The following is a 122,623-nucleotide window of genomic DNA, read 5'->3' on the forward strand; positions in this document are numbered from 1 at the left end:
CCCCCTCCGCCAACGTGATTACACTCCGTCGGCAGGCTGCTTGCACTTGCCAATGTCAAGCATCAAACAGTAAAGCTATGTTCTTATTCTCTTTCGTCTGCTTAGACTATAGTTTCCGTACCACTCGGCCAGAAGCACGCATTTGCGCCGTCGTGCTATAAAAGCCGCGTGCCCAGATACCTACGCCAGACATACCGCCCTGTCGCGGGCCAGTCTCGCTGCAGCCGACCTTGTTCATCGATCGCACGCTTGAGAGCAGCACAATAACAGTGCGCAATCGCCCCGTCACGTGGTATTTTTTCATATTTCGCGGGCTTTCTTTGGAACGCCGAAAAAAAGAACCACGTGGATACATCGTGTTGGAAACAACTTATTGAGAGGTTTCTGAAGGTGCTCTACATCTTTACTTATCACACGTAAGGTCTGCAGCCAATACCTAAAAAGTTGACTAATTAAACATAACTAATCCATTAGTTAAGGGTAAAATAAAAAATAGCCTGAGTAACTCTAGAGCCGTGCCAAAATTATGCATTTGGTTCAACTCGCGTCCGGAGTGCCTTTCATTTTTAAAGCTTTGGCTCAGATTATACGAGACAACCTGTAGATGCAGCCACACCTCAAACGGCGAATCTTGCCAATAAACAGCCGCTAATTAATTCAATGAACTTTTCCATTGGTTGTGTCCGAAGAACCCTGATGACACTGCAAGGTAGCTCACACAAAGTACAAGCTACGTCACAAGCTTAAGAGGGTTATAACAGTGACAATCGGGATGCATCATTTACATTAAATCCAATTCAGCGCTAACAGAGCTTAGTTGTTTCCTTACTAGTAAATGTGTAGTACTCTTACAGCGCTCACAAAGGAAGATACAATCTTTGACCAGTTGAAACAATTTACAAAGGGTGCAAACAACATGGCTTATTCAGTTTATCATTCACCAAGTACATGAAAAATAAAACTGAAACTCTGAACAGACAGAAATGGACGCTCGAGTGAAGTCTGGGCACAGTTTCCTGAAACTCTAGATAAATACTGAATGTAGCCATTTGTTCTGGATATATCTCGTACCCAGGAAGTTGTTGTCCTAAATTTCATCGATAATGACCGATAAAGACGATGTTGTAGAACTCTAAGATGTGTACTAGGAAGATGTGTAGTCTAATGTGGTTTCTGAGAATGCTCCGAAAAATGAATACACCAACTACAAAGCAGTATCCATTTCTATTGCACTTGTACGATGACTAATTGAAATAGCGAATCAAGAAAAATCATACCTTGCTTCGCAGTCGGAAGGTTAAGATCTCCGCCGGCCGATAATTATATATGCGGTTCGCTTCACAGTGAAGAGTCCTAATCACGCTTTTATGCAAGCGTTGCCGCCAGATTAGTAATTACGAGATCGAACGTAACAGGTAAAATGCAAAGAACAAAAGGTACACAGAACGAGCGTCTACTACCCCGAGATCTCCGAGTGGCGCCCTCTCACGTGTGACGTCAGAGGAGGGGGTCTCCGCTGGGGCGCCGCGCGCTCTCTCTACGTGAATGCAGCATGGCGTTGTCGGACGACCGGTTCTGCTCGACTTTTATTTAAGTGCGAGCCTGCAGGCTTGTAGAACGGCATATGCGGAACGTTCCGGCTCGCTATTTCCAGCGAAAACAAGCGGAGTCACCGTCGTCACCATGCTTACTGCCGGTTGCTCCTGGCGTCGCCTGCTCTAGTCATAAGTGTGCAGGCGTGCGTGTGCGGCATTGGTTACTCGTCCTCGCTGTTCCGTTGTCGCGGCGCGGTGGTAATAATTTGTCGGTCCTTTTTTTCGACGGTGAACTGCACCATTTTGGCCTCCAGCTGCTGTGTCTGCACTGCAATATTGCGTCAGTCTGTCCAGCGCGTGCTGCGTGTTCGGTCGCCCGCTCCGTCGGTCACAGACATTGCAATCTTGGTGGCTGCCCAGCGTGTTAAGCAAATTGCAAAAGGCGTTCGATGCCATTCTCAGGCAACGAGGGGGTCGTTGCGGGGCGTTGATGCATGCGCTGCTTTAGCAGCACTGACCTTCGCTATATAAATTTAATTAAACTTAATTACTTCCATCGTGATGCGGCTGCCCCTGAAGTTAGTTGCCTCAGCGTAACGCTTTCTTTCTTTGAACCTGCCACGGGTAACGAGCTCACATTCCTGGCGAGGTGCGTCCAGCGATGAGAATTAGCGCTATTAAAAAAAAAAAAAAAGAAACAGGTGACGGCTTTTTCTTAGACCGCCGTTTTCGATACGCTTTGTTCTGTAAGCGCTTCGTTAGTATTTAAATCTGAAACGAGAAACTTGAGAAGTTCAGGCTGGCTGGTACTTGACCGAATACGTAGCTGGAGCGCTAAACACACTAGGAAAACAGGGCGTGTGGGGGGTAGGGTTGAAGGGTAACCGTACAAATGCGCAATAAAATGTTCACAGGCGTTGCTGCGTCTTCTTTTTTTTTATATATGACAACATTTTTATTTCTACGCTAACGAAGTGGTGTCTTCCTTGTGGCCTCCGGTAGTCTGAAAGTGCGTTGAACAGAAGTAGTCCTTGGCTAACCTAAACAGACAATATATTTGCATTGGAAAGTGGTAATGGCATTTACTTGCCAGAAATTAGTGTAAAGCATCCTTGACGAATGCGAAACCTGATAGAGCGTAATACAATTACTGTACGAGATAAACGGCTCAGAAAAAGTTTTATGCATGCACCACAAAGTGACTAGCGTTGTAAGCGAAATTTTAAATTTGTATTCAACCAAGATGCCACTTAGAATTAGCCAGGCGAGATATTGTGATTGAGTCTTTAGAGCATGCTTCATTCCAAAGCTGCGCAGAATTATTTACTCGGTCAGCACAATGTTTTGTGACTGAGGCACGAGATCCAAACCACCATACGATAGCGACGAACGCCGTTATGGAGGACTCCAGATTAATTTTGACCGCCTCTGGTTCCTTATCACGCACCAAAATTGAATATACCCGGGCGTTCTTTTTTTTTCTGCACTACGCCCTTCATCGAAATGCAATTCAATGCGAATTTCGCCACCGCCGGGGTCAAACCGGCGCCCTCGAGCTTAGCAGCGCAACGCCATAGCCGCTGGGCTACCACATCGAGTGGCGATACTGTGGCGGATACATTAAATATGCAATGTTTGTTCTCTTCACAAAGATGTCATTTATAGAAATAAAACTAGAAAAAATCTCAGTGCCCTCCCACTATATGAAGGATGACTAGTGAAGCTGTATATGTGGGCCCCTTAATGGCGAAGTACACCTCCGCCGCGGGTCGGCTCGGCATTGCACTATCTTCGGGATCGGGCCACGTATGAGGAGTGCATAATGCCTGCTTCACCTACGCCGCGGGTCGCCCTGCATTGCACTAGCTTCGCGTTCGCCCACGTACGGGGAGTGCTTAACGCCTGCTTCACCTACGCCGCGGGCCGGCCCTGCATTGCACTACCTTCGCGATCGGCCACGTATGAGGAGTGCATAATGCCTGCTTCACCTACGCCGCGGGTCGCCCTGCATTGCACTATCTTCGCGATCGGCCACGTATGAGGAGTGCATAATGCCAGCTTCACCTACGCCGCGGGTCGCCCTGCATTGCACTATCTTCCCGATCGGCCACGTACGGGGAGTGCTTAACGCCTGCTTCACCTACGCCGCGGGCCGGCCCTGCATTGCACTACCTTCGCGATCGGCCACGTATGAGGAGTGCATAATGCCTGCTTCACCTACGCCGCGGGTCGCCCTGCATTGCACTATCTTCGCGATCGGCCACGTACGGGGAGTGCTTAACGCCTGCTTCACCTACGCCGCGGGCCGGCCCTGCATTGCACTACCTTCGCGATCGGCCACGTATGAGGAATGCATAATGCCTGCTTCACCTACGCCGCGGGTCGCCCTGCATTGCACAATCTTCGCGATCGGCCACGTACGGGGAGTGCTTAACGCCTGCTTCACCTACGCCGCGGGCCGGCCTTGCATTGCACTACCTTCGCGATCGGCCACGTATGAGGAGTGCATAATGCCTGCTTCACCTACGCCGCGGGTCGCCCTGCATTGCACTATCTTCGCGTTCGCCCACGTACGGGGAGTCCTTAACGCCTGCTTCACCTACGCCGCGGGCCGGCCCTGCATTGCACTACCTTCGCGATCGGCCACGTATGAGGAGTGCATAATGCCTGCTTCACCTACGCCGCGGGTCGCCCTGCATTGCACTATCTTCGCGATCGGCCACGTACGGGGAGTGCTTAACGCCTGCTTCACCTACGCCGCGGGCCGGCCCTGCATTGCACTACCTTCGCGATCGGCCACGTATGAGGAGTGCATAATGCCTGCTTCACCTACGCCGCGGGTCGCCCTGCATTGCACTAACTTCGCGTTCGCCCACGTACGGGGAGTGCTTAATGCCTGCTTCACCTACGCCGCGGGCCGGCCCTGCATTGCACTACCTTCGCGATCGGCCACGTATGAGGAGTGCATAATGCCTGCTTCACCTACGCCGCGGGTCGCCCTGCATTGCACTATCTTCGCGATCGGCCACGTACGGGGAGTGCTTAACGCCTGCTTCACCTACGCCGCGGGCCGGCCCTGCATTGCACTACCTTCGCGATCGGCCACGTATGAGGAGTGCATAATGCCTGCTTGACCTACGCCGCGGGTCGCCCTGCATTGCACTAGCTTCGCGTTCGCCCACGTACGGGGAGTGCTTAACGCCTGCTTCACCTACGCCGCGGGCCGGCCCTGCATTGCACTACCTTCGCGATCGGCCACGTATGAGGAGTGCATAATGCCTGCTTCACCTACGCCGCGGGTCGCCCTGCATTGCACTATCTTCGCGATCGGCCACGTACGGGGAGTGCTTAACGCCTGCTTCACCTACGCCGCGGGCCGGCCCTGCATTGCACTACCTTCGCGATCGGCCACGTATGAGGAGTGCATAATGCCTGCTTCACCTACGCCGCGGGTCGCCCTGCATTGCACTATCTTCGCGATCGGCCACGTACGGGGAGTGCTTAACGCCTGCTTCACCTACGCCGCGGGCCGGCCCTGCATTGCACTACCTTCGCGATCGGCCACGTACGGGGAGTGCTTAACGCCTGCTTCACCTACGCCGCGGGCCGGCCCTGCATTGCACTACCTTCGCGATCGGCCACGTATGAGGAGTGCATAATGCCTGCTTCACCTACGCCGCGGGTCGGGTCGCCCTGCATTGCACTATCTTCGCGTTCGCCCACGTACGGGGAGTGCTTAACGCCTGCTTCACCTACGCCGCGGGCCGGCCCTGCATTGCACTACCTTCGCGATCGGCCACGTATGAGGAGTGCATAATGCCTGCTTCACCTACGCCGCGGGTCGCCCTGCATTGCACTAACTTCGCGATCGGCCACGTATGAGGAGTGCATAATGCCTGCTTCACCTACGCCGCGGGTCGCCCTGCATTGCACTATCTTCGCGATCGGCCACGTACGGGGAGTGCTTAACGCCTGCTTCACCTACGCCGCGGGCCGGCCCTGCATTGCACTACCTTCGCGATCGGCCACGTATGAGGAGTGCATAATGCCTGCTTCACCTACGCCGCGGGTCGCCCTGCATTGCACTATCTTCGCGATCGGCCACGTACGGGGAGTGCTTAACGCCTGCTTCACCTACGCCGCGGGCCGGCCCTGCATTGCACTACCTTCGCGATCGGCCACGTATGAGGAGTGCATAATGCCTGCTTCACCTACGCCGCGGGTCGCCCTGCATTGCACTATCTTCGCGATCGGGCACGTACGGGGAGTGCTTAACGCCTGCTTCACCTACGCCGCGGGCCGGCCCTGCATTGCACTACCTTCGCGATCGGCCACGTATGAGGAGTGCATAATGCCTGCTTCACCTACGCCGCGGGTCGGGTCGCCCTGCATTGCACTATCTTCGCGTTCGCCCACGTACGGGGAGTGCTTAACGCCTGCTTCACCTACGCCGCGGGCCGGCCCTGCATTGCACTACCTTCGCGATCGGCCACGTATGAGGAGTGCATAATGCCTGCTTGACCTACGCCGCGGGTCGCCCTGCATTGCACTATCTTCGCGATCGGCCACGTACGGGGAGTGCTTAACGCCTGCTTCACCTACGCCGCGGGCCGGCCCTGCATTGCACTACCTTCGCGATCGGCCACGTATGAGGAGTACATAATGCCTGCTTCACCTAAACCGCGGGTCGCCCTGCATTGCACTAACTTCGCGTTCGCCCACGTACGGGGAGTGCTTAACGCCTGCTTCACCTACGCCGCGGGCCGGCCCTGCATTGCACTACCTTCGCGATCGGCCACGTATGAGGAGTGCATAATGCCTGCTTCACCTACGCCGCGGGTCGCCCTGCATTGCACTATCTTCGCGTTCGCCCACGTACGGGGAGTGCTTAACGCCTGCTTCACCTACGCCGCGGGCCGGCCCTGCATTGCACTACCTTCGCGATCGGCCACGTATGAGGAGTGCATAATGCCTGCTCGACCTACGCCGCGGGTCACCCTGCACTGCACTATCTTCGCGTTCGCCCACGTACGGGGAGTGCTTAACGCCTGCTTCACCTACGCCGCGGGCCGGCCCTGCATTGCACTACCTTCGCGATCGGCCACGTATGAGGAGTGCATAATGCGTGCTTCACCTACGCCGCGGGTCGCGCTGCATTGCACTATCTTCGCGTTCGCCCACGTACGGGGAGTGCTTAACGCCTGCTTCACCTACGCCGCGGGCCGGCCCTGCATTGCACTACCTTCGCGATCGGCCACGTATGAGGAGTGCATAATGCCTGCTTGACCTACGCCGCGGGTCGCCCTGCATTGCACTATCTTCGCGATCGGCCACGTACGGGGAGTGCTTAACGCCTGCTTCACCTACGCCGCGGGCCGGGCCTGCATTGCACTACCTTCGCGATCGGCCACGTATGAGGAGTGCATAATGCCTGCTCGACCTACGCCGCGGGTCACCCTGCACTGCACTATCCTCGCGTTCGCCCACGTACGGGGGGTGCTTAACGCCTGCTTCACCTACGCCGCGGGCCGGCCCTGCATTGCACTACCTTCGCGATCGGCCACGTATGAGGAGTGCATAATGCCTGCTTCACCTACGCCGCGGGTCGCCCTGCATTGCACTATCTTCGCGTTCGCCCACGTACGGGGAGTGCTTAACGCCTGCTTCACCTGCGCCGCGGGCCGGCCCTGCATTGCACTACCTTCGCGATCGGCCACGTATGAGGAGTGCACAATGCCTGCTTCACCTACGCCGCGGGTCACCCTGCATTGCACTATCTTCGCGTTCGCCCACGTACGGGGAGTGCTTAACGCCTGCTTCACCTGCGCCGCGGGCCGGCCCTGCATTGCACTACCTTCGCGATCGGCCACGTATGAGGAGTGCATAATGCGTGCTTCACCTACGCCGCGGGTCGCCCTGCATTGCACTATCTTCGCGTTCGCCCACGTACGGGGAGTGCTTAACGCCTGCTTCACCTACGCCGCGGGCCGGCCCTCTATTGCACTACCTTCGCGATCGGCCACGTAGGAGGAGTGCATAATGCCTGCTTCACCTACGCCGCGGGTCGCCCTGCATTGCACTACCTTCGCGTTCGCCCACGTACGGGGAGTGCTTAACGCCTGCTTCACCTACGCCGCGGGCCGGCCCTGCATTGCACTATCTTCGCGATCGGCCACGTACGGGGAGTGCTTAACGCCTGCTTCACCTACGCCGCGGGTCGGCCCTGCATTGCACTACCTTCGCGATCGGCCCATGTACGGGGAGTGCTTAAGGCCTGCTTCACCTACGCCGCGGGTCGGCCCTGCATTGCACTACCTTCGCGATCGGTCACGTACGGGGAGTGCTTAAGGCCTGCTTCACCTCCGCCACTTGTCGGCCCTGCATTGCACTACCTTCGCGATCGGCCACGTACGGGGAGTGCTTAAGGCCTGCTTCACCTACGCCGCGGGTCGGCCCTGCATTCCACAACTTCGCGTTCGCCCACGTACGGGGAGTGCTTAACGCCTGCTTCACCTACGCCGCGGGCCGGCCCTGCATTGCACTATCTTCGCGATCGGCCACGTACGGGGAGTGCTTAACGCCTGCTTCACCTACGCCGCGGGTCGGCCCTGTATTGCACTACCTTCGCGATGGGCCCATGTACGGGGAGTGCTTAAGGCCTGCTTCACCTCCACCACTTGTCGGCCCTGCATTGCACTACCTTCGCGATCGGCCACGTACGGGGAGTGCTTAAGGCCTGCTTCACCTACGCCGCGGGTCGGCCCTGCATTGCACTACCTTCGCGATGGGCCCATGTACGGGGAGTGCTTAAGGCCTGCTTCACCTACGCCGCGGGTCGGCCCTGCATTTCACTACCTTCGCGATGGGCCACGTACGGGGAGTGCTTAACGCCTGCTTCACCTACGCCGCGGGCCGGCCCTGCATTGCACTACCTTCGCGATCGGCCACGTATGAGGAGTGCATAATGCCTGCTTCACCTACGCCGCGGGTCGCCCTGCATTGCACTATCTTCGCGATCGGCCACGTACGGGGAGTGCTTAACGCCTGCTTCACCTACGCCGCGGGCCGGCCCTGCATTGCACTACCTTCGCGATCGGCCACGTATGAGGAGTGCATAATGCCTGCTTCACCTACGCCGCGGGTCGGGTCGCCCTGCATTGCACTATCTTCGCGTTCGCCCACGTACGGGGAGTGCTTAACGCCTGCTTCACCTACGCCGCGGGCCGGCCCTGCATTGCACTACCTTCGCGATCGGCCACGTATGAGGAGTGCATAATGCCTGCTTGACCTACGCCGCGGGTCGCCCTGCATTGCACTATCTTCGCGATCGGCCACGTACGGGGAGTGCTTAACGCCTGCTTCACCTACGCCGCGGGCCGGCCCTGCATTGCACTACCTTCGCGATCGGCCACGTATGAGGAGTGCATAATGCCTGCTTCACCTAAACCGCGGGTCGCCCTGCATTGCACTAACTTCGCGTTCGCCCACGTACGGGGAGTGCTTAACGCCTGCTTCACCTACGCCGCGGGCCGGCCCTGCATTGCACTACCTTCGCGATCGGCCACGTATGAGGAGTGCATAATGCCTGCTTCACCTACGCCGCGGGTCGCCCTGCATTGCACTATCTTCGCGTTCGCCCACGTACGGGGAGTGCTTAACGCCTGCTTCACCTACGCCGCGGGCCGGCCCTGCATTGCACTACCTTCGCGATCGGCCACGTATGAGGAGTGCATAATACCTGCTCGACCTACGCCGCGGGTCACCCTGCACTGCACTATCTTCGCGTTCGCCCACGTACGGGGAGTGCTTAACGCCTGCTTCACCTACGCCGCGGGCCGGCCCTGCATTGCACTACCTTCGCGATCGGCCACGTATGAGGAGTGCATAATGCGTGCTTCACCTACGCCGCGGGTCGCGCTGCATTGCACTATCTTCGCGTTCGCCCACGTACGGGGAGTGCTTAACGCCTGCTTCACCTACGCCGCGGGCCGGCCCTGCATTGCACTACCTTCGCGATCGGCCACGTATGAGGAGTGCATAATGCCTGCTTCACCTACGCCGCGGGTCGCCCTGCATTGCACTATCTTCGCGTTCGCCCACGTACGGGGAGTGCTTAACGCCCGCTTCACCTACGCCGCGGGCCGGCCCTGCATTGCACTACCTTCGCGATCGGCCACGTATGAGTAGTGCATAATGCCTGCTCGACCTACGCCGCGGGTCGCCCTGCATTGCACTATCTTCGCGTTCGCCCACGTACGGGGAGTGCTTAACGCCTGCTTCACCTACGCCGCGGGCCGGCCCTCTATTGCACTACCTTCGCGATCGGCCACGTAGGAGGAGTGCATAATGCCTGCTTCACCTACGCCGCGGGTCGCCCTGCATTGCACTACCTTCGCGTTCGCCCACGTACGGGGAGTGCTTAACGCCTGCTTCACCTACGCCGCGGGCCGGCCCTGCATTGCACTATCTTCGCGATCGGCCACGTACGGGGAGTGCTTAACGCCTGCTTCACCTACGCCGCGGGTCGGCCCTGCATTGCACTACCTTCGCGATCGGCCCATGTACGGGGAGTGCTTAAGGCCTGCTTCACCTACGCCGCGGGTCGGCCCTGCATTGCACTACCTTCGCGATCGGTCACGTACGGGGAGTGCTTAAGGCCTGCTTCACCTCCGCCACTTGTCGGCCCTGCATTGCACTACCTTCGCGATCGGCCACGTACGGGGAGTGCTTAAGGCCTGCTTCACATACGCCGCGGGTCGGCCCTGCATTCCACAACTTCGCGTTCGCCCACGTACGGGGAGTGCTTAACGCCTGCTTCACCTACGCCGCGGGCCGGCCCTGCATTGCACTATCTTCGCGATCGGCCACGTACGGGGAGTGCTTAACGCCTGCTTCACCTACGCCGCGGGTCGGCCCTGTATTGCACTACCTTCGCGATGGGCCCATGTACGGGGAGTGCTTAAGGCCTGCTTCACCTCCACCACTTGTCGGCCCTGCATTGCACTACCTTCGCGATCGGCCACGTACGGGGAGTGCTTAAGGCCTGCTTCACCTACGCCGCGGGTCGGCCCTGCATTGCACTACCTTCGCGATGGGCCCATGTACGGGGAGTGCTTAAGGCCTGCTTCACCTACGCCGCGGGTCGGCCCTGCATTTCACTACCTTCGCGATGGGCCACGTACGGGGAGTGCTTAACGCCTGCTTCACCTACGCCGCGGGCCGGCCCTGCATTGCACTACCTTCGCGATCGGCCACGTATGAGGAGTGCATAATGCCTGCTTCACCTACGCCGCGGGTCGCCCTGCATTGCACTATCTTCGCGTTCGCCCACGTACGGGGAGTGCTTAACGCCTGCTTCACCTACGCCGCGGGCCGGCCCTCTATTGCACTACCTTCGCGATCGGCCACGTAGGAGGAGTGCATAATGCCTGCTTCACCTACGCCGCGGGTCGCCCTGCATTGCACTACCTTCGCGTTCGCCCACGTACGGGGAGTGCTTAACGCCTGCTTCACCTACGCCGCGGGCCGGCCCTGCATTGCACTACCTTCGCGATCGGCCACGTATGAGGAGTGCATAATGCCTGCTTCACCTACGCCGCGGGTCGCCCTGCATTCCACTATCTTCGCGTTCGCCCACGTACGGGGAGTGCTTAACGCCTGCTTCACCTACGCCGCGGGCCGGCCCTGCATTGCACTACCTTCGCGATCGGCAACGTACGGGGAGTGCTTAACGCCTGCTTCACCTACGCCGCGGGCCGGCCCTGCATTGCACTACCTTCGCGATCAGCCACGTATGAGGAGTGCATAATGCCTGCTTCACCTACGCCGCGGGTCGCCCTGCATTGCACTACCTTCGCGATCGGCCACGTATGAGGAGTGCATAATGCCTGCTTCACCTACGCCGCGGGTCGCCCTGCATTGCACAACTTCGCGTTCGCCCACGTACGGGGAGTGCTTAACGCCTGCTTCACCTACGCCGCGGGCCGGCCCTGCATTGCACTACCTTCGCGATCGGCCACGTACGGGGAGTGCTTAAGGCCTGCTTCACCTCCGCCGCGGGTCGGCCCTGTATTGCACTACCTTCGCGATGGGCCCATGTACGGGGAGTGCTTAAGGCCTGCTTCACCTCCGCCACTTGTCGGCCCTGCATTGCACTACCTTCGCGATCGGCCACGTACGGGGAGTGCTTAAGGCCTGCTTCACCTACGCCGCGGGTCGGCCCTGCATTCCACAACTTCGCGTTCGCCCACGTACGGGGAGTGCTTAACGCCTGCTTCACCTACGCCGCGGGCCGGCCCTGCATTGCACTATCTTCGCGATCGGCCACGTACGGGGAGTGCTTAACGCCTGCTTCACCTACGCCGCGGGTCGGCCCTGCATTGCACTACCTTCGCGATCGGCCCATGTACGGGGAGTGCTTAAGGCCTGCTTCACCTACGCCGCGGGTCGGCCCTGCATTGCACTACCTTCGCGATCGGTCACGTACGGGGAGTGCTTAAGGCCTGCTTCACCTACGCCGCGGGTCGGCCCTGCATTGCACTACCTTCGCGATGGGCCCATGTACGGGGAGTGCTTAAGGCCTGCTTCACCTACGCCGCGGGTCGGCCCTGCATTTCACTACCTTCGCGATGGGCCACGTACGGGGAGTGCTTAACGCCTGCTTCACCTACGCCGCGGGCCGGCCCTGCATTGCACTACCTTCGCGATCGGCCACGTATGAGGAGTGCATAATGCCTGCTTCACCTACGCCGCGGGTCGCCCTACATTGCACTATCTTCGCGTTCGCCCACGTACGGGGAGTGCTTAACGCCTGCTTCACCTACGCCGCGGGCCGGCCCTGCATTGCACTACCTTCGCGATCGGCCACGTATGAGGAGTGCATAATGCCTGCTTCACCTACGCCGCGGGTCGCCCTGCATTGCACAACTTCGCGTTCGCCCACGTACGGGGAGTGCTTAACGCCTGCTTCACCTACGCCGCGGGCCGGCCCTGCATTGCACTACCTTCGCGATCGGCCACGTACGGGGAGTGCTTAAGGCCTGCTTCACCTCCGCCGTGTGTTGGCCCTGCATTGCACTATCTTCGCGATCGGCCACGTACGGGGAGTGCTTAACGCCTGCTTCATCTACGCCGCGGGTCGGCCCTGCATTGCACTACCTTCACGATGGGCCCATGTACGGGGAGTGCTTAAGGCCTGCTTCACCTCCGCCACGTGTCGGCCCTGCATTTCACTACCTTCGCGATGGGCCCATGTACGGGGAGTGCTTAACGCCTGCTTCACCTCCGCCACCTGTCGGCCCTGCATTGCACTATCTTCGCTATGGGCCCACGTACGGGGAGTGCTTAACGCCTGCTTCACCTCCGCCACTTGTCGGCCCTGCATTGCACTACCTTCGCGATCGGCCACGTACGGGGAGTGCTTAAGGCCTGCTTCACCTACGCCGCGGGTCGGCCCTGCATTGCACTACCTTCGCGATCGGCCATGTACGGGGAGTGCTTAAGGCCTGCTTCACCTCCGCCGTGTGTCGGCCCTGCATTGCACTATCTTCACGATGGGCCCACGTACGGGGAGTGCTTAACGCCTGCTTCACCTCCGGCGTGTGTCGGCCCTGCATTGCACTATCTTCGCGATCGGCCACGTACGGGGAGTGCTTAAGGCCTGCTTCACCTACGCCGCGGGTCGGCCCTGCATTACACTACCTTCGCGATCGGCCACGTACGGGGAGTGCTTAAGGCCTGCTTCACCTCCGCCGTGTGTCGGCCCTGCATTGCACTCTCTTCGCGATGGGCTCACGTACGGGGAGTGCTTAACGCCTGCTTCACCTACGCTGCGGGTCGGCCCTGCATTGCACTACCTTCGCGATCGGCCACGTACGGGGAGTGCTTAAGGCCTGCTTCACCTCCGCCGTGTGTCGGCCCTGCATTGCACTAACTTCGCGATCGGCCCATGTACGGGGATTGCTTAACTCCGGCTTCACCTCCGCCGCCGGTCGGCCCTGCATTGCACTATCTTCGCGATCGGCCACGTACGGGGACTGCTTAACGCCTGCTTCAGCTCTGCCGCGGGTCGGCCCGGCATTGCACTATCTTCGGTATCCGCCCATGTACGGGGAGTGCTTAACTCCGGCTTCACCTCCGCCGCGGGTCGGCCCTGCATTGCACTACCTTCGCGATCGGCCCATGTACGGGGAGTGCTTAGCGCCTGCTTCACCTCCGCCGTGGGTCGGCCCGGCATTGCACTACCTTCGGGATCGGCCCATGTACAGGGAGTGCTTAACGTCTGCTTCACCTACGCCGCGGGCCGGCCCTGCATTGCACTACCTTCGCGATCGGCCACGTATGAGGAGAGCATAATGCCTGCTTCACCTACGCCGCGGGCCGGCCCTGCATTGCACTACCTTCGCGATCGGCCACGTACGGGCAGTGCTTAAGGCCTGCTTCACGTCCGCCGTGTGTCGGCCCTGCATTGCACTATCTTCGCGATCGGCCACGTACGGGGAGTGCCTAACGCCTGCTTCATCTACGCCGCGGGTCGGCCCTGCATTGCACTACCTTCACGATGGGCCCATGTACGGGGAGTGCTTAAGGCCTGCTTCACCTCCGCCACGTGTCGGCCCTGCATTTCACTACCTTCGCGATGGGCCCATGTACGGGGAGTGCTTAACGCCTGCTTCACCTCCGCCGCCTGTCGGCCCAGCATTGCACTATCTTCGAGATGGGCCCACGTACGGGGAGTGCTTAACGCCTGCTTCACCTACGCCGCGGGTCGGCCCTGCATTGCACTACCTTCGCGATGGGCCCATGTACAGGGAGTGCTTAAGGCCTGCTTCACCTCCGCCACGTGTCGGCCCTGCATTGCACTACCTTCGCGATCGGCCACGACGGGGAGTGCTTAACGCCTGCTTCACCTACGCCGCGGGTCGGCCCTGTATTGCACTACCTTCGCGAAGGGCCCATGTACGGGGAGTGCTTAAGGCCTGCTTCACCTCCGCCACGTGTCGGCCCTACATTGCACTACCTTCGCGATGGGTCCACGTACGGGGAGTGCTTAACGCCTGCTTCTCCTACGCCGCGGGTCGCCACTGCATTGCACTACCTTCGCGATGGGCCCATGTACGGGGAGTGCTTAAGGCCTGCTTCACCTCCGCCACGTGTCGGCCCTGCATTGCACTACCTTCGCGATCGGCCACGTACGGGGAGTGCTTAAGGCCTGCTTCACCTACGCCGCGGGTCGGCCCTGCATTGCACTACCTTCGCGATGGGCCCATGTACGGGGAGTGCTTAAGGCCTGCTTCACCTACGCCGCGGGTCGCCCTGCATTCCACTATCTTCGCGTTCGCCCACGTACGGGGAGTGCTTAACGCCTGCTTCACCTACGCCGCGGGCCGGCCCTGCATTGCACTACCTTCGCGATCATCCACGTATGAGGAGTGCATAATGCCTGCTTCACCTACGCCGCGGGTCGCCCTGCATTGCACTATCTTCGCGATCGGCCACGTATGAGGAGTGCATAATGGCTGCTTCACATACGCCGCGGGTCGCCCTGCATTGCACTGTCTTCGCGTTCGCCCACGTACGGGGAGTGCTTAACGCCTGCTTCATCTACGCCGCGGGTCGGCCCTGCATTGCACTACCTTCACGATGGGCCCATGTACGGGGAGTGCTTAAGGCCTGCTTCACCTCCGCCACGTGTCGGCCCTGCATTTCACTACCTTCGCGATGGGCCCATGTACGGGGAGTGCTTAACGCCTGCTTCACCTCCGCCACCTGTCGGCCCTGCATTGCACTATCTTCGCTATGGGCCCACGTACGGGGAGTGCTTAACGCCTGCTTCACCTCCGCCACTTGTCGGCCCTGCATTGCACTACCTTCGCGATCGGCCACGTACGGGGAGTGCTTAAGGCCTGCTTCACCTACGCCGCGGGTCGGCCCTGCATTGCACTACCTTCGCGATCGGCCATGTACGGGGAGTGCTTAAGGCCTGCTTCACCTCCGCCGTGTGTCGGCCCTGCATTGCACTATCTTCACGATGGGCCCACGTACGGGGAGTGCTTAACGCCTGCTTCACCTCCGGCGTGTGTCGGCCCTGCATTGCACTATCTTCGCGATCGGCCACGTACGGGGAGTGCTTAAGGCCTGCTTCACCTACGCCGCGGGTCGGCCCTGCATTACACTACCTTCGCGATCGGCCACGTACGGGGAGTGCTTAAGGCCTGCTTCACCTCCGCCGTGTGTCGGCCCTGCATTGCACTCTCTTCGCGATGGGCTCACGTACGGGGAGTGCTTAACGCCTGCTTCACCTACGCTGCGGGTCGGCCCTGCATTGCACTACCTTCGCGATCGGCCACGTACGGGGAGTGCTTAAGGCCTGCTTCACCTCCGCCGTGTGTCGGCCCTGCATTGCACTAACTTCGCGATCGGCCCATGTACGGGGATTGCTTAACTCCGGCTTCACCTCCGCCGCCGGTCGGCCCTGCATTGCACTATCTTCGCGATCGGCCACGTACGGGGACTGCTTAACGCCTGCTTCACCTCTGCCGCGGGTCGGCCCGGCATTGCACTATCTTCGGTATCCGCCCATGTACGGGGAGTGCTTAACTCCGGCTTCACCTCCGCCGCGGGTCGGCCCTGCATTGCACTACCTTCGCGATCGGCCCATGTACGGGGAGTGCTTAGCGCCTGCTTCACCTCCGCCGTGGGTCGGCCCGGCATTTCACTACCTTCGGGATCGGCCCATGTACAGGGAGTGCTTAACGTCTGCTTCACCTACGCCGCGGGCCGGCCCTGCATTGCACTACCTTCGCGATCGGCCACGTATGAGGAGAGCATAATGCCTGCTTCACCTACGCCGCGGGCCGGCCCTGCATTGCACTACCTTCGCGATCGGCCACGTACGGGCAGTGCTTAAGGCCTGCTTCACGTCCGCCGTGTGTCGGCCCTGCATTGCACTATCTTCGCGATCGGCCACGTACGGGGAGTGCCTAACGCCTGCTTCATCTACGCCGCGGGTCGGCCCTGCATTGCACTACCTTCACGATGGGCCCATGTACGGGGAGTGCTTAAGGCCTGCTTCACCTCCGCCACGTGTCGGCCCTGCATTTCACTAGCTTCGCGATGGGCCCATGTACGGGGAGTGCTTAACGCCTGCTTCACCTCCGCCGCCTGTCGGCCCAGCATTGCACTATCTTCGAGATGGGCCCACGTACGGGGAGTGCTTAACGCCTGCTTCACCTACGCCGCGGGTCGGCCCTGCATTGCACTACCTTCGCGATGGGCCCATGTACAGGGAGTGCTTAAGGCCTGCTTCACCTCCGCCACGTGTCGGCCCTGCATTGCACTACCTTCGCGATCGGCCACGACGGGGAGTGCTTAACGCCTGCTTCACCTACGCCGCGGGTCGGCCCTGTATTGCACTACCTTCGCGAAGGGCCCATGTACGGGGAGTGCTTAAGGCCTGCTTCACCTCCGCCACGTGTCGGCCCTACATTGCACTACCTTCGCGATGGGCCCACGTACGGGGAGTGCTTAATGCCTGCTTCTCCTACGCCGCGGGTCGCCACTGCATTGCACTACCTTCGCGATGGGCCCATGTACGGGGAGTGCTTAAGGCCTGCTTCACCTACGCCGCGGGTCGCCCTGCATTCCACTATCTTCGCGTTCGCCCACGTACGGGGAGTGCTTAACGCTTGCTTCACCTACGCCGCGGGCCGGCCCTGCATTGCACTACCTTCGCGATCATCCACGTATGAGGAGTGCATAATGCCTGCTTCACCTACGCCGCGGGTCGCCCTGCATTGCACTATCTTCGCGATCGGCCACGTATGAGGAGTGCATAATGGCTGCTTCACATACGCCGCGGGTCGCCCTGCATTGCACTGTCTTCGCGTTCGCCCACGTAGGGGGAGTGCTTAACGCCTGCTTCACCTACGCCGCGGGCCGGCCCTGCATTGCACTACCTTCGCGATCGGCCACGTACGGGGAGTGCTTAACGCCTGCTTCACCTACGCCGCGGGCCGGCCCTGCATTGCACAACCTTCGCGATCGGCCACGTACGGGGAGTGCTTAAGGCCTGCTTCACCTCCGCCGTGTGTCGGCCCTGCATTGCACTATCTTCGCGATCGGCCACGTACGGGGAGTGCTTAACGCCTGCTTCATCTACGCCGCGGGTCGGCACTGCATTGCACTACCTTCACGATGGGCCCATGTACGGGGAGTGCTTAAGGCCTGCTTCACCTCCGCCACGTGTCGGCCCTGCATTTCACTACCTTCGCGATGGGCCCATGTACGGGGAGTGCTTAACGCCTGCTTCACCTCCGCCGCCTGTCGGCCCTGCATTGCACTATCTTCGCTATGGGCCCACGTACGGGGAGTGCTTAACGCCTGCTTCACCTACGCCGCGGGTCGGCCCTGCATTGCACTACCTTCGCGATGGGCCCATGTACAGGGAGTGCTTAAGGCCTGCTTCACCTCCGCCACGTGTCGGCCCTGCATTGCACTACCTTCGCGATCGGCCACGTACGGGGAGTGCTTAACGCCTGCTTCACCTCCGCCACGTGTCGGCCCTGCATTGCACTACCTTCGCGATGGGCCCACGTACGGGGAGTGCTTAACGCCTGCTTCACTTACGCCGCGGGTCGCCCCTGCATTGCACTACCTTCGCGATGGGCCCATGTACGGGGAGTGCTTAAGGCCTGCTTCACCTCCGCCACATGTCGGCCCTGCATTGCACTACCTTCGCAATCGGCCACGTACGGGGAGTGCTTAAGGCCTGCTTCACCTACGCCGCGGGTCGGCCCTGCATTGCACTACCTTCGCGATGGGCCCATGTACGGGGAGGGCTTAAGGCCTGCTTCACCTACGCCGCGGGTCGGCCCTGCATTGCACTACCTTCGCGATCGGCCATGTACGGGGAGTGCTTAAGGCCTGCTTCACCTCCGCCGTGTGTCGGCCCTGCATTGCACTATCTTCGCAATGGGCTCACGTACGGGGAGTGCTTAACGCCTGCTTCACCTACGCTGCGGGTCGGCCCTGCATTGCACTGCCTTCGCGATCGGCCACGTACGGGGAGTGCTTAAGGCCTGCTTCACCTCCGCCGTGTGTCGGCCCTGCATTGCACTAACTTCGCGATCGGCCACGTACGGGGAGTGCTTAACGCTTGCTTCACCTGCGCTGCGGGTCGGCCCGGCATTGCACTATCTTCGGGATCGGCCCATGTACGGGGATTGCTTAACTCCGGCTTCACCTCCGCCGCCGGTCGGCCCTGCATTGCACTATCTTCTCGATAGGCCACGTACGGGGACTGCTTAACGCCTGCTTCACCTCTGCCGCGGGTCGGCCCGGCATTGCACTATCTTCGGTATCCGCCCATGTACGGGGAGTGCTTAACTCCGGCTTCACCTCCGCCGCGGGTCGGCCCTGCATTGCACTACCTTCGGGATCGGCCCATGTACAGGGAGTGCTTAACGCCTGCTTCACCTACGCCGCGGTTCGGCCCGGCATTTCACTAGCTTTGGGATCAGCCCACGTATGGGGAACGCTTAACGCCTGCTTCACCTACGCCGCGGGTCGCCCTGCATTGCACAATCTTCGCGTTCGCCCACGTACGGGGAGTGCTTAACGCCTGCTTCACCTACGCCGCGGGCCGGCCCTGCATTGCACTACCTTCGCGATCGACCACGTATGAGGAGTGCATAATGCCTGCTTCACCTACGCCGCGGGTCTCCCTGCATTGCACAACTTCGCGTTCGCCCACGTACGGGGAGTGCTTAACGCCTGCTTCACCTACGCCGCGGGCCGGCCCTGCATTGCACTACCTTCGCGATCGGCCACGTATGAGGAGTGCATAATGCCTGCTTCACCTACGCCGCGGGTCGCCCTGCATTGCACCATCTTCGCGATCGGCCACGTATGAGGAGTGCATAATGCCTGCTTCACCTACGCCGCGGGTCGCCCTGCATTGCACTACCTTCGCGATCGGCCCATGTACGGGGAGTGCTTAGCGCCTGCTTCACCTCCGTCGTGGGTCGGCCCGGCATTGCACTACCTTCGCGATCGGCCACGTACGGGGAGTGCTTAAGGCCTGCTTCACCTCCGCCGTGTGTCGGCCCTGCATTGCACTATCTTCGCGATCGGCCACGTACGGGGAGTGCTTAACGCTTGCTTCACCTACGCTGCGGGTCGGCCCGGCATTGCACTAACTTCGCGTTCGCCCACGTACGGGGAGTTCTTAACGCCTGCTTCACCTACGCCGCGGGCCGGCCCTGCATTGCACTACCTTCGCGATCGGCCACGTATGAGGAGTGCATAATGCCTGCTTCACCTACGCCGCGGGTCGCCCTGCATTGCACTATCTTCGCGATCGGCCACGTATGAGGAGTGCATAATGCCTGCTTCACCTACGCCGCGGGTCGCCCTGCATTGCACTATCTTCGCGTTCGCCCACGTACGGGGAGTGCTTAACGCCTGCTTCACCTACGCCGCGGGCCGGTCCTGCATTGCACTACCTTCGCGATCGGCCACGTATGAGGAGTGCATAATGGCTGCTTCACCTACGCCGCGGGTCGCCCTGCATTGCACTAACTTCGCGTTCGCCCACGTACGGGGAGTGCTTAACGCCTGCTTCACCTACGCCGCGGGCCGGCCCTGCATTGCACTACCTTCGCGATCGGCCACGTACGGGCAGTGCTTAAGGCCTGCTTCACCTCCGCCACGTGTCGGCCCTGCATTGCACTACCTTCCCGATCGGCCACGTACGGGGAGTGCTTAACGCCTGCTTCACCTACGCCGCGGGTCGGCCCTGTATTGCACTACCTTCGCGATGGGCCCATGTACGGGGAGTGCTTAAGGCCTGCTTCACCTCCGCCACGTGTCGGCCCTGCATTACACTACCTTCGCGATGGGCCCACGTACGGGGAGTGCTTAACGCCTGCTTCACCTACGCCCGGGTCGCCCCTGCATTTCACTACCTTCGCCTTGGGCCCATGTAGGGGAGTGCTTAAGGCCTGCTTCACCTCCGCCACGTGTCGGCCCTGCATTGCACTACCTTCGCGATCGGCCACGTACGGGGAGTGCTTAAGGCCTGCTTCACCTACGCCGCGGGTCGGCCCTGCATTGCACTACCTTCGCGATGGGCCCATGTGCGGGGAGTGCTTAAGGCCTGCTTCACCTACGCCGCGGGTCGGCCCTGCATTGCACTACCTTCGCGATCGGTCATGTACGGGGAGTGCTTAAGGCCTGCGTCACCTCCGCCGTGTGTCGGCCCTGCATTGTACTATCTTCGCCATGGGCCCACGTACGGGGAGTGCTTAACGCCTGCTTCACCTCCGCCGTGTGTCGGCCCTGCATTGCACTATCTTCGCGATCGGCCACGTACGGGGAATGCTTAAGGCCTGCTTCACCTACGCCGCGGGTCGGCCCTGCATTGCACTACCTTCGCGATCGCCCACGTACGGGGAGTGCTTAAGGCCTGCTTCACCTCCGCCGTGTGTCGGCCCTGCATTGCACTATCTTCGCGATGGGCTCACGTACGGGGAGTGCTTAACGCCTGCTTCACCTACGCCGCGGGTCGGCCCTGCGTTGCACTACCTTCGCGATCGGCCACGTACGGGGAGTGCTTAAGGCCTGCTTCACCTCCGCCGTGTGTCGGCCCTGCATTGCACTATCTTCGCGATCGGCCACGTACGGGGAGTGCTTAACGCTTGCTTCACCTACGCTGCGGGTCGGCCCGGCATTGCAGTATCTTCGGGATCGGCCCATGTACGGGGATTGCTTAACTCCGGCTTCACCTCCGCCGCCGGTCGGCCCTGCATTGCACTACCTTCGCGATCGGCCCATGTACGGGGAGTGCTTAGCGCCTGCTTCACCTCCGCCGTGGGTCGGCCCGGCATTGCACTACCTTCGGGATCGGCCCATGTACAGGGAGTGCTTAACGCCTGCTTCACCTACGCCGCGGGTCGGCCCGGCATTTCACTAGCTTTGGGATCAGCCCACGTATGGGGAACGCTTAACGCCTGCTTCACATCCACCGCGGGTCGGGCCGGCATTGGCCGACGTATGGGGAGTTTCTTGCTTGCCACAACGACACGAAAATTTTTTTGGACGGTAGAGGTATACAACTTCGCGGAAAAAATATATTGATAATAATTGGAGAGTGCTGTGCAACGCAACACGCAATCAGAAGGCGAGAAAACGCTGTTAAGAACGGTCCGCTGAGATGCAAGTTTTGCCAGCCAGTTGCGAGAGCAGCGGCAACCTTGTCTCGGAATGCCACCGTTACGCTCTAGCCTCGTCGCCATTGTGACTAAACGGGCTCGGCGGACCAACTATTGTTACTGAGCCCGCGGGAACATCTAATGAGACCCCTTCCCACGCGCCGACCAAGACGCCAGACAATGGGTAGCGGCGGAGGCCACTGTGCAAGGTCCGCTCTTGAATTTAGAGGCGCCGGCTGGGGTTGGGCGTGACCACCTGGCTACGGGGACGCAGGACAATGGACAACACGACGGCCGCGTTGCGAAGGTCAGCTCCGAGTGCAGCGAAAGTGCGTACGTGTGTGTGTAAACCGTCCAGCGGAGAGGCGGCTTGTTTACGATGACGTCGAACGTTTTGCCTTACCTAGGTATCTAGGGAACACGAAGTGTTTAAAAACCGCTGTTGTGCGGCTGCTCAGGACTCTTTCTCAAGCAGTCATGTTAGACTGATGTATTTTTTCAAGCAGTCATGTTAGACTGACGTAGATACTGTAAATAAACCCATATTCCTCGTTCTCGATCAGAAGCAGTCCTTCCCTTCATCAACGTCGTCAGCGTGGATAAGTTGGACGACGGCATGGGCCAGCTACCTTCTAATTCATGCCGGACTCCAATCTTGACAACGGGTTACGAGCGATGGGATTGAGCCCCCAATCATAACAACGCGCTAGATTAACATATTCTATAGCCGGAACATAGCAGACGACAAAGGCGGGTCCCCTTATTCACCGGATGGATGAATGGATGGATGCAATTATTCCCTTTGAAAAGCCTACAGTGTTGGGCTGCTGAACACGAGGTCGCGGGATCGAATCCCGGCCATGGCGACCGCATTTCGATGCGGCTGCCATGGCCGGGATTCGTGTACTTAAATTTAGGTGAACGTTAAAGTTCCCCAGGTGGTCGAAATTTCCGGAGTCCTCCACTACGGCTTGCCTCATAATCAGAAAGTGGTTTGGCATGTTGAACCCCATAATTTAATTTTAATTTGAAAAGCGGTGGTGGGTTGCGCCACCAAGCTCTTGTAATCATATTGCCTTATGCCCTACCTATGTTAATAAGCAAAAGGAAAAAACCCACGAAGAATTCCCATAACCGAACTTTCTTAACCCCCAACTGGGAACTTGTGAACCCCTATTGGGAATGCATGCTCACTGACCTGGAGGGGCAAAGCAAAAGGGTGGGCCTAAAAATTAATCTGCAGAAAACTAAAGTAATGTTTAACAGTCTCGGAAGAGAACACAGCAGTTTACGGTAGGTAGCAAGGCACTGGAAGTGGTAAGGAAATACATCTACTGGAATTCGTCTACTTAGGACAGGTAGTGTCTGCGGATCCGGATCATGAGACTAAAATAATCAGAAGAGTAAGAATGGGCTGGGGTGCGTTTGACAGGCATTCTCAGGTCATGAACAGCACGTTGCCATTATCCCTCAAGAGAAAAGTGTATAACAGCTGTGTCTTACCAGTACTCGCGTACGGGGCAGAAACCTGGAGGCTTAAGAAAAGGGTTCTACTTAAAAAGAATGATAGGTGTAACGTTAAGGGATAAGAAAAGAGCAGATTGGGTCAGGGAACAAACGCGAGTTAATGACATCTTAGTTGAAATCAAGAAAAAGAAATGGGCATGGGCAGGACATGTAATGAGGAGGGAAGATAACCCTTGGTCATTAAGGGCTACGGACTGGATTGCAAGGGAAGGGAAGCGTAGCAGGGGTGGGCAGAAAGTTAGGTGGGCGGATGAGATTAAGAAGTTTGCAGGGACAACATGGCCACAATTAGTACATGACCGGGGTAGTTGGAGAAGTATGGGAGAGGCCTTTGCCCTGCAGTGGGCCTAACCAGGCTGATGATGATGATGAGGAGGAGGAGGAGGAGGATTGGGAACTTTGGTTTTGTACGCCTCCGTTTGTCGTTTCCCTACTTTTCTTCCACCAATCTTCCAATCGCGTCTCACTAATCTCTATTGCGGACATGTTTATTTTTCCCCTGCTCTCGCTGAAACCTAAGGCTTCAAGGAGGTGAGAGGTGCCTAAATCGACGGCTGGGCAGATATCTCCACATTCTAATAAAACGTGCTCCATCGTTTCCCTAGCTTTACCGCAGCAAGCACATGCTTCTTTTTTCTCCTTGTACCTCGCTTTATAAGTGTGTATTTTAAGGCATCCTGATCTCGCTTCGAAAACTAATGAGCTTCTCTTTGAGCTATCATAAATTGTTTCTTTGCTAATTTCGTTTTCTCTTAAGTAGTTACTCATAGCAGGTTTCTTTCTCCATTGCCGCTACCCAAGAGATTATCTCAGTCTCTCTGACTTTCCGCTTGACGTTCTTGGTTGTCATGTTGCTCACCTACAGGTCGCTTACTTGCTGGTAAGCTTCCTAGTTCTTTTCCGCCATTGTGAATCAATATTTTTTTTTGTACAAATATCTGAACACTCTCTCAGCCCATTTATTCCTTCCATATTCCTCAGTCGTTCGTCATAATCAATTTCACTGTGAGGTTCCCTCCCTTCAAAACTAGTCCAGCCCATATCACCCTGCACAGCTTCATTTTTAGTCTTCCCGTGAGCGAGGCCTTTGGTTCCCGTCGAGTCCTGATTGTACCCACGATTTCAAGCGAGTAACCGCATTTCCAAAAGTAAGTCCTGGAACCATTACACCTTTCGACATACCTCGGAATACCTCGTACCTATTGTATCCCCATAGCGTTCTTTTTATTATGACTGCATTTCTCTTCCCCTTTACTGTTATTTTTTCCTGTGTTTACATATTTCTATTGCCTTCGTTTATCTATATACCATGGTATTTGTATCACTATACGCGAGGTACTTTTGGCCCTGTATTGACACTGTTTTCGTTGAATGCCATAACACCTGATATTTAGCGCTAAATTTCAGACCTAAATTCTCGCTTTCCTATTCACAGATGTTAGACAGACGTTCCATATCACTTTGCTTGTTAGGTAGCATGATAATATCGTATGCCTAAAACAAGCTTGAATGCTGCTGCTCTACCAGTGTAACCACCTGTTTGCATGAGAGATTAGACCCAATATTACTTCCTGCTAGCGCCCTCTCCATTCTCACCATGTTCATCATAAACATCAGTGGGGATGAAGGGCACCCCTGCCTCATTCCCTTGATGATATCAACTTTATCTTCGCTCCTCATCATCAGCCTGGTTACGCCCACTGCAGGGCAAAGGCCTCTCCCATACTTCTCCAACTACCCTGGTCATGTACTAATTGTGGCCATGTCGTCCCTGCAAACTTCTTAATCTCATCCGCCCAACTAACTTTCTGCCGCCCCCTGCTACGCTTCCCTTCCCTTGGAATCCAGTCCATAACCCTTAATGACCATCGGTTATCTTCCTTCCTCATTATATGTCCTGCCCATGCCCATTTCTTTTTCTTGATTTCAACTAAGATGTCATTAACTCGCGTTTGTTCCCTCACCCAATCTGCTCTTTTTTTTGTCCCTTAACGTTACACCCATCATTCTTCTTTCCTTCCTATTCCATCCCTTCCCATTCAACGCATACGGTATATTCTAGGTAAATCTCTCTCAAAAGCTGTAGACAATCGTTGCCTAAGCGTTCCCCTTTGAGAATATCTGACAAAATGTTGCGATCCACCATGTCATACACTTCTGCAATGTTTAAAAAAGCCACATATAACGGTCACCTTTCTACTCCTGATATTTCAATACACAGAGTAAGGGCAAATCAGTTATCATCCAGACGCCTTCCTACTCTGAATCAATTCTGAGGTACCTCCGACATGCTATTATTATCTGCCCATGTTCGCAGCTTTAAGTTAATTGCTTGCATCGCTAACCTGTATATTACCGATGCAATGGTCAACGGTCTAGATGAGTGATTTCTATCTTTCTCCCCCTTACCGTTATAAATTACATTCATCCTACTTTGTTGCCAACTGTCTGGTATTCGTTTATCTTTTAAATACTGTTCCGCGGCTTTTAACAGAGCTTCCTTACTTTTTAGTGCTAGTTCATTAATCATGCTGCTCAATGGCAAGCTCGTCTAGACCTGTGGATAGACCGAAGCGCCGCTGGCAGCGCCGCCATCATTAGCGCACGAGGCTGATGCCACGAGAAAATTGCGTCCTGCACGTGCAACTTCAACCAATAAAAAAAAACACGCAAGCACATAATTGCCAGTTCTGAACAGCCGTGTCTGTGTTCACGCCTCCCCCTCCCCTCTTTCCCCAGCGTAGGGTAGCAAACCGGATCTTCCCTCTGGTTAACCTCCCTGCCTTTCCCCTTTCATCTATCTCTCTCTCTCACGCGACAGAGCAAAGGCGCGCTGCCAACAATTCACGGCCGAGGTGCCGGTCTTGTAACCACTGCCAAATTTGAGAAAGCCGGCAGGGGTTGTTACCCCCGCGGCACGTAAGCGTTTACAGAAGGCCGGCGATAACAGCTCGCCAAAGATTACCAGCGCACGCGCAGTGAACGGCCGGCGACCGTGAAGCCAGCAGACTCCTGTGACCACGTCTTGGCCTTCGACTACCTATAGTTTTATTGAATCTGATCTCTGACGCAGTAAGCGTGGCCTCGAAGTGCACACACACACAAACGAACGGTAACAAGGTTTCACGCTCCCTGTTTACTATCCGCATATGCCACACTGAGCTAAGGGCGGTGGCGGAAACGTTGATGCATTGAGATTTCATTGCCCTCCGAACAGTTCTGGACGCGAAATCGACCTGCGGCACTCCGTATCTGCGTTTCTTATAATAAACCTATGAATAAGCTTCGGAACATAAGGCACTATCATGTAGAACAATTTCTGGGATAATTATAGCGATAATTAAAATCTTCGCTGTTCTTGTTATACTAAATCCATTCGTTCCTCTTATAAATGCAGTCACTCCTCTGATTGTAGTTGACGCGGTTCTTTTGCGCTCCATTGCGGTCTTCCTACGCCTACACTCTTGAAACGGTTGCACCCTTTGGGGTGTAGACTTGTCTCACAACAATAATTGTCAATAATTGTCATCTACCGTGCTTGCGCTTCTTTTTATTTATTTATTTATTTATTTATTTATTTATTTATTTATTTATTTATTTATTTATTCCTCAAATGCCCCTGGAGAGGGGTTTTACATGAGGGGTGGGCTGCTTCAAAGGAAAATGCGTTCGATGGCAGTCCTGAATGCAGTCACACTGGAGTGGTCCGCTGCTTCTTCAGGCAGATCATTCCAGTCTCTCGCTGTACGTGGAAAAAACGAATGAAGATGGGATGATGTGCGCGCATGCGGGGGGTACACTGTCTTTGAATGATTAGTCCGGGATGAATGGCGGTGAGCTGGCGATATGACGCTGTTACCAATCGGGGCATGATAAAACTTGTGATATAGAATGAGTCTGGACACTTGACGTCTCGCTTGTAGTCTCGGAAGATTCGCATTAGATTTTAGTGCTGTTACACTTGTATATGAAGAATAGTCATGGAAGATGAATCGGGCTGCGCGGTTTTGGACAGATTCAAGCATGTTAGAAAGATTAGTACGATGAGGGTCCCAAATTGAGCATGCGTATTCAAGTTTGGGCCTTACCACAGATTTGTAGGCAAGAGTTTTTACTGGAGGAGGGGCAAATTTCAGATGTCGCCGGAGGAAGCCTAAGGTGCGGTTAGCCTCGTTAGTTATTTTAGCGATGTGAGAGGACCATGAAAGATCTTGAGTTAAGATAAGCCCCAAGTATTTATAACAGGTCACAGATGATATTGTTGAATTACCTAAGCGATATGAGGGTGCTACATAAGAGTGCCGACGATTGAAAGAGATTAATGAGGTTTTATTTACATTTAATGACATTAACCATGTCTTACACCATTTTTCAACCGTTTGTAAGTCACGCTGCAGGGCAGGGATATCTGAGCTATTGTTAATGGGTCGGTAAATAACACAGTCGTCCGCAAATAGGCGTATGTTAGAAGATATGTCATTAGGAAGGTCATTAATGTAGATTAAAAAGAGGAGGGGGCCAAGAACAGAACCTTGAGGAACCCCAGAAAGTACAGGAGACAGAGGGGATGAAAAGTTATTTGCAAAAACGAACTGTTGTCGGCCGGTCAGAAAGCTGCGCAACCAATTATAAATTAAGGGATTGAGATCCAGGACTGAAAGTTTCAAGAAAAGACGGTTGTAAGGTACCTTATCAAAGGCTTTCTCGAAGTCTAAAAACAATGAGTCTACGGGTACATTAAGGTCTAATTGGGAACTGATGTCATTTACAAAGAGCGCAAGTTGAGTATCGCAAGATAAATTCTTAAGAAATCCGTGCTGACTATGATGAAAAAAGTTGTTAGAAATTAGAAATCTCATGATGTGGGAAAAGATTACATGCTCCATCAGTTTGGAACAAACGCTGGTAATAGAAATAGGCCGGTAGTCAAGACATGACGTTGAAGAAGCTTTTTTGGGGACTGGAATGATCTTACCTGCCTTCCAGTCTTGCGGCACCACTCCAGACGAGAGTGACTGTTGAAAAATGTGTGATAAGATGACATTAGTGACATCTTTTGTATTCTTAAGCACTTTCGCGTTAATTCCGTCAATGCCAGCCGATGAAGTTAGCTTCAAAGATTCTATTAGTCTGCAAATGCCATGAGGTTCAAACGTGATGGCAGGCATGGGAGGATATTGAGGGTTAGGGAAATAAGGAAGATTGCCTTCAGATTCTTTTGTAAAAACTGAACAGAATGTTGAATTAAGTGTTGTTGCAAGTTCAGTATCAGGAATAGGGACGCCATTTTGGTCAAGTATACTTATCGATTTCTTTGGGCATGCATTGACAACCTTCCAGAATTGACGAGGGTTATTACGTAGCATATCAGGAAGTGAGATTGAAAAGAATGATCGCTTAGTTTTGTTAGCTTGTGACTGAAACATTTTGTCAATGCAGCGGTACTTTTCCCATGCGCGCGACGTGTTAGATTGCTTGGCGATACGATAAAGCCTTTTCTTTCTATTGTTCAGGCGTTTTAATGTGTTATTAAACCAAGGGGATGAGGGCCGTTCAGTTACAGTGATGGTAGGAATATGGGCTTTCGTTAGTTCCTGCATTTTGGATTTAAACATTAACCAGTTATCTTCAACGGAACGACAAGTGAATGTTTCAAGAAAGGAGTAACTGAACTGTGTTAACTTTTCATTGAACGCGACATAATCCCCTCTGTCGTAGAGCGTTATGATCTTTCTTATTTTGGGGGGATATGTTATATGAAATTGATAAGTAGCGTGAATTACAGCATGATCACTAAGCCCGGGCAAAAATGTTATCTCAGAAAAGTTGTCAGGATGCGTGGCAAACAAGAGGTCGAGCAAGCTGGACGATTCATTTATATGCCTTGTTGGATTGAAGATGAGTTGAGATAAGCCAAACGTAAGACACGTGTCAAGAAATTCACTTTCTGCAATGCACTTCGATAATGTTTGTGCTATGTCAGACCATACTATTGCTGGGAAGTTGAAATCGCCGAACAGAATGATTGGCGCGTTAGGAAAAGAATGTGCCAGAGTGCAAAGTGCCTCATGGAAGCATGCAACAAAGCTTGAATTGGCATCAGGAGGACGGTAGCAAGATCCGAATATTAACGGTGGGTGTGCATTTTTAGTGCACAGAGACAGTATTTCCAATGGAGAGGAGATATCAATTTTGAAACAATGAAGGTTGCGGTTAGTGGCTATTAACACTCCTCCTCCTCGCCTCACATCACGATCACAACGGAATATATCGAAGTCGGTTAAGGCAATCTGAATTTCGGTGTTATCAATGGTTGTGTTTAGCCAAGTTTCAGTTAGAATAAGGACGTTGCTATCTGTGGTGGAAATAAGGTTAGAAACAGAGTCGAGCTTAGGCAGAAGGCTTCTAATGTTGGTATATAAAATCGAAAGGAGGCATTTTTTTTGTTGTTCACCAGGATCATTTTTTAGCTATGATGGTCGTTGGATTACTTTGTCCGTAGAATGATCATATACATAGGTGGAGCTGTCCATTATTAACCTGTTGTGGCGAAGCTTATAATGTTTGCCTTGAGGTTTAGCAAATGCAACAAGTTTTTTGCTTGCGAGCCGCGTGTTTGGTGAGTAGTCTGGAGATATACTGAAATCAGTATCTTTCAGTTTGCCCGAGTTGAAAACTCGGCGCTCGCTACTTTCCTGTCGAGAATGCTGCGTCACACTGATAACGCGCATGCCGTTCGGGGCTAGAAATTACCGGGCTCGCAGCGTTAAAGAAAGGGGACGCGGGCGAGACAGATGACGATTATCGTTGTGTGGCAAAAGGGTGTAATTTTGGCCTCTCAAACCAAAATTACACCCTTTTGCCACACAACGATAATCGTCATCTGTCCCGCCCGCGTTCCCTTTCTTTAACGCTGCGAGCCCGGTACTTTCAAGCCACGAACGGCATGCCCGTTATGAGCATTACACAGCATTCTCTACAGGAAAGTAGCGAGTGCAGCGTTTTCAAGGAAGGAAACGCACGCAAGACAGATGACGATTATCGTTGTGTGGCAAATATACACAGCAAAGGGTATACATTTGCTTAAGAGTGTAGGACTTTTCGAATGCAGGAATTTGTTCTAGACCTACTTATCAATTCAATCGAATTTTACCAAGGCTGGCCCAGGCAGCACCCGGCGTTGCCACACCCGACCCGTCAACACCGGTGCCCAGGCGGAGTACTCGACGGCGGAGGCCACCAGACCGTTACTCGCCTGGGTAGCAGGCACCGTCGACCCAGCTAGGGTAGAGGCAGAGCCTCGTAGTGTGAACTTGGACGTTTGTTTTTTATTTAACAAACAAACTGGGGGTGAGGGGTTGTAACAAGTATGTGACGCCCCCTCGGACATAATCTTGGTTAGCCCGCCAAGCTCGGTGGCCTGCTAAAGCTCGGCAGGCAACAGTGGTCACCCGCACCACAATAAACACCGACGAGCACGGCAGCTCGCCGGTCAGTAATCTTTCAGCACCACCACGCTGAGAAGCCCTCCCTTGTTCACGACCCGGGGTGGATTGTGACACTGGCGACGAGGATGGGATCCTCGTGACTCTAGCGAAGAAGCTGGCGACAAGTACCTACGGAGCGTCCCACGCCGCCGCGAGCGGCGAAACACCGCCCCCCGTTGCTGTCGCCATGCCGCTGTACGGAAGGCTCGAGCCGTTCGAGGGAGATGGGTCCGCCTGGCAAATTTACGAGGAGCAAGTCCACGTGTTCTTCCGGGCAAATGACACACCCGAGGCCAAACAGCGGGACATTTTCCTGGCCAGCTGCGGGACCCGCGTCTTCAGCCTCCTGCTCGACCTTCTCAAGCCAGCCACGCCGCACGTTAAGACGCTGGGTGAGCTGCTTGCCATACTGCGCTCGCATTTTAACCCAGCACCGTCCACACTAATGGAGCGTTTCCGCTTCAACAACCGGAGCCGCCGGGAAGGAGAGACCCTCGGGCAATTCGTTGCTGCGCTACGAGGGTTAGCGAGTGCCTGCGCCTTCGGGGACCAACTGGACTCGCTGCTCCGGGACCGTTTCGTCTGCGGAATCAACAACCCCGCCATGCAGACGCGACTCCTGGAGCTTCCCGACCCGTCGCTGGACGACGCCGTGAAGGCAGCGCTGGCAATGGAAGCTGCTGCCAAGGACGCCGGCGAGATTTCCCGTGCGACTGGCTCACCGTCGGTGGAAGCGGCGGTCAACAAGTTCGCGACAAAGGGCAGTACCTGCGGTCGCTGTGGTGGTGCCCACTCCCCTTCACAGTGCCAGTTCTCTCAAGCACAATGCTTTACGTGCGGGAAAACTGGGCACCTGGCACGTGTATGCCGAAGTGGGAGGACGAACAGCAAGCAGCAGCCTGATTCAAGCCCAGGTACAACACAAGCCCGCGGCCAGGGTAGCCGTCGCAAGGGTACGCGGCGGAGGCATGCGGCAGCAAGCTCAAGCTCTTCCGCGGCCAGGCTCCACGTCGTGGCCGAGGACCCGCCGATTTTCGACATGTGGCACACAGGCTTTGTACCGTCGTCTGTGCCGCCATACATGCTGACCGTCGAAATCTGCGGGCACCCCATTTCCATGGAGCTGGACACGGGGGCCAGCGTGTCTGTAATGGCCGGGAAGCTCTTCAAGCGGACTTTCCCCGGCGTGTCCGTCGAGGCTTCGGGCGTGATGCTGCGCAGCTCCTCCGGGCAACTCTCCCAGGTCCAGGGTCAGGCACAGGTCAGCGTTCGTTTTGGCGACAGGGAAGCAACCCTTCCCCTTTACTTAACGAAGGGGTCGTCGCCGACGCTGCTGGGCCGAAACTGGATTCATGTACTGGGCATTCGTCTGCCAGAGTACCCGGAAGCCAGCCTGCATGTGATGCAGAGCTGCCAAATCTGCCAGGAGCATCAGCGAGCCTCGCGTAATGTGGAAAGCACCCCCTGGCAGTTTCCACAGAGACCCTGGTCCCGCCTACATGTGGATTTTGGGGGCTGTTGCGGTGGTGGCGGAGCAGCCAACCTGCGCTTGGAGGACCTGCAGAGCCAGTTCTCCGTGCTGTACAACGAGAGCATGCAACTCAAGACTCAGCTGGACGAGTGTCGCTCCTTGCTGTCGACAGCCAAAAACTCACACCTTCGCCACATTGAGCAGATGGAAAGCGAGGAGCTCGTTGTCCAGAAGAAGCTTCGCTCGGAGGTCATTCGCCTCGAGGACAACATCGTGCAGATTCGTCGAAAGTACGAGAATCTACGCACTGAGTTTGAGGCGTCGTCGGTGTCCAGCGAGCAGGCTCAGCCAATCAACCGGGAGATGCGGCACATTATAACGAGCCTGCAGAGCCGCAACAGGCAGCTCAAGAGCGAGGTCTCCCGCAGCAAGCGCAAGCTGCACAAGGCTCAATCAGAGACGCAGAAGCTGAAGCAGAAGCTGGCTGCTGACCAAGGGTGCCGTCCCGGGCATTTGCCAGAGCCGGGAGCTCCAGTTGTCGCCAGGAACTTCCGTCCTGGCCCACCCTGGTCTGCCGGACAGGTGGTGTCTCCTGCCAGCGCCTCATCGCTGCTTGTCCGCATGCCAGATGGGGCCATGTGGCACAGACACGCCCACCATGTCAGACGTCGCCTCGGGACCTGGCCAGCACCCTCAACTGCCACTGAGTTCCAGCCCGCAGGAGGACTAGCGGCAGCACCAGTCGCTTCTAGCGGAGTACCACCTACCTCGGAGGCGGCAACCGTAGCCAGTGGTGCGGCACCCGTTGGACCGGTGTCTAGCTCGGCACCACTCACGAGGCCGACCACTACGGACCCTCCGGATGGAGCGAGGCTGGCCCAGGCAGCACCCGGCGTTGCCACACCCGACCCGTCAACACCGGTGCCCAGGCGGAGTACTCGACGGCGGAGGCCACCAGACCGTTACTCGCCTGGGTAGCAGGCACCGTCGACCCAGCTAGGGTAGAGGCAGAGCCTCGTAGTGTGAACTTGGACGTTTGTTTTTTATTTAACAAACAAACTGGGGGTGAGGGGTTGTAACAAGTATGTGACGCCCCCTCGGACATAATCTTGGTTAGCCCGCCAAGCTCGGTGGCCTGCTAAAGCTCGGCAGGCAACAGTGGTCACCCGCACCACAATAAACACCGACGAGCACGGCAGCTCGCCGGTCAGTAATCTTTCAGCACCACCACGCTGAGAAGCCCTCCCTTGTTCACGACCCGGGGTGGATTGTGACAGGCATTTGGTTGTAAGAACCGTTAGGTTCTCGTTGGTACGAAATAGAGAGAGAATAATGGAAAGGCCAGATGATTAACCAGGCGCTCGTGCGGTTTGCTACGTTGCGCCGGATGAGCCAAATCTGAAAAGTAGGGTGAATGTGTGCAAGAGAAACCGCATTGCTTGCGGCGAGAAACTCGCGTGTGTGGAGTGCTCTGTCCGCTCTGTCGCAGGGTGCATCGTCGTCGCGCAACGTCCAGCTCCTAGTGCGCCCTGTCAGAGTTGTCGGACGATCTCGCCGCTGCCACCAGTTGTAAGGGTTGTAGGTCGTAGGGAGGAACTTGGGAGGACAGGACTAGGCAAGAAGGATTTATTTACAAATATTTACATTAGAACAACAGATACATTCGACAGTCTAGCGTGGCTCCCAAATGGAGCACGCAAGACGAAACATACAGCATGCGGGCACGAAGCTCCAAACACACTGCTTCTCGAGCACGATCACACAGCTCACGAGCACGAGCACACAGCGCACGAGCATGATCACGCACACTCTAGCAGCCGATAAACAGCTGCTTATAAACACTCCGTGCTCCCTAGATCCCTAGGTGAGGGAAACGTTCGAGTCATCGTAGCCGAGCCGCCTTTGAGCAGGAGGGCTTACACACACGCGTACGCACAGCTTTCATTGCCCCCACCGAGGCCAGACGGGCTTCGCAGAACTCGGGGCTTACGTCTTGACCAAAGGAGGCGCCTCTTATTCCCCAAGCTGACCCCCGCAGCGTGGCCGCCGGTTCTCCATTGTTTTGCGTCTTGAAAGGCGCGTGGGACGTTGCCGCCAGATACATTCCCTCGGGAACTCCCCCGCTCACGGCAGACCAGATCGGCGGTGGCGGGTTCAGTAATATGCCTGGTTCGTCGAACTCATCTCGCCATTCCGGCGATGAAGAGTCGCTGACTCGGCGTATTGTCCTCTGCGCACAGTAGACTTAGTATCGCCGTTTGGCTAGAGGATGACGGTGGCTTCCCAGAAAACGCCAACCCTGCTGCTGCAGCTGGCCGAGAAAACTTGCATGTTGCCATCTCGGCAGGCCATTCCTAACAGCTCCTCCATGGCCCGGAGAATCTCGACTGGCCAGTGCTGACAACCGCTGGGCAGGAAGAGAATGGCTGGCGGGCAAGAAGATGGCTTTGCTCTCTGCAATCCCTGCGCACTTGGAATGCCTTAAACCATCTTACAAGAACCGATACAGAAGAGTCGATCCCGGCAACACAATACCACTCAGCGTGCAAACGCCCGGAATCAGCTGTTAACCCACCAGGCTTCCTATCAAAATTTCAATGCAAGCCACTCAACTGGGAACCCCAAGTTTTGCCCCAAAATTTCGTTCCGCCAAAGCGAGCGTTCACGTTCCCCTTGAGTTCGACCAAACCTGACCGTCGCGCTGCACAAGAGTAATGGTTTACGCAGAACTAAACCGAAGGCTCTCAGCCACCAATACCCGAACATACCTTAAGCAGCCTAACTACACGAAGAGCCTGTTCTTACCCTATCTCAGTAGCATACTTATCGCACGTACTGTTGCCACTGAACAGTCTGGCCAATTCCACAGGTACGTAATCACAATCGCGCTAGTTTTGTGGTCCCTATTCAGAACACGTGCTTGCGTCGCACGCAAACGTTCCAACACGCTTACTCACGTGTCTTTCTCTAGTCCATACAGGACACGTAACTTAACCGAGCAACTAAACTTGCGTAACTCACGCGCACCGCAGAACCCTTAAAAAATGCGTCTTCTGACAACTAGTTCTACGCACGCTCACTAAAGAAGTCAGAACACGGCCGCCCTAAACACACACGAGCAACCCAGTCATAAACATGCTTCCTTCCGTCCACATAGGACACGCGCTAATGGACCTAAGAGCTCTTCTCAGTGCAAATGATGCACTAACTGAAAATCTACTCGCTTAACCTCAGAAAATTCAAAAACACAAAAAATAAGGTTAACTAATACACACGCGCGTTACCATAGGCCTCTCAACGATAACCTTGACCTTCAGGTTACTCACACACAAAAAAAAGAAAGCCTATCAACTCATTAACTAACACTCGCGAAACTAAAGTTTTACCTAAAACGCGTCTTTCAAATCTCGGAGCTTCTCGAACGAAAACACAAAGCTCATACCTTACATATTGAAAGATACTTTAGTCTCAAATCGCGAAAATTATCCAATGCTCAAAAAACGCAAACAAAACAAAACGTTTCACTTCTCCGGAAGCTGTCTTGGCCTCCCGTTCCAAACGTTTACGTCTGACTCGTACTTTTGAGCCATACTCGAGGCGGTCAGGGTTCGAAAGCTATTCTGGCTACCCAGGCACAACAAAAGGGCTGACACACTATCAGCTACTTCAAGACGTTATAGCCTCCTGCCAATTTGCGTCCTGGCGCCACGCTTTCATCACGAACTCGACTGACCGCGTCACGACTCCTTACCACCTCATCTCGTCTTGCCACCTTGCGGTCCTTCGCACTACATGCTGCACTCCGAAAAGAACGGCGAAACGACGAAGAACGTAACTGCCCCGTGCCCTTTGTCCGCGTCCGTGCAGAACGTGCTTCTCGGTCTCTCTTTGACCGGTGGCTCGAACGTGCTTGATGCGCTCACATCACCAACGACGACCGCAACTTTCTTTTCCTCGTGCCCTGGCTTTTTGCGTCTTTCGCCGTCTTTGGCCGCGCTCATTAGCCACCACATTCCGATCTTTACGGCGCTTCTTTCTACGGCGCTTTTCCTTTGAACTCACTCTCATGCCACCTTCTCGCGCCTCGTGCTGGCGGGTACACATTTCGTCGGCCCGGATCGCTCTCCTACCCGCACAGTCTGAGTGATTTTCATTTAAATCAACTCTCTCTTTGCTCGACTGGCGGACAGCTCAACCGACTCTGGAACAATGCAGCGATCTTTACTCGAGCTATGCAACTCGCACTCTTGCGAATTGCCCTCTGCTGCATCGCCCAACTCACGCTGTGCATCGGCACACAGCCCGTTGGTCTCGATCGCTGTCTCACGCGCACAGTCTGAATGATTCCTAACTAAATCATCCCTCTCTTGGCTACGTAGACTGGCGGAGAGCTGCACCGATCCCTGAGCAATGCAGTTGTCTTCCCTTGAGCTGCGGAGCTCGCAATCCTGCGAACTGCCCTCAACTGCATCGTCCAGCTGGCACTTCACTTCGGCACGCAGATCTGACTCGACATGGGTGCTCGCGTCTGTCGGGTCAGCAGTATTCTGTACCTCGCTAACGACCTCGTTAACATTAGATGCAACGCACGCGCGCGGTGACTGTGCCAATTCATTCACAGCTGGCCTAGCTGTCTCTACAATGCACTGTTGGCACAGCACCTCGTCGCTATCACTACGGCCTTCAACGGCCTCTGTTGCCACTAAGGCATCGTTAGCTGCTAGCACTTTGAGTTCACCTATGAATGTGCTGCTAATCTCACAGGTACTACTACTTTTCTCGGCTTTCGAGTGAAATCTACCATCTACCTCCTGCCACTTTCTCTGCGTCCAGCCTACAGATTTCTCAAGCCGTTGTTGATTTCGTGCGTTTAACTGCTGCAAATCCTGTATCTGTTTGTTCACTGCTGCCATTTCTTTTTCAAGCTCTTGCCGTTTTTGCTCACGCTCTTGGCATTCTTGCCTAATTGATTCTCGTTCCTGTCTTTTACTTAGAATTCGTTTACCCATTTGTTCTATGAATTTCAAATCGTTGTCACTTTCGAGAATGGTCTTACGAATCTCTGATTCCGTCAAGTCCTCCTCTACGTCTACCTCGAATTCTTCACACAACCACAACAGGTCAGCTCTCATCAAACACAATAGGACCATGGTCGCTACTTTAAGCTTTGACTCTGCTGTCACACAATACTTGCTGCGATACCCACGCAAATTAATATACAAGTAAAAGATCCCCAGCGAACCAAATCTACTCACATAGAGAAATTGAAGCCTGGTAAATCTTACAGCCACAACCAAACGCTTGCCTACTCAAGCAGCACCATATCACCAGTCCTTCTTCGCCGTATACAGTCGGTCGCAAGAGGTGGTCAATCTCAAGTCGCCTCCAACTTGATCGGGATACCGGTCGGTCATCATGTCCCAAAGTCCGTGAGCTGCCGTTGCTGTCTACGAGTCGTAGGCCGATCTCACCGCTGCCATTCAGTCGTCAGAGTTGTCGGACGATCTCGCTGCTGCCACCAGTTGTAAGGGTTGTAGGTCGTAGGGAGGAACTTGGGAGGACAGGACTAGGCGAGCAGGATTTATTTACAGATATTTACATTAGAACAACAGATACATTCGGCAGTCTAGCGTGGCTCCCAAATGGAGCACGCAAGACGAAGCATACAGCATGCGAGCACGAAGCTCCAAACACACTGCTTCTCGAGCGCGATCACACAGCTCACGAACACGAGCACACAGCTCACGAGCATGATCACGCACACTCTAGCAGCCGACAAACAGCTGCTTATAAACACTCCGTGCTCCCTAGATTCCTAGGTGAGGGAAACGTTCGAGTCAACGTAGCCGAGCCGCCTTTGAGCGGGAGGGCTTACACACACACGTACGCACAGCTTTAACTACCCCCACCGAGGCCAGACGGGCTTCACAGAACTCGGGGCTTACGTCTTGACCAAAGGAGGCGCTTCTTATTCCCCAAGCTGACCCCCGCAACGTGGCCGCCGGTTCTCCAATGTCTTGCGTCTTAAAAGGCGCGTGGGACGTTGCCGCCAGATACATTCTCTTGGGAACTCCCCCGCTCACGGCAGACTAGATCGGCGGTGGCGGGTTCAGTAACATGCCTGGTTCGTCCAACTCATCTCGGCATTCCGGCGCCGAAGAGTCGCTGACTGGGCGTGTTGTCCTCCGCGCACAGTAGACTTAGTGGCGCCGTTTGGCTAGAGGATGACGGTGGCTTCCCAGAAAACGCCAACCCTGCTGCTGCAGCTGGCCGAAAACCTTGCATGTTGGCACCTCGGCAGGCCATTCCTAACAGCGCCAGATCGGGTCGTTTTCGCCGAGCATCGTCCCTCAGGAAAATTTTGCGCTAAGACTCGTTGTTCATGGCCCGGTCATTCAGGACGAATTCGTGATACACAATACCGCGAATTCCGAGAAAGACGATGACCATGCACTTTGTCCAGCTGTGAACATGTCCAGCTTTTTTTTTTTCGGTCGTGCAGACATTGGGTTTTTCCTTTGCGACGGCCGTTGCTTCGCCTCAAGATCGCACCCGCACAACTACCTTTCGACTCTCGTGGTGATCCTCAGCGTGAAAGGCGGATCATCGTTTAGGTTTCGGTCCCACCTTTCTCGCTCTTTTCCCAAAATAACAAAATACAGCTCAATGGTCCAATGGTACGAATCAAGAAGTATTCCTTCCTGATTCGTACAGGAAGGAATACTTCCAGTAAAAATGTGGAAAGCGGCACGAACACTAAAAGCGCTGTATTGTTGCGCATTAAGGGGCCTATTTCGAAAGCGATAGTGTTTGAATGTGCATACATAAATTACTTCAAATCATTTTATTACCACCTCCTACACTCGTAGGCCTTAGGACTCGTGATTGGCACCACTTCGAGTTCAGTTAATTAAACCTGCTATTGCAGAGCTCTCTCTCTCTCTCTCTCTCTCTCTGTCTCAAATGCGACCACTTCCGCTCACATTGACAAACGTACTGCCGAGCAACGCCTCTGGCAACTTTGTGCATGTAGCTTAATTTAGCTCCGATTGCGTGACTCGTGGCGCCACAACGGTGCCGCCTGCGCACGTGACACGTGACCGATCGAGTAATGGCTTCTCTCCTCTATACAACGATGCCTAACTAAAACGTTCGGGCAGCGGGGTGGCTCGGTACGTCGCCGCTTGTGAACTTTGCCAACGACACAAGAAGCCTTACCAGCTCCTCGCTGGTTACCTGCAGCCACTCGACATCCCTGCCAAGCCCTTCCATCGTGTCGGCTTAGACCTTCTCGGCGCATTTCCGGTATCTACATCAGCAAACAAGTGGGTTGCAGTCGTGGCGGACTACGCCACCCGCTACGCCGTAACCGGCGCTCTTCCGAGCAGTTGCGCAACTGATGTTGCGGACTTCCTCCTACATGATATCATTTTGGTGCATGGTGCTCCGCGTCAATTTCTAACAGACCGTGGCCGTACGTTTTAGACCAAAGTTACTGACGACATTATGCATGCCTGCTCAACACAGCATAAATTTACCACCTCCTATCACTCCCAAACGAACGGCCTCACTGAGCGTTTGAACCGCTCCCTTACAGACATGCTATCCAAATACGTTTCAGACGACCACCGTGACTTGGACCTGGCTCTACCTTACATTACCTTTGCGTGCAACTCTGCCCGTCTCGAAACTGCTGCCTTTTCCCCGTTTTACCTCTTGTATGGCCGAGAACCGACGCTACCACTGGACACTGTGCTTCCGTCCGCCACAGCTTCAACTAGCGATTATGCCCGTGATGCAATCGCCCATGCTGACCATGCTCGCCAACTTGCGCGCGCTCGTCTACAAATGTCTCAAGACAAACAGAAGCAACGCTACAACCTCCGTCACCGTGATGTCCATTTTGTGCCCGGCACCCTCGTGTTGCTTTGGTCCCCATCGCGTAAAGTTGGCCTTCGTGAAAAGCTGCTTTCCTGTAGCACAGGCCCATATCGCGTGCTCCGCCAAGTGGCCGATGTCACCTATGAAGTCGTTCCAGCCACGCCCACTACGTCCTCTGCTGTGACAGCCAGTGACATTGTCCACGTCGCCCGACTCAAGCCCTACAACTCTCCATGCGCCTTGGGTATTTGGCAGCACCATGACGGCCCTTTTGCCGCCGGGGGGTAGTATTACGATATCATCGAGCGATGCTCAAGAGACGGGCCGCCGCGAGAACGAGGATGAAGTTCGTCGGTGCCCGTAGCGCGAGCGAGTGTCGGCCTGGTGGCTGTCTGGCTCCAGTGTAAATAGCCTGTAAATAGCCTCTTCCGTCTGTGTCATTCCACACGTAACAATATGTTTGCGTGTTTAGTTAGGTTTTGAGGTAGCGGGTTCTTCAGCAGCCAAACATCTTTTATACTGTCTGAATTAATTTTAAAAAATGACAACCATTCCATTCTGTAAAGATGGAATGGCAGCGGAAGCTAACGACAGTCAAAGCTTTCAAACGAAAAGCAAAGTGCTACAGAGTGGAATGGTTGTGATTATTTTCATACGTGGGCCGATCCCGAATACATATATAGTCTAATGTCGTGCCGACCCACGGCGGAGGTGAAGCAGGTTTTAAACGCTCCTCACACGTAGGCCAGTCCAGAATATAGTGCAACACCGGGCCGACCCCCGGCGGAAGTGAAGCAGGCATTAAGCACTCCCCATACGTGTACCGATCCCGAAGGTAGTGCAATGCCGGGCCGACGCGCGGAAGAGGTGCAGTTCGCCATTAAGGGGTCCACATACAAAGCTTCGCTGGTCATCCTTCTTCACAGAGTGGAAGGGCACTGAGCTTTTAAGTCCTTTTTTGAAAAATTTGTTCCAAACATCTTTTTCAAAAAGCATCTGTTCTTACCCGTGTTCATGAGACCTCTTTGGGTCCCACGTGTGACAAGACTAGTTCACGGGCGCGTTACAGATTCCCGAGCCCACAGGGGTATGTGCCATTGAGCTTGGACCCTTTATGCACTAATACCAGGATCGGCCCACATGATGATTTTTTCTGTTGGCGGAGGCCGAAAAAACTACGGAAGGTTAGTCATATACAGCTTTCGCTGTAACAAAAGATCATGCAGAAACTCCTCTAGTATTTGTCTAAATATGCGTAAGCATTGTGCCACTTGCTCTTTCCATGCAGCCCGGTGTCATTATCAATGTTACGAAACTTGATCCTGCGAGTAAAAACGACAGCGCTGAGGCGATACGAACTGGTGCGGACGGCGCCGCAAAGAGCATTGATGACGCAAGCAAAGTACTGCAGGTGGCTGTGCCAGGTGCGATGATGGCGTTCTGGTCATTATAATCTTTATCGCTCTTTAGCGCCTTATCCATGCGCGTCGAACCATTATGAGCCGTGGCCAAACGTACGCGGCCAGGCGGCACCACCGTGCGGACCGTGCCTTGAAAGCGATGTGTGATGCGCACAAAGAGCGCCGACTGCCGATAGCTTCGCGCACTGTGTTTTCGCCGCATACTTGGTGTTGAAGAGAGCCACCCGGGCCCGTATTGAAAGCGATCTGCGAACGTGTCTGAGTGCGGCGCGTGTTGAGAGCTCCGTGAGCGCTGTGTTCTCGCCGCTTTGTTTACGTTGAAGCGAGAGGCAGCACGAAGGTGAATTCGCTCGCTGCTGAGAACGCTGTCTTAAATGCGGTCATTTCCATGTTGATACGAACATAGAAATGCTTACGCATTTAAAAAAAGCATAGCAGGGTAGCGTGCATTCCACGAACGTGGACTGATCGTTTATATTACATGTACTAAATTTATGGGCGTGAAAAGCTCGTACCGTTAGCCCTGCAGTATTAACGCCGAACACGTCGATGCACATATCGACTGTTAAGTGTACTACGTTCGCGAATTAATTTCAAGAAGGCAAGGCGGAGACGTGAAAAAAAAAAAAAAGAGTAAGATAACGGCGCTTCCAAGTTTTCATGGCCAACCAGCAGACACATTAGCGGAGCTTAGCTTAGACTGCTGCCAAATTCAAACTTGCTGCTGATCGCCTGCAGAGGTTGTTACCCCCGAAGCGGGGTGACGGCGAAGGACTTTATAAGATGGCGCATGATAGAAGCAAATTAACCAAGAGCCAGCATCGAATTATGAATGGACGATGCAAAAGTTGCGTGGTGCTGGCAACCGTAGGCGGCGTCAACAGTGTCCGACCTTCGCCGCATTCGTGTTATCTGATGTCTGACCTCCAGCACGTTCAGATATGATCTAGAAGGTGGAAAGCGGCAATGTGAGAATGATGGCTGCGAAAACACGGAGAGATAGTTTTTTTTCTTCTTCTTCACCTCTCAGATTTGGCACGCACAAGCCCACTGCGCCGCGTAATGGTGAAACCATATTCAGCGACTTTCCGGCTAAGAAATAATTTGCTTTCCGGAACGGTACTGCAGATTGCCAACTGGTCGAGACAAAGTGAACGGTCAGCGAAATCATGTGACGCTACAAGTGCCATCTGTTCTTAAAGGAGAGCGCAACCAACTATACGACTGCAGTCAGTTCAAACCTGAGGCTTTGTGACGGACCTGCGGCTGCCAACAGCTACATGCGATCGTGTGCGTACACAGCGTAAACGCCTCGGCTCCTCGGTAATGTTTACAAGCTATGAACAACGCTTTCTGCTGTCTTGGGTCCTAATATGCAGGGTGTTATAGGGAACACTTTCAACAAAATTTTTAAATATTGCTTGTGGCAGATAGCCCAATCCTAGTCCTTGAGCTGGTCTACTCGAGGAGGCGCACATGCACAAGAAAATTGAAATGCGTAATCGACTAATTACCATTAATTCACTACACAGGTATTTTTACTAATTACTTTACGGCACATGTTGCAATTTACAAATTCTAGCGGGTGAGACTGCAAGGCATATCCACTTGAAAAGAATTGTGTGGACGACACTATTTGCGAGATATGCGCCGTCAAACCTGCGGTAAAAATCCACTATCGTTCCACTTACTTCCTCAAGAAAACGTCGTTTTATGCATTGAAGCTCAAAAGTAACTGGAACTGCGTTTCTCCGCAAAGTTCGGTAAGTAATATCTCGAAACTGGTGTCATCCTGAGAATTCGTTCCAAGTGAATTCGCCATGCGAACTCCCCGGATAGAGTTTGTAGATTGCAGTATGTGCCATAAGGTAATTTGATAAAACTTCATGATTATTTTTTAATTAGTCGGCTATACATTTCAATTTTCGTTCCAGTAATGTCCGCCTCTTCGAGTAGACCAGCCCAAGGACCTAAATTGTGCTGTCTGCCAGAGGTAATCTTTTAAAAAAATATTTAAGTATTCGCTGAAACACCCGGTATTATTAGCTTCTCACTGGTCGCTCAACCCCAGCAGGCGAGGTGCAGGCAGGTGCAATGCAGCTTACATGTGCAACTTCACGAAGTTAAATGTGTTTTTAACGCTAGGGCACGGTGGTCTTCAAAAACAAATCCCAGTACGCCTGCCCGCTTCGGGTCACAGTGTATTGAATTTCTGGCGTAATGTTGAAGACACCAGTGATAAATTGGTCTCCGCGTCACTTAACGCTAGAAATGAACTAACTTTAGCCGAAATAAATTCCCGCATGAGACTGAAACACATTTGCTAAAACTTTTCATGCTCCTTTATTCCGAACTGTTATTATCATTATATCTTTGCATCGTAGGTGAACTTGAACCAAACCGATAAAATATACTGAAGCCTAAACTTGAACCTTAACCGAACCTGGGAACTTTTCGGTTTGACACCTTGGCCTCTGCAGCATATAGCGTCTTCACAGCTACGCGTGGCTCTACATTATCAAAGATTAATCCCCCAACAAAGCTGCCGCCAAAACGCGTTGCAGGCTGAGGTAGGGTAAATTGCGGGATGAAATTTGTGACATAAGGCAGGGAATAGAAAAGTGCGAGTCTTTACGCCATAGCACCTCGTATATGCGTAACGACCGACGCATTAAAGGTTGGAGGGCTCCGCGACCTAGGCGGTAATGCCCGCGAATGTCGTGGTATGTAAGTAATCTCTATTTGGAGGTGAATGCTGGAGAGAGATTATTGGCGTCTGAACCGTCTCGTAGTCTAGCCTGCGCTCGGTTCATGAAAGCTCGAGCGCTTGCGTGGGCCGTTTCATTGCCGATTAGGCCTGCGTGAGCAGGTGACCAGATTAAACTCAGAAGCTGGAATGGCGGATTATGTGATAGAATGGCTAGGGCTGTCCTACAAGCCCTACGCGCTCCGAAGTTGTATATGGCAGTTTTTGAGTCACTCAATAGGACAGAGTAATTGGGCATTGTTACTCCTCGCGGACAAGCGAGCGCGTTGAGACGCTTGGTGCGTTTTAATTCGGCCTTAACGAGGCGCAGTTAGAACGCAGCCTAGAGCTTGCACCTACAAGGAACGCGCGGATAACTCAGGCTTCCGAGAGCGAGGGTGACGTGGCGTCGCGGCGATGCCCTCTCCCCTCACGCCGCACCTGGCGCGCTTCTGCAGCAGCAGCTGTTCCCTTTCACCCACTCTGCTCCGTCGAGGCGCGCTCGGGACGTGATTTGGTGCTCTTTGGCCATGCCTGGCCCTTGGGCCACTAAACAACACACATTCATAATTCATTCATTCGGGACGTGATGTCGCAGCCAATGGGAATTTAGGTGCCGTTTCACTGCTCCTGACGACATACGCCGGCTTTTTCGCTCAGTGAGTCATTTAACACTTTAGCATCAAAAAGAGAGACACCATGAATCTTCAAAGCACTGAGCATTACCGTTCGAACCCATATAAAGGTATCGCGATGAACGCAGTGTTACAACCTCCTGAGACCCCAATGCAGCGATAGGATGCAATCGCTCTTCAAGGTGGTTTTTATTGTCCACGGATATGCTACGAACGTGAAAAAAGAACTTCCATAACTTTAGCACCACGATTATATTTCAAAAACTGCGAATCCATGCATACACATGATGGTACTCTTCAATAATAATGGTGAGCTGTAGATTGTGACTCAGTAGTGTGGTCCATAAGTGTTCCGACCAAGTTTTAGTCTTTAAATTTTCTTCTACTGATCCAGGACTCCTGTGACTAAGTGCCTTAAGTGACATATTCCATTGCCCGCTTGCCCTAGAATATATAAGCGCTGCCTTCTTGCAGGTCTTTAAAGTGGCAACGTGTGCACTGCGGACAGTAGGGCATGTTAAGATAAATTCAATTGCACAATTGGACCACTTTTAATTTTAATAATAACTTTTATTTTGCTGCCAGAACCTGACAACAATAAAATCAACCTTACTTTCGCGACAAAAAAGAAGGTGTTCTTGCAAAAAACACTATAGAATCACCTGTTTAGTTAGACGTATTTTCCCTGGATTTTACTGAATCTGCATTTTGGTTCGATCCCAAAGAAAAATTTGTGTGGCTGCAGCTCTAAAAATGTTTTGTCCCCGGCTGCAGGCCAATAGCATTAATTCCAAGAAATTACCACAGGGTACCCCACAACGGTATAAAGAAGAAAAATTTGGAAACGCTACACTGCAGATATTAGCCAAAGTTCTTTCTTTGCATTTATTATCAGCACAGAATTTGGCCATCCTGTTGCCATCAAAGTCGTAGAAATTTGGAGAAAATAGCTCTGTCTTCATTGGCTCTAAAATCCACGGGCAGTGTTCATGTTGCGCATGTTAATAAATTACTCTACTTTACATTTTTTTATGAGACGCTTGATTCCTTTCAGAAATTTCGCGAATTAAGATCATTCACATGAAGCAACGCAATCTGGAAAAACATGTTGCATTATTTGTTTGGTTGCGGAATTGCAAATCAAGGAATGGACAGAATAACAGTACTGCCTGCAAGAGCCATGTAAGGGGTCCAGGCATAGTTGCAGGTTCCTTTACGTCACGAAAATGATACAGGTTGTTTCGAAAAGCACATACTAACAAAAGAGAAAACTTTTGGTGAACACAGTGCAGTATTCAAACATTTTAAAAGAAAGTGGGGAGGGTATGTTGATGCATTGACGACCATAACTTTCAATTTTCACTGCTTGAGTAAAAAGAATATTACGCATTGATACTTCTTTAGTGACACAACAAACCATATCTGAAAGGGGCTGACAGCTGTTGTGACACAGTTGTGGTGCAAGCATGGTTTCTTTGTATTGTTGCTATTCTACCAGCTTGTCAGCTGGACAGTATCTTGGGCTTGCTTGTTCTACGTCGGAATTAAACATGCGTGGCTTGGAGCTTGTTTCAAGAGCGCTTCATTGTTTTGGCAAACAGTAAAATCTGCAAGGTTGGTTAATGGAGCAGTGAAAGTTGAAAGCTATGATCTGCAGCATGTGGCCATGGCAGCTCTACCTAAATGCGGGAAATGTAATCACTAAATGGCATAATGTGCACGTGATATCTTTGCCTGTTCGAAGCAAACCATCAATTGACTTGGGTCCTCTCCATCTGAAGCTTTTTATGCTATAATGCTACGAATGAATATATACCAACATGGCTGAGTCTGAACATTTGTTTTGACAAGAGCACTTGTAATGTAATGACAGTTGTGAATTAGAAACCATTTATTGTTTATCAGAGTAACAATTGTGCTGATGACGGTAATCATTGAAGAGCCTTAATCGATTGGTGTTTCTTTCTTTTCAAACAAAGCCGAAGGCATCTGCAATTAGCCAGTCATTCCAATTCTCAACCAATGCTTGCTCTGGTCAGTCCACTTCTAGTGCCTATACATGCGAGTAATTTTTTTTTTCAGTAAAGCACACTAAACACAGGTTTGTTCAGGTTCATGTGGCTTCTCGTTTCTTGAACACGAATTTGTATGTATGCTGTGTAAATGCCGTGTGCAGAACCCAAGTGCAGCACGACAGCACTGAAACGAAGAATAATCAGTGTACAAGACAATGACACTAGGAGGAAACGTGCAAACACAGCACATTCGGTGTGGTGTATGTCGTATGTGCTTTAATTTCTGCCCCGTTTCCAGCTATATCTTAAATGTTGCGAGTTATCAACGTTGTAATGTACAACTTGGTTGGTTTATCGCCCAAAATAACTTATTCCCATGAACGAAACAATTTGGCTGGAGATATACACCAGCATTATCATTCACAAAATATAGAAATTTTGCGAACAGCAATTGTACGTCTGAATACAAAGCAACATAAAATTGAGCAAGTTTTATGGATTTGTGGTAGGGAAATGGCAAGCACAGAAAACATGGAGACAAGAAGAATGAAAGGAATGGCGTTTCCATTTTTCTTTTCGTTCTTGTTGTGTATTTTATGTGCATATGTTTCCTTACCACAGTCTGTCCTCTATTCAGGTTCCCATTTTTCATTACCAAAGTACGGGCATGTACTGCAATCACAAGTACGGGGCGCAACTTACAGAATTTCCGTTTAACGGAACCTATCGTTTTTTTTTTTTTTTACTTGCAAAATACGGGCAGTTCCGTGGTCACAACTATGGAGTTTACCGTTTGCCATTCAACGCACATTACTTTTACGGGCTGTCCATTTTACAAAAACCCCGTTTTTCATTTACGGAAAAGTGTCTGGCAAAGTCTTACCTTCAACTTTCACCGTAAACTGAAGAATTTTTTTACAATGTTCGTGAACATAAAGAAAAAAAATTTGGGGACACTGAAGGCAATTCCTATGATGTTTAAATGCAAGAGCATCACTTGTTGCTAAGTTACTTCACTGAGTTATTTCGCTGAATTTAGTGTTGTGGCGATATGTTGCTGAGTTTAGTGCAGCTGTGTTAAATGTTTCCGAGCGTAATGTTGCAGCTTATGAGGTCGTAATAGCGCAATACGACGAACCGGCCATATTGCGATCTCTCAGCTGAGCTTTATTTATGGAGCTCAATTCAATTCAATTTTATTTGACGAAGCGCGTACAATGAATTTCCATGAATTGTTTAGACCCGCAACCAAAGGCTATAGTAATGGGCCCAATACTGGGAAGTGCAATAAGGCACGCAGGTTTAGGTTTTATACTTGCATTCAAAGCATAACAATTACTAGACAAAGCTCACAAGTTTCATCTTCTACAAAAAAGCCCCAAAACAAGAATAACGAAGACATAAGAAAACGTACTGGGCTATAATACACTGCACATAATAGAAAATACACGAAAGGTGCCCAAACAGGGTTGTTTGAAATTCTGGTTGACTCGTCAGATAATACAAGTGTGCACTCAGCGAAATGAAAAACAAAAACAAAAGCCTACATACATCAAGACATTATTATGAGGAAAGATAACGTGAAGATAGTACGTGACGATAATGCCATGATAGCAGAAGTAACGATAAGAACTATCTTTCCCTTATGATATTGAAGTTATGGGCTTCTTTAATTCTAGGGGCAATATAGTTCCATTCTTTAGCACCAGTAACTTGTATCTGTCGCTCTCCATGTATACGTTGTGAATTGGAAGTAAGTTAAAGTTCTACAAGACTACGTTTCTCGTGACACACGACGTCGTCCGGAACAAGGACGCGGGGAGAGGATGTTTATTTCCCTATACTGTTAGTAACTAGAACAGTTTGTAGTTGACGTAATAGATCAACTGGCAGTGCCTCTATATTTTTGAAAAGCGATTTTCCATGAAGAAATATCTCAGAGTGAGTAATTATTTTTATAGCCCTTTTTGTGAGTTTTACGCACTGGCTGAAGGTATGTGCTGTAAGATCACGCCCATGATTCAACACAGTATGTTAAATGACTATGTATAAATGCGAAATGTAGGGTACGCGGACTTTTGTTATCAAAGTAATTTCGGGCTTGCAATAATTGATAACATCCCCCTCAGAGCCTATTGCAGAGCGCATCAATGTGGTTATTCTAGTGCAGCTGACAGTCTAAATTACTACACCAAGATGTTTGAACGAAGAAGTGCAATTTGAAAGAAGGATTTGCGTTGGTAGGATGGTCACGTGCTAAGCAAAAGAAAATTAATTTTGCTATTCAGAAACTGTAAGGAGATTTGTGTATATGTGCCTATATAATGTGCAGCTTGTACCCCAGCTTCAAGATATTCATGTCTGCGACATTCTTTTGTGTGCTGTATCGCTTGCTGTACTAAATTTGCTAATTTCGAAATAAGGCACATTTCACTGCCTGTTATTGTCCTCCCGAAACGCAATAGCTACGTGCTAAGGCATGCTGGCTCACGTATCATAAAAGAACAGGGTAAAACTCTAGCAGACAAAGACGCGCTGCTGGCATTTATTCAATACACCGAACAGCCACACCCGCAAAAATAAATTACCGCTACAAAAGGAAAGAGGCCAACAACGACAGCTCTTGGAACAAAGCAGACTGGCAGGAAAAGCCACTCGTGCTAGCTTCCTCTTGCGTCTGCCGAGGGAATCGCACAAGCAGCAGGACGTCTCTCTCTCGAGCGTCAACAAAACCGTTGCCATGACAGCAGGCTTATCTTCTTTTATTTCTCAGAAGGATGGCCTACCAAGCACCAGGGGATAAACTGGCGATCGTGAGGCATTTCCCGTTTACCTCGGGAACACACCAGCTGCAAATAGCCGTGGTGTAACTTAGTATCTGATTCCTGTATCGCATGCATGTAATGCCTATAAAGTTTTGACGCTCAGAGGTGATTCAGACATATCTGTTGTATATCGGCTCCCAGATGGTAAATCTAGCGCTTTCTAAACTTTTTTGACCAATTCTTGTATTATATATTATCGTCTATTGATTTTAGACTCGCCTGTGGTAATCAATATCAAGAATAACGATGCCCTCACCACCGATTTTATGAACGTGCTCAATTGTGCTGGATTTATGAATGTTATTTCCACGGCTACACGTGTCACATCGCCTTTTGTCTCGTGCCTTGACCAATCGATAACAAACATCGAAGCCAGTGTACTTCAAATTGTAACAATAACACCGGATGTAAGTGATCATTGTCTAGTATTTAGGTGTTATTCCCACAAGACAAAAGCTAAGGATACTTCTCGAGAACCGTGCGTAATCCAATCATATCAAGCGAAGGTATGGAGTATTTTAAGGACATTAGCCAATATGACTGGTCTTTTATTTTTAGCATAGCTAATGCGAACGAATCATATAAAAATTTATTGCTATAATTGTACAGATATAGCCAGACATTTTCCATTCAAGCAAGTGAAATTATCAAAAAGAATGTGTAAACCATGAGTGACACCATCTCTCGCTAGTATGATACGGTTAAAGAATAAACTTAACATCTTCTTGAACTCAAGAGTGCCGACAGATCTGACAGAGTTCTGAAAAATTCGGAACAAGATGAATCGGGAACTTAAGCAAGCTGACAACAGCTTATTACGCGAAAATGTTCTCTGAAAGTGCAAATCAGTCGCCTGCCGTGGTATGGCTGTTAATTAATGATGTTCTAGGTAGAACGTCACATTAACAGACATCACACAGACATCACATCACACCGGTAAAAATCTCCGTTGCTTGCGGATCACCTGATCTATCATTTTGTTGAAGCTGGCATATGAGGAAGCACATCTTCATTAGCAGAATCAGTCATAACTACAACAGGAAATAAACACCCTCATCTTTTTCTTGCACTAACAGCTGAACAATAAATTTACACGACATTTATGAATCTGAAAAATAGTAAGGCGCTGGACATTTACAACATTCAGATAAAACCATTAAAATATGACTTAGAATTTAGCACTCCCGCGCTTAGTCACATATTTAACTTGATGCTTAAGCCAGGAGTTTTTCCAGTAGATATGAAAACAAATATGATAGGGTAACCGTGTTGTTCACGGGTGGGGACAGTAACCAAGTGTCTAATTATAGGCTTACATCTATTATTCTAGTATTTTCAAAAGGATTGGAAAAAATAACATAATATGCGTATATAATTTTTTTGTTTTTTTTTACTCCAGAAGCATAGTAACCGACTGTCTATTTGGTTTTATAAAAGGCAGGTCGATGGAGACAGGCTTATTTACATTATTTTAAGAAATTATTCTTAAAAATATTGAACAAAAGTTTTTCACGTTGGGTGTTTTTTTTTTATTTCAGCAAAGCCTTTGAATGCATTAATCACAACATTTTACTACTTAAATTACATTTGTACAGGATTCGCGATACGGCCCTTGCCTTGATAAGATCATCTTTACAGAACCGACTCCACATAATCACTAAGTAACTAAGTAATCACTGATCACTAATAACTAAGTAATCAAAAGTCAGCTTTGTTGAGCTGTGTTCCCCAGGAAAGTGTAATGGGTTCACTGTTATTTAATAAATGACATTGTAGGTGTTCACCCCAGTGTGAGCTTTGTTATACGTAATACAGATGATACAAGCGTGCTCTTCTCTGGCCCTGAGGTAAATGAATTAATTATTCGATGCAATAAATTATAAGATAAGCTTTCCCTCTGGTCTACCGAAAATTTAATAACAATTAATCTACTGAAGAGAAAAGCGATCATATTTCGGGCAAAAAATCTAAATATTCCAATCAACACAATCTTTAGTTTTGCCTGCGAAGGTATTCTTTTCATTGAGGAGCATAAAATTTTAGGTGTCACGTTTTCTTCAAACCTCAGCTGGAACCAACGCATTGTTAATATTTATAAAAAATCCTGTAGTATAGTTGCTGTATTAGCTCGATGTCGATATATCTTACCCACAAAGGTGAAACTAAATATACCATGCCCTTATTATTTTTTTTTTGTCTCACATAAATTACTGCAATTTCATGTGGGCTACCACGTCAAAAGCTAACATATTCAAACTGCAAACGTTACAGAAAAGAAGTCATAAGGCATGTAGCTAATCTAGATTACCTCTCATGAACGCGACTTGCCTGTCGGGATTATAATGTTACTAAAGTTGAAAACATGTGCGTTTTTCGCATTCTGCAATCCTGTTACTTCTTATTCTTTTAGGCAACTTATTAAAGATACTACACGTTTAACTACCAGAAATATTAGCTAATGCACAAGAAGCGCTGATGTCTGGCTTTTTCAAAGGTTTCGGAATAATCACAAATTCCAGACGCTGCAATACAATTTGACAGTAAATACAGCCATGTAAGGAACTTCTCGTTAAGAGAACTGCGGTTAATTTTTGTAAATATGAAATAATTTTGTTGTCATGAGACATTGCAAAATGCACTTATTTTGTGATCTCCGTCCTTTACCTTTTTTCTTGTTTGCACCTTTTTGACTTTATTGTAGTTTGTATAATACAAAATACATATCAAGAAAATCTACATTGTGTATGTCACTTCTGTTATATTGCGTTTTCAATCATGGTTCTTATTTTTATGGTTGAATCCCATCTGTTACTATGTATTTTCTGTTGCTTGTGCGTTTTTTTCTTAAGAAATGTAATTCCATATGATGTACTGATACACAAGTGGTTTATTAGTTCATTTTTTAAATTTATTCGTATTATGAAATGGCGAAAAAAAAACATTTATTACTTTATATTTACGATATTATGTATTATACTTCTTGGTTATCTTTTGTTGTAGTCCCAACTGCCTGGTAAAGGGTTCACTGGCCCAGTAAAGGTGTGCTTAACTGCGTACAGCCGATGAGCCTATACATAATCTTAGCTTTCTGGGAAATTAAAATGATTTGCCCAAGCGGCACCATGGTGTTGACACTACCGCCACTGTAGCTCGCCGTGCTCGCTGCGCCGTTCGGGTGCGGTGAATCGCCCGCCAGGCAATCTCAACTACGTCCACCGCCTCGAATATATTCTTCATCGTCACCTGTTGCAACGGTGGCGCAGTGGTTAGCGTGCAGCAGCATTGGCTGTGAAGCAGACAATCGAAACCTCACCATGGTCAATTTCTTTTTTTTCTTTTTGTTTAGTTGAATGAAGATGACGTAATTTAATTGTGTGCCTCTTTCTGCCACGGCTTTCCTCTAACGGCAGGGTGGCACAATGAGCAAAGTAATGCTGTCGCATTAATACATATCTCCTCGTGTTTGCTATGGTAAAAACTGAATTTCACTGCCTAAACGAACTACGTGTAGTACATTGCCATGTTGCTGCCGCGTCCGTTATTTTCAGGCAATCTCAGTCATTTGGAAACACACCTCCAGGTTGCTTTGCGCCGTCTGGGGCGACACAGAGGTCCAGATCAATTTAGTGTCTAATTTATCGAAAGCAGATGCCAAGAATATCGGTAAACCACTTTTTTTTAGTTACATATGCACTGTACTTCCTACCCAGAATGAATATTTTGCGTAATCACTTCCGAGTGAATTTGGAAAAAACGTTGAAGGCAATGTGCAATGTATTCTACAACGGGTCTTAGAAGAATACGGGAAAATCTGCCAAACACTACATTTGTCTGTATCATCCGAACATAGTACCAAAATAATTAAGCATGTTTTGTTATCATATATCCATGTGGAGGTAAATAACGAGGTGGTTACTGCGTGGAATGTTGCGAGTTTTACGGACAGTTGCAGAAAGGTGAATGCATGTGCGTTGGTTCTGCGTTTCTACGTGCCAGATCCACCAGTTGAATACAAGGACGTGTGGGGATCCAGATTAATTTCGACCACCTGGGTTTCCTTAATGCGGACGGTACACAGGTGTATTTGCATTATGCCTCCATGTGAATGCAGTTGCTGCGGCCGGGCTCGAACCTGCGACCTCGAGCTCTGCAGTGCAATGCCATAGCCACTAGGCTACCGCTGCAGGTCGCGTTTGAAATAGTAAAAACCAAGTGGAGTGACAGAGTAGAGCGAATACACAGCTTCTTACGGTGCCCGCTACTTGCGATGGGAGCCATGCTGTTCTGTCCTGCGTGTTATCCAAATGATCCATAATGGTCAACTGCTGACCGTATTTTCCACAGCCATTGTAGAATAATCTGGGAAATACAGTGTCTTTTAGATCAACCGAGTCCAAACAGTGTCAGCACGGAGGCAGATGTGGGACAGCGGTGGCCAGGTTACTGCGGCTAGCAGACTGCAATAAAACGTTTCTTATTTGTTTACGGCCCACTTTTGTGGGCTTGAATTCCATTGCGGAACTTCTTTGTGGGTACTTTACACTGACTGGGTCAGCGCTCGTAAAAAACTTTACCCATATTTGCCTGGTACCACTGGCTGTAGTTGGCGACAGATTTTACTTACACACACAGACACACACACACACACACACACACACACATATATATATATATATATATATATATATATATATATATATATATATATATTGTTACGGAAGGATAAAAGAAGAGAAAGGAAGATCTCGAGACACTGGTTGCTGCGTGTTGTCGCAAGTCAGCCATCTTAAAACCCATTGACTCTGCTTGTATGTATATTGTAAATACAGTCTGTCTATACTCCGAACATCCCCGTAACATATTGGTGGGAGGTGCCGGGTACCAAGGCTGGAAACGGAGCTCCGCATCACCGTCCTTATCACGAATGATGGTGAGCACGCGGGATCAACGTCGTTGCCGCCTCCAACGTCACCATCGCCAGCTACGTCGCTGTCCCCTTCGGTTGTGGTTGTGCAACCCAAGGATCCCGGAACTTTCTGCGGGACTAATGGCGCCGACGTTGAAGAGTGGGGTGGCTATGTACGAACGCGTGGGTGGGATCAACGGACCCTACGCTTATGCTAGCTAGCGTGCTGTTCTACCTAAGAGGCACGGCAAAGGTGTGGTTCGAAAACCACGAAGTGGAGCTGATCAGCTGGGACCAATACAAAGAGAAGTTAACAGAGTTGTTTGGCAGACCAGCCGGTTCTAAAATTGCTGCAAAGCAGGAACTGGCCTCCCGCGCCCAATCCCCCACGGAGTCCAATGTTTCGTACATCCAGGACGTCCTGGCGCTTTGTCGTAAAGCCGATCACGACATGACAGAAGCTGAGAAGGTAGGACATGTGCTCAAGGGAATTGCTGACGACGCCTTTAAAAAATCTCCTCTACAGTTTATGCTATCATCAAAAGTGCTGACAATTCGAGCAGACCAAAAGCCGACGCGTCCTGAAAGCATTCGCCAGACTTCCCAATACTGTCGTAACGTCGATGTGTGAAGATCAGCCCGCACAGCAGCAAGCGTCGCCATCAGAGGACGTAGTGCGAATCGTTCTATGTGAACTGGACGCAATGGCGCCCGCAGCTTTCTGTTCTCGTAGCCCTGATGCTACCCCTTTTTCAGTTCCCCTCGTACAAGCCACCGTTCGCAAGGAACTTGAAAACATTGGTTTACATTTTGTGTGCTGTTGCCAATCCCAGAGCTAACGAACGCCCTTCTACTATTTTCTCTCCACCCCAACGCTTCTCTCCGCGTTATCGCAACCCGATTGATTGAAGAACTGCGGACGACCAGCCGATATGTTTCACCTGTCGCCGCATTGGTCATGTCACCCGATACTGTCACAACTCGTGTCCCTCAACACCTCGCACGCCGACCAACCTGAGCCGTTTTAATGGAAATACCCGCAATGTTTCGCCCACCGCCGAGTCTAACAGTGCCGACAACTTTGCTAGGAACACGTGGTACAGTCGCTCACCATCGCCGTGCGGACACCAGTCTCGTTCACTGCAAACACGTCGTCCATCTTCCCGTTCGCCGCAGCCACGTCGCCTTTCGTCCCCTGTGACGTTTGACCGCACCCTTTCGGAAAACTAAGAAATGCAGCCCTCGGAGGTGGTGCTGCATTGCCTACTACCACAGCAAATCCTGTCTGTGCCCAGAAAGAGAAGTGTCATTGATGTTAAAATAGACGGCGTACCTGTCCAAGCACTCGTCGACACTGGAGCCCATGTTTCTGTGATGAGTGCTAGCCTACGTAGACGTTTAAAGAAGGTCCTCACCCCAGCAGCTGCACGAGTGCTTCGTGTGGCCGATGGCGGCGTGCTGGTTGTTCTTGGAATGTGTACTGTGTGTTTAATTATAGCCAGCCGTCCTACTTCTGTTCTCTTTGCTGTGATGGACAACTGCCCTCATGACGTTATCCTTGGATTCGACTTTTTATCCACTCATTCTGCTTTCATCGACTGCACCAACCGGCGTCCTTCAGTTGGAACTGCCTCAACTCGCCAATGCTCCGAGCACCGCCACACCGCATTTGTGTTCGCTTCAAGATATGCGTTTCTCACCTAAGGTAGTCACTTACGTCGCTTTGACCGCACAGCCACAGATTCCTGACGGCGAATATGTCCTTCACCCCATCATCAACGTGCTTTAAACCGGAATGTTGCTCTTCCGCATACGCTGGTGACGATTACTAATAACGGCGTCGTTCTTCCGCTTCTGAATTTCAGCCTGTGCCCTCAAGTGCTTCCAGCCGGCATGTTCTTGGCCAGCGTTTCTAACACTTCCAAATTTAAGATTGAAAGTCTGAATGCCGAGAGCGGTTTCTTGGCGCCAATTGCAGGTCACAGCTGTGGTTTCCTAACGGATGACTTCGCGAAGATAATTGCACCTGACCTCACCTCTGCACAGACCACGGACATACGTCTCCTCCTCAGATCGTACCGTGACATCTTTCGATTTTGGTGACAGGCCTTTAGACCAAACATCTGTTGTTCCCCACCGTATCAACACTGGAGACACGAATCCTATTCGTCGGCATCCCTATCATGTATTGCATGCTGAACGTAGTCATCCAATCAGAAGTGGACAAAATGCTCCGCAAAGGGGTCATCGAACCATCAGCCAGCCCTTGGGCTTCGCCTGTCATTCTTGTGTAAAAAAAAAGATGGTACCTGGCGTCTTTGCGTCGATTATCGCTATTTAAACAAAATCACCAAAAAAGACGTCCACCCACTACCACGCATTGATGACGCCTTGGACTGCTTGCACGGTGCTAAATACTTCTCATCCATTGATCTTCGATCCGGCAACTGGCAGATTTCAGTTGATGAAATGGACCGCGAGAAGACGGCCTTTATCACGCCGGATGGCTTATATCAGTTCAAAGTCATGCCCTTTGGCCTATGAAATGCTCCTGCGACATTTGAACATATGATGGGCTCTCTTCCGCGAGGCTACAAATGCACCCCCTGCCTGGTACCTTGACGATGTTATTGTTCTTTCTCCCACATTCGGCAGCCACCTTACCCGACTTTCTGTAATTCTTGCGGTCTTCCGAAAAGCAGGCCTCCAACTGAGCTCCACAAAATGTCAATTCGGGCGCCGTCAGATTACCGTGTTGGGACACCTCGTCAACACATCCAGTGTACAACCAGCAGATCTGGATAAAGTTCACGCTGTTCGCAGTTTCCCTGTGCCACGTTCTGCTTCTGACGTGCGCTGCTTCGTCCGCCTGTTCTTACTTTTGCTGTTTCGTTAAAAACTTCGCTGACGTTGCTTCGCCTTTAACAGATCTTCTAAAGAACATGCCATTCTCATGAGGCCGTGAGCAAGCTAACGCGTTTGCAACTCTCATCGGTTTCTGACCGCCCCTCCCATACTTGCCCACTTGGATCCATCTACACCGACCGAAGTCCACACTGACGCAACCGGCCACGGCATCAGCGCTGTTCTTGCCCAACAGCATAATGGTACTGAGTGCGTGATAGCTCACGCCAGCCACCTGCTTTCACCTCCCAAGAAACATTGCTCCATCACCGAGCGGGAGCGCTTGGCTTTAGCTTGGGCTGTCGCCAAGTTCAGGCCATATTTGTACGGGCACACATTTTCGATCGTTACAGACCACCACGCCCTCTGCTGGCTGTCTTCCCTCCGGGACCCCACAGGACAACTTTGTCGCTGGGCTTTGCGGCTCCACGAATTTTCATTTATTGTCAACTATAAGTGTGGACGTCTGCACAAGGACGCTGACTGCCTCTCATCACCCCGTGGATCCTCCCGATCCTGCTGCGCATGACCCGGTGACCTGCGCGATGGCTTTGACTGACATGACCGGCATGCACGCTGAACAATGCGACGCATCCTTACACTCTATCCCCGCCGGAGTGCAATCTGGCAACACCGACAGCACGTGCCGCATGTTCGTGCTGCACGACTGCATCCTCTACCACCGCATTATCACCCCTGACGGCCCTGGTTGCTCCTTGCCCTTCTTCATCATCTGCGATCCATTGTTCTCGAACTTCACAATGCACCTTGCAGTTTTGCGTACAGACGACCGCATACGACGCCAGTTATTCTGGTCGGGTCTCTACTGCTCTGTGCGTCATTATGTCGCAACTTGCGAATTGTGTCAGCACTGGAAGAAACCTCCCCTGGCACCTGTCGGACGACTCCATCCTATTGAAGTCCCCTCTGAACCATTCTTTCGCGTAGGCCTTGACCTGCTTGGCCCTTTTCCGACGATGACTAGAGGGAATAAGTGGATCACCGTCGCTACTGATTACGCGACACGCTATGCGATAACAAAAGCGTTGCTGACTAGTTGCGCAACCGAAGTCGCCGATTTTCTCCTTCACAGCGTCATTCTCCAGCACAGTGCACCTCAACAGTTACTTACAGACCGCGGCCGCTCGTTCTTGTCTCGAGTTGTGGACGACCTCCTCCGCTCTTGTGCCGCTGAGCGCAAGCTGTACACCGCTTACCACCCACAAACAAACGTTCTTACAGAACGTCTCAACTGAACACTAACAGAGATGCTGTCGATGTACGTTTCCAACGATCACTGCGACTGGGATGCCACGCTGGCCTACGTGACATTCGCGTATAACTCATCCTGACATGAGAACGCATGATATTCACTCTTTTATCTTTTGCATGGTCGCAACCCCACAGTGCCGTTTGACACCATCCTACCTTCTGTGTCATGTGTTGCCACCGACTATGCTCGTGAAGTCATCGATCATGCTCAGATGGCACGTCAAGTCGCCCGATCTCATTTATTAGCCTCGCAGCATATGCAAAAAGAGTGTTACAACCGGTGCCATCGCTATGTTCAGTTCGCCCCAGGTGCTTTGGTGCTCCTTTGGTCACCATGTCGTCAGGTCGGCCTTTCCCAGAAGTTTCTCTCTCGCTACACAGGGCCTTATGAAGTCCTACGTCAAGTTAACGACGTCAATTACGACATCACGCCATTAGTTTAATCCATCTTCAAGTGCGCCGCCTATTGACGTCGTGCATGTTTCACGGCTGAAGCCATACTTCTCGCAATTCTTCGCCTACCATGCGCTGAGACGGCGCTTCAGCACCCGGGGGTCCTGTTACGGAAGGATAAAAGAAGAGAGAGGAAGATTGCGAGACACTGGCTGCTGTGTGTTGTTGCTGGTCAGCCATCTTAACCGCATTGACTCTGCTTGTATATACATTGTAAATACAGTCTGTCTATACTCCCAACATCCCCGTAACATATGTATAGCATGCAGTTGCATATAGTGAAACGATGGATAAATCATTGAAGTTTAAGTGAATTTCCAGTAGGTTCATGCATTTAAGCTTCTCAAGTTTAGTGTCAGAAGTTTGTTGGACCTGTTGGAGCTGATAAATCTCAAGAGTCCAATTGTAAATTCCAATGTTTTACTGGACTAAGCTCTTGCTGGTTAACAAGCAAATAGACCATTGGTTCTCCCTTTAAAAAACGTATCATTCCATTAGTTGTCAATAACCAAACTGTCTATTGGAATTTTCGCTAGGGAAGCAGCCACGATATCCACAACAGCACCACAACAGTGACACAGCTTGGCCAAGTGGGTATAATTCACAGCAACCGAGACTTACTGTAGACTAGCTGTAGACCGCAAACACCTCACATAGTACTTCTAAGACTGGTGGTCAAGGTGAAGACAGAAGAGAAATGCAGAAACACAGCATTGACTTACAGCCAAATTTAAAGGTGTAATTTACAAGCAATGGTGCTTCCCCATTGCGAGTGGATTGGCCAAGCATTAAAAAAAAAACGTGACTCGCACCAGGTAGACACTAGTATTATTTTTGCAGCAGGGCAATTGTGTAACACCAATGATGGCAAGAATGCTTACCATAATGCTGCAGTATCAAGGCCAACACCATCTTCACATTAACAAATGTAACATTTCTTATGCATACATATTGAATTGCTTCAATAAAATGTGCTTGCAATACTGACACTCTCACATACTCCCATTTTTTTCCCCATTGCAGTGAGGGACTCAAGATCGCTTTGATTCATCAATACAAAATACAAGTCACAGTTAGTATTCGATAACAACGAGGCAAGCATTAACTACAGAGCAAGCACAAAATAAAATTAGCAATACTTCAGTAATCTTTGTAATTATTCTTGCAAGCTTTCTTACATTGGTCACAATGAAAAGGTCGATCTATTTATACTTCATCAAGGTGGTTATATTTTGATCAACATTTCCAGAGTAATTGCCAGTATAAAGGTCAGGTGGGAATATAGGTCAACCCCTTAGTTTGAGGTTAAAAAAGGAGAAAAAAGAAAGAATACAAAACAATTGCCAAATCGCATTTATATTTAAAATGGCACTGCTCATCCATCATCGGAGCTGCAGTCTCATTCAAACTTGCAGAAGCGTCATCAGAAGATGATCGTTTGTAGCTGGACGCATCCCACAGTGCACTGCCATATAAAAGTACTAATGACATTTTGCACAAGTTGCGCGCCAACAATTCTTCTTTTTGTGCCTGCCAATCGTACTTCCTTCAGAAGTGAATACTGGGGTTTTATATTCCAACTCTGCCTCTTTTTTTGTTAAAAAATTCAGAAAGCTACAATCTGCAGTTTTTTCTCTTTTTTTACATTAATCAACATGGCACATGAGTGGCCATGTTGCTTTTCCTTTTGCAAAGTAGACATTAATCTTGAATGCAGCTAAAACCACTCTGTGTGTTGCTAGTCATCGCTCACCAGATAAAAAATAAATCGCGCAGTAAGCTGATTGCAAAAGCACACACAGGTAGACAAAATGACAAAAGAAAATGACAGCAATCACGTTTGGATATAGATAAGGCTTTGACTGCGAGTTCACCCACATGGGTTGCTGTTCTGGACATTCTCAAGTTCTGCCATGATTATCAAATTTGGCACTGCCGTGGCAGCAGTTTGAGCCAACCAGAGAGGCCGTAGCAGCCCTCTGGGTCTTCTCCGACTGGCTCGAAATATTGCACTACCGAATTCGACAGTATGGTGTGATTTAACAATGTCCGCGGGTGCTGTTCTTGACATTGTCAAATTAACCATATTGCTGACTTTGGTAATGGCGGCATTTTGAACCAATCAGCGGCCACAGCAGCCCTCTGTGAAGCTTAGAATGACAGAAAGCCGAGCTAGTTGGTAAGGATTCATAATGCAAAAAAGGGTTAAGGCATGCAGACACGGACACAAGAGCATGCTGCTTCTTTAGCTTCCTTAATTGCGATATGTATCTGCCGCATTAGAACCGGCGTTCGTGTTGTCCACTTCTTTTCTTCTGTGTTCGTGTCTGCACGTCTTACCCCTTTTTTGCATTACGAGTCCTCTGTGCCCTTCTGATTGGCTCAAAATGCTGTCATTAACAAATATGAGAGGATGGCAGAATTTGACAGTGTCCAGAATGACACCCATGCATGCAGTATGGTTGCCAGATGACAAGTTGATTTGGCTAAAGACTGCTATATAAGACGAGGGGCAACCTTAGCCTGTTGTCCTTTTAGGAAAATATCTATACTTGCATTCTGGTTTATATGGTAGTTATTTCCTTCCTTGCTGCCTTTTTAGAGTGCACACTGCTGTTAGTAAAAAAAGGATGTTGAAGGTTACCCTTTCATGCCATTTGCAAATACATTCCCATATGTGGTCCTACTACCCCGCATATTATGCTCACCCGCGTTAGTCTCAACAAGACTAGCACTATTGAAAATAAATAAGTGCAATTTCTATTCCTTACCATGAATAAACAACACAAACACGTGAAATAAGCAGATTAACAGAGTAAACATTTTACATTTTGCAAAGAAAATGCAAAACAGATGCTTCATCCATGAAAGCGATGTGACCTTTGCACATCCTACCGAAATTAGCACATCAATTCACAATGTCACTAATCCTCCATGGCTGACATATACCACAGCAACACCACATTAAATGACACTAGTTCTCGCTTTGGCACTATGAAAAATACTGAACGCGCATGTGTTTTAGAACAGCTTCTCTCAGGCTAAGGCCCACAGACACAACAGATACTCAAGGACGTTGCAGGAGGTCAGAGGTGCTCCTGTGACAGTGACAAGCCTCAACGAAAGAGCAGGCTGAATGTTCAGTGACCCCTTTGCAGGACCTCTTACTACACCACTCATTCAACAACACTTCGCATGCCTGCCTGTGGTGCAGCTGATGTCACCTTTCCTATTCAGGTGCATGTGCCGAGCCACTCCAAACATCATGCCACCGCGCCATTCCTATCATCCAGAATTATTTGCAGTCATAATGCTCATTCTCTGCATAAACACAGCTTGAACAATGCCAGCAGCTGTGTCCAACGGCAACCATGTCACTTAGTTTCCGCAACATTGCCATGAAAATCAGCATCTGCCTAACCACAGACATGCGTTAGTTGTGATACCACACTAAAATACAGTCGAACCTCGATATACTGAACAGCACACTGATTGCAAAATAGTTCAATGTAGCCAGAATTTGATATATAAAATCACGTAAGAAACAGGTGAAAAACTTGTACAAATCAATCAGTGAACAAAAGGCGCGATCAGGAATCGTTGTTTGTAGCGCGCATTCGGTTGCACCGCGCTCCATTAGCCTAGGTCATGCTGACTTCACCGCGCGAAGTCGGCACGGCTTAGGCTAATCGCACGCTCCAAACAATGATCCCCGATCGTGCCCCAATTGTGGTGCTGTAAACACTCATTTGCAGCTTCACACAGAGCATTTCTTTTGGCTCAAAGTACTGTAGCAGTGTAGCCTGCTTCTTATTGGCAGCTGCGTACTTAACCATGGCGTCCTCAACATAGTCTAAACGATCCACAAGCAATAGGCCAGTGCCTCCTATTGTGCCGCAGTAGCAGCGAAGAAGGGCCAAAGCAGCTAAAGCCTTAGTTCAAGTCGGGAGCGGGACATCAATGCGGAATCAACCTCGGCAGTGTCTTCAAGTTCGGCCACTACTTACGCTGCAATCTACACGTCCGTCAATCGAAAAATTTTGAAACACTGTCAGTAACAAATTATGAAGTGGTGTCTATAAGTGAGCCCGGTGAGCGCACACTGTCGCGCGCCTTTGTGGATCTAAACTATTCCTCACGAGGCACAGCAGGCGCAGAGCGCAGCACCGAGGAGTCAGCACGCCAAATGTCGTCGATGTTGTCGAACTAACCAAGCCGCCGCGTGCGTACGCCGCTACATTCAAATGACGCCCTCGGCGCTTTTGATGTGTGCAGCTATAGTGCGCAGCGGTTGGGAACACACATCGCGCCATCGCTATCTTCGAGGGCATTGCGGGAAAGCTTGCCGCCTGTCAACAGAGTGCACGTGGTCTGGGGTGGTGGAGTTCCATATAGCCATTTTATGTCCGACCCCCCTCAAAATAAAAATTTTAAATGCACGCAATTTTCCAGGTTATATGGAAAGTGTTTGATATACATGATAATTCGATATATCCGTGTTTCATATATCGAGGTTTGACTGCATTAGATGAACCGGTTGACAAATGGGCCAGCCAATAGTTTCGCACCACTGTCGCAGTCAGCTCTGTACACTAATTGCACAGGAAGTAGGCATGGGAGTGCAGCTTTTGGCGTTGCATGGAGTGTGTTCTGCGGATTAACCTACTAAATAAAGAGCAGCATGGTTGTCATTGAACATGTGACTTCGCCAGTTTTCTAGTGAATCCTACACCAAAACACTTATTTGTACTCTGCAGAATCGCACATTGAGTGGAGCACATGGACAACTTAAGGTACAGTCCCAACAACAAAAATACCTTTCCATGTTACAGTGTTGTCACAATGTCTTTATCTGAATATCTACACTTAAGAACAATATAAAGCCTTGAAAGCTGAAAAAAATATGTCCATGCCTTTTTATTTGTCGAAAAATTGGCATGACAGACAGCATATTAAATTTGTGCCTGCAATATACTAACGATGCTAATGATGCCCTCTAATCATGTCAATGTTAAGATCACTGCCACGGTTAGTAGGAAGCTATCAAACACTATTTTATTTAACTCCTTCGTTACCGCAGCTAAAGAAAATGATCACTTTGATCTACCATTTTTTGCCACATTGTTAAATATTTCCATTGGAAATTTTTAGAATGCAGCTCTTAGGTGCCCGTGCCTGCGGCAAGCATTGGTGTCAATGTAACTGAGTGAAGAGCACCGCGTAGGATGAAAGAGTGAATGCGGAGGGCAGCGGGGGATGAAAGACTCAAGGAGGTAAGTGGGGGAGGATGGTGCAGCAGAACCATGAGACAGAAAGAAGAGGAGGGGGGTACGGTGAAAGCACAAGAAAAACATAGTGCGGCGACGATGGCTACAAGATAGGGCCACATCAGCGCGCGTCATCTGGGAGGTCCGTCTGCAGCGGCTCCTGTGAATCGCACCCACGCGTCACCCACGGCCTGCCTCACTCCGATTGCGCCACACTCCACTCTGTTTGCAACATGCCGCACGAGACTGATTGTCCACGCCAGCCAATATATCACAAAATGAAAACACATATGAGCTGCACTCAAATTTCGCATTAGGGAGTATCACAATCGTCACAGAATTTTTTTTTTTTGCTAGCAACATCATGCACCGTCTGAAATGACAACTAAGCTAGTCAGATTTCGCAATTTTTGGCAGATAAGAGTGTCTGGAAAAATAAAGCTTCGACTGTAGGGATCATCAAAACCACCCTCCAGTGCTCCTAGCACTTCCTCAATAATAAAAAGACACAAAATTTGCACTTTGGTCGATTCGGCAACATAGACACAGAAACTGCTCTCGGGTTGCAATTTTAGGATCCAACGTATAGGCCGTTACAGTAGGTGCTGACAGTAGATGCTGATGAGGGCGTATTATTTTGATATTCTTGCACTAACATCCAGTGCAACATTATTTTTCCCACTGAGAGTTGGTTTTATATATCAGTGCTTAGACAGCGTATGTACAAATTACCATCAGCAATCATTCTCGTCATGTGGGTTTTCCCTTGCACAAAAAGCACGCAGTCGATTTCAGACCGACATTTGACCAAAGCTTCACTAGCTGTCCTATCTCTAACATTTTTAACACCGCCTGTGCCTTCATTCATTACTGTACGATAATGTGCAACACTCCACATTACTGTACAGCACTGCGCAGGAATTGAACAAAGCATGTGGAGGCTCCAAGGCCAGCTGAAAGCCCACTAGACCAACTTGCTTGCACAGAAAAGCTGACTGAATGCGATAATCAAATATGAAGGGGATCCTACATGCTCCCTGACCTGACCACTATTGCTTCGAATGCAGTAAAAGACAAATTAGATGCCTGCTGCAATGAGGAAAAAACAAATGCCCCCTGAACAATAGGAACTCACCCATTTTCTTATTTGCAAAGCTCTTCCTTCCTTGCATAGTGTGGGCATCACTGTGGCTAGTATCGATGCCTACAAATCTTCCCACTAATTATTTTGCATGAGCTGCCTTACATATGTTGGGAACGAGGAACCAGGTGTATAGTTTATAGACTCCAGATTTTTTGTACAATCCGTACTTGCAATGAAAATAGTCTTGCATGAGGTGCTTCCTTGAGATTTCACAAGAATTCTAAGAAAATTATCTGAGCAATTATTACTACTATACATAAATTCAAAACACCAATGATCTGGCAATAATTTTATGTATACAGTAAAACCTCGTTAAACCGTACCCGCTTAAACAGTAGCTTCGTTTTAAAATTAGTAAAGTCCAATCCCCGACTCAGTGGCCATTGAACATAATGTGTTCTGTATCCCCATAAACCGTACCAGCTTATTGCATATGTATAGGTTAAAACGTAGCGTTTCCACTTTTCATCACACAAACACATCGGTGCGTCATCTCCATCGGGCGGCCCGGCAGAACAGCAAGCCTCAGAGATCAGAACAATGGCCTCCAAGCGCCCTGTGCATTTGTGCGTGAAGCCACATCAACATCATTTCAGCGCCGTGCCAGAGAGCGTTGTGGCGTTGTGCAAAGGAGGACGCGTCGTGCCAAAGGTCAGACAAAAAAGAGGCTGGGTGCTCAGCATAGAAGAAAAATTAGATATCATTCGTGCTATCGAAGGTGACCCGAAGTCGGCGCTGGCAGGCGATAAGGATCTACCCTCAACTACGGTGTGTGGCATTTGGAATGTGAGGAAGTCGCTCGGCAGCACTGTTGCAACCGCGAAGAAATGTCGGCTACGAGGTTCGACATTTCGGCATCGTTGCCGACGGCTAGCGACAGTGATGAGGACGACACGGAAAGCGACAGCATGGGCGATTCAGGCCTGACGGTGGCAGAAGCTGCACATTACGTCAGCCTCATGAATGCAATCATCGCAATGCGAACAGCACCCCGCAATGAAAAAGGCGGCCCATGACTTCTGCAGCGCTACTGCCCGCGTGCACGGAGAACATGCAACGCCAATGAGGAATCTGCCATGTGAGTGTTTGCCGAGAAGAGGGGGCTGGCTGAAAATCTGGCTCGCAGCTTCAGTAAGTTTAAGGCCACTGTGGTCGCTGCTAGGCCGCCGCAGCATCAAAATGAAAATAACACTTTTGTGGTGCGAAGTGAACACTATGTTTTTTCCTCTTTCATCGCACTCTCTCCGAGTTCTGTTTTTGACAGGTACATGGGCGATCTCAAGCTATTTCGGTTAAGCAGCACTATCGTTTAGTACGTACTTTTTTCGAGCTCCGGCCAACTACGGTTTAACGAGGTTTCACTGTAACAGTATACATTGCGACTACTACGTCTTGAAATAACATGCTAAAACATTAAAGCACTGAAAAGGAGCACATTTCTTGCGGTAACGAAAGAGTTAACAATTCATCACAAACCAAAGCCACAGACAGCACTGTACAAGACTACCAGTTGCAGTGTCTTGTGATCACAGACACATGTGAGGCAGAACTGTCCTATCAACACTAATAGTTCCTAGGTGGCCACAGCTTTGCTCGACTTAGCTTTGTGCAGTAGCCGGGACACCTTCAAAGTCAAGTAAAACAAAAACATGACACATCACAAGGAACCCGAATCTGCTTTTAACAGTAGGGGCACTATCTCCGTTTCCGTTTGCGTGGCAACCTCCGCTTCTCTCCCGTCTCGTCCAGGACGTCGCTGATGCTCAAGAATCCTCGAACATGCAACCATGCGTCGAGTACCAGATTGTCAATTTGCTTCCGACCATCGACCCTTTCGAAACACACAAGTTCATCCTTCACGATGCCTGCAAGCTGCCAGAATTGCATCCGCACAAGGCGATTGCATTCCAGCAGTTTCTGACTCACTTCTGAGGTGCTCAGTGGTGCCAGCTCTTGGACTTTGGACAGCAGCTGAGGGTGCCACGACACACTTTCGTAAGCAGCAGCCGCCCGCTTCAATGTTGAGCCCAGCACAAAGTGAGCAGCACACTCAACGAGTGACAAGTTCCGCCGCCTGAAGTGTTTCACAGCCTGCCAATTGTGAAAGTTGGAGGGATACTCCACTACACGGATGTACGTGAGAGTGTAGCTGTCCTCAAGCAGGTCAGCCAGGTCTTCAATGAGCACCTTACATGCTTCATACTGGGCACAGAGGTAAACAAGGTGGTACACTGTCCTGCTGTCCACCAGCCAGATACACAGTTTCTCAATGTCCTTCGTGCGCACAAGCCAGTCCTCAATTCCAAGCTTTTCTATCGTCTTGTTCTTGGAGAGGCCCTCGATGATGAGGTGAGCATCCTGGTTGAAGTTACTGAACTTCATGTAGATTTCCTTCAGGGCGGTAGTCTTCGACAGATAGGCGGCAATAGTGGATGCATCTTTCTCGACAAAGTCGTCGTCCCAAGTGTCGAGCCGTAACTCCAGCGCAGTGACACGGTCATGCAGCTCGAGGGCAGCTCCGATCTCGCGGAACGCTGGCGTGTTCAGATGAAAGAACTTGTGGTGGCCCATGCTCAGAATGTCACTGCCAGATTTCAGTCCTGCCACAAATGCCGCAGGCAGCGAATGACATGTGCCTAGTCTGACCTTCCCAGAAGCACCTGTCTCCTGCACCATTTGGTGGAACGTCTCTACGGAAAGCATCATGACCGAGTCGAAGGTGAGGTGTTGCAGAGAAGAAGATTTGGCAGCAGCTTCCAGAAGCTGCCGGGTCTCATCATTGGTGAAGCACCCAGCGAGCACAAGCTTTTGCAATGATGACGTCTTCTGCAGTGCCTTCACTAGAGGCACAACCCGCCAGTCTCTGCCCAGCCTGCCCGCGAGGGCATACATCATGCGCTGCCTCCGGATGTCTTCTGCTGCACGCATGAACTGGTAGTCCCAAGTGCAGTGGGGAAAGCCAACCTCGCGCAGAGTGGTGTTAAAGCTGAACACCCTGGCAAACTGCAGGGCAACAATCGGGTCCAGCTCAAAGTTTTCGATTGTGAGCACCTCCAAAGTCGAGTTCTCAGTGAGTGCCTTGAAGACTTCCCCCACATCTGGAGCACTCCTGCAGTGGTCACTGCAGATGGTTAAATTTGTCACTGTCCTGTTGGCCGCAAGATAGCGGCGAAATTCAGTACGTCGACTCTGATTCAAGACCGAGCAGCCAACGATGAGCTTGACGATGCTCGTGTTCTTCACGAGGGCCTCGATGAGTGCAGATGACTCTCGAAACAGCGGTACATGCGCCACGTTGAGGGTGCGCAGTGATTTTGTCTTGGCAATGTAGCCGGAAAGGGCGTCCTCGGCCGCACGGACATTGCCAGTGGTAAACTTGCACCAGTCCCATGAGAGCTCCTCCAGGCACTCGGCACCACCTATGGCAGCAATGACGCTTCGCACCACAGGTCCCGTCAGCTCACACTTGCTTAGCCGGAGCACGGTCAGTGATGTGTTGTTCCTCAGGGCATCGCAGAACAGCTTGCGGTAGCAGGGTAGAATGGACTGCAGCCCCTCGATAACCTGCAGCAGAGAAGAGGAGGCACGTGATACGTACCAATTCTGACTTGGCAGATCTTACACTTTTGCACCTCCACAAACCTACATTCACCAGTGTACACCTGTTAAAAGTATTTAGGTGATTTTGAATCGTTGCCATTTCACAAGTAATATTGTTAAATGGAATTAAATGAGCATTTTCCCCCCTTTTCTCGCCGTCTTGTATAGATATTTATTTTAGTCATGTACAAATTACTGTGTTGCATCATGCTAGTTGTTGCCCCCAGTCTCTGCCTGATATACAAGGCATTAGACCTTCATCTAGCAGACAGTTGCATTTATTCTCCCTTCCTCTGTCAACCTTCTATTGATGGAAATAAGCCAATATTATTGTTATCATTGGCACTTTTAAATGCCACATCTTGGCTCTGATGGAGCACTGCAATGGAGCGCACTGGATTATTTTCAACTACTTAGGGGTTTCTAAGGGGTCCTTTAAGTGTAAGAGTAGGGTTGAAGATTAATATGCGGAAGACAAAGGTAATGTTCAATAACCTGGCAAGGGAACACGAATTCATGATCGCCAGTTCACCTCTAGAGTCTGCGCAGGAGTATGTTTATCCAGGTAAATTACTCACAGAGGACATTGACCATGAGAAGGAAATTTACAAAATAAAAATAGGTTGGAGTGTGAACAGCACGCATTAAAAAATCCTTACTGGGAGCTTACTACTGTCGTTTAAATGTAGAGAGTACAATCTTTGCATTCTACCAGTCCTAACATAAGGGGTCGAAACTTGATGGTTAACAAAGAAGCTCGAGAACAAGTTAAGAACCGCACAATGAGCAATGGAGTAAGAAATGTTAGGCTTAACGTCAAGAGACGGGAAGAGAGTGGTGTGGATCGGAGAGCAAACAGGGATTGCCGATATTCTAGTTGACATTAGGGAGAAAAAATGAAGCTGGGCAGGCCCTGTAATGCGTAGGGCAGATAACTGGTGGACCATTAGAGTTGCAAAATGGGTGCGAAGGAGAGGGAAGCGCAGTCGAGGATGGTAGAAAATTAGGTGGGGTGACAAAATTAGGAAATTTGCATGTGCAAGCTGGAATCAGCTAGCCCAAGACAGGGGTAATTGGGGATCGCTGGGAGAGGGCTTCATCCTGCAGTAGACATAAAAGTAGGCTGATAATCATGAATGCACCCCTCACAAGGTTTAGGCATTGCAAATAGACACGCACACTGCACAGGTCATGCAGTGATGAGTCTGTTTGCAAAGTATTACATGAATTCGTGCTGCCAAAACTGCTGTGAATTCAAACAAAAGATGATGCTCTTTTCTTTACTAAAGAGCATTTTCTGCTAGGTAGGTAGCATCAAATACGCAGGATTTCTATGTCAGATGCAAGGGCCTACACGCACACATTTTCAGCCACAGTGTGAACAACTCTGGGATTCCAATGAAAGGCAGGGCATGCAAAACCACCCCCGAGAATGTGCTACACAGCTAGAAAAGAAGCGAGACAAAGCAAAGGAGGCAGAGGTTGTGAATAAAAAATTGGAAGTGTCCCATGAAGGCAAAGCATTGAAAGCGATAGTAAGGTTTCGCATTGCGCTGAAGGCATCTCGAATGCTGGCATGCATGCTAGCGCCCTGGCAAGTGTCGCACTTCAATGTTGCTTGATATGAGACCAGAGGAAAACCGTCTTGCATTGGTCAGGATCCACAGAAAGGATCACATAAATTTAGTTTGATGTTCACCAAGGCGTGGAATGCACACAGCTTCTCAAGAGGAACACTAATCTGTGTGCGCATAACCCCCATGTCAGCAGTGGAAGCCAGAACGGTATCCTAGCTCTGGTGGAGCCAGATGAGTGGAGCGTGGCAGTGTGTCCACTTGGCTTCGTTGCTTTTGGAGCCAAACGCACTTACAGTCTCTGGGAGACTTCTAATCCACCACACGCAGGATGTGCATGCCCTCAAACATCCGTATGAGGTCCTCGAGGTAGGCCCTCATCTCCGATGTGGGAGACAGCAGGTCAGGAATCCCTTGTGGCAATAAACACCACACATTCATTCATTCAGGCGAGGAATGTCACAGTTTCCTAGACAAATTACCAGAGGGAACTCCAGCATTCCCTCTAGCATGGTGGTTCAGTCAACCTGCAAGCATGCTGGTGCAGCCAGCATAGAAATGATGGTCAGTACATGGTCCTGCCTAAACTCTGTCCTTCTGGCTTCAAATGCCTTTGTCACTAGTTGCAATTGTTCATTTTTGTCAAAATGCTGCATTATAAATGCAACAATTCGTAATAATTGTGCACGTCTGCAGATTCTCATAGGTGGTGTTCAAATCTACACCCCAGTTATGACCCCCTATAGGTAACAAATGCAGGTCTTGAGGGCCATGCTCTTGCTGGTTGCATGTTGCAGATGCGATTGCCAGAGCCGGAAACACACCATAGGAAGTCAGGATTTGGACACCAACTATTCCTTTGTGCATTTAGAAATACAGCATTGCTTCAAAATTTAGGCTGATAAAGGCAGATAAAGTGCAGTAAACAATGCCGCAGGTAGGTTTGAAGTCAAAAGTACTAAGACAAATTCATGTTCTAACCGTCATTCCCTTGCCAGTTGAACGATTGCAGCGCCAGAGTTCCTTCTAGTAATTATTGTACGGAACTCTATGAGGAATGACACCAGCGGGTGCTGGGTGAAAACAAGAGAGAAAGCCTCTGCTTTGAGGACGGTAGCCTGCCCCCTGGCACCATGGCTTCCCAACATTTCACTTGGTTCCAACTCGGCTGTTACTGCACCCTTTCTAAAGATTCCTGCAGCCAAACACTTCCTGAATGATGTTTTACAACTTCTAGTGCATAGCAAAAATTTCTGATGGGGCCTGGTGAGAGCACATTTCACAAGACTGAAACAACCAAAGGGAACGTGCAATGAGATTATGGATCAAGTAAAAAAGATCATCAACATATGCTGTGTCCACTGCAGAACCAAGGTGTACTGTGCCGGGCAGCTGGGGCCGCTGGCAAGCAGAGAGGCTGGGACGTGATGTGTACAAGAGAAGAGAGCGCCTACAGAAAAGAGCGCCTACACTGTTTATTCCGAGTTTCGCAGATCTATCTCATAGCGAGAGAGAGAGAGAGAGAGGCAAGTGGGAGGAGGAACATTTACTTGCAGAGCAAGCCGAGGCCGGCGGTTCATGTAACACCATCAGGGTGAATTGAGAGCTGACAGCACACCTCCCTTTCTTCAAAAAGCAAACATGAGAGTTATATGACTGGGACTGTTGCAACACAGCTTGTACACTCCACTTCCGGAAACTCTACACACTGAGGAACTGGGCGTATCTAGCTGGTGGGTTCAAAAGACAGCTGAAAACATGTTACAGTTATCGAAGCACTCTGGCTTGCTGTGCGTCAGGGCGCTGCCCTTAGTTGGATGGCTTTCCAGCAGTTGATCTTTCCCTATCCTTGTGTTGCTTAGCCTGCTGATAATATCGGAGGGCGTCCCGTTCACCTCGTCCTTGCGTTTTTACTAAGAACGTGCAGTTGTGACTAACTGTGATTTTTTAGTTTGCACTAAATATTACAGGCGAGCGAATACCAAATTGTAGATTTCAAATCGAATACCAGATCGAATCAAGAGAAAAAGCCGACTATCCAATCGAATATCAAATATCAGAAAATGTTTCACAAATTTCAAAGTTTTAGACAAGAAAATACAGTGATGCACATACTTGGGAGTCCCATAGCATAAGAAGAATACTGCAAGCTATCAGTAACTTACGTAGAATAGCCAACGGATTTTTCGGACTCCAAACATTCGAACTTTATGGATATTCTGGACTTCGTAAATGCACCATCAGGGTTCTTATAGAGCTAATGCATTTGCATGACTTAGTTTTCGGACAAATTTAGGCCCCAAACTTGATTTTACGGACTAAGTCAGTCGTTTGGAGCCACGCTACCCGTTCTTAGAGGCCACCACGTTGAATTTTCTGCTTACATAGCCAGGCTGCGTGTTTCTATTTACGCCCTAACCCAGTGCTCAACCATTGCACCACCAGGAGCCGCCCGCACGTGCTACGTTACTAGGTACTCTTTCGCCGAAGCCCCACGGCACACCCGCTAGATCCTTCTAGGTATTTGGTTTTATGTCCCTGGCTGTACCTGGGTGGGCAGTCTGCTCAGCCTCACCCACATTCACAGAGTTCAAGCAGTGTAGGTAAGCTTTAATTTTAAATGCGTAAGCATTTCTATGTTTACCCAACGAGAAAACCGTGCTACCGTTCGTCCCGTAATAAGACAACTGGTTTCGAAATAGCGCCCGCAGCAGAGAACGAATTCGCCACTGTGCTGCCTCTCACTTCAACATCAACAAAGCGGCGAGAACACAGCGCTGACTCTCAGCACACACCTCACTGCGCCACTTTTGCAGATTGCTTTCAGGATACAGGTGTGCACGTGTCTTCAACGCTAAGTAAGCGCCAAGAACACAGCGCGAAGCTGTGAGCAGTCGGCACTTTTCGTGGTCATCGAAAATCGCTTTCAAGGTACAGCTCGCGTGGCGGTGCCATACGAAGCCATCATGTAAGTACGTTCCCGGTTCTTAATGGTTCAATGCGGGTGGATAAAGCACTAAAGAGTGACAACGGCTCATAATGTTCGGAACGTCATCGGTGCACCTGGCACCTCCACCTGCAGTACTTTGCTTGCGTAATCAATGCTCCTTGCGCCGCCGTTGGCACAAGTTCGTCTCACCACTGTGCTGTGGTTAGAACCGGCCTAATAAGGTTACATAACATTGGTAATGACTCCGGGCTGCGTGCAGATGAGCAAGTGCCACAATGCTTATGCATACTGCATACTAAGACAACTCCTGGAGGAATTTCTTCGTGAATTTTGTGGTTCCTGGACGTCGCGCAATGGTTTGTTTAATATGTGTCGTGTGTGGCGCTTGTGCTTTCCTAATGTTTTGGCAGGAAGGGAGAGTGATGTAAAGAAGGAAAGGGCGTTTCATTGCAGCAATGATGTGGCTCGTAGTGCGAGAAACCCTCCATGCCCCACGATTATCCCAGCTTTTGTAGATTGAAGTGCCTCAAACACCACGACCAACTTCTTATCGCTTCCTTTTATCCCCTTATTCAGACTTAAAAGTTTAGTCCAGTGTTACTTCAGCTTCAGCATGCAACTTTTATTTCGAAATAGCCTAGGCTGCACGTTTTGAAAAAACCTATTTTCTCTTAGTGACAGCTGGCTGAGCAGATGGCGCGCCGAGGCATAACATCTCCCTAGTCCCACCAAACACCTAGAAACATCTAGGGCACTCGCCGTGGCGCTTTGGCGAAAAAAGTACCTAGAAACGTGGTACATGCGAGCAGCGTATGGCACCGCAGCAGTCAAGCACTGGACTTGGGCGTAAATAGAAACACGCAGCCAGGCTTGGCTTCCAGTGGCCCTCTCTATAGCCTCCAAGATTGGGAGGTGCACGCTATCAATAGAAAGCGTTCGGCGTGTTCTTGTCTCGGAGGATATGCCCGTTCTTCCTTAGCTGACAAAATGCTACAGGGGATGGCATGTTTCTTTTTTTCTTACCTTTTTCAGTCAACACTACCATAATAATCTCTTAATGTGGGATCTGTTTTTGTTTTTCCTTCTTCTAGAGTTTTAGTTGCCATTTTCCACATGGTGCGTCTACTGAGCAGATATGCCTCGGAGACGTCGTGTATGTTTGTGCGGCTTCACATTTGTGTGATCGGCACCACCTCCTGTGCCTTCACAAGAGTGAAGTGGTGTGAAGAAATGTGGCTGATTTTTTTTATATCCATAGCGAACTCCACTGGTGGAAATCTAGTCGACTCTGGTTGACTGTATGTGGAGATGACGTCACTTTCGCACAAATCCAAGCAAGTCTGATCGCCTCCAAGGGTAGTACGAGGCAGGGCATTATTTGAGATTTTTTTCAATCTGCTCTATACCTAATTTTTTTTGGGAGGGAGGGGGAGTTGAACAAGTTTTTCCAACTGTTTGATTTTTCAGACTATTTTATGTTTTATGGTCCCCATGAGGACCGCAAAAGCAGTTGGCGACTGTACACTGGCAAAAGAGCTGCGGCCACATCACAAGGCAAATTATTCTTGCCTCTACGCTCTGGCTCCCCTGTGGCCTTCGCTGTGTTGTGGCGGCACCAAAACCAGCTTGGTACAGTGTGTGGTTTCGGCAGCTGTCAATGGAAGTGGTGTGATAAAAAGTTGGCACTACTTCACGGCTTCCACATCACAAACATGTGAGTTTGGCGCTCGCCCATAGCTAGCCAACCTGTTGATTAGCTCAGCTGTAAACCTCCCCTTGCCATCAAGGGTTCGTTTGCCTTCACCCTTGTGTTTCTGCAGCAAGCTGCAGAGTATGAAGCCCCTGAGCATTTTGCGCATGGTTTACAGAATCCTCTTTTTCCACCTCAATGTAGCCATAAACGTGGGCTTCTTTGTTTGCGTTGTATGTGCAGCTGTCACCATCACACAACATGGTAGTATTGTGAAGGTTACGCTGCTGAAGCGACCTATCAAACAACATTCTACCTGCTTCTACATTCATCTGTTCAGATTTGCAACTCGTACATTTCTGGCACTGATGGCTTGACTTCGAGAGCTCACAGCCCTCCCTGTTTCGCTTAGGGTCATTTTCACGGCCCAAACAAAAATTAGACACCACATGATAATCTAGCACATATCTACGCAACAGTTAAACAATGCTACCAACACGGATGTGTGAAGAATTTACCCTTGTCAGCGTCGTCGTAGCACACGGGAGTTTCTTTTTTTGTGTGTGTGTGTGTGTATGTGTGTGTGCACATGCATGTCAAAAACACATGTCCTCATACAATTTAGCCACTTCTTTTGCGCACCGAGTCATAATGGTCATGGCAGCTCGGGTTGCAGCAGGTTTTAGACTTCTTTAGTGCCACTGGAGCGTCTTATTGTGCAGCCCCCAGTGCAAAAGTTCCACCGATGTGAAGACGTTGTTCATGGCTGTTTGACCATTGCCATTGCAGAGCATTACACGCGTAGCTAATATATTAACCTCAAGTGAACTGCACGTCTTTTCACCATCAACTCTGCACAAGCTTCATTCTGCCGCTACTTCACAATTCACAATTCTCGCACAAAACAGCCAGCTTCTTGGCGAGGCCGTAGTCATAGTCACCTGTGACTAATTTCATACACTTGTCACATACCTTGCACCACATGGCATCAAGGAACACATTCACAATGTCAAGTTCAACGATTACACACGAAGCTCCAAGTCCGTGGCTGGGACAAGTAATGTGCCACTTGGATCGGTGAAAACCGCAGCCTTTTGCACTGTTGCCGGTGTCCACTTGAGCCTAGATAGCGCGACTTGCTCACGGGCACTTATCGTATTTACTTGATTCTAACGTGCCCTCGATTGTAACGCACACCCGTTTTCCCAGACAAAAAAAGAAAAAAAGATGCCCTCGATTGTAACTCGCACCTGTATGCGGTGACATAAAGAAAGAAAAGTCCTCCACAGTACTGCGCACCTCATTCTTTCATACAGCAATACAACTTTGTCTCATTTGGAAAAAACAAAGATTTACTCCCAATGCACTAAAGTTGCGATAAAGAAAAGTCGCAGTTTCGCTTGAACAGCGAAACATCAATTATGATAGCAAATTGTTAGACAGCTATACGAAAAGTAAAGATAGTAGCTTTGTAGGCTGTATGAATGTTTAAACATTCGCTTACTAGCTAAATTAACAAGCGTGGTGTCACGCGTGCACAAGCAACATAAACACGTCTCACTCAATGATTGTGGAAACTCTACCAAAACACTGGAGTAAGGAAGTGCGGTAGCAGGAGCGAGGCAATTGACCTTTGTGCGGCCTCTCGCTTCAACACGAACTAAGTGATGAGAACACAGCGCGGTGCGCCTAGATGTGTAGACTCTTGTCTCCGTCGCAGATCGCTTTCAAGATAGGGGCTGCGCGGCCACACCGTACATAGCAGCCGCCGGTGTACACCTCTCCTCTTTGTGCCAGTCCCGTGTGCAAGTTCCGGGAACTCCGAACGCCTTCGTCGCGGCCCGATTTCTGTCCGTCTCCACACATGTGATCATTTTCCTTTTAATTGTGGCACCGTGATGAACAGTCGGCACTTCCATGCTGATAGAGTAAATGCAGAAAACGGGAAGACAGACGGTGCACTAATCTAAACCAAAGGAAGCATTGCCTAAGCACACATACTGCAGTACATGGAGGAAGCTATGGCAACTAGGCTCGAAGCACATATGAGGCGGCCATTTTGAAATGCCAGTAGTGACATAACACAGATTTAGGGTGGTACTTGATTCTAACGCACACAATATGTGCCAATCCCGTGTGCAAGTTCCGGGAACTCCGAACGCCTTCGTTGCGGCCCGATTTCTGTCCGTCTCCACACATATGATCATTTCCCTTTTAGTTGTGGCACCTTGATGAACTCGGCATGTCTTTACAGTCGGCACTTCCATGCTGATAGAGTAAATGCAGAAAACGGGAAGACAGACGGTGCACTAATCTAAACCAAAGGAAGCATTGCCTAAGCATACATACTGCAGTACATGTAGGAAGCTACGGCAACTAGGCTCGAAGCACATATGAGGCGGCCATTTTGAAATGCCGGTAGTGACATGATAAAACACAGATTTAGGGTGGTACTCGATTCTAACGCACACAATATTTTTAGACCTGTTTTATCAGAAAAAAAGGTATGCGCTACATTCAAGTAAATACGGTACTTGAGCAGTTTTGCTGCTTGTGATATCAACTCTGACACGGCCAGAGTTGGCGTGAGGAATCTTGTCGTTCTCCAGCAGACCGCCGTCACATGCATCACCGTAAGTCGTGTGCAGATCGGTTGCAGAGCTGCGCGACGCGTCCTTATCTAGCGGACTACTGTCACACGCATTGCTGATGAAAGGTGTTGCAGCAGCGAGAGTCTCTTGCTGATCAACTGTAGGGTTGCGCAATGCTGTGCCCTTAGCCCGTTTCTAATTTTTTTCTCACTTTCAACCAAACTGATGCACAGTGTGGAACTGTCTCGGTCCTCCAAGCGTGTTCGTGGTCGCATGGTCGCAAGCAAGACAAAACGGCGCCTCAGCCAGTCAGCCAATAAGACGACGCCCTCTTACGGCACCCTCGGCTGATGGCACTCGTGGCATTTTCAGTGTGCTCGCACGGCGCCGCACACGTTAATCTGGGCCCCACGCGTCTGGTGGCGCACGACTGGCTGAGGCAAGCACCCCACAAGCGCACGCCACTGTGAAGGTCGGCAGTGGAGCTTGTAGTATAGTGTCGCCCCCTGTCAGATCTCTGTGTCATCGCACATGTATGTTTTGTAATTGCTTAGCTAGATGGCGCACCCCCCTTCTGTCATGTGACAAGCTTGGACCAATCGGGAGGTGCCATCTAGCAGGTGAAGCCTTTATAAGCAATAAACAGCCGCAGGTCGGCGGAGTCTTCGTTCCGGTTTTCATCGGGAGCAGTTAGCTCCGTGTCTCCTTCACTGCGCCGGCGCTAGCCGCGCGTTCGCCCGTCGGGGCCCCCCGCTTGCCTGCCGCTGCCGACACAACATCTTTTGGCGACGAGGATGGGATTCGAACCCACGCGGGCAAAGCCCAATGGAGCACAACAGAGTTCAGTGTGATCTCGTCGTGCACCGTGCGCCAACGGACGACAAAAGCTGGTCGTTCAGTTTGCTCGCCGTTTTGTAGCAGGCAGTTACAACAGAAGCCATGTCTCTGCATGTCTCCAGTAAAACTGCTTTTGCTGCTGGAATCCAGCAGCTCAACGTGTCATCGAAGATAGCTCAATTGATCACTGCCGCTACTCGGGAGCACCGGCGAGAGCAGCCATGAAAGGTGGACAATTTCGTCACTGATGTTACGGCGTCCTACGATGCCAAAGAGGTATTAAGCTGTGTCATCATGTTCTGTACTTGATACTGAAACTTTTGTTTCTTTTCTTTTTTTCTGCCTTCTTTTTCTTTTTTTCGGTTTCAAGGGCACTTCAGGCTAAGTCAGAGTACATCATCCAAGGTGCTGGCAACAGAGTTCACAGCCTCATACCAATACCCCCAGAATCATTCGTCAGTTTGCATTCGAAACATTTGTCATCAATAAAAGGCTTGACCTTGTGCATGCTGCAGCGAATAACAGGGAGCGTAATACAGCAAGTGACAACTGGCCTCTGTCATAAACTGTCTTTTGAACTTTGAATTCCAAAAGTCTCTCACAGAGGGCGCTACAGTCGCAAACTCGCGTTTGGCGGCTCACACATTCACCTGGCATATAGCAGAGTGCGAAACTGAGGCAGTGTTTGACATAATTTCTGCTGCACTACTATGATTCCAGGGCGGCTTAGTCATAGGCACCATTAGCCACATGATCCGAACTGGCCAATAGAATGTTCAAATCACACTTCTCATTTTATTTTTTTATGTGACAAGGTGGCAAGCACAGGGCTGCTGACTGAGTGATAAGCCAAACACACTAGCTTTACAATGATACCAAAAATGTCCAGCATAGGAAGGGCTGGAGCGTGCCAACACCTCATTGAATCACTGCTACATGAAAAATATACGGCATTTTTTTAAGAAAGCTTGCAGACAGGTGCAGGATGTGGTAGGAACGCCAAAATTACAATCCTGAAAATTCTGTTTCTGGGCAGATTTTCAGTTCCTAAGAGCCGTGTTGCCCCTTAAAGGAATGTGGGCTGTGAGGAGAAAGCATGGAATGCTTTGGAAGAAAGACGCATAAAGCTAGCATGTTCAAGGCACACCAACCATAAATCTCAAGCCCTCACAGGAGAAGCAAAAAGGGTTTATAAGGCATGCTTGGGTCAAGCACGATGGCGACAGTGCCAGTACTTTTGCTATCACACAGGAAGAGGAATAACCAGCGTGACCCACTGGTGGCTCATCATGCAGCGAACTTGGCAATTAAAGAAACAATACAGGCGTGAGAGCCACCCCCATCTCTTGGCGCACCTGAAGGCATCGGTGCCGGGTGAGGAGACAGTGCAGCAAGACGGCAGCATGGTTGGCAGTCCAGCTGGCACCTCTGGACATGCTGTCATTCTCGAGCGCAGTGAGCGCAAGGCGGCCCGGCTCAACTTCATGGATCTCGACGGCCAGGGACCAGAGCCATTCATTAATCATGGGCATCAGCTCCGACACGACGGGGCAAGTTGAGGCCGGCACAGCTTTGCACTGCAATGGACAACAGCAATCGATTGAACAAATGCTGACACATATTTTGCAAATTCAGACACTCTGCTACATGCTAAAACTAAAAGCATGAGACATAAAGGCGTGAAGCTGGACACCATAGTGCTATTCGTTACAGGCTTCTTGGATTTAAAACAATGACATTTAGCGAGTATGAAAATTGGGAAACATATGACAATTTGACATTAAAGTTGGCTCCAAATGTTGTACCCTCTGTGTCATAGACATTATTGTGACAACATGATGCAGAGCAAACTTTCCGACTTCAAGTAGCACAGTGAGGCTAGCCAAGACAACGTTGCTCATAAAGAAATAAGAATGCAGCACATGTTTGTTCTTCGTGCGCCTGCTTGTGGCTGCTACCGCGATCACAGAAATGGAGCAAGTCAATGCATCTCTGATCTGGCAACCACAAGGGCACTACCATGTTGCTACGATTCATTTTTGTTACGCTAAAAATATCCAAAACATGATGCAAGAACAAGCACTTATACGTAGTACGTATGTGCGGCCAAGGTGTAAGGTTCACTCTGTATATTTTTCAGAAAGATCGAGCAGCTATCTATAAAATTCTGGTGCAAAATTTGCGGTGCAATTTGCGGTGCATAAATGAATGTGTTTGCAGACAGCTAACCTAGAAGGTGCCACCGTACTGATGGAGGCTTGGGATCACGTTGATTGCGCATCTCACCTAAATCACATCTCGTCGTCTGCACCTGCTCCCCTCCACATAGCAGCAGCATAGTGGCACCCTTGTGGTTGCCGATTTCAATGCATAGGCGCTGTGGGGAGCTTTTTCTCTATAGGTGGGTACGACTTCAGAACAAAGCAGCATTTGCTCCTCAAAGGTGGATGCACACGAGCCTCCATCAATAGGTGCACACTCTAGACTGACGTCATAAGCCAAACGGCCGATGACACCGCCTACGGAGAAGATAGCCGCCTGCGCTTCGAAATGGGCCAAGTCACGTCAGTTGTGTGCATCTTCCCCTCGTCAGAATGAATTCCCAAACTGTTTGCATTGGTCTATCATGCCGAAAATATTATTCTGAGCTTACGACACATCATTTGTGCCGCACGCGTCTGTTCTGAGCCGTGATCCATTGAAGAAAGACTGCAGCGAGCATCGGTGACGCTGAGCTATTCTTCGTCTGAAACAGGATCCTGTGGCGACACACCACATACCGTATTTACTCGCATAATGATCGCACTTTTTTGTCAGAAAAAATTGACGCAAATTCAGGGGTGCAATCATTACGCGGGTTAAATTTCCCGCGAAAAAAACATTTTTTTTCGTCCCCCGTTTGCTGCGGGATGCGGGTGCGGGACACCAAAACAAAAATGGCGGCCGGCTGAGCAAGCCGAAAGCGCCGAACGCATTTTTTTTTTTCTTCTCGTGAGTACATTACATGCATTGAAACAGTTTTCTCCGTATCAATAATGAATAGTATCGTTAATATCGGCAAGTTTGCGGCAATAACGTAGCCATGTCCACTTTGAGGGGGCAGAAACAGGTGGGCGCGCTTAGCTGCCAGTGACATAGAAACACATGGCGGGCATGCTGCGGAAACTGCGGCATCTGTCTTCACTACTATCCTAACACGGCACGTTTGCGCTAAGGGTGGGTGAATATTTTAGCTGTGTTACAAGCGTTGGCGTATGAATAAGGTACACTTTGAACGTATCAGTGTAAACGTGGCTACTATCGTTGCCGCTTGCGTTTGTTGCTTGCCTACGAGTGCAGATGAGAATCGAAAGGCGCCTTTTTTGTTGTTGACCACAACCATTATAAAGCCTACACATAATAAAGGAAAGTTTGGTTGTACCTCTTTTTGTCATGGAAGTGCGGAATGAACGTAATGAAATGAGGCATCTACTTAAGAGTGTTTGGTGCGTGCAGACCGCCTGGTTCGTCTTGAATAGTCGTACGCGTAGCATTCAACAGATGGTAAGCGCAATCATTATTAGCTAGACTTGGCACACGACATATTGCTGCGGCAAGTTCGGGGTGCAATCATTACGCGGGAAATAAAAAAAATCGAATTTTGACGACAAAATTCAGGGGTGCGATCATTACGCGAGTGCGATCATTATGCGAGTAAATACGGTACTGCGTGTTTGTTCCATGGTGTTTTGTTTTGCTCCAAAGTGAAGTTACAATGAGGAAAGTTTGCCAAAGTCTGGTGCCTGCTGTCACAATCAGTGACACGCGCTGCTTGAGCAAATGTCATTGAATTAGTAATGGTCAGATGTTTGGTCGCAGTGTTTTCTTAATGTCAGCTCCAGTACCAAGTCATATAAAGTACAGTAAAACCTCGTTAAACTGTACCCGCTTAAACAGTAGTCTTGGTTCAAAAGTAGTGAAGTCAATTCCCCAACTCAGAGGCCATTGAACATAATGTATTTTGCAACCGCATAAAGCGTACCAGCTTATTGCGTACACATTGGTTAAAACGTAGCGTTTCCACTTTTCGTTGCGCAAATGCAGCGGTGCGTCGTCTCCATCGGGCGGCCCGGCAGAACAACAAGCCTTAGAGATCAGTACAACGGCCTCCAAGCGTTCTGCGCGTTTGCACGTGAAGCCACATCAACATCATTTCGACACCGTGCCAGAGAACGTTGTGGCGTCGTGCAAGCGAGGACTCGCGTCATGCCGAAGCTAGGTTAAAAAAGGCGGCGGGTGCTCAGCATAGAAGAAAAATGAGACATCGTCCGTGCTGTCGAACGTGACACGAAAAAGTCGGCGCTGGCCCGCAACATGGATCTGCTGTTGACTACAGTGTGTGGCGTTTGGAATGCGAAGAAGTTGCTCGGCAGCGCTGCTGCGACCGCGAAGAGATGTCGGCTACGAGTTTCGACTTTTCACCATCGTTGCCTCTGTTGTTGCTGAAGTGTCGACTAGCGACAGTGATGAGGACGACACGGAAAGCGACAGCACGGGCGATTCAGGCCCAACAGTGGCAGAAGCTGCGCGTTACGTCAGCCTCATGAATGCAATCGTCGCGACGAGAACAGGGGTTCGATAACGTGACTATTCCAAACGAAAAGTATTCCGAACTCCGGCACCCGGCAACGAAAAAGGCGCCACGGGACTTCTGCAGCACTAATGCGGGCATGCACAGAGAATACGTAACGCCAACGAGGAATCTGCCGTGCGAGTGTTTGCTGAGAGGAGGGGGCCAGCTGAGAAGCTGGCACGGAGCTTCAGTAAGTCTGAGGCCACTGTCGTCGTGCTAGGCCGCCGCGGCATCAAACGAAAATAACACTTGTCGCGCTAAGTGAATAAATACTCCATGTTTATTCCCCTTTCATCGCACTCCCTCCGAGTTCCGTTTTCGACGTGCAGAATGATAACGGTGCCTTTCAAGCGTGCCACTGACTACTGCTATGTCACCAAGGGGCCAGTCAAGCTCAACGGTGGCTGTCCAAAGGAGTATTATGTACCTCACTAAGCTAATGATGCTTTATAATTGCTCTCTTATTCGCATAACTTGCCTGAGCCAGATAACCAAAATAAACAATGCAACATGAATGTGCTTTGGTGTGCAGGCTGCTAACAGTGGCTGTCAATTTCGCGTTGATTGCTGCTTTTCCACCATAGGGCCTGTCAAGCTGTACAGTGGGTGCCCAAATGAGCATTTTGGGTCCCACATAGTTATTCAGGGTTAATAATTGTGTTTGCATTCAAATTTGCCAGCATTTAAACATGTTTCCATGCCAATACTTAAACTGAGCATGATCTGTGCAGGACGTTGATTTTTCAGAATTGAACTTGCAATAAAAGGAATATGCCACCAAATTAACTGCTCATTTATTTGACAGGTCACAGGAAGATGGTTGGCTGCTGCCAAACCACCGGTAAATTTTTGGTAGCCCTAATAAAGGCTATTCTTTCATTAATAAGCTGTTATGGCTCGTCGAGTGGCTCAATGCCAGACAGCTCGCAGTCAGAGTCGCTTTTTTCAGCCTCTTCACCCAGCTGTGTGAGGATGGGGTAGATGTGGTCCCTCCCAGACGCGTCAAGTCCAAACTTTACCTCCAGGTCCATCATGTCGTGAATGTTCTTCCTCCAGACACCTTCGACCATGCACAGGTTGAAGTCTGTTTCCGCAGCGGTGCCATTTTTTACCTTTGCCCAAACGAGCTAGATGGGAATCAACTTGCAGTGCTAAAACAGGAACCCCAGTGCAATCAAACCGGCCCTTTCAGCTGCGCTGTCTACAATGTAGCTCAGAAACTGTGACTTTTAGAGATGCCACCAGCTCAGGCAGCTGCTTTTTCGCCATCCTTTCACTGTAGGTGATGTTCTTGCTTTTGAGCCACTCCTGTATTTTTTTTCGTTCTTCCAGGCTGTCAGCAATTTCTCTTCTTGCCGGATATGGTAAGGTGCATTGACCAAAACAATGATGCTACCAGCTGGCAAAACTTCTGCAGAACGTCATTGAACCATCCCGCAAAGCGATTGCCATCCATTTCTTCGTGGTAGTCGCCTGGTTTTTTGGCCTCGGAATACATCCAAGCAGCCGTCAACGAAGCCATCCTCACTGCCGACGTGCAGCGCAATCAGACGATGGCCTTTCCCAGAAGGTAGTTTCAGACCCATCGATAGGCCATTTGCTCGAGCGTACAGACGTCTGCGCTTCTGCACCACGGTGTCTGTCCACATGATCGACCGAGTGTGTCCCACTGTCACCCGTGCCTCGTCTAGGAAGATCTTTCGGCCTTACAGCCGGTAGTGCTGCACGTCACAAAGGTAGCGGTTCCGCCATTCAGCGATGTCATCCCGGTTGATAAGCACAGAGTTGCGGCTCCTCTTCTTGTGCTTGTGCAACATGATAAGTGACACCTATAAACACGGGTCGTCAAAAATAAAGCTTTTTGTTGGAAGTTAGCGCTCGTCTGTCATCTCTTCCTTGCTGCCATCATGTATACTTGCACTACAATTTACCACTATGCCACACCAACAAGCCCAAACAGCCACATCAATGAACCTTGGGGCACATATGCCTAATGCATAACGTGTCTCTGCAGCATCAATATGGTGTGTCACTACTTCAATGTTTCATTGCTTCAATGGTTATCGCATAAACATGGACATTCGTCTGGAGGTGGGTTCTGCCAGAATTTTTTTCTGATGGGTGCACACCACTGAGTTTGTATGCATGCAGGAGCTCACCTGGCATACCTCGCTTTTGCTTTAGCCGCACGTCCCTGGGCCACATTCTCTAATGAATGATCCATTTCAGTTTCTGTTCTTATGATCCTTTCTCGTTTGTTTCAGACATGGCTCAGTAGCCACTGCACCACAATAACTGCTGGGATTACCCATCAGCGCAACAGAGAATAAGAATAGCAAATGAAATGGAGCATATCAAACTGCAGGCTCTAGTTATGTCAAACCTATTTAGACAGAAAAATAGGTTGCGTACATATTATTACAGTAGCAAAGAATATTATGCTAGTTTACCCATACAACCTGCTGCACACTACAGCACACATTAAAAATGTTTGGGCACTCTAATGCTAGTCAACCGTGCCGGAGACGGTGCAGGTGCACCCGCAGGACGCGACCACCTTACAAGGTACAACGACCTTGTGAAGTCATTTTACCTCGCAAAAAGAACCTTCTCCACCCCTCACCGCAAGTTAAACAGAGCACAGGCAACCACCCTTCGCCTGTTGCAGACGAATACATACCCCTCCCTCAGACGCTTTCACACCATATACCCCGACATCTACCCGAGCCAGACGTGCAAGGTCTGTAAAACTGAATCAGCAACACTCCCCCACATGCTATGGGAGTGCAAACATCAATACCCAGACCTTAATCCTGTGACCCTCTCGTCGAGATGGCACGCCGCCCTGCGCAGCTCCCATCTCGACGACCAACTCTGGGCGACCCAGCAGACCTACGAAGCGGCGAAGAGGCAAGACCTCGACGTCCCATCATGGGAGGCCTAGGCCCAGCCGACTGAACTGCTGGTGCTCATTAAAGTTCACTCTCTCTCTCTCTAATGCTACCTAAAAATCATTTTGTTCTTCAATTTAGTTACTCCAAGGAGTTTAAATCTGCAATTAAAGAAAGTGTGTGTGTGTGTGTGTGTGTGTGTGTGTGTGTGTGTGTGTGTGTGTGTGTGTGTGTGTGTGTGTGTGTGTGTGTGTGTGCGCGTGCGTGCGTGCATTTGGAGGTACCTGAGGAAGTCTGCGATTTGTCACCGGTGGTGAGTAAACTTGCCCATACAGCCGAGTTAAAGCACCCGTGGCCCTACGAGACTTCTTACCACATTGCAATGCAGGGGCAGCCGTATGCGGGTGCAAGTGAATGGGGAGCGAAGTGACCGCAGCTCTTTGACAAGGTCTTCACGTCCAGGCATCTTCGGGTGGAGTGGGGAGAGATGGGCTGCATACGCTGGGATGGTGTTCCACTCGCTGGAGACTGCCATGCTGCTGCTGCTGCGGTGGACCAAAAGAAGCACGAGAGCTTAGGAGCTGAAGTTCCCAGCATACTATTATAGCAAGATTGCCTCTGAAGTTGGTAATTACTCAAATCACAGAAAACATGCTTAACGATACACAAGGCAATTTGGATAACATTTTTTACCAAAACTAAATTCTGTGGCTTTATGTGCCAAAACCACGATACAATTATGAGGCATACCGTAGCGTCAGGCTCCAGATTAACCTTGATAGCTGGGGGTTCCTTAACTTGTACCCATCGAAATGGGGCCGCCATGGACAGGATTTGAGCCACCATGGCAGGTAGATTGCATTTTTTTAAGAAACCTTGTGAAGAATGCTTAAGCATGTAAAAGTGAATCTTGTGTTGAATGACTCGCCGTGAAAAAGGGACCTGTACAAACTTCAAATACAAAGGTGTTTTTGGCATTATTTGGAGACCCATTTACTAGTACAGTTGACATACATTTAATTTGATCACGATGGAGCCAACAAAATTGACAGAATTATCCGAAAAGGCAAACTAAACAACATAGAGCAAAAACGAATGTTCAAACACAATGCTTCATATAGAAATATTATTTACCCCATTCTAACGCAACCCTAGATGAAATATACATGTTTCAAAGTGTTTATCGTTTCCTAATGCAGTGTGTATCCAAATTTGATGTGTATCAGATTTTAGAATGTACTGTATTTACTCGCAAATGATTGCACTTTTTTGTCAACAAAACTGACGCAAATTGAGGGGCACGACCATTACGCTAATTAAATTTCCCGCAAAAAGAAAAAAAATTTTCCTCCCGCGTTTGCTGTGGGATGACAACAGGTCAACAAATAGGCGGCTGCCGCTGTATATAGTGCAGGACACCAAAACAAGAATGGCGGCCAGCAGAGCAAGCCAAACGCGACGAATATGATTTTTTTTTTTCTCGTGAATACATTGCATGCATTGAAACAGTTTCTTCAGTATCAGTAACTGTAGTGTGCAGGGCACTTGGAAAAGAGGCGCACATTAGAATCGGGAAGAAAGAGTATGCATACATTTATTGATAGCTACCATTTTCATTTCGGAACCTGTCGAACGTAGGCTGACAATTATTTTCAGCGGGAGATATTGTGTATTTGGTGCACTCGCAGTGCGCTAACTGCTGCTAAGACAGAGGCTGCTGATACTGGGGTCACAGTTTGAATCACCAGTGGAATCAACATTACGGTTTGGCAATACGTGCTGACAAGTTAAATTCGAAGTACAAAGTGAAGGCCAATTTCAGGATCGCAATCCAACAATTTTGATCCCACAGAAATGTATAGCTGCCAGAAGGAACCTTTTCGAGATAGAATAAACCAAAATTATTGATTGATGAATAAAGTGGAGTTGAAGTAACAAAATTCTATTATAAATCTTTAAGTGATCACACTGATCAAGTAGCGTTAAGCAGAAAATAATAGTGGGGCAGACTGCACAAGCAGCCAAGCAACCGTGTGTAGATCACAAAATCAAAAAAATTCTGCAATTGTAGACCAGAGGGTAGCAAACTATGGCTCTTTAAGCAATACGCACTCTTCTGTAGAACCAGCATTTATGTGACTGCAACGATGAAACCGTGTCAAGGCCACATTAATGGCCCCCTACACTAGGAAGTCGAATCAAAATCAGTGCATCTGTAAAGGGCGAGTGGAGGAATTACTGAAACTTTCCAGGATGCATAAATGAGGTGTAAACACAAGTCACATTTAAGTGCGAGAGAGCGAAACATGACACCATATTATGAGTCAGACTGTGCAGGTTCCATTGTTTTCACCACTTGCCCCATCACGGGCAAAAGGGAAACATGCCAAAGTGCAACACCATGGGACAATCGTAACGGGCATCTCTCTGCACTGTGTGCAAATGGCATTGAATTAGCAGTGGCTGCCACATCTGACACTTTGCTATGACCTTGCTGCAGCCGTGTCCCTAAACGTGGCTAGTAAAAATCTGCAGGCTTTCCACTGTGCGTTGCTCAATTATGTTTGCTCAAAAGCACTGCAACTACGTGCTTCCCACACTGCACTCGTTTGTACAAAATGGCAGAAGCTCTGCAGGGGTGACCTGTTGTACAAGCTTTGTAAACATGCTGCCAAACACGCAGCCTGTAAACATAGCCATTTGTAGAGGCTTGCAATTGTAGACTCAAATTATGTAGTACCACTGCATGGCTACAAAAACTGCCCAACTGGAAGGCCTGCTACTAACAGGATTACGGTAAGCAACGGTAAATAGGGAGTGTTGTACATATGAAAAGTAGTGAGATGCCAGAAAGCACAACAAAGGATCTGCCTGCTGGCTCATAGCATCACCTTCACCACATCAGCTGCTGTGCTGCGATCACTACATTGCAAATGGTCCTCTGTGAATATATTTTAGAGCACAGCTCTTAGGTGCCCATGCCTCCAGCGAGTGTTGGCATTGTCCCTCATAACAGAGCGAATGAACACAGCGAAGGATGCAAGCAAACGCAGAGCCCAGCGGGAGATGAAAGACTGCGACAGCAAACAGTGCTCGAGGAGGAGAGCAGAGGAGGAAGGTGCAGCTGAACTAAGAGGCAGAAAGGAAAACGTGGCATGGACACGTTGGAAACGTGTCCATGCCAGCCAACATATCGAGAAATGAAAACACATATAGAGCTGCGCTCAAATTTCACATTAGGGAGTATCGAAAACATCGGTAAATTTATTTCTCACCTACATTTCTTCATATGCCATTACTGTATACATGGAAAGTACTTGCAACTTAGGCTTAAGTGCCTCGGGCAACAATTAACTAATAGTAGCCCTGCAGCCTAGTGCTCTCAGGCCTACTGTATATATTTACTTGTATACTGCCTTCCGGTATGAACCCAATAAACTTAATTCTTATCCTGCTACATTTTCCAACCACCTGCGGTAAATGTTATCCAAGACAAATAAAATACTCTGAACACAAGACAAAATGACCATGAAAGGACATTCTTGAGAAAGTGCCTAAATATATGTTGGCAAAGAGTATGGTTGCAGTTCTTGGTTTGACAAAATGATGATTTCATGTCATCAAAAAAGTAAATATGCATAGCTTCTTGATGAGGCATGACACACTAAAAACAATGGGAGCATGTGGTTCAGGGAACCATCAATTGTCCTGCATGACCAAAATGTTATGCAACTAAATGCCTGATAATGCAACCCATGCATTTATTTCGATTTGTCTGCTTCCAGCTCACTCTACACATCTTTCTGGACTTGTACACTTGCCACTGCTCACAAATGAAATTTACTTGCAAGTCAGCAATCACAGTGTCTTCTCTCTCTCTCGCTCTCTCTTGTCATTCTACCATACCATTCATACTCACTAGACAATGCCTTCACAGGCCCCAGAGTGTTAGTGAGTAAGTAGGCACAAGTATGCGCAGGAGTGAGTGCCGGTGAATTGGAGAGGACACGAGTGTGAACAGCAGTGAAGTGCCAGTTGACGTGAGCACGAGCAAATGTCATTACCAATGATTTTGGGTGGATGAGGGTATGAATGTGGGTGAGTGCCGGTGAGTAGGAGTTGACGCGAGTATGAGCATGAGTGGATGTTGGTAAGAGTTAATGGACGTGACTGAATGGAAGCAGGTGCTGATGAGTGTAAGTCACCGTGAGCAGGAATGTCAGTGACTGCTCACGCCCACTTATAATGTGTGAGTGGAAATGGGTGCGAGTGAGTACGTATAGCCTGAGAACACATTGGCAAGTCATAAGAGTGAGTATCCACTTATTCTGTCAACCTATGGATTCTCCGCTTTTATATTTTCTTTTACTAAGGCTTAGGAGGGGCCAGATTGGTATTCTATAATTTGACAACTTTGAGCACAAGAACAAGACAAACTACAGTGACTGTCTGTGGCTGTCCTCCTTTCTCTCCCTTGTTTAGCAAAGCTAAAGTTTGATGCCTAAACTTTTGGTCATCTAAGTGTGAATCAATTCATCAGAGTTCCAGTGGCAAAATTATGCTGGTTAAGAGGTAAGGGGAGCCCCTACTGGATGTATCAAGCTAAGCAAAATATATATATACAGCAATTGACTGGGCCCTTAAAAAAGTTTTCACTGTTTTCTTTGTAAAACTAACATTATATTGACATAATCATCATTCAATAAATTTACAAGTGAGCCAATATAGAAATTTCCAGCAACACCAACAACGTAGATGTAGTGAGGTTTGGAGGAATGAATCAAAATACCGAAGAAATAATACGATGAACAAAACGAGAACAAGGTAAAAGTGGGAGCCAACGTTTAGACAAGTGGATTTGTCTTTTTCAAGGCAACATATGCTTTCTTCCACAAAATATATATAGGTAGGGTTCTTCTAAAGGGGAGAGGAGGTACAATGATTATATCCACCACCTAACTGACTTTAAAGCAATGCTAGCAGAAAAAAACTATCCACAAGTTCCTCTCAACAGAGCTTATGACGTCGCATCAAGATAGGAGAGGCAGTCAGCATAAGCTAAGAAACAGACTGCACCAGAATTTGAGAGACCACCAGCCTTTATAACAAAATACTCTAATGCCCTCCCAAACATGAACAACATCCTATGAAAATACTACCCAATACTATCTAGTAACAAGCATCTGAGCGAGGCGTTTCCGGTGGTACCAAGGGTGACCTATCGCCGCAACAAACTTTAAATACATCTTAGTGCACGTAAAAGTCAGCAAACATGATTTCCTCATAATAAAAGCATGTTGTTGCCCCAGGTGCAAAACCTGCAGGTACATTCAAAGGGACATTAAAATTAAAAGCACCGCAAATAGTTATACACACGAAGTGAAAACTAACTTTACTTACACTAGTTTCTATGTGATTTATATGCTCGAATGTTCCTTCTGTAAGAAACAATATATCAGTGAAACGGGACAATCAATCAACATCAGGTTAAGTGGACATTGCATGGACACAGCTAAAAAGCTTCCCGAAGCCCTCGCCAAGCATTTGAGCCAACCAGGTAAAACTTTGATGAACTTAAACTCTACATCCTACAGTCAAATTTCCATTCTGCACAAGCAAGAAAATACAGAGAATGATACCTCATCATAAGTTCAAGTCATTGCAACCAAGAGGCATAAACGTTTCAAAGGGAGCTTTAGAATATATTCGCGATGCTAAATTTCAAGCTACAGGCAACAGCACTTAGTTATTTTTCATTAGGTTGCTTAGTGTTTTGTATCTTATTTTCTTTCCTCCCTCTTTTGTTTTTCTTTTATTTACATATTTATTCCATTTCATTTCTTTTTATTTTCCGCGAGCACCATTTTCTGCCACTTCTTTATTCTCTCTTGCAGAGAGATGATAGTTCCCTGACCTCGACAGGTGCAGATAATCCTCCTGCTCCCCCTTTGTCCAGGCCCCTTCCACAAAAAAAGGACCGCCGACTGGCTGACACACGGCGCTACCTCACATTCCTGCACAAACATTGAATCGCACTACTTTCCTTTCAATTCTACAAACTCGCTGCCAGCACACCCTTGGTCGTTGCCTTGCCCCCCCGGCATACACCTTCTCCCTTTTAGAAGAATCTACTTATATATACTTTGCCGAGGAAAGCATATGTCGCCTTGAAAAAGACAAGACCACTTGTCGAAACGTTGGCTCCCACTTCTACCTTGTTCTAGTTTTGCTCACCGTCTTGAATTTCCATCTCCCACCTTCCCCATGTTTTCCCAAGAAATAATATGGACTTATATGCACTGTACAAATAATGTAGATACATATGAATGACATTAATACTGAACCCTTTCAAGAGCATTTCCAGGCTCAAAATATTTAACCAAAGACCAATCAAATGTGCAAATGAGCCGCTTTACTTCACTGCTGACAAGAAAGACAGCTTTATCAATGGGTTGGCTATCCACACGATGCCAGTTTTTGATCATGGCCAACTACACAAGGTCTCCTTTCCATTTTATTTATTTACAGATAATGTTGGCTGTCTCGGCCACAACAGGGTATGTACAGCAGCTTTGCACACAACAATGCAAAACAAAGTAAGAGTGAAGAGCACATGCAGAAAGAAAATATAAGATTACACAATATTTCGAGCAGCATGCATATATGTGTGTAACATATATATACCATAAACACACTGTAGGATGCATTCTAGAACTGTGGCTGTCTGCTTGATAGTTACAACATGCATATTTCATAAAAGACATTACACATTCTTTGAAAGTTTCAATATGTACTACTGGAATGTATAACAGACACTAGTAAACAGACACATTCTTTTATCGTTCACGGAAGAAATGAACATGCATACACATCAAGAAATATGCTAATCTAGGCAACGCAAGCAATCGTAGCATTTTAGAAACAGAGTCAGTTCAGAATACTGCGATAAAATTAGCCTTGTAGCATTCCTTTGGATTTTCTCAATTTCGTTCATTAATCCAGATTGGCACGAACCTCATAAGATATCGGTGTACTCTAAGGTTAGTCTAATGTAAAGTACGCGAGTGGCTTAACATGTTGGGGTACTAGGTTTTAGTTTTCGGTGAAGGGAGCAGAAATTTTTTTCGCAGCTATACAAATTCCATTCACGTGGGGTTTCCAGCTTAAGCCTTTTGAAATGGATAAACCTAGGTATTTCACCGTGTCAGTTTGCGCTGTAACTGTTGAATTGATCTCGTAATTACAGTCAATTATATGCTTTCTTCCGTCCGTAGCTCTCAGCATGACAAATTTAGCTTCGTTAATTTTCCTTTTTCATTTTGCAGCCCTTTCTTCTATAGCTTTGAAGGCTTGGCTAAGGGACACCTGGTTATTTTGATAATTGATTTCATGATACATTGGGCAGTCGTCCGCAAATAGCAGGACAGTTATGTAGTTATTTATGTGTTGAGCAATATCCTCAATGTAAATTAAAGCAAAACGGGTCCCAAGACAGACCCCTATGATTGCCTGGGGTTATCTTTAGTAGGTCAGATTTATTACGATTTATTTATTTTTTTCAATGTGTTGTGGTCTACGATATGATTAGATCCACATTACGACTGCGTGATTTATACTCAATTCTAGAAGTTTGCTAATTATGTTGTTATGTAAGACTCGATCGAAAGCTTTCAACAAGTCTAAAATTACGTCAATTTGCTTTTAAGGAAGTTGAAAAATTGTGACTCGTCCCTACCAGATGTGTAATAGTCGAAAGGCGCTATCAGAATCCACGCTGGTTAGGGAAAGAAAGCCTTCCTGTCTTTGAGATAGGTGTAGATTGACTTCGAAATTATGTGTCCAAACAGTTTGCAGCACATATACATCAGTGAAATTGGCCAATAGTTTCAAACATTTTTCTTTTTGCCAGATTAATGTACCAAAATAACTTTTGCTACTAGCCAGTCATATGGGACCCATATGTGTGTGTTAAGTGATTTAGTGATTGAAAATGATCTCCAGATAGTGGGCTGCCCATTCTGCACATCTGAAAGGGAAACATTGGCATTCTCCTGAATTGCAGCATGAAACTACAAAGGAAACCCGTACAGTTTCCTCAGAAAGAAGGCCTCACAGTTGAAGAAAAATTCATTCCGGTTCAGTATTCAAACCCGGGACCAACGCCTTTCCAGAACGTTTGGTATGCGCCGGGCGTTTGGTATGCTGTATCCCAGAAAAGGCATTTGGTACGCTGTCTGGACAAATAGACTTTTTTATCATTAATATTTAGCAAAAGAGCTACAATGCATACATATGACACCTGGGGCCGTATTCAGTAATGGTCCGCTTTGGAACCGGTTTGCTCTAACAAACGCCACTAGTCTATGCTTCATTGTCATCATCCCTGGCGGGCGCGATTGTCATCATGCAGGCTGTCAATCGTCCGGTAAGCTAACCCATCATCTGCTACGAGCGGAACCGCGGAGAAGTCGTCCGCTCGAGCATCACATGGGGTCGCAATAATGAGATCAAGGACTACTGAGGCAACAGTGGCCATATGGTAGTCTCGCGCTGGCCGGCACGATGAGAGAGACACCAATGGCGGCTTCACTGGTTGTGGTGCTGGCGAGCATGGGCAAAAGACGACGTGACGAGGCAACAGCACAATGCATTCAACATGAGCGAAGGAGAGTTTCAAAGGCATTTTAGGTTCTCCAAAAGCACAGTGCACTAGATTTACGATGAGCTAGAATATTTCGGACTACAAGATATAGTAGCATTGACCCTGCGACATAAGTGCTGTGCCCTCTACGGGCATTTTTTTTCTTTTTTCACAGTGTTTTCAGCAGTGCGTCTGGAATGTAGAAACTATTGGGTTGTCGCAACCGTCGGCCAGTCGTATCGTTACTGCTGTCGCCAGGGCCATTACAGTCCAGGGAAAAGAAAAAGGGGAGTGAGATTTCTCTCCACAGTGCAGGAGAAACCCGCAGCCAAGAACGCTTCCTTGATCGTGGCAAGATTCTCGAAAGGTGTGGGATGTGTGGACGCAACTCTCATCACAATCGTCCGCCCTAAGGAGCTCAACCCCAGCAAAATGAAATCCTGTTATAGCCACAGCCTACACCCAGAGAACCACTTTGATTGCTTAACATATGGCGCACCACCTAGCAACAAAAGATACATAAAGCAACGCAGATAAAATTAAAGAATCAGCTGACCACGTCAGATCACAGTTATTACTGGAAATTAGATGCACATGTGTTGTATACAAACCTATCCCCCGCCCCCATCGACTATCTAAAATCTACCAGGATGAAACCCAATCAAACTGCCAACACTGCAACTGCATGAAGGCTACCCAAAATCACATTATTCGGGAATGCGAGGGAAACCCTTCTCCACAGTCAATGCTGCCAACTCATTCCCAGAAGACATGGGAGTCACTCCTGTCGACGACTGACTACCAGATTCAGACAGACGTAACTAACTGGGCCAAAACATTCGTGGCAAGCAATTAGCCACCATTCTTCAGACTACCGACAAACTAACTTATTGACCTCGTTATGCCATAAATATAGTTGATTCTCTCTCTCTCTCTCTCTGTATACAAACCAATATTTTTTTGTATCAAACTAGCAACATCCTTCAATTACTATATCATCCTCAAAGTACAAACAAAAATGATTATGTGACCTAGTGGCAGAACGTCGCTCTTTCAATGGTCTTCCTCGTTCTGCGACATTTCACTCTTTCTCTGAGTGACGTAATCCCCATGCCACAGCAAACCAGTTCCAAAGCGAACTGTTACAGAATACAGCCCCCGTATATCAGGCATTTATGAAACGTATGGGGACTTCAGTGTGCAAGGTAAGCCATCATCTGTAGAGGCATCAACAAGAACATATTGCCATTAAAACAGGTTGCCATGCGTGAGCAGTCCGACATAAGTTCATTCACAACTATGTGACTGGGTTCTCCATTACTCAGTGACAGATGGCACCAGAAACAGTGTGGACAATGCATCATAAGATTAGTTAATGTAATAACATTTTGTTTTAGCAGTAGCCAACTTGGCGTGCAAGAGTACCCAAGGCTGGAAGATTCCTATGATCTTAGCTTCAGTCTTACAGTAATTTTTTGCACTAAATGTATAATTTTACATGTTATCCATGGCTTCTGTTTGTCTTTTTTCTTCTGAATTAGCACAAATCTATTCACACAGTCAAAAACAATGCCTTTCAATGCAATCCACACCGCATTGATGCTATTCGTTTGACAGAATCTACTTAAAGCAAATGAAACAGAATCAATAATGCCTGCGTTGTTGGCTCTGTCAAAATTCTGAACATGCATACTTGTAGCACTGGCATTTAGGCATACAGCAGTATGCTTTATCTGTAAATAAAGCAGCTTATGATCCAAGAGGCCAGTTTCCACCATGACCTCATTACCTTCAAATCGCCCGTCTAATATTGATTTTGATTCACCAACAACATACCTACACCCATTAACGATGTGTTATGGGTGCATCGACTTCATCCATGAAATCGACGTCTACAAGTTCGGAGTGTGTGGGTTCGTGATACTGAGTACTAAGTTTGGTCTAATCAATCCCTGGCAAATTAAAGTCTCTGGCTACAATTATTCAAAAGCTGACCCTTTTTCTGCCTCCGAAATAGGGGTGTATATCTTCAAGACAAGAAATAGACGAATTAGGCTGTCTGTAGACTGCTACAACAATTGTTGTCTTACCTACTTTAATTTTTTATTAGATTCTTTTTGTGTTGGAATTATATATCAATTAATTTCGTGTGTTCTGCTTGGCATGAATAACTTAGCTATTTCTCAAGTGGCCGAGCCATTTCCCAAAAGCACCAGACATCAGAAAGCCGATGGTGTTTCCATATGTATTGTTTTTTTCTTTTAAGTTCAAGGTGTGGTGTCCACACTTGCGGACATGACAACACTCACAGAGAAATTTTAATTCCTAGCCTGCTTTGCTTCTGGATGTTTCCAATCGCACTGAACACGCAAGAAATGTGTCAAAATGGAATTTTCAGCAGAGCAACTTATTAGGTGGCTGAAGCAAACCGGCCACACCAGCACAAGCACCAAATGAGACACGGGCCAGCAAACCTGGCATTTTGACAGCCTTCCATTTCTGGTCCCTGCTTTAGTGGTAAAAATTTGACAGCAAGCATATAGACCCAATGCAAATTAGCATACGCAATGCATATTTGAGTAGTGTGCAAGTTTGTGTTAGAGCTACATTCGAGCACTCCAAAGGTACATGCAGTTTTAAGAAAAGCCACCACATTTTCCTGCTGGGCATTTCCTTTATCAAATGTTCACAATGCATAGGTGATGCTTAATTGTTGCTTGGCAACTAAAGTTACTGTATTTGTTGCCCCTTAATTTTTTTTATGTTCTAGGCCTATGTGAAAAATGTAAAAACCTGCAAACTCTAGCGACACCTAGACATTCTCTGGCAAACCAGGGTCAATGAACATATCTGAAACCATGCTGGCCCAATGTTCATTAGTTGGCCCCCAGCAAAGCCCAGTTGGCCCAGGCAGCCTATCCATGCTATATGTAAATGCCCTCAGCACTAACCTCTTTTCTATATTACATTGGCTGCCCAATAATACGGGTGCTGCGTTGCCCTCCGTACTAATATGTTTGCCCCCTCTGTGCCCTGAGCAAACTTCGACTGTAGTGTTCGTTATATAATACTCTATAGTATTAACAATTGACTATGGGACTTCCTTATGTATACTACGCACATGTAATTTTCTGTATTATTACTAATAAATAAATTATGAATTAAAAATTATTAATTAAAAACTCAAAGAAATGTGAACAAATAAGTTTTATTTACAATATTAAGCAGCAATTTTTATTTAAGAAACCTACCTGTCATTCACAGATTCATTTCTATGTGGAAAATCTTTAAAAAACACAGGCATGCGAAGAGAAGCGTTGCAGTTTCTACTCTCACTCGCTGTTGCTCTGTTTCTTCCCTTTTTGCACTGCACCGTTCACACTGCCGTGACCGATATCGTTTGCACAGTTTGACAGAATCTGACCTGGGAAACACTTCCAATGTGCTGCTTCAAGACCCATATGTATCAAAACAGATGCACAAATGTTCTACAAATATTAATAACACAACACCTGAAATGGACACGTACTGCCGCCTATGGAGAAATGTTCTGAGCTTGTCCAGCATATATTTATATTGGCTGCCACAGCATCCATGAATAGTTCCTTAAGCCAGCAATACCTACCACCTGGCGAATTGCTGGCTTTGGCAATACGGCCTCCATTCTAATGCCTGGCAGTTTCACGGCTTTCACAGGAAATGGATAAGAACAGGGCAGTACTACAGACACAAATGTAAAAAAGGCACACATCAAAGACAACATGCTTTTCTGTCGGCCTTTCTAAGGAGATATTTAAAATTTTCTGCAGTGGCAGCCCTAGCAGATTTTTACTAGCAGAGGCGAGGACAGCACTTGCCCCGACTTCACCCTTGAAAGCGTACTGAACTAGATGGAGTAAAGTCGCAGTTCCACTGCTCTTGATCTGTTAACACAAATTTTAGACTAATCGGAAAATAAGAGATCCTTGTTTCGGGCTAAAATACTGCCATTGGCTGAACAGTGACACATGATCTCCCACACAAGTTGTTAAGACCTTCAAGATTCATTCTAAATCCAGCGACACAGACATACACCTCAAGAAGCATCAGTACAGCAAAATTGGCCTTGTGAGAAAGAAAAAAACACTTGTTGTTCTTCGCCAAACGTTAACCTTAATAGACTCCCCCAGTAAGATGGTGCTGGCTGGCTTCACCTTTAGAATATTATCTACACTCTAGAATTTCTTTTTAAACCTCCTTGGCTTTTTCTAAGTCTGCGTCAGTGTCCCTGTTCTAAATCAAGTAACCAGCTCACCGAAGTTCCCCTGTTATTTTCCTTTCCTTAATAGGCAAAACAACCACCTGTTTTCTTGACCATATTGAAGGTGAAACTTGGCCACAATGTGTCAGCTTGCTGCAGCGCCTTTACCAAGTCGGCTGCCGGGATTTCACAACACTAGACAGCAACAACCCAACCAGAAATTCAAAATGATTTGTTTCTTAATCTCCACAGAGCTGCATATTTTGTGCAGTGCTGCCAAAAGCAACTCCAAGGCTGCTTCACCTTTCGTATATTTTTTTAAAACACGGAGCGAGGTTTCTGTAAGCCAAATGCAGCAGGGAACATAAATACGCCAGGATGATGACCTGCTTCTCAACTGTAGCAGAGGGCCTCTGATAAATTATGATCCCTTAGGATTTCTTAAACATGCACCAAAGCTTACTACACAAGCATGCTTTATCACCACTGCTAGGTGAACGAATATTGAACCCACATCCTCATGCTCCATAGCAGAATGAGCGGTTCAAACATGTTCATACCTACCAACTTGTGAACTTCAAAATTCATAAAAATCTTGCAGATGTGGGGAAGGGAGACAATTAGCATGCATTTTAAAGAACTTTGTGCCATACATACACAATTTACGAATGGTGATCCGGCTTTAAATGCAGCATAAAAGCAGGAGCAGACTTGGCACAGCAGAGACTGACAGGCCACATGTTTCTTTAGATCACAGTGACTTTTTCAGCTACTTTGCTGTCGCTAAATTTGTCTGCTTTGGGAACTAGGCTGAAAAACACTTGCTCGTACAAGGGCACCTACCAGTATATGATGCCTTGCTCTGCCACAAGAAGGCAGCACAAGTACTATCACAATTTCTTTTTTGCACGCTGCAACCTGGTGCAACCTTTTGCAATCTTTCAACATCTTTGAAAGCTTTTTGCACAGAGAATTCATTTTACGTAAAAAATTGGACATTTGTAATATCGTAGAATGAGCGCAAATTCGTAAACTTTACAAGAAATTCAAGAGAATTGGCAGGTATGCATGTCCCAGAGGATCATCTTCTTTAAGCAGAGCAAGGAGAGCCTAAGTTCATCAAAGAGTAGAACCAGCAATCTCGTGATCACCAGCATAACGAGCTGCTACTGTGGCAGGTCCCGCAGCCTCTACTAGTCCAGATAGGGCAAATTAAGCATTGCACATCCGGGGCACAGGGCCTGACAAGGAGTCACCAGTGAAGCAGGTGACAATGCTCTTGCACTACTAAGCACCAAGTTGAAATTGTGGAAGATTCATCCAAGAAAAGTGTGGTTCACCTGCCCTCAATCTCTTCATTTCATGAAATCATGCTGATTCACTAGAGCCATCCTTCCTTGGAGTTTCTTACATTCCCACATCGTTCACTGGAATTCCTTGGAATCATGTTGATTGCCTTTCGGTTAACTAAGACTGATAAATAAGGGATGTCACCGTAGTCAATTTTTCAACAATTGGACTTGTTGGGGCAACTGCCCTTATACAGAAAAGCTTTCTTGATGAGATGCTAGCTTGAGTGACATCCTTTGATTGATTGTTTTTTATCACTTCAAGTATCCAACTTCCAGCGACACTTAAGTCTTTATTTGGTTTCCTTACAGGCACCACTTTTACAAAGAGGAGGTGGCCCTGTAATAGTGGGCACACTGCACTGTCAAACCATCCACAGTCAAGACCAACAAGTGTGCGAACGACGAAGACAGCACACAGCACTCGAGTAGGGGATTATAGCAGGGGTACCACAGTGACCTCCTGGACAATGTAGCTCCTCACTAAATGCTCTATCACGCCAATGTGCTTTTATTCGTGCAACTGTGTGAAAATGAAGTCAAAAATAAAAGTGGAGGAAAACCTCTGCAACACCTGGCTTGAAGCATATTTAAAATGAATGAAAAGGGGCTTCTGAACAACACAAACTGCTCAGTCTTGTACAAAAACGCCATTAAAAAAATAAAATATGGGTACAGAATGCCTTGCGTTTTAAGGTATCGTCAGCAAGGATAGACTACTTGCACAATGCACTTGTTAACATCAAATCAGTATACCGTCTGCTGCCAAGTCCCTTTGGAGCCTCAAGAGACTAAGAATGGAGTTTAACGAGGTTTAATTACGAAGCCAGAAGAATAAACAGGCAGGTCTGTTGGTAGAGTGTCAGGCACCAAGCACGCGAGCTCCATCCTCGAGCGAGGTGTTGACGATACACCTATCTTCTTTGCTACAGGGGTGCTGAAGTGATTTCCTTATGCTAAGAACACAAAGGATGGATAAGTGAGAAACAAATTGAATTATGAAAAACAGAAGATTACACTGTACACAAAGCAAACGTAATGAAATAACAAGCTGGAAATGTGACAAATAGAGGGAAGAAAAGGAAATATACAAAACTAGACAAAATATTAAAGCAGGAAAGATTTAAAAATGACAGTAATGAATAAAACGTAATACGGAAAAGACACGCGTCTTTCCCTCTATGAACAAAATATATCTCCAGCCGTGGGAGAAGCTTCGCGACAGGGCTCATGTATACAAAGAAAAAGGAAGGGGGTGGAGACCTGTAGGGCGCACTTTGCTAGGATTAGGCATACATGTTACCTATGAGGGGCTCTTGTTGCAGCACTATTGACTGTGTCATACGTCGCTACCTGTTGAGGAGCTTCTCCCCAGGAACAACTCTGTGCAATGGCACTGTTGTCACAGTTGCTACATCGCACTTTTCAGATTATAAGGAGGCAAGGACAAAACAAACTACGACGAAGCAGTGTTGGAACGTGTCGCACAAAGCGCTTGTATGCCATTAGCGACTAAAGTCAACATAGTTGTAAGCGGCATCACAAAACATGGTAGTTCAGGAAACGTACTGGCTCCGAAACTTTCCGCCGCGTCTTTATCGCGTGGTGTTACAGTAAGCACATGCAGTAGCCAGCTGAATGAATGACTCAATCATCTCAGCCCGACACTTGGGACCTGTAGATCAGAATATAAAGTGCAGGTTGTAACAATCTCCAAATGCAAAAATGGGACAAAATACATCCAGGTTTTTACAAAGAGCTAGAAAGTTGTGCGGCAGAGGATAATGTGTTTACTCACCCAGCAAACAGAACTCAGGCCCGCTGTATTAAAGTCTGCTCAAACACACGGACAGGTTGGAAACATGAAAGAAGTAGTTCGAAAAATTCGCGAACCATTTCTGCGTCTGATTCGCGTTGCCACTTGCTGCGCTCAAGGCAATAGGCTACTCTTGTCTTGATTTCTTTCGGCTACTGTTGTCTACCAGCTCCCATGCTCCCAGTACATATCTCTAGTTTTCTTCCTCCATATCTCTATGCTCCCTCCATGATTGTTGTCTTTAAGCCACTTCCGGTTCCAGAGAATGGAAACATGATGGAAATATCATGAAATTTTTGTAGGAAACTCTATGGAAGAAGGAAACAGAATAGGAGAGTCCCTGACGTCACATTTTTGAAGCCGGAAATGCAGCCATGTTGGTGTGCCATATCTCTTTGCGCCTCCAATCAGCTCGATGAAGCATAAAAGCGCTAGCTTTGAACTTGCATTGCTACTATCCGCCAGAAGGGAACGCTGCCGACGCGCGTCAGAACAAAGCCTACCAAACTTTCGTGCACTGCCTATAGAGGCACCACTGAAAGCCACCTAGCGGACGCTTCCAACAGTACACGCGGGAGCAGTAGCAGACGACAACCCTTTGCAGCAAGGATGGCTGAAGTTCGCGGGTGCGATTTCTCCTTTGTTCGGATGCCAGGCTGCTTCTTCTGCGGTGACAGCTGTAGGGAAGATTCTGACCTCTGTGCATTGATAGTATTGCCATGTATTGCTGTCGCGTGCTGCGGAACGATTTCGAGATGCTTTAGAACGTACTTTGTGAAATTTACGCCATGTCCTTTCATATAAGGTCGTCAGGGCAGCCTTTCGGTGCATCGGTAACTACAGTAGGCGGAAATATCTCTTGGGGGCGCAAAAATGTGACGCGCTTTATCAGCGGCGGTGTACGCACATTATCATTCGTGGTGTGTGTATGTGTTCTGAACTATTTTGCTTATATCGGTTTTAGTTCAATAAAGAAAACCGGTGTCTCTGTATTAGCAGCATGAAATGGTAAATCTGCTCACTATCTGATCGCTTGTCGTAGGGAGACAAACATAAAGCATAAGAACGCATGCTCGTGCACGGCCAACCTAAGGCAACCACGAAACATCTAAGCGGCAGGCGCTATCAAATATTTGTGATGCACCGGCATCGTTCTCGCGCATTTCAAGTCTAGTAGGCATCAAATTACCATATGCCTTCGCTAGCCTTCCTGCATGAGGCCGATGGCGCTGCTCAATACAGCGATCTCTGCGGTTGGTGAACCAGCACAATACATATATATATATATATGTAAGCTGTGCACTTCGGCATTGCCTTTTTGGCCTGTATACAGCCATAATATATGAGAGGGATCGCATAAAAGGAATGCGATGCCTATTTTTGAGGACAAAATTTCCGTAATACGTGTGATTGCGTCGTAGAGAACGGAACGAACACAGCCGAAAAAAAAAAATCGCTTATCATCCTCTTTCTCGAAAAAGCAAGATAAACGGGCTAACGCCGCAATACGACCTCGCATAGTCACGCCGCACAACGTTTGTAGATATATGACCGCTGATGCCGTATGCTTGGACCATGCGGTATATAGAACGAATATATCTGCAATCCAGCACCTACCACTGCTTAGGACGCTCGCGCAGTTCGTAAACAGTCCCTTTGCTGGACAAGCTTAATTCAGACTGTAAGGTATGCTGCTATTACTTGCCAAAACTATTTTATTCGGGGGCGGAAACCTCATCCATCGAACCAAGTAGTCACGCAATGTAACCTGCATTGAACATTTTGAACGCTTGTCAAAGTATCACATCACAGCTCCTATCGTAGCAGAACGGTACCCACGCTGTGACGATCATGAGTATGTTTCATGGCTCCTAAACCGCAGATTAGAAAAAGAGGATAATACTGCAATAAGGTCACATTAGTGATTAGAACATTCAGAAATACACAATTGAACTCCGAGGCTGATCGTAGGCTCAAATATGCGCGCACACATCGCGCTGCGTGTTCTGTCAAGCTCAACGCCAGCAGAAATTCCGGCCATGACCCCTTAAACCATGACCCCTTAGGTGATGACTGCGTTAGTACAACCTTGGTGCGCTTATGTGAAAAAGAATTTGAATTTCTAGGTCGGTCACGATAGAAGCGTTTCTTGTCTTTTCATGCTATGTGATTAGCGATGATGCAGTTGCGCATGCTCTGCTGGCCTTGCTGGGACTACACCGATTCTGATAAACCTCAGTTGATAGTCCAGTCGCTGTGGTGTGAACCTCTCCTCCTGTCCTTTGTGTTTTTGACTGGTTTTTTCGTTCAAGTATGTACCAACTGGCCCAGATTTCAACCCTCCCCCTTAAACAACTTCAGCACGTCTCACAGAACCGTTTACCACGTAGAAGACGCACGTCATACTAAACAGACCGCACGACCGCGAAAACAAACGCAGAACCCACCGCCGAGCGTATACCTGCCATGCAAAAGACCGCTTTCACCCAAGCCAGTATGGCGCTGCTCATAGGCGGCGTCACTGCGTTCACAATATGGCGGTGCCTACGAAAAGACGATCTTAAGCACGGGATGAACTTTAGAGGAGTAGAATTTTGGGCATAGGCGTATCTACCGGAAAGGGAGCACCTGACCCCCCCCCCCCTTACTGTCAAGAGTAGAGGGGGCAACTTTGCCATTTGCCCCCCCCCCCCCCCTCACACTTTTGAAAGCGGGCGCTGGCACTTTCGGCTGCACGCTGGAATGTCCCTTGGTTGAAGCTAAATTTTCTTTCTTAGTAGAGTGACCACATCAGTAATGCCTTCCTTTACTACGCATATCCCTGCTTGGACAACGACGATTGTCTTTGGCGCCTTCTCGGGACGGCCCGTAGCGGACGCCGCGCGAGATTCGCCATGCACGCTCGCGTTGCGGATAACGCTTGGAGCTGGGCAGTTCCCGCCCTAACAAACTGTCAGCTTGCCCAACTTGCACCAAGCCCAATTTTGGGGGGACCGCTATATACGCGTATTCTAAAACACAATCAGCGTGCTACAATTAATCTGCGGTTGCGGGGGAGGTCCGGATAAAGTATTATAATCAGCCGCGCCCAACTACTAGTGTGCCTTACGGCCTGGAATAGTTGGTTTATCAAATGCTGGAACTATTTAATCTCTGTCCATTGCAGCGTTGCAGTCTCAGTATCTTATCACCATAAGAAATCAAATCAAACCTCTTACAGCTATAACTGTCGAATTTCATTGAGTAATTACGACTTATCGTAGATATGTTGGTGAAAATAAACTTGGTCGAACTCACAGAGACATTTCCATACCAACAGAACACTCACTTGAATTTTTTGCTAAAGTCACCTAATTTTGACTGGTGATATAATTTTCACTCTGTTTCTAAGGAAGAGCTACACTATTACTTCTTTCCTGGCATTAACAAACACAGCAGACATTTTTTTTATTTTGAAAAAAAAAACGAGGGCCACTTTTACCGCAATTTTATGCGCTATACATGGGATTTGGTTGTTTTCCCCCGCGGTAAAATATGCGATACCTAGCGTTATTATTTATTCGACGTACCAAACGATATTCCGAGTGGCGAGTACTATGGGTTTATTCTACGTAGGTTCATTGCAGCCTTCGTAGAAAGTTACTCATTGAAGCGGTCCAGGGTGTCATACTGACGCTAATATAGACGTTTCCAAGACTCATAAAACAACGCACGAGATACGGACGCGACATTTCGTGAAATTTTGAAAATTTTAGGCGCAGTGCGTTGCGAAACTTTCACTTCCCTGCTTTAAATGCTAAGGTTGCAGACAATTACAAAACCACTGTTTCTTTTTCATGTATTTTCGTGCAATGCCTTCAGTCACGAATTACGATCGACTGTCAATAAATGTGTGAAGTTTACATTATTTCATCCCAAGGTGCTGGATACTGCATATATAAAGCTAGTCAAGGTGGGAGAATGACTGTGGATATTATAGTGACCCATCATAATTACATAGCAATTAAATATTCATTTATTGTACAGTCAGTTATGCTGCATTTCCTCATTAAATATATTGTATCACCCACTCTAATTACATGCACAGGTTAATTATTGGGCACAAGCACTACAACATGGGAAGAAATAATCTTTCGCGATTACTGCCGAAGCGCCGCACTTGAAACGTACCGTCAGTGACTGTAGTGCCTTCGTGAAAGCGGTCGTGTGAAGTGATACATCTCACTCAGAAGTAAAATGGCTGTACTTTTAGAAAACGGAACGTTCAATTTACTCAGCGCTTAGTGTTCGTTGTCTATTTCTTGCAACCACTGCACAGTAATGGCAAAAATAACTCGCGTTCGCAAACGTGTACGCCGCGACTGAAGGGGCTATTACGAAACTCGTAGCTTTTGTTTTTTTTGCTCCGGTGCCATCGGCGTGTTAAACAAGGCATTTCGTTTATATCTACGGAAAATTAGGGGCATGGTATGGATAAGGTGGAGGCAGTGTTCCAAATGGGTGGGTTACCTGCGCATTTTCCAGTAGAATACCGATGCACATAGGTGGAGAGTTTTCCTTCTTCGAGGAGGGAAGGGGGGGGGGGGTGCTACCAGCTTTTCCGGACCCCATATATATATATATATATATATGTGTGTGTGTGTGTGTGTGTGTGTGTGTGTGTGTGTGTGTGTGTGTGTGTGTGTGTGTGTGTGTGTACATTGCACTTGAAGAAACTTCGTATGACCTTGAATAATTGAGCGCTGAAGTGACGGCGTTACATGAGTTTATACAATACTTCATAGTAGGGGACAGTTCAATTTCACAGCCCGAGTCCTCTCGGTGGTGTAATCTTCCTTCATGTAATTGTCGCATACTTGGCTATCACTAATACTGCGAAACTGCAGCCTCTCTCTCTCTCTCTCTCTCTCTTTGTAAGTCCGAGTATAAGCACTGCTGCGCATAACTGCTGAAGATTCTGATTTCGAGTGAATCCGTCTTCGCCTCATTTCGGTTACTGAGTGAATTATACAGTGTTCCCCAATAATCATGCACCAAGACTTTAAAAAAAGTGCAGTTGCGTCACACATATTATCCGTCTCTCAACGCCGACTGATCACATTGATAACAAAAGCCCCTTGATAACGCGGCCGAAGTGCTGCTCTGACCACGCACGAAATGCGAAAAGCAATGTAATAGGCATAGAATGTTTCAAAATCCCAGCTTTGCTCGCACCGCATCAAAAGAATGCGCGCGAAGCTATATTTCGCGCCAGAAACTTGCTTCGTACCAAAGCCAAATTAAAGTGACCGTTTTATTTTTCATGGAAGTATATACGCGCTGCAAACACAGGTTCGTGTCAAAAAATAAAAGTGAAATAAGCAGACCGGGAAGCGACCAACGTGTAGAGAAAAGGCAAAACTGATGGGTGCAAGAAAGTAATATACCACTTCTAAGTGAACTGAATTTACAATCAGGATGTCTGCACACACACACAAAAAAAACATCAGATTTCAGTATGCCCTTATTATATATTGATTCGTAAGCCCCGTTGAACACCAGCTGCTGCCTAGAGGGCGTGTTCGAATAGGTCTCCTTTTGCAGATACGCAGTACTGTGTCCGTTTTATCACATCTTCAGTGGTTTTCTTGATGACCGACGCCGGAATTCTACGGCAGATATCCGTTATCCTCGCCTTGAACTAATCTGACGTCCGTCTCGATCATATAAACACGATCTTTCACATAACCCCAAAGAAAGAAACCGAGCGAAGAGAGGTCAGGTGGCCTAGCCGGAAAATATACAGGACCGTGTCTTCCAATCTATTACGCATGAAAAATCGCATCCAGCCAGTGTCATGCTCGGCTGCTAATGTGTGCTGGCACCCCATGTTGCTGATACCACATAAGTGGAAGACGTGACAGCGGGACTTCGCTGAGAAACTCATTCCCCGCTCCTTCGAGGATTTCGTTCACATAACGCTGTTCAGTCAGTGTGTGATCGAAGACGATGGGACTGATTATAGCACCGGCGTAAATTCCGCACCCCACATTAAAACGACCACTGGTACTGGTGCCGATTGCGCTTTACCCAGTCTACATTGTAGTCACGTCACTCCAGTAGTGTGCATTATGCAAATTTACCTAGGTTTTTCTGCGAAAATCGGCTTCATCTTGCACATGATGTTGCTCAAAAAGTCCGGTGACTCATCAGCTTTTGTGAGGACTCGATTCGAGAAATCTAGGCGATTCTACAGGTCCATATCTTCCAAGCATTGGTGCTGGTTAAGGTGGACGGGTGAAAGGCAGTCATTTAGAATACTCCAAACTGATGACTTGGACATTAATTAGTACCTGGGCGGCCACATCCCCCCACGCTAGCATAAGGGCTTGAGGCCATAAATGCTAGAACATCTGTGCGTAGGCTAGGATTCAAAGATGGAGTCCTCCACCGCTGTTTTTTGGAGCTGCCGGTTTGTCTTAGGTTTTCATAATTTCTGATGATAGTCGATGCGTTTAGTCTACCACCACACTTCCATGACTGCTATATATATTTGTGGCCTTCCTCTTGTTGCCATTTGCAGATCCCAAGGTAAGGATCATGTTTACCTTCTACTCATTAGAGAAACACATAGCAACTGGGACGAAAGAAAACGCACATTTAAACCTTTTCACTGACGTTGTCAATTCGATTTTATTGTGGTAGATTTTGTGGCAAAAGAAAAAAACATCTGTGTCCTTAAAGGGACACTAAAGAAAAAAATTATTTCTTCTGCATCAGTAAATTACCTGTCTATGACCCCAAAAACACCACTCTTACCATGATAAGACGCTTGGTAAGCCAAAAAAAGCGCAAGAACGAAAGACGGGTGGCGACGCGTCCTTGAAGTTCCCACACCTGCTCACTGTGACGTCATGGATTTTGATGGCATCCTCTAGCGCATATTTAATTATGTAGTGTTACAGACTGACGACATTGTGTTCTAAAGGAGCCGAATATTAAACATGGCCAGTTTTGGGAAGCTTTACTCAGCCAAAGCGGCCCAAAAGCGAAAACATACTTTGGAATCTCTGACGTCAGATTGATGCATCGGCATCAGGGTTTCGGCGCGAAATTCAAATACTGGTGCTTCGACCTTCATTTTCTCATCTAATAATCAAACTATTAATTTATATGACTGCCTGCAGGGTTCTCAAACAAAGCTTTATTAGCCTGAACTGATCTATTGTTTCGCTTTATTGTCCCTTTAATCTACGCTAAGACGGCAGCTGTCACAGCTTGTTGCCAGCTAACACCAAATGTGACGTGTTGCTTAAGCCGGGGCGCGGCAGATAAGGCCCCAGGTCGATCATGATATTTCCCTTTATTTCGTTGTCGATAACTCGTTGTCGATATTTTAAATGCTAGTGTCGCAGATAATTACTAAACGCTCCTTTTTCCATGTATTTTCAGGCATCTTACGAGATTCGTAATTTGTTTATCCGGTGTCTTCAGTGAGCTAAACACGGCGCCTTGTTTCTATCTACGGAAAATTAGGGGCATAGGTATGGCCATTGTGCAGACAGTGTTCCAAATGGGTGGGTTAAATGCGCATTTTCCAGTAGAATACGTATGCAAGTGGTCCATAGCGTGATCGATCTCTTCTACGAGCGGTCTGAGGCTTAGACAGGCGGCGCTGGCATAATTACAACTACAAATGAGTTCAAATTTTGCGAACACAAGGGGAATAATACGTCAAGCTTGCGTGCGGCGGTAAATGCGTGTTGATAAAATACAGCGTCAAAACAATTGTAAGCAAGTGTTCGAATGTATCACGCTGCTGCTATTAACTAGGTTTCCAGTGCCCCACGAAAACTTTACGTTTCAGAAGAAGTGCATCTGTTCGGTCGCTGTTTTTATGTGGTGCTCTGAGTTTTCTGGTTTTTTGGATAGTTACAGTTACCTTTGACGACGATTGATTAACAAGACATCGAGTGAAGATTCAACGAGCCAGGCGCCTTACAGGTACGACATTTCTTTCTTGAAAACCTGACTATTACCCTGCCGCTACGGTGGTCGGAAGCCGAGAACATCGTCACGAGCCTTATGCTCGTCCAAACGTAACAAGCCATGTGAATGACGCTACGGGCCGTAATGAAAAGCCTGGAGCCTTGCAAGCGTCACAAAGCTTCATAAAGCCGGCACGTTTGGTTCTTCCCAACTCAGAATCAACTTCAGCGAATTCAGGAATGATGGCTGATGGTGAAGCCGAGACCAAGAAACCTCGCCTAGAAGACGGCAAGTACGATGATAGAACATCGAATTATGAGCTAAGCGATGAAGAAGAGATGGGTGAAGACGCACCATTTACTGTGGTCACGTATAAGAAAAAGCGAGCCGAAGGCATTCCGGTTGTCTTTCGCCCAACAAGTGAAGGTACTACTTTTTGGCAAGTAAATCCAAACCGAGTGTCTGCCGAAATAGTTTCCGCTGCCAAAGAAAAAGTACAGTCTTTCAGGACGACCAGAGATGGAAGCTTCAGTGTCAGCGTTGCTTCCTTAGCATCAGCGAAACGCCTTTTGATGCTCTCAAGTGTAGGCGGCCTGGAAGTCAAGCCATTCATCCCAGAGTCGTACACGCGAAACGTGGGCAAAGTAAAACATGTGCCTCTGCAGTATACAGACGATCAACTCCTAGACTTCTTGAAAGACGCAGGAGTTATATCGGCACGCAGACAGATAAGGTATTCCCGCCAAGAAGATGGAGCAGTGAAGTCATATCCACTTCACACGGTAATTCTGACTTTCAGAGACGACCGCCCTATTCCTGGAAGAATTTACTTGGGTTTCACCAGTCACCCTGTCGAGGAATACCTAGGACCCGCACTTCGCTGCTATAATTGCCAGAGATTTGGGCACATGGCGAAAACCTGCCGTAGCACACGTCGATGCAAAATCTGCTCAGAAGACCATGACCACAGGGAGTGCAAGTCACTTCTTCAACCAAAATGTGCAAACTGTGCGGGGAACCATGCCGCCTCCTTCTCAGGCTGCCCACAGAAAAAAGCAGCGGCACAAATGCGTCGACATGAACTAATTCATGGAAGACAACCGCGACGCAATGAACCTGCACCAAACCTCGAGATTGTTAATCCAGTGCCAGATCACCCACCTCAGCGGGCACCGGAACTACCACAGCCAAGAGCATCAACAAGCTATCCCTCCTCTAGAGAACAACCATCAGTGCAATCAAGAGACCAGTCCAGAGGATCACAGTCAAGCGCCCAGTCTTATGCATCAGTGCTACGGAAACCCAGACGACAGCAGACAGAAAGTAACACACAAGAAAGCTCCTGTACTCGCACACATTTCTCTCAGCGACCTTACGCACCTACTGCTGAAGTAACACCAGCTAATAGCGAACATACCACAGCATCGGTGACACAACTGATTTTGCCAATGCTCTTCGCAGCCCTTAAGGCAATCCTATCTGCTTTGCCGGAAGCAAACAACCTGCCAGAAGTAAAAGCCTTGCTGCCTCTAGAAGCACTGTTGTGTCAACAATCCGGGCCGAAACTGCGGCAGGCACTGCATGAATAACCGCTACAAAAATGTCTCCATATTTCAGTGGAATGCCAACAGTCTTCGAAGAAAGTGTGCTGACTTTCGTAAACTGCTTGTACAATACAACTTCCCAATAATTTGCATTCAAGAGGCGGGAATCACTGACGACTTTCGCCTCTCGAATTATGTGATATATAAGACTTCTCGTCAAGGTGCTGTTAGCAGAGTGCTCCTGTGCGTCAGAAAGGACCTACCATCTTATCAAATACAGTCCAGTGATTCAGACTTCCCGGAATTCATCGCATGTAAAGTATCCTTTGGCAAGCTCTGTATAACAGTGGTTAATCTATATCTACAACCTTCAAACCGGATTTCAGTAGATGCGCTAGTGGATATCTTCAACATAGCTCATTCTAATGTATTTATATGTGGCGACTTCAACGCACACAACATCATCTGGGGCAGTGATCATTGTGATGCACGGGGTAATGTTATTGAGTGCGCCATAGATAAATGCAACTTGACTGTTTTAAACGATGGGTCGCCAACATTCCTTCGTGGATATAACTACTCAAGCTGCATAGATGTTACCCTGTGTTCACATGATCTAGTGAATGGTGTTGGATGGACAACTGATATAGAAACGCGCGGAAGTGATCATTTTCCCATCCTTGTTAACCACCCTAGCATGCACTATGATATCAGGCGTTACAGCAGACTAACCAACTGGCAAGCTTTTCGGTACCGCCTAACGGATCAAATTACCCAACATGCAACAGTGGAAAAATTTACAGAATTTTTGCAGGATAATATGAACATATGCACAAAGAAGGTCCCAATACCAAAAGATTATGCTGCAGTTGACGGAGAATATGAACACCTAAGAGCCATCCGACGCCGATCCGAAAGAGCTTACCGACGGAGCGGAAGTTTAGAAGCATACAGAAACGCTCAGAAAATACACAATGTAATGCGCAGACGAATGGAAAGCTTAGGCAAACGGCGCTGGCGCGATTTCTGCGGCACGCTGTCTCCTCACACGGCTGTCCCACGAATTTTTCTAGTAATTCGTTCTTTAAGCGGACCTGTAACACAAAGCTTCCCATTTCGTGCTCTCGCTGTAGCCCGGGACACGTGTGAAATAATAGTTGCAGATGAATTTTGTGACCTTATTTCCAGATCTGCTTTTTCATCACAATGTGCAGAATTTGATATTTCAGTAGAGTTGGCTAAGCGAAAAATTACTGCTTGCTACTGGGCCCAACATCCTCAATTAGATCACACTTTCACATTAAGCGAGCTTAAATGTGCAATTGCATCATGTCGCCAAAAGTCCGCTGCTGGGCCGGACGGCATTACGTACAATATGCTAAGAAACCTCGGACCGACAGGTACAAATGCTCTCTTAGACATCTATAATAACTTATGGATAGAGGAAACTGTACCTGACTCTTGGAAAGTCGCTCGAATCATACCAATTTTAAAACCTGGTAAGACGCCCTTGTGCCTTGAATCCTTCCGCGCCGTTAGTTTGACAAGTTGTTTATGCAAAGTAATGGAGAAATTGATTGACGCGCGACTACAATGGTGGTGTAATGAAACGAATGTGCTGTCCAACTACTTAGTAGGTTTTAGAAAACATAGATGCACAATGGATGCAATATTAGATATAGTAACCTGTGTGGAGCACGAGCGGGCACGTGGAAACATGACTATAGCAGTATTCCTAGACATCAAGAGGGCATTTGACACTGTTAGTCACGTTCATGTTCTGCTAAGCATGTTGGAACTTGGTCTGTCTGGCAGGTCCTTGCGATGGATTTCTGAATTTTTATCAGGTCGCAAAATATTTGTTCAGACTGGTGAAGGAAAGAGTGCTGAACATATTGTCCAACAGGGAGTACCACAGGGAAGCGTACTCAGCCCCTTCCTTTTTAACTGCGTCATGGCTGATTTAACGCGAAGACTGCCATCACAGTTAAAGTTTTCACTGTATGCAGATGATGTGTGTATTTGGACATCTGGGTCTAATGCTCAACTACTTCAGATGGCATTGCAAGACGGCATAAATATCATCAACAAATTTTTGAGAGAAAGAGGAATGGTACTATCACACGCAAAGACTGCTGTATTGCCCTTCACTCGGAGGCAGTTAAAAAATTTCACTCTTAATCTGGAAGGACACCCTTTAATGATTGTCACACAGCATCGATTTCTTGGTATAATACTTGATAGGCAGCTATCCTGGGCACCCCACTTAAAGAAACTCGAAAACGAGGTCAATGCCATAGTGACTGTACTTCGCAGACTTGCAGGCACATCATGGGGCGGATCAGTATCGTCCATGCTGACTGTTTACAATGCATTAATACGACAAAAAATTGCATATTCCGCGCCCATCTTACACGGACTTTCCCACACGTCAGAAGAGAGACTTCAAAGACTTTTAGCTAGAGGACTACGCCTATGTCTAGGAGTTCCACGAGCTACTTCGAGTTCTCTTGTAATAGCTGAGGCTCGCCAATCACCATTTCCAGTTATGCGAACTACAGAAACATGCCGGCATTATTTCCGTCTTCAAACCCAGCATAAAAACCACCCATTGGCTCTAGACATAATGAAACGAGATAGAAGTTATGTTCATATAGAAATTCAAAAAAATCTTCACATATTGCCAGGAAATGAATTTTGGAACTCAGACATTGAATATCCTCCATGGCTGCTTACAGTTCCAAAAATCGAATTGTCAGTAGAAGGGATATTCAGCAAAAGAGACATGTTCATTCAAGCTGCTCAACAACTAGCACTATACCAGATATATATGCGGTATTCAGGGTACACACACGTCTATACAGACGGCTCCAGTACAGCAACCTCTTCAACTTCATCATTCATTATACCGCACCTCAACAAACAAGAATCATTTAAATTATCTCGTGCGACTTCGTCCACAACGGCTGAACTGTTCGCAATCCTATGTGCGGTAAAATTTATATTGTCAGTAACAGAAGCGCAAAAATGGGTAATTTTCAGCGATTCACAGGCGGCTCTAACATCACTCTGCAGCACAAAGGGGAAAACATACAGCGACAGTATAATATATGAAACACTTAAAAACCTCACAAAGGCAAGCGAAGCGAAACATGCAATAGCATTTCAGTGGATACCAGGGCATTGCAACATTCCTGGCAACACAGCAGCCGACGAAGCAGCACGACAAGCGCACCTGAAAGATGATTATGATTATGATTATGAAAGATGAAAGATGATTGCATTATAAGGACAACGTCTTTCAACATGTCTAGAAACACTTGGTTTGATCAGAATTCTAAGAGCTCTGACTTATATCATATTGATCCATTTATTGAATTCAAATTTTCATTGTCATTACATAGAACTATGGAAACGCTTATTCATCGATTAAGGCTAGGCACTGCCTACACAAAGCATTTCTTACACAGAATTGGCCGAGCGGAAACCCCCGAATGTGACTGTGGATTTCTAGATGAAGATATATATCACCTCCTTCTAGATTGCCCACATCACGACACACCAAGATGTCGACTTAAATCAGCGCTAAGCAAATTAGACCGCAGACCTTTCAGTCTAAGGAAACTTTTGGGCCCTTGGCCAACAACGGCCCTGCAGAAGAGCGCTTTAAAAGCACTAAAGACTTTTCTTGAGGACAGCGGCATCGCTGGACGTTACTAGTGCTTTCATTGTTCTGTTCATTTCAATGTCACTCTATATATGGATCTGTTTGGGAATTATGTAATGTTGACTGTTCTCTTGTGACTGTATGTGCTAATATATTTACACGATGTATATACCACCCGCTGACTAGACAATGTGTTATTAGACGACAGTATCGTTTGTGCTTTTGAGACTTTCGACTTCATAAGTGTGGAGACATTTGCCATGTATATTGTATGTACCCGCTGACCGGCTGACTAGAGAATGTGTTATTAGGCGACAGTACCGTTTGTACTTTTGAGACTTTCGACGACATAAGTGTGGAGACATTTTTTTTTTTTTTTTTTTTTTTTTTTTTTTTTCCTTACGTCATCTGTGGAAACGTTGCGTCCTGGTGCTTGTGTGAAAAGATTATTTGATATGTAACCATGAACCCTGAATGATGTATGACGGAACCACCCAAGAGATAAGGAGTAGCCGGCGCCTTAAATTGCGCGCCAACATCTCCTTATATCATATCAATAAAAAAAAAAAAAAAAAAATGGGCAGCATCTTAGGTGCAATGTGTCCCGTAGTTTTAACGTTTCTGGCTTATTAAGAAGTGTTAACGAATGATTATTGAACCCTCATCTATTTTCATCTTATTTTTTTCAGGCGTGATATTAGTTTCACCTGGTGTCTGCACTGAACTAAAGGAGGCAGCTTCGTTATGTTTGGTGATTATAAGGAAAAGTTAACGGTTAATGCGTAGGTAAAGTTCAAAATATATGGGTAATTGGGGCTTTCGCAAGAAATTATGTATGCAATCACTCTGATCCCGTTGCATGCAATCAGTGATCCCGTTGCCCTAGCTATAAAAGCCGCCAAGGCCACATTTATTGAAAACCGGTGGTACACTATGGAAACTCTCAGTGCGAAGCTAAATGCGGTTGGATCAAACATAGCTTTTGTAAAAAAAATTATTCAAGTGCTAGAGCGTATGATATGGCCACTATCAGCCATGGTTCTCAGTGTCCCGACATAGCTGCATACAGTTTACAACAGGTTTAACATTTTGTGGAAAGGGGAGGGGGGACATGGTAACGGAAATACGCGATGAAATTTTTGCGTTCCTGATCCTTTTAGAAGTGTTGCTAATAATTACTCAGCCGTCATCCTTCTTTCCCTATTTTCAGGCGCCATTACGTGTTCCAACTTGGTTTTGGCGATATCCTCGGTTAACTGAATAAGAAATTTTGCCTATATTTTGTGAAAATGAAGGGCACGTTATCGCCAATACGTATGTAGCTAAACTCCAAAGATGGTGGACTAATTGTGACATTAGCAGTAAATTACACATGCATATGATCCGGAGCTTTATTAATGTGTTTTGCGAAGAAAGAATTTATCTCGTTGCCCTGGAAGAACTGTGAGCTCAGCTATCAAATGTGAACTGTGAACTGTGAACAGCTATCAAATCAAATGCTATCAAAGCTATCAAGCTATCAAATGTGGCGGCAATTGCGTGAGTGTGTGTGTGGGGGGGGGGGAGGTCAGGGAGGGAGGATGCAATCGTAAACGTTATGGGGAAGTAACATGTGTGTTGATGAATTACTGTTCTTTTAAAACAAAATAGCATTGAGAAGTGCTCCAAATCATTACACGCGGACAAGATTTCAAACGGAACAGTCAAATATATATACGGGCAACCTTTTAAAGTATGCGACATAATTACAAGAAACTGAAACTTATTGTAACTGTTCGAAAGAAACAGCTCCGCTGGTTTGTAATTCTCCAAGGTCGCACGCATCTGCGGTCTTCTTTACAGCGATGCTGCTAGCCCCTAGTTGGTCGGCATTTTTTGTGTCATCATCCATGGGCATAAAATGTGAGCCGATCCCCGAGGTAGTGCAATACCGGGCCAACCCGCGGAGGAGGTGAAGCAGTCGGCAAAGTGAAGCGGGAAGTGTGTACATTCTTCGGAATCACGCACACAACATCCAGAACGGCATTCGTTTCAATAACATGCAAGCACAAAAAAAGCATCCGAACCACATAATTGATGATAAGGCGCCCCTGATAACAATGCGAAGTACGTAGCGCTCCCCACATATGTTTCACAGTAAAGATTACTGTTGTGCAAGCGCCCGCAGCCACAGCAGCTTGCGAGTGGGGAGTGACGTCACTGGCCGTTCGTACATAAGAGAACCAGCCTAACAACCGGTTTCAGTGTTGTTGCAGCACTGTTATGGGTAGGCAGCGCATAGTTAGGACTCCCGAGAAGCAGCGTCAACACGAGGAGCGGCAGAGGGAAAAACTAATGGCGGCGTGCTGTCAAAATGACCATTACTCCCGTTATTACGATTACTCTAAATTACCATTACTACCGTTAGTCTAAAGCAATAAAGCATTGCATACCCCCATCAGAACACGCTGCGCTGCGGGCTCATGTTAAAGAAACTCCAGAGGATGACCAACTGAACACTAAGCTAATTCGCCGGTTGGCTAATCGGCACCACGGCATGGGCAAGGGCGAGCTGCTTCAACTGGTGCAGGCTGTTATGATTGGGGGCTCAATCCCATCGCTCGTAACCCCTTGTCAAGATTGTAGTCCTGCATGAATTCGAAGGTAGCTGGCCCATGCCGTCGTCCAACTTATCCACGATGAGGACGTTGATGAAGGGAAGGACTGCTTCTCATCGAGAACGAGGAATAAGGGTTTATTTACAGTATTTACATGCAGTTCATCAGTCTAGCATGACTTCGAGAGAAAGTACGTCAGTCTAACACGACTGCTTGAGAGAGTGTCTCAGTCCAACATGACAGCTTAAGAAAATTGTGTCGAGCATCCGCACAACAGCGGTTTATAAACACTCGGTCCCCCCTTGATTCCAAGGGGACGGACACGTTCATCCAGTCATTGTAAACACGTCGCCTCTCTCCGGGACGGCTTACACACACACACGCACCCACACACACACAGGTTCACGGTCCGGTCCGGAACCGACGTCACACGGACTTTGTAGAACTCGGAGCTGACCCTCGCAGCGCGACCGGGTAGCCATTGTCCAGCGTCTTGGTCGGCGCGTGGGAAGGAGCCTCGAACTTGGTTCCCGCGACATCTCCCCCGCTCGCGGCCGACCCGGTTGGCGGTGTCGTGTGGCGGCACAAAGCCTGCTTCGTCGAACTCATTCAGTCACAACGGCGACGAGGCTAGAGCATAACGGTGGCGTTCCTTGAAAGTTGACGCCGCCATCGACGCATCTGGCTGGTAATACTTGCACCTCAGCTGGGCCGTTCTTAACAGCGCCTCCATGGCCCGGAAAGTCTCGGCTGTCCAGCGCTGATAACCACTCGGCAGGAAGAGAACGGCTGGTGGCCAGGGGGTGATGTCTTGGCTCGCAGTAACCACTTGTGTAATGTCACCGCCCCAAAACATCCAACAAGGACAGGCAACTGCAAAATGAACCCCACAACACGGCTCTGCGCCGAGATGACGTACCTTGGCTCTCACTTTAGACCCGCTAGGCTTCAAAAAAAAAAAAGAACATAAGTGCAGAAACAAAAAATACTGCATTTCGCTATGCCAAATTTTGAAGCAATTTCGTGCTGACAAATTCAGCAGTCATGGAGTGAATCCTGCTAAATGAGAGGGGATCTTCTTTAACAAAATAAACACTAGTAACCCTAAAATTTAGGCGGGACCCTCAAACGCAGAATTCAAATTAGCCAGCTCAAACCATCCGCATTGCTATGCAACTTTCCCTTCTTATATCTAACGGAGAAGTTGTACTCTTGGAGAGTGAGGCTCCACCGGAGCAAGCGGCCATTTTTGTGTGACATTTGATTGAGCCACGTCAGAGGACAGTGGTCGGTCTCGAAGATGAACTTCGCTCCGTACAAGTAACACGACAACGTCTGGGCGGCCCAAACTGAACAAGCGTATTTCTTCTCTGAAGCGCTGTAGGCTTCCTCTCTTACATTTAGTTTACGGCTGGCATAGAGGATAGGATGCTCCTCGTTATCGTCGCCGACCTGACTAAGTACCACGCCCATACCTCTGTCGCTTGCGTCGCATTGAACTATGAATTCCTTTGTGTAGTCTGGCGCGCGAAGCACATGACGAGAAACCAATAGCGTTTTCAAACTTTGGAAAGCGTTCTCTTTGTCCTTATCCCAGTGTACGCTACTCGGTGCTCCCTTTCGGAGGGCGTCCGTTAATGGACTTGCAATTTGCGAGTAATTCGGAATGTACCGTTGATAGTACCCCACAAGTCCCAAAAATGAACGAAGGTCTGTTTTCGTGCGCGGCTGAGAAAATTCTCCAATCGTAGCTATTTTCAGCTCGGCCGGCCGTCTCGTGCCCTGGCCGACAACATGGCCCAGATAAGTAACATGCGAACAACCAAATCTACACTTTTCCGCTTTCATAGTTAAGCCGGCTTCCCTCAACCGTGAGAATACCTGTTTGAGGTGCGATACGTGTTGTTCCCAGCTGTCCGAAAAAATTGCTACATCATCAAGATATGGCAAGGCGAACTCCTGCAAGTCTTTTAGGACAATATCCATTAACTTAGAGAAGCTAAACGGCGCGTTCTTTAGCCCGAAACTGAGTGCGAGAGGGCGAAAAGTGCCTACAGGTGAGATAAATGCGGCATAGCGGCTGGCACTTTCTGAAAGGGGAACTTGCCGGTACCCCCGTACGAGATCTATAGTTGAAATGTATTTAGCAGCGCTAACTCTTTCAATTCGTTCCTCAATGTTGGGTATCGGGTACAGCTGATCCCTAGTGATGACATTTAACTTCCTGTAGTCAACACACAGACGAGGGTCCTTGTTAGGGATTTCTACCAGGATTAGCGGTGACGTATAGTCACTCTCAGCAGGCTCAATAACTCCCAACTCTAGCATGCGCTGTATCTCTGCCTCCATAGTCTATCTCTGTCTTGGAGACACCCTGTAAGGCTTTGATCTTATTGGTTCGGTTGATGTAAGCTCTATTTCATGCGTTATTAGTTCGGTTCTACCCGGCCGATCGCTGAATCTGTCGAGATATTCCCCTAACACCTCTTTTAGCTCCTCTAGCTGCTCGGGTCTTAGAGCGTGCGAGCTTACCGAATGTTTTACTACTTATTCTACGCCTATTTCAGAGTTGGAGGTCGCCCTATACTCCTTAAACTTGGTACTAGTGCCATCCTGCTCTTTGATGGTATAGTTAACGACCCCGCTCCGCTCTATATACGGCTTCATCAAATTGCAATGATATATCCTCACCTCTTTCCTGCGACCGGGCACTTTCAGAGCATAGTTAGTATGTGAAAGTTTGTGCAACACTTTAACGGGCCCGTCCCAGTGAACTTCAAGCTTGTTCTTTCGTGAAGGTTTGAGGATCATTACCTGGTCTCCGGCGTTAAACGTACGAAGCCTCGCATTCTTGTCGTAATATAATTTGCCGTTCTTTTGAGCTACTCCCACGTTCTTTTCGACTAGTTCTTGGGTTGCGCTTAGCCGTTCCAGCAGATTTAGCACGTATTCAACCAATGTTGGACTCTCCCCTTTTTCCTCCCACATCTCTCTTAACATTCTCAGTGGAGAACGGAGTGTCCTCCCATACACTAGTTCTGCTGGCGAGAGCCCTGTCGCTTCATGTGGAACCGTTCGCAAAGCAAACAAAGTTACCGGCAGACAGTTCTCCCAGTCCTCCTTATGCTCGTAACAGAGCGCACGCAAAACTCGCTTAAGCACTGAATGCAACCTCTCTGCACTGTTTGACTGAGGGTGATAGACAGAACTGTGTATTAACTTTACCCCGCACTTTTGCAAGAATGTGGAAGTCAGTGCGCTCGTGAATACTGACCCTTGATCCGCCTGAATGTCGGCTGGAAACCCTACTCGTGCAAACACTGTCAAAAGCGCGTCTACTACTTCGGTGGAGCTGAGCTCTTTCAGAGGGATTGCTTCTGGAAACTTTGTCGCCGGACACAGCATGGTAAACAAGTATCTGTAGCCCGATTTCGTTTTTGGTAGAGGCCCTACCGTGTCTATTACAAGTCGTCTGAAAGGCTCTGTTATTAAGGGCACTACTTTCAGTGGAGCTTTCCATGTCTCCTGGTTTACCAGAGCGCTGGCAGGCGTCGCATGATCTTACAAAGTTTTCTACGTCTTTGAAACAGCCAGGCCAGTAGTATTCCATAAGCAATCTTTCCTTTGATTTGTTTATGCATAGGTGACCGGACCACCCATTTCCATGCCAGAGACTCAGACGGTCCTCCCTATACTTAGTAAGTACGACTAACTGATCTAAAATCCCACCCTTTCGATCTCTGTAGTGCCGATACAACAATCATCCTCTCTCGTGTATCGTCACGTTGCGCCTAGCAATGCCTTCTTTAGCTGTGTGATGTAATTTAGCTAAGCTTTCATCATTCTTTTGCTCGGCTGCCAGTGACTCTCTATCCACACGTAAGAGCTGATCAAAGTTCTTTGAGGCCGGTGATAATAACGACCCTGTGTCGCTTGCGTTTGCGTCAGCTTGCTCTTCCTGCAGGCTTGAACTTTGACACTCTAGTGATACGCTCTCATTGAGCTGGTCAGCTGGCAGGCTCTCCTCGACTGATTTTTCATCCGTCGAGCCTAGCTCGGATTCGGGTATTGAAGTTATCCCCTTTTCTGCTTCCGCTGGAGCAGCTTGTGCATTTTCAGCTGAAAGCGACGCGATTTTACGAGCTTGGCCTCGCGTCAATGCCTGTAGTATGCCCTCTCCCAGTTTAAGCCCTTTGTCACGCAGTAACTGATTCGAATGATTCGAAAAGATGTAAGGTTACTGCAGTGACAAAAATTTGGAAACTGCAGCCTCAGCCTCTAGCTCCCCGAATGGTCCACTAATTTTGACTTTGGCCATGGGCAGACATACGCTGTGTTCTTCTACAGCCTGTTTGAT

At 48.5% G+C, this 122,623-nt stretch overlaps 1 protein-coding gene across 1 annotated transcript; it reads right to left on the reverse strand.

Moving 5' to 3' along the window:
• Positions 1 to 60,624: 60,624 nt before the first annotated feature.
• On the reverse strand, positions 60,625 to 102,638 carry LOC126530446 (uncharacterized). Its single transcript, XM_050177724.3, has 4 exons — positions 102,473 to 102,638; positions 86,818 to 86,989; positions 80,297 to 80,518; positions 60,625 to 69,263 (listed from the first exon to the last, which is right to left on the reverse strand). The coding sequence occupies exons 2-4, from the start codon at positions 86,977 to 86,979 to the stop codon at positions 67,395 to 67,397; spliced, it is 2,253 nt and encodes a 750-aa protein (XP_050033681.2). The 5' UTR covers positions 86,980 to 86,989; positions 102,473 to 102,638; the 3' UTR covers positions 60,625 to 67,394.
• Between the last annotated feature and the right edge of the window lie 19,985 nt (positions 102,639 to 122,623).

The sequence above is a fragment of the Dermacentor andersoni genome, chromosome 4, assembly GCF_023375885.2.
Source record: "Dermacentor andersoni chromosome 4, qqDerAnde1_hic_scaffold, whole genome shotgun sequence".
Taxonomy (NCBI): Eukaryota; Metazoa; Arthropoda; class Arachnida; order Ixodida; family Ixodidae; genus Dermacentor; species Dermacentor andersoni.

Excerpts from the sequence above, each read along its gene's own strand:
- LOC126530446 (XM_050177724.3), bottom strand. The coding sequence starts at position 86,979 with ATGGCAGTCTCCAGCGAGTGGAACACCATCCCAGCGTATGCAGCCCAT. Across the intron at positions 80,519-86,817 it reads TGCCCCTGCATTGCAATGTG|TGCAAAGCTGTGCCGGCCTC; the intron begins GTAAGAAGTCTC and ends TGTCCATTGCAG. Across the intron at positions 69,264-80,296 it reads CCCGGCACCGATGCCTTCAG|GTTATCGAGGGGCTGCAGTC; the intron begins GTGCGCCAAGAG and ends TCTCTGCTGCAG.